This window comes from Globicephala melas, chromosome 7, assembly GCF_963455315.2.
Source record: "Globicephala melas chromosome 7, mGloMel1.2, whole genome shotgun sequence".
Lineage (NCBI taxonomy): Eukaryota > Metazoa > Chordata > Mammalia > Artiodactyla > Delphinidae > Globicephala > Globicephala melas.
In genome coordinates, this window is record NC_083320.1 from 27,700,540 (window position 1) to 27,822,435 (window position 121,896).

A 121,896-nucleotide genomic window follows, 5' to 3' on the forward strand; every position below is an offset into this window, starting at 1 on the left:
TGTCCGCTCACCCGCCGGGACGGGCGGGGCTGGGAGCTGAGGCTTGGGCTTCGGTCAGAGCGCAGAGAGAGGACTGGCGGCGTGAATACAGCCTGAAGGGGTTAGTGCGCCACGGCTTGCCGGGAGGGAGTCCCGGAAAAAGACTGGACCTGCCGAAGAGGCAAGAGACTTTTTCTTCCCTCTTTGTTTCCTGGTGCGTGAGGAGAGGGGATTAAGAGCGCTGCTTAAAGGAGCTCCAGAGACGGGCGCGAGCCGCGGCTATCAGCGCGGACCCCAGAGACGGGCATGAGGCTAAGGCTGCTGCTGCGCCATCAGAAAGCCTGTGTGCCAGCACAGGTCACTATCCACACCGCCCCTCCCGGGAGCCTGTGCAGCCCGCCACCGCCGGGGTCCCGTGATCCAAGGAAAACTTCCCCGGGAGAACGCACGGCGCGCCTCAGGATGGTGCAACGTCATGCCGGCGCAACGTCACGCCGGTGTCTGCCGCCGCAGGCTCCGCCCCGCATCCGTACCCATCCAACACCCCGGCCTGAGTGAACCAGAGTCCCCGAATCAGCGGCTCCTTTAACCCCGTCCTGTCTGAGCGAAGAACACACACCTTCAGGCGACCTATACGCAGAGGTGGATCAAAATCCAAATCTGAACCCCGGGAGCTGTGCGAACAAAGAAGAGAAAAGGAAATTTCTCCCAGCAGCCTCAGGAGCAGCGGATTAAACGTCCACAATCAACTTGATGTACCCTGCATCTGTGGAATACTTGAATAGACAGCGAATCATCCCAAATTGAGGAGGTGGACTTTGGGAGCAATGATATATATTCCCCCCCCCCATTCTCTTTTTCTGAGTGTATATGTGTATGCTTCTGTGTGAGATTTTGTCTGTATAGCTTTGCTTTTACCATTTCTCCTAGGGTTCTATCTGTCTGTCCGTTTTTTGTTTTCTTTTTTTTTACTTAAAAATATTTTTCTTAATAATTTTTTTTATTTTGATAACTTTATTTTATTTTACTTTAATTTATTTTATCTTCTTCTTTCATTCTTTTTTTTCTCCCTTTTATTCTTAGCCAAGTGGAGGACAGGCTCTTGGTGCTCTAGCCAGGCATCAGGGCTGTGCCTCTGAGGTAGGAGAGCCAAGTTTAGGACACTGGTCCACAAGAGACCTCCCAGCTCGACGTAATATCAAACGGTGAAAATCTCCCAGAGATCTCCATCTTAAAACCAAAACGCAGCTCCACTCAATGACCAGCAAGCTACAGTGCTAGACACCCTATGCCAAACAATTAGCAAGACAGGAACACAACCCCATACATTACCAGGGAGGCTGCCTAAAATCATAATAAGGCCACAGATACTCCAGAACATACCACCAGACGTGGACCTGCCCACCAGAAAGACAGGATCCAGCCTCATCCCCCAGAACACAGGCACTACTCCCCTCCACCAGGAGACCTACACAATCCACTGAACCAACCTTAACCACTGGGGACAGACACTAAAACAACGGGAGCTATGAGCGTGCACCCTGCGAAAAAGAGACCCCAAACACAATAAGTTAAGTAAAATGAGAAGACAGAGAAACACACAGTAGATGAAGGAGCAAGGCAAAACCCCACTAGACCTAACAAATGAAGAGGAAATAGGGAGTCTACCTGAAAGATTCAGAATAATGATAGTAAAGATGATCCAAAATCTTGGAAATAGAATGGAGAAAATACAAGAAACATTTAACAAGTACCTAGAGGAACTAAACAGCAAACAAACAGTGATGAACAACACAATAAATGAAATTAAAAATTCTCTAGAAGGGATCAATAGCAGAAAAATGGGGCAGAAGAACGGATAAGTGACCTGGAGGATAAAATAGTGGAAATAATTACTGCAGAGCAGAATAAAAAAAAAAGAATGAAAAGTATTGAGGACAGTCTCAGAGACCTCTGGAACAACATTAAACACAACAACATTCGAATTATAGGGGTCCCAGAAAAAAGAAGAGCAAAAGAAAGGGACGGTGAAAATATTTGAAGAGATTATAGTTGAAAACTTACCTAATTTGGGAACGGAAATAGTTAATCAAGTCGAGAAAGCACAGAGAGTCCCATACAGGATAAATGCAAGGAGAAACACACCAAGACACATGTTAATCAAACTATCAAAAATTAAATACAAAGAACAAATATTAAAAGCAGCAAGGGAAAAACAACAAGTAACACATAAGGGAATCCCCATAAGGTTAACAGCTGATATTTCAGCAGAAACTCTGCAAGCCAGAAGGGAGTGGCAGGACATATTTAAAGTGATGAAGGAGAAAAACCTACAACCAAGATGACTCTACCCAGAAAGGATCTCATTCAGATTTGACAGAGAAATTAAAACCTTTACAGACAAGCAAAGGCTAAGAGAATTCAGCACCACCAAACCAGCTTTACAACAAATGCTAAAGGAACTTCTCTAGGCGGGAAACACAACAGAAGGAAAAGACCTACAATAATAAACCCAAAACAATTAAGAAAATAGTAATAGGAACATACATATCAATAATTACCTTAAATGTAAATGGACTAAATGCTCCAACCAAAAGATACAGATTGGCTCAATGGATACAAACACAAGACCCGTATATATGCTGTCTACAGGACCCACTTCAGACCTAGGGACACATACAGACTGAAAGTGAGGGGATGGAAAAAGATATACCATGCAAGTGGAAGTCAAAAGAAAGCTGCAGTAGCAATTTTCATATCAGACAAAATAGACTGTAAAACAAAGACTATTAAAAGAGACAAGGACACTACATAATGATCAAGGGATCAATCCAAGAAGAAGATATAACAATTGTAAATATTTATGCACCCAACGTAGGAGCACCCCAATACATAAGGCAAATACAACCGAAAAAGGGGAAATCAACAGTAACACAATCATAGTAGGAGACTTGAACACCCCACCTTCACCAATGGACACATCATCCAAAATGGAAATAAATAAATAAACACAAGCTTTAAATGATACATTAAACAAGATGGACTTAATTGATATTTATAGGACATTCCATCCAAAAACAACAGAATACACATTCTTCTCAAGTGCTCATGGAACATTCTCCAGGATACATCATATCTTGGATGACAAATCAAGCCTTGGTAAATTTAAGAAAAGTGAAGTCATATCAAGTATCTTTTCTGACCACAACGCTATGAGACTAGATATCAACTACAGGAAAAAATCTGTAAGAAATACAAACACATGGAGGCTAAAAAACACACTACTTAATAACCAAGAGACCACTGAAGTAATCAAAGAAGGAATCAAAAAATCCCCAGAAACAAATGACAATGAAAACACGACGACCCAAAACCTATGGGATACAGCAAAAGCAGTTCTAAGAGGGAAGTTTATACCAATACAATCCTACCTTAAGAAACAAGAAACGTCTCAAATAAACAACCTAACGTTACACCTAAAGCAATTAGAGAAAGAAGAACAAAAAAACCCCAAAGTTAGCCAAGGAAAGAAATCATAAGGATCAGATCAGAAATAAATGAAAAAGAAATGAAGGAAATGATAGCAAAGATCAATAAAACTAAAAGCTGGTTCTTTGAGAAGATAAACAAAATTGATAAACCATTAGCCAGCCTTATCAAGAAAAAAAGGGAGAAGACTCAAATCAGTAGAATTAGAAATGAAACAGGAGATATAACAACTGACACTGCAGAAATACAAAGGATCATGAGAGAGTACTACAAGCAACTCTATGCCAATAAAATGGACTACCTGGAAGAAATGGACAAATTCTTTGAAATGCACAATGTTTTGAGACTGTACCAGGAAGAAATAGAAAATATGAACAGACCAATCACAAGCACTGAAATTGAAACTGTTATTAAAAATCTTCCAACAAGCAAAAGCCCAGGACCAGATGGATTCACAGGTGAATTCTATCAAACATTTAGAGAAGAGCTAGCACCTATCCTTCTCGAACTCTTCCAAAATATAGCAGAGGGAGGAACACTCCCAAACTCATTCTACGAGGCCACCATCATTCTGATACCAAAACAAGAAAAAGATGTCACGAAGAAAGAAAACTACACGCCACTATCACTGATGAACATAGATGTAAAAATCCTCAACAAAATACTAGCAAACAGAATCCAACAACACATTAAAAGGATCATACACCATGTTCAAGTGGGGTTTATCCCAGGAATGCAAGGATTCTTCAATATACACAAGTCAATCAACGTGATACACCATTTTAGCAAATTGAAGGAGAAAAACCATATGATCCTCTCAATAGAGTCAGAGAAAGCTTTTCACAAAATTCAACGCCCATTTAAGATAAAAACCCTCCAGAAAGTAGGCATAGAGGGAACTTTCTTCAACATAATAAAGGCCATATATGACAAACCCACAGCCAACATCGTCCTCAATGGTGAAAAACTGAAACCATTTCCACTAAGATCAGGAACAAGACAAGGTTGCTCACTCTCACCACTATTATTCAATATAATTTTGGAAGTTTTAGCCACAGCAATCAGAGAAGAAAATGAAATGAAAGGAATCCAAATTGGAAAAGAAGGAGTAAAGCTCTCACTGTTTGCAGATGACATAATACTATACATAGAGGATCCTAAAGATGCAACCAGAAAACTACTAGAGCTAATCAATGAATTTGGTAAAGTAGCAAGATATAAAATTAATGCACAGAAATCTCTTGCATTCCTATACACTAATGATGAAAAATCTGAGAGTGAAATTAAGAAAACATGCCCATTTACCATTGCAACAAAAAGAATAAAATATCTAGGAATAAACCTACCTAAGGAAACAAAAGACCTGTATGCAGAAAATTATAAGACACTGATGAAAGAAATTAAATTGATACAAATAGATGGAGACATATACCATGTTCTTGGATTGGAAGAATCAGCATTGTGAAAATGACTCTACTACCTTAAGCAATCTACAGACTCAATGCAATCCCTATCAAACTACCACTGGCATTTTTCACAGAACTAGACAAAAAATTCCACAATTTGTATTTAAACACAAAAGACCCTGAATGGCCAAAGCAATCTTGAGAAAGAAAAATGGAGCTGGAGGAATCAGGCTCCCTGACTTCAGACTATATTGCAAAGCCACAATAATCAAGACAGTATGGTACTGGCACAGAAACAGAAATATAGATCAATGGAACAGGATAGAAAGCCCAGAGATTAAACCCACGCACCTATGTCACCTTATCATTGATAAAGGAGGCAAGAATATACAGTGGAGAAAAGACAGTCTCTTCAATAAGTGGTGCTGGGAAAACTGGACAGCTACATGTAAAAGAATGAAACTAGAACACTCCCTAACACAATACACAAAAAATAAACTTAAAATTAATTAAAGACCTAAATGTAAAGCCAGACACCATCAAACTCTTAGAGGAAAACATAGACAGAATGCTCTATGACATAAATCACAGAAAGATCCTTTTTGACCCACCTCCTAGAGAAATGGAAAAATAAACAAATGGGACCTAATGAAACTTGAAAGCTTTTGCACAGCAAAGGAAACCATAAATAAGACGAAAAGACAACCCTCAGAATGGGAGGTAATATTTTCAAATGAAGCAACTGACAAAGGATTAATCTCCAAAAATTACAAGCAGCTCATGCAGCTCAATATCAAAACAACAAACAACCCAATCCAGAAATGGGCCAAAGACCTAAATAGACATTTCTCCAAAGAAGATACACAGATTGCCTAAAGACACCTGAAAGAATGCTCAACATCATTAATCATTAGAGCAATGCAAATCAAAACTACAATGAGATATCATCTCACACCAGTCCGAATGGCCATCATCACAAAATCTACAAACAATAAATGCTGGAGAGAGTGTGGAGAAAAGGGAACCCTCTTGCACTGTTGGTGGGGATGTAAATTGATACAGCCACTATGGAGAACAGTATGGAGGTTCCTTAAAAAACTAAAAATAGAACTACCGTATGACCCAGCAATCCCACTACTGGGCATGTACCCTGAGAAAGCCATAATTCAGAAAGAGTCATGTACCAAAATATTCATTGCAGCTCTATTTACAATCGCTAGGACATGGAAGCAACCTAAGTGTCCACCAACAGATGAATGAATAAAGAAGATGTGACACACATATACAATGGAATATTACTCAGCCATAAAAAGAAACGAAATGGAGTTATTTGTAGTGAGGTGGATGGACCTAGAGTCTGTCATACAGTGAAGTAAGTCAGAAAGAGAAAAGCAAATACCGTATGCTAACCCATATATATGGAATCTAAGAAGAAAGGAAAAAAGGTCATGAAGAACCTAGGGGCAAGACGGGAATAAAGACGCAGACCTACTCGAGAATGGTCTTCAGGATACGGGGAGGGGGAAGGGTAAGCTGGGACAGAGTGAGAGAGTGGCCTGGACATATATACACTACCAAACGTAAAATAGATAGCTAGTGGGAAGCAGCCGCACAGCACAGGGAGATCAGCTTGGTGCTTTGTGACCACCTAGAGGGGTGGGATAGGGAGTGTTGGAGGGAGGGAGATGCAAGAGGGAAGAGATATGGGGACATATGTATATGTATAACTGATTCACTTTGTTATAAAGCAGAAACTAACACACCATTGTAAAGCAATTATATTCCAATAACGATGTTCAAAAAAATTCAAGTGGAGTTAGACTATAGTACTTATCCTGATTTCCTAAATTTATTTCTAACTTGCTAAAATGAGATTTTTTTAAGACTTTTTATTTTGGAATAGTGTTGTATTACAGAAAAGTTGCAAAGATAATACAGAGAGTTCCAGTGCACCCCTCATCTCACTTTGGGTTTCCTCGTTTGTTAACATTTTATATTACCATTGTATACTTGTCAAACCTCAGAAACTAATATTGTCACATTTACTATTAACAAAATTTCAGACTTTATTTGGATTTGACCAGTTTTTGACCTTTGACTCTTCTTTCTGTTCCATGATCCCATTCAGGGTGATACATTGCATTTTTATTTTTTAAGTATCTTACTAGCTTTATTTAGATGTAGTTGACATATAACATTATATAAGTTTAAGGTGTACAATGTGTAGATTTAATACACTTCTACATTGCAAAATGATTACCACCATAGCATTAGCTAACATCTCATCATGTAATTATCATGCCTTTTTTGTGGTGAGAACATTTTTTTTATTCTTATTCAAATTATTTTCCCAATTAGATTGTTATAGAATATTGAGCAGAGTTCCCTGTGCTATACAGTAGGTCCTTGTTGGTTATCCATTTTAAATATAGCAGTGTATACTGAGTGAAGTGAGTCAGACAGAGAAAGAGAAATATTATATGATATTGCTTATATGCAGAATCTTAAAAAAAAATGATAGAAATGAACTTATTTACAAAACAGAATTCAGACTCACAGACTTAGAGAATGAACTTATGGTTACCAGGGGGGAAGGGTGGTGGCGAGGGATAGTTAGGGAGTTTGGGATTGACATGCACACATTGCATTGAGTTGTCCTGTCTCTCTGTCCCCTCTGATCATGACAGTTTCCTCAGTCTATTCTCTTTTCATGATTGACAGTCTTGAGAAATATTAGGCACGTACTCTGTAAAATGTTCCCCAATCTAGGTTCGTCTGTTTTCTAATGACTAAACTGAGACAAAATGAGATTTTTCAGGGAACTAGCACTTGCTTAAGTAGTCATTTTTAGAAGCCCTTTTCTTTGTGTGCCATAAAAGCCTGTGAAATCCTTCTTAGTTTATTCAGCCCCTAGTCAGACCCCAAAATAAGATCCAGCAAGATTAAATCACAATTGCCATTTTTTATTTTAAACAGTTGTTATGATTTATTCAGGCACTCTTTTCCAAGTTACAGTAGCTTTGAAAATGTTAGATGTTCTGGTTGTCAATTGGAATGGAATTGGGAGTGCTGCCAGCGCCCCTCAATTAAGCTGAATTGGGGGTGCCCGCCTTTTGCCAGCTCAGGTTGGCATTTTTCTGAGGCACTGAACCCTATTGCCATGCTCTGGGGGGGTCAAGATCAGACTCTGGAAATGTCTTTGGTCATCAAGAATCTGCTGTATGTGCTAGAGTTGCAGGAAAAATGTTATACAAATTCAGAGCTTCATCTACTAAATTTGTTTTCCTATTTAGCCATTTAAATCATTAATCAAATGAGCCACGTAAGCCACCCAAATGAATGTGGTTTTGAAAGAGATTAAGGATCTAAGTAGGGGCTGAATTTAAATGCTAACAGCATTAAATTAAGAGTCGGTGAGAGATAAGGACATTTACCATTTTGCCTGGCTCTACACCATTTACAGATACTTCCATTGCTGTGAGTGATTTTTATAATAGTGAATAAATAGAAGCCCTACATAAAAGTTCTCTTTAAATGCCAGAGAGATGAGTAATCTAAAGGTAAAGTTGTTTAAAGTCATTTTTGCAACAATACGGGGACAAATTTTCCATGGCCTCATTAGGCAGCTTAAGAATAGGACTTAGATATTATCAAGATTCTTTAGCTATATACACAGGACAGAAACACTTATTTAATGGCTTGGTAATCTATGTGTCAAATATGAAAGTAAAAAGAATGTTCCTTATGTTTAAAAATATATTGTATGTTCAGAAAAGAAATACATCATGGGAAGCAGATCCTCCTCTTTACATATTTACTGAAACTACATTTCCTTTAATAACGAGTCATTGATGTTGCACCTATTTTTTTATAATAATAATACTTTATTTTTACCAGGATTGAAGAATCCAAAACAAAACATGATTTGTGGCCTTTCTCTGGGTAGAAAACTGGGATTTCATTTGTAAAATAAGTAACTAAGAACAGATCATGTGCAAAGATTGGAGTATTGCATGTTAACTGGTGAAGAATAACTGAATTCCTTAGGAGTCAGAGCTTTTAGAGACGCTCTTCTGCATTCTGTGCCTTTAATTATATGACCTTCTCTTTTTTTTTTTATCCCTCCTTACTGTTTATAATGTAAATATTAGCTCCTACATTAAGGTCAGTAAGTTTTTAGAAGGGACCAAAGAGAAAAAATTTTATACTTACACAATGTTGAATTTATCATTTAATAATTTGACTTTATTGTAATATTTATTACTACCTTCCCTAACAATATAGGTTAACAATATAAAATTGTCATTATTGTGAATCAAAGTGATTGAATATATTAATAACTTTTAACTATTAATTCCAAAGGAAGACTTTAGGAAAACAGGGATCAGCTATTTGGTTAGTAAATAAAATTGTCACTTTGAAATCCACTTTACTTTAAAATATATGCTGATACTTGTTATACAAATTGTTTCTGAAAAAGACCTTAATAAAATTCAGTTCTTATGTTTTCTTCTGTGGGGCATTAAGGGAAACTTACCTTGTTTACTGTACATCAAATTTAAAAGTTAACAAAATACTACTTTACATACCGACTGTCAATAAACACAGTATGCATATGTTCTTAAAAAATAGGATTTAGACCTTTATAAACTTAAGTTAGATATTTTGGGTGAAATTTTAAAAAGAGCTTAGAGTCAAAAGTTTTTTTTCTATTTTGATAGTCATGAAATACTGGGAGATAAAAATGCTTTTATTAAAAACCATAATCATGTTATTATTTCTTTTTTACATTCTTGTAACTATTGCTAATTCTACCATCAAAATAGTTGAAACTAAATCTTTTTTATTTCCTCATTGACTTGCCATACTATTAAGCTCTCGATAAAGAAAGTAAAAAAGGGCCACATGGGTGAGAGAACAATCAGGGGCCTTGGAGTCAAACTGAACTGGGTTCAAATCCTAACTCAGCTACTTTGATCTGGAGCAAATCATTTAACTTCTGATTATCATGACATTTTTGAAATGGTGGTAACTGCATCATAGTGTGTGACGAAGATTATATGATAAAATATACTGAAAATACTGAGCTCAGTTCTTAAAACAACGCCAATGTATATTGATTGTTTATCTATGCGATTTCTAAACTGCCCATCTGTTCAGCATAGAACTTCTGGGAAGAGCAGGTTAGAGATTTACTGAGCAATTGCTTCCCTGTGTGTCTTAGGGAGAGGGTCCAAGAGTGGAGGACATAGGCAGAACAGGTCTAAAGAGAGAAAAAATGAACTAAAATATTTAATAACTCATTAGAAAAAATGAGACTGTCCTCCACAGATTTTTGAATAAACTCAACCATATAAATATTTACTTTTCTAAAATGAAATAATCGCTGGTAAGAAAGTGAGTTCTAATGTCCATACTACCCAAGACAATCTATGGATTCAATGCAATCCCTATCAAACTACCAATGGCATTTTTCACAGAACTAGAACAAAATAATTTAAAATTTATATGGAAACACAAAAGACCCCGAATAGCCAAAACAATCTTAAAATTAAGAAGAACAGAGCTGGAGGAATCACGGTCCCTGACTTCAGACTATACTACAAAGCTACAGTAATCAAAATAGTATGGTACTGGCACAAAAACAGACACAGAGATCAATGGAACAGGATAGAAAACCCAGAAATAAACCCACACACCTATGGTCACTTATGACAAACAAGGCAAGAATATACAATGGAGAAAAGACAGAATCTTCAATAAGTCGTGCTGGGAAAACTGGACAGCTACATGTAAAAGAATGAAATCAGAACATTCTCTAACACCATACACAAAACTAAACTCAAAATGGATTAAAGACCTAAATGTAAGACTGAATACTATAAAACTCCTAGAGGAAAACATAGGCAGGACACTCTTTGACATAAATCATAGCAATATATTTTGGATGTCTCCTAGAGTAATGAAAACAAAAATAAACAAATGGGACCTAATTAAACTTAAAAGCTTTTGCACAGCAAAGGACACTATAAAAAAAATTAAAAGACAACCTGTGGAATGGAAGAAAATATTTGCAAGTGATACAACCAACAAGGGACTAATTTCCAAAACATACAAACAGCTCATACAGCTCAATATCAAAAAGAAAAAAAAAAACAATCAAAAAATGGGCAGAAGACCTAAATAGACAGTTCTCCAAAGAAGACATACAGGTGGCCAAAAGGCACAGGAAAAGATGCTCAGTGTCACTAATTATTACAGAAATGCAATCAAACTGCAATGCAGCATCACGTCACACCAGTCAGAATGGCCAACATTAAAAAGTCTACAAATAATAAATGCTGGAGAGGGTGTGGAGAAAAGGGAACCCTGCTACACTATTGGTGGGAATGTAAATTGGTGCAGCCACTATGGAAAACAGTATGGAGTTTCCTTAAAAAACTAAAAATAGAGTTACCATATGATCCAGCAATCCCACTCCTGGACATATATCTGGAGAAAACTCTTAACTCGAAAAGATACATGCACCCCAACGTTCATTGCAGCACTATTTACAATAGCAAAGACATGGAAGCAACTTAAATGTCCATCAACAGATGAATGGATAAAGAAAATGTCATATATATATATGTGTGTGTGTGTGTACACACACACACACACACACATACACACACAATGGAACATTACTCAGCCATAAAAAATGAATGAAATAATGCCATTTGCAGCAACATAGATGGTCCTAGAGATTATCATATTAAGTGAAGTAAAAGTCAGAGAAAGACAAATATCTTATGGTATTGCTTATATGTGGAATCTAAAAAAAAATGAGACAAATGAACTTATTTACAAAACAGAAATAGACTCACAGACATAGAAAGCAAACTTATGGTTACCAAAGGGGAAAGTGGTGGAGGGATAAATTAGGAATTTGGGATTAACAGATACAGGCTACTACATATAAAATAGATAAACAACAAGGACCTACTGTATAACACAGGGAGCTATATTCAATATCTTGCAATGACCTATAATGGAAAAGAATCTGAAAATATATATACACATATATATGTATATGTATAACTGAATCACTTTGCTGCACACCTGAAACATTGTAAATCAACCACACTTTAATAAAAGAATAAAAATTACAAAAAAAGAGTACTAGTTTAATGGCAATCCTTGATAAGTGCTCAATATTTTACTTGATAAAATCAATGCACAGGTATAACTTACAGTCCTAGCTGTCTAATTGGATGCAAACATTATCAAAACCTAGAAGAAAAAATGTGTGTACACAGTTGAGATAAAGACTCCTAGCAACTGAGGGGTTGTTTGTTCCTTGAAGGAGTAGATTACGCCTTACTTTTTGTTATGTCCCTAGCACATAGCATAGTATCTGTCACATAATAGGCTCTAAGTAAATGTTCACTCAATTTGTGAATGACTAAACTTTGAGTCACTTGGTGACTCACTTAAACTTTGGTGAGTCTGAGGGCTTTATTCTTACTTGTTATTGTAAAGAAATAGTGGTCTAGCCTTGGAATTTGGGGGTGGCTTAGAATGTTCTCCATATTATCAAAATATATATATTCTTATAATTATTATGTTGCAATGACCAATGAGTCCTTTTATAATACAATGGGGCAAAATGAAATTTAAACAGTAAACAACCTAAACCAAGTATCAATATTTGTATGGAATTTTTATTTTACAAAGTGCTTTCAATATGTGATTTCTCTTATCACCTGAACATTTCTCTAAGGTAGTCAGATATCTTCATTTTAAAGATAGAGAACTTGAACTACAAAGAAAAGTAAGTGATTTATAAAGCCTTGCACAAAAGTAGCAATGGAACTGAACTTAATCTCTGGCTCAGCCCATGATGGTTCTCCTAACAGGGAGGTAGCATTAATATGTGACAATATACTAATGATCTATAATGGGAAAGAATCTGAAAATATATATACACATATATATGTATATGTATAACTGAATCACTTTGCTGCACACCTGAAACATTGTAAATCAACCACACTTTAATAAAAGAATAAAAATTACAAAAAAAAGAGTACTAGTTCAATGACAATCCTTGGTAAGTACTCGATATTTTACTTGATAAAATCAATGCACAGGTATAACTTACAGTCCTAGCTGTCTAATTGGATGCAAACATTATCAAAACCTGTGCATTCAATATAGCATTGAATCAAATGAATTAAGTATGCACCATGGCACCTTCGTAAACAGGATGGGAAGGAAATGACCTCTGTCTGTCACAGGGGAGGAAGGAAAGAATGAACATGGGAGAAAAGTGCAATAGTTTTCAAGAGGGCATGTAGACATCAGAGTACCTTTTTCATCATAACACTATTTGTATATTTAAACCATTCAGCAAAGTAAGATGGACCAGCTTGACCTGTGTCATTTCACCTAAAAACACATTACTCTGTGATGTTTTCATTTCCTATGTGTATTTGGCTCTCCCATTAGAGTGGACACTTCATGAGGGTCAGAGGCTAGACCATACCACAATAAGAGTTCCTAAAGCATTCTCTACCCAGAAGGAATTCATTTATTTTTTTGTGAATGGGCAATATATACATTGGCAACAGTATGCATATGGCTAAGAACATGGGACTTAAAGTCAGATCTGTGTCTGAAACCGTGTTCTCTCAATCACTAGCTGTGTGACTTTGGGCAAGTCATTCCACCTCTGTGAGTCACGCTGTTATCTGTAAAAAGGGGGACAGTGATAAGACTTACTCCATAACTTTGTGGTGAGGATTAAATAACTTAATGCTTGTAAAAACCTAGCAGGATGCTGGGTACCTAACATGCACTCAGTAAATGTTTCAGTACTGCAATACACTGAAATTTCAAGCTCAGTGAAGTTCTGGGGCTACATGCTGATCTCTGTAGATGTGGAGAAGAGACATTTGGTTGATTCCCAAAAACAAAGGTAGGTGCTAAGAGAACATTTAAAAAAGTGACCCAAAATATATTTTTAAAACAAACTTTTAATTTATCCCACATGCCATCTGGAATAGAGTAACAGAACAAAGAAAAAAAACATAGAAGCAGTGTGACTATCACTATAAATGATTATAAACAAAATCAGCTTGCAGACACAAGCTCACTGACTAAGAAAACCTTGTGACATGTCAAGGTTTACAAAAGAGTGAAGACTTGAGATTTGGCTGGTCACAGAGGGGACATTCAAAAAGAGGAATATGTGCAGTATTCTTTTTTGAGTAATTTTCCTTATTCCCAGAAACAAGTTTCTCACACAGTTATTATTTTAACAAAGTCCAGCGAGCTTATTTTCCAGTGTGTACTTGTTCCGAGATCTTTAATCTTTCAACGTATTTTCAGATCCTAATTGCTCCAATGAACAGGCTAAATGAATGCAATGATAGAGGTCCCTTAAAGTGAGAAAGAGAATACTAATTTGTTAAAAAGAAAATGACACATACTAAGTGATCTCTATCATATTTCGAGTGATATTTATGAGAGAAAACTAGAGTCGAGCAACTGAAACGTTTGTTCTACCCAAAAGTAGCAGAAAAATGAACAATCACAGAGCAAGTACTACAGGTACTACACATCAATTCAGAAGAGAATGTGATGCCAAAATAAGGTAATTATTCCACTGACACTTCTCCTTTTGTGGCTTTAGTATTTACAGGAACCAATTCATAGAGCCTAAAAAGGCTATGAACACTTGAATCCTGACTGTTCAGCTCTGGGGCTCAAGCAGAGGGACGCTAGCCAAGCTCCTCTGCCACAGCCAGATGGATCAGCTCCTTCAAGACACAAATGTTTATTCACAGCGCATCCTCGGTTTCTCCTTTGCTTCCTTCAAGGTCTGGGTTAAATTCTAATGGCGTGGATGACTCCTCCATTGGAATCGCATCTCCCTGCCTCCTGTCACTTTCCTTGGTCTCTGCATGGATCAAGTGTGGCAAGCAGTCCTGCTCCGAGTTACTCCAGACGTAGCCGGGTAAAGTCACGTGGTTGTCGGGCTGCCGGCTGGCCGTCTCGGCCGCCTTGCGGGAGATGAGCACCATGCGTGTGCTGGCCGCCATCTGCGACTGGCTGCTGGTGCTGGGCGTCACGGTAGTGAGCACGGAGCCGTATCTGTGGCCGCCGCATGGGGGCGTCCTTTTCCAGTCCACAGAGAGATTCCACCGACTCCACATCTTCTTCACCTCAGACTGAACCTAAACCGCAAGGACCATATTGTGCATCAGAAACCATCAGAGATCCTGGAACCTTGTTAGATGGATGTCTGCCTGATTTCAATGATAGTAATAATCACTAAGGTTCCACTGTGTGCCAGGGACTTTATATATACAGTTGACCCTTGAAGAACACAGGGCTGAAATCCCCTATGACTTCACAATTGGCCTTCTATATCTGGGGTTCTGCATTGGTGGATTCAACCAACTCCAGATGGTGCAGTACTGTAGTACATATTGAAATGCAGCCAATACATATATCGGACTCATGGGAGAGGAAAAGAGGACACGGGGTTGGAGGAGAAAATGGGATAAATAGTGCCAGCTCAGGCTGTGGAAGGGCATGGAAGGTACTCAGCTGGAAATGTAACTGTAACACCATCGCTTCTGCATGGGCATACTGAAGGAGGGAAATTGAGAAAAGGATTGGATGGTGAAAAGTGGGTGCTGCAAGGGCATTCGTTGTAGGGTGGGGCTCTTGTTTCCATTCTTGCTGCTGAAGATTCAATTTTGCTATTGCAACTTTCCAGAAGGGAGCTTTTTGAAAGTTCCATTGGAAGCAGTGGAAACCTGGTAAGCTGATGTCATCTAAAAGATCGGTACCATTCTTTCTCTCCAGCCAACTCCTAAATGAACTGAAATTGTCCCATCACCATCTTGTAGTTTAAAAAATGTCAAAATGTTCTAATGGATTATTCCCAGGGAAAGTTATATTTGAGTTTCTTATAGAACTTGAAATAAAATATAAGTTGAAGCATCGACTGGAATATGAAGTTCACGGTCCTTCCAAGTATCAATCTGCATTCCAGTTAAGTTGGGTTTTTGATATCAAGGGTTGCAACTGAATTGACATTGAAAAGTGCTGGAAGAGGAAGACCTTGGCTTATTTACATGAATTCTTCCTTTCTCAAAATAATTTATGATTAAAATATCTCCCTTCTCTGTGTCCACTTTGTCCTGTAACCCCTGAGGATTCTAAAGAGATTCCGGTCACATTGCGATGGCCATTTACGAGCTTACTCGGAGCTAGACCTGCAGGAGGTATGGGGTTCCTTCAAACTTACCTCTCCATTGCAGTAGCAGTAGATGATAGACACAAAGAAACCCTGGAGGAGAAAATAGAATGTTTTAATTAATTAATTTTAATTATAAAGATCACAGCACTAAAGTATCTTGTGCCACAATGCGTAAGTTGAAAAACTGGGTTCTTTTTTAATGATTCCTCCAGAAAATTATGCAAATTATCTCTCCTAATATTTCAAAATCCTTAAATATACATGAAATTTGTCTGAGATCTTTCCTTGGTATGAACTGAACCAAATAACTAAATAAAACACGAACTGGTTTTTGTTACATTCGTTTCATGTGTTGCCACGCCAGGGCCACAGAACATCCCCCAGTCAGTAAGTGAAATTTTTACACTGTGAATGCTGGAAACTACAGACATAGGGTCTTATCAAGTAAAAACACACAGAAACTTTTTTTTCACTCGTTCAAAAATATTTATTGAGTTTATACAGTGTGAAATGCTCAGCATGACAGGGATAAACAACTTAATCAAGACAGACAAAGTCCCTGTTCTCTTAGGGCTTACATCCTAGTAGGAAATACAGATGGATAAAATATAAACAAATAGGGGCTTCCCTGGTGGAGCAGTGGTTGGGAGTCTGCCTGCTAATGCAGGGGACACGGGTTCGAGCCCTGGTCTGGGAGGATCTCACATGCCGCGGAGCAACTAGGCCTGTGGGCCACAACTACTGAGCCTGCGCGTCTGGAGCCTGTGCTCGGCAACAAGAGAGGCCGTGATAGTGAGAGGCCCATGCACCGCGATGAAGAGTGGCCCCTGCTTGCCACAACTAGAGAAAGCCCTCGCACAGAAACGAAGACCCAACACAGTAAAAATAAATGAATTAATTAAAATATAAACAAAAAGCCACAGGAGAAAAATGTATGATGATAAGATAAAGGCCATGCAGGCAAAACGAGTGGTACTGAAAAAGAAGATGGAGAAGATCTATCAAAGGGGGAACTCAATGAAGACCTCCCTGAGGGGGAGACATTTAAGCTGGTTTGAGTGAGAAGAAGAAGCCAGGCCATGTGAATATTAGAGGGAAGGGCACTCCAGGCAAAGGAAACAGCAAGTACAAACCCCTGAGGCAGAAATGAACTTGAGGTACAGAAATTGTGGAAGAGCTAGTGTGGCTCAAACTTAGTGGGCATCAGGGAGCATGGTGTGAGGTGAGGTCACAGCTGGACAGGCTCCCTGCCAGGGAGGGCTGTGCACACCAGGAAACTGCGTTTGGATTTTATTCTGACTGCAATGAGAAGCCTCTGGATATGTTCAGCAGTTCAGTGACATTATCAGATTTATTTGTTTATTTTTATTTTATTTTTTATTTTTTTGCGGTACGCGGGCCTCTCACTATTGTGGCCTCTCCTGTTGCGGAGCATAGGCTCCGGACGCGCAGGCTCAGCGGCCATGGCTCACGGGCCTAGCCGCTCCGCGGCATGTGGGATCTTCCCGGACCGGGGCATGAACCCGTGTCCCCTGCATCGGCAGGCGGACTCTCAACCACTGCGCCACCAGGGAAGCCCTATCAGATTTATTTTTAAGATTCTTCAGACTATTGTATGGAGACTAGATTGAAGGCAGGAGGTGGCAGCAAAGGAGTAGCAGGAGGAAGAGTTAGGAGGCGCCTGTAGCCTCCACGTGAGGGAAATGGTATCATGCTTTCAAATGAGATCAAATATAAGGAAGCAACCTCTTCCTCTTACTTGTCTCCCTTTCTCTTTTTTCGTCTCCCCTGCCTATCCCTTCTTTTGCTTTCATTGACTTTCCATACACACACACACACACACACACACACACACACACACAGATTCCTGCTCTGTAGGTGTCACATATTTTACAACAATGTGCTTTCTTGTCTCATAGCCCAAGCTTGTCTGTGAGAAACAGCTCCTGCTGTGGTTGGAGGTTAACCTGACTGACCACTGCAGGACAGAAATGCACAGGTGCCAGAAAATAGCCCCTTTCCTGGCCCTTGGGAGACAGGTGTGTGAAAGCCAGAGGGAGGGGCAGAGGAAGGAAAAAAGCAAAATACAGGAATCAAATTACTAGTAGCACTCTCTACCTGAAAGGAGTTGAAAAAGAGCTCACAGTGCATCCGGATCTCCCACCCAAGCCCAGCAAAGGAGTGGGGCAGGCACACGAACACGATGTAATGCACTCCAAAGACCAGCACCAGCACCAGCGTTGATTTGGCGAGTTTCCTGGAAGAGAATGGCAAGCCTTTTAATTAGTCAATGTAGAGTGCCTTTCCATAGAGACAGCTTGCTGGAAAACATAAAGCTTATTTAGCAGAGCTACCAGGGGCTGACGTTCCCCCATCTCTTTGGATCCACGGCTTCTGCTAGTTTTTTTCCCTCTCCCTCTTCTTCCTGTCACTTCTATACTAAATCAGGTAGTTTATTCTCACTTCCCATGATTACTATCCCCTAAGTCTCTTTAATCTCATTTCCACTCTTCTTGCTTAAAGGATACTATTTTCATAAAATTGTAAAATGCCTTTTTTTTTTCTCTGTCCTAAGTCGTCTTTAACTTCTATGTTTGAGACTTAAAGAGGTACCACCTCCATCCTCAATAACTGTCTTTACTTTCACAGGCAGCATTTTGGCTTGTTCTGTTCATTTTAGAACCAACTACTCCCTGGTCTCTTCTTACACTTGGATCTTCATTTATCATTTCATATTTTCTTATGAGCTACATGTGGTCAATGCCTCTTGCCTTCCCTAAATATTCTCTGTCAAATATTCTGTCTCAAATTATCTATAGTTGTAGGTTTGTTTGTTTGTTTGTTTACAAACTAAGCAATGTGACCTTTATTTCCTTTAACTGCTTCTTCATACACATTTTCTTGTGTATTTAGAGGAATCCCAGTTTCCAATATAATGGATTGACTTTAACATGGCCCCTAATGATTCCCAACCTTCTGGTATTTACATCCTTGTTAATCCTCTCTGCTTGAGTGTGGGCAGGACTTGGGACTTACTTCTAACCAATCAGTTATGGCCAAGATGGTGGGATGCCGCTTCTGTGACTATGTTGTCCGAGAGTGTAACATACATTTTAGTAGCAGACTCTCTCCCTTGTTTGATTCAGTGAAGCAAGTTGTGAGCTGCTCTACTGAGAGGCCCATGTGGCAAGGAGAGGTGGCATCTGACCAACCCAGCAAGAACATAAATCCTGTCAACAATCACCTGAGCTTAAGAGTGGATTTTTCCCCAGTCCAACCAACTGACATCCCAATTATATCCTTGTAAAGAGACCCAGAAGCTGAGGACCCAGCTAAGCCACGCCCAGATTTCTGACAAACAAACCATGAAATAGCCAGTGTGTTGTTTTAAAGCCACTAAGTTTGTGGTAATTCATTTTGCAGCAATAAAGAGCTAGTCTATGACGCAAGCACATCATTTTCTAGTTAGGTTTTGTTTTTTTTGCATTTTTTATCCAAGAAACAGCCAAATCAGGCTTCTTCTTTATTTCTCAAATATCCCTCTTTTTCTAAGAATCATTAATGCCCCAGTAATCTCAAATGATTATAATCTTCTTCCTTTCCTCACTAGTCTTTCTTTCAGTTTCTTTCTTCCTTTCCCCCTCCCTCCCTCTCTCCCTCTCTTTCCCTTTTTCTTTCTTTCTTTCTTTCTTTCTTTCTTTCTTTTCTTTTTCTTTCTTTCTTTCTTTCTTTTTCTTTCCTTCTCTCTCTCTCTCTCTCTCTTTCTTTCTTTCTTTCTTTCCCTACTTACTTATTATTTTTTTTTTTGCAAATAAGCTGTCTATTCTGTCTTGGTTTAAAGATAATCCACTCTGTTCTCTCCAGAGTTTCTCAAATCTCTTGAGCAACTTTCTACTGAAAGTATAATTTCACATCATTCGGATATTCTAGAAATTAGTAGCTTTTATTCAGAACTATAGAAATAAGTAGCTTTTATTCAGAATAAGAGAAATAAGTAGCCTTGATTCAGAACTAGAGAAATAATTAGCTTTCAAACACCACTGCACTTTTTCATTTTATGAAGAATGAAAGGCTACTTACATTTTCCATTTTTTATCATCCTTTGACCTTTGTCTTCACCAATGGAATGTGACATGAGACAAGCTATTCTAGTATAGCACAGACCCTTCACTGTAAACACAGGCATGATTTTAATACTACCACTTGCAGCATATTGAAAATGACTGGAGCTAGCAGCTGATGGTTTGTTCATACTGTGCATCCTATTCTAGACTTCAGTCCATCTGTATCTGTACTCTTTTCTCCCTGACAGTAAACGCTGCCTACACGGTGCACGGGAATGATTCCACAAAGGACTTAGAGAACGTTTGTGAGAGAAGATCGAAATGTTGACTATGATTTCTTCCTTTCTGTGTCTGTGATAGCATTTCATGACAATGTGAGGCAGAAAGAAATAGATTCTTGTTTGGGGATTACAAAAACTAATCCACATGCACCTGACTAGTGGTGCATATGTTCAGGTGGATAGAAGCCACTTCCAAAACGATTCAGAACTTCCAAAATGATCATTGGGAGAAATGGACACATTCTTAAGACAGTTTGATAATGATTATAAATACTTAATTTGTCCTTTTCTTCAGCAAAGACTGAATAACAGACCTCCTTCAATCAGTACATTTGAAAGTTCTTAAAAATCAATATTTGGGAGGTACCAATTTGATGGGAAGATTGGAAACAATATAGCAAATACACTTTCTTGATTTTTTTCAGTTATGACATTATTTTAAGAAGGCAAGTGAAATTGTCAGCCAAGATCATCAACAAGAGATTACATAGTTACATAGGTTACATAGTTAATGGTAAAATCCCCGCTGCTAAGAACAGATTTTTAAAAATATACTTAGAATTTAAGCATATTGGGAAGGTTTGTTGTTATTTATATTTTCCTAAAATATATATACTTTTCTGATAAATAGCACAAGCACAGTTAAACCAAACGAAAATACACGTTCACAATTTAGTCTCTTAGAAACATTTCAGATCAACTGATATCTGTCCTTTACTCTAAATAGTAACCAAAATATTTCCTCTGATGGATGTATGTCCTGGAATTACCTGTATTGTTTTCTTGTGTCATGCCCAACCGCATTCGTCTCCCAAATTTTGGTAGCCAGAACTCTAACGGTATTCAGAAACAGAATAAAATTCAGCTGAAAGAGAAGATAATATTACAAAGAATTATTAAGTTAGTCTTCAAGTTGTTTGTAAAAATTTACATAAATTGCACCTCTTTGTATTCAAAGACTGAACATTACCCATTCTGTAAATGTGAATGAGGAAATCTGAGGTAAGATATTGGAAAGATAGGGATTCTGGATTTGCCCTCATGAAAACACAGAGATAAAAGTTCAACAGCACTAGAAACTAGAAATACCAGAGGATAATCTGCCAGAATCCATGGGGAATTTCCAAACCAAAGTTTAGATGAACTTCTGTGGCAGACTTGCTGGATAAAGGATAATAGTTATTATACAAATGTAATTGACAGCCCTTTTTGAAATGAATTCCCAGCTTCTGTATCTATTTTAGGGAGAAGAATAATAGGGTTGCTTTGGGGATGATGTCTCTATTATGATGTATGAAAAGCACTGGGTGAAGTATACAAGGTTAAAAAAAAAAGCCAGGTAAGATGCTGTATAAGAAATAGTCTCAGTGTAGGCAATTAAATTGAGGTGTGGGAACCACCAGACAATCACATTCTGGCTTTAAAAAGGGGGAGGGAGGGCTTCCCTGGTGGCGCAGTGGTTGAGAGTCCGCCTGCCGATGCAGGGGACACAGGTTTGTGCCCCGGTCCGGGAGGATCCCACATGCTGTGGAGCAGCTAGGCCCGTGAGCCATGGCCGCTGAGCCTGCGCATCCGGAGCCTGTGCTCCGCAACGGGAGAGGCCACAACAGTGAGAGGCCCGCGTACCACAAACAAAAAAAAAAAAACAAAAAAAAAGGTGGAGGGAGGGAAGGGAAAGTATTGGTGGGATAAGACATTTTATGTCCAAGGGCCTCAAGGATCAGTGAAGAGGTCCAAAATGAAGAGGAAGAAAAGATCTCCAGGTCAGGGGTCATAAGGAGGTAGAAGCCCGAACCCCTTGGGTCCCTTAATTCAGGGAGATGTCTACAGTCCAGGAAGCGCTAGTACTTAGGAATAATGGAATTGTGGATTGCCAAGAGTGGCTTTCTGTTAATGCCAGAGCAACAGCTAGAAGAGAGGACCCATCAACTCTGCATTCCTGGGGATAAATTATCCTGCAGAGTCTCCAATCATTTCTGGAATTTGGAGAATTTTGGTATTGGGTGATTCATGTGCCCCACTGCCCAAACTAGTTGATTATCTGCATCAGCCCTTAATTCCAACCACCTTCTTGGCCATCCTACCACTGACTACCCCATAGGCAACTCTCACCAATTTCACAGCCTCCTACAAGAACTGGGGGCTGGCTTTTCAATAAGTGGTGCTGGGAAAACTAGACAGCTACATGTAAAAGAATGAAATTAGAACACTCCCTAACACCATACACAAAAATAAACCCAAAATGGATTAAAGACCTAAATGCAATGCCAGACACTAAAAAACTCTTAGAGGAAAACATAGGCAGAACACTCTATGACATAAATCACAGCAAGATCCTTTTTGACCCACCTCCTAGAGAAATGGAAATAAAAACCAAAATAAACAAATGAGACCTAATGAAACATAAAAGCTTTTGCACAGCAAAGGAAACCATAAACAAGATGAAAAGACTACCCTCAGAATCAGAAAAAATATTTGCAAACAAAGCAACTGACAAAGGATTAACCTCCAAAATATACAAGTAGCTCATGCAGCTCAATATCAGAAAAACAAACAACCCAATCCAAAAATGGGCAGAAGACCTAAATAGACATTTCTCCAAAGAAGATATACAGATTGCCAACAAACACATGAAAGGATGCTCAACATCATTAATCATTAGAGAAATGCAAATCAAAACTACAATGAGATATCATCTCACACCAGTCGGAATGGCCATCATCACAAAATCTACAAACAATAAATGCTGGAGAGGGTGTGGAGAAAAGGGAACTCTCTTGCACTGTTGGTAGGAATGTAAATTGATACAGCCACTATGGAGAACAGTATGGAGGTTACTTAAAAAACTAAAAATAGAACTACCATATGACCCAGCAATCCCACTATTGGGCATATACCCTGAGAAAACCATAATTCAAAAAGAGTCATGTACCACAATGTTCATTGCAGCACTATTTACAATAGCCAGCACATGGAAGCAACCTAAGTGTCCATCAACAGATGAATGGATAAAGAAGATGTGGCACATATATATAATGGAATATAACTCAGCCATAAAAAGAAATGAAATTGAGTTGTTTGTAGCGAGGTGGATGGACCTAGAGACTGTCATACAGAGTGAAGTAAGTCAGAAAGGGAAACACAAATACCGTATGCTAATACATATATGTGGAATCTAAAAAGAAAAAAAGAAAATGGTTCTGACGAACATAGAGGCAGGACAGGAATAAAGATGCAGACATAGAGAATGGACTTGAGGACACGGGGAGGGGGAAGGGGAAGCTGGGACGAAGTGAGAGAGTGGCACTGACATATATACACTACCAGATGTAAAACAGATAGCTAGTGGGAAGCAGCCGCATAGCACAGGGAGATCAGCTCGGTGCTTTGTAACCACCTAGAGGGGTAGATAGGGAGGGTGGGAAGGAGACGCAAGAGAGAGGGGATATGGGGATATATGTATATATATATATAGCTGATTCAGTTTATTAAACAGCAGAAACTAACACAAAAATATAAAGCAATTATACTCCAATAAAGACTAAAAAAAAAAAAAGAACTGGGGGCTGGGTCTTGAGCCCCATACCCTAGGGGAAGGACAGAGCTGTGCTGTGAAATTGTGGAAGAAGGATGTTTTCAGGTTAATAAGAGCTACTAGTTATTGAACACTGCCTAGTGTAAATGCTCACATAAATATGATACAGGAATTTTTATTATGCCTATTCATTATGAATGAAGAAACTCTAGCTCAAAGAGATTAATTGATTTGACCTAGACTACCCAGCTATCAGCTGGAATTTGAACCAGGCCTATGTGAGTCTGTATTGTGAATTCTTAACCACTACCTTTATTTTTTAATTAAATTTAACTTTTTATTTATTGAGGTAACATTAGTTTATAACATTGTATGTTTCATGTGTACAACATTTAGACTTCTGTATATACTACAGCGTGCTCACTACCAAAAGGTAGTTTCTATCCATCCCCTTTACCCATTTCGTCCTCCCCACACCTTTCCCTTCTGGTAAACACTACTGTGTTCTCTATATCTAGGTGTTTGTTTTTATTTGGTTTGTTCATTTATTTTGTTTTGGGGAGATATTGTTTTTGTTTTTATATTCCACATGTAAGTGAAATCATACAATATTTGTCTTTCTGATTTATTTCAGTTAGCATAATACCCTCAAGGTCCATCAGTGTTGTCACAAATGGCAAGATTTCTTCTTTTTATGGCTGAGTAGTATTTCATTGTGTCTGAATAGATAGATAGATGATAGATAGATAGATAGATAGATAGATAGATACAGATATAGATATATAGATACAGATATAGATATGGATATCATATCTTCTATACCCATTCAATGGGCACTTAGGTTATCTCCATATCTTGGCTATTGCAAAAAGTGCTGTGATGAGGCACTTAGGTTATCTCCATATCTTGGCTATTGTAAAAAGTGCTGTGATGAATATAGGGGTGCATATACTTCGAATTAGTGTCTTTGTATTCTTCATATAAATACCTAGAAGTGGAATAGCTAGGTCATATGGTAGTTCTGTTCTTAATTTTCTGAGGAATCTCTATATTGTTTTCCATAATAGCTACACCAATTCACATTCCCACCAACAATATGTAGAGTTCTCTTTTCTCCACATCCTCTCCAACACCCGTTATTTCTCATTTTTCTTGATAATAGCCATTCCAATGGGCATGGAATGATATCTCATTGTGATTTTTTTTTTTTTTTTTTTTTTGCTGTACGCGGGCCTCTCATTGTTGTGGCCTCCCCCGTTGTGGAGCACAGGCTCCGGACGCGCAGGCTCAGTGGCCATGGCTCACGGGCCCAGCCGCTCCGCGGCATGTGGGATCTTCCCGGACCGGGGCACGAACCCGTGTCCCCTGCATCGGCAGGCAGACTCTCAACCACTGCGCCACCAGGGAAGCCCTCTCATCATGGTTTTAATTTGCATTTACCAAATAATTAGTGATATTCAACATCTTTTTGTGTGCTCGTTTGCCATCTGTATGTCTATTCAGCTCCTCTACCCAACTTTTGTTGTTGAGTTGTGCAAGTTCTTTATATATTGTGGATATTAATCCCATTATTGGGTACAAGATTTGCAAATATCTTCTCCCATTTGGTAGGTTGTCTTTTTTATTGTTGATAGTTTCCTTTGCTATACAGAAGCTTTTTAGTTTGCTGTAGTCCCATTTGTTTATTTTTGCTTTTGTTTCCCTTGCCTGAGGACACATATTCAGAAAGATATTACTAAGACCAATGCCAAAGAGTATGTTGCATATGTTTTCTTCTAGGAGTTTGTGGTTTCAGGTCTTACATTTAAGTCTAATCCATTTCGAGTTGATTTTTGTGTGTTGTGTGAGATAGTGGTCCACTTTCATTCTTTGGCATGTGGCTGTTCAGTTTGCCCAACACCATTTATTGAAGGGACCATCCTTTCTCCATTGTATATTCTTTGCCCCTTTGTTTTAAATTAATTGTCCATATATGTGTGGTTTTATTTCTGGTCTCTCAATTCTGTTCCATTTATCTGTGTGACTCTTTTTCTGCCAATACCATGCTGTTTTGATTACTATAGCTTTGTAATACAGTTTGAAATCAGGGAGTATGACATCACCAGCTTTGTTCTTTTCTCTTGGGATTTCTTTGGCTATTCAGGGGTCTTTTGTTGCTCTATACAAATATTTGGATTTTTATATTCTAGTTCTTTGAACAATGTCCTTGGGATTTTGATGGGTATTGCACTGAATATGTATATTGCTTTAGGTAATGTAGACATTTTAACAATGTTACTTCTTCCAATCCATGAGCATAGAACATCTTTCCATTTCTTTGCATAGCCTTCAGTTTCTTTCAGGCTGTCTTATAGTTTTCACTGTACATGTTTTTCACCTCCTTGGTTAAATTTATTCCTAGGTATTTTATTCTTTTTGTTGCAATTGTAAATGGGATTGTTTTCTTAATTTCTCTTTCTGCTAGTCCATTGTTAGTGTATAGAAATGCAACAGATTTTTGTATGTTGATTTGTATCCTGCAACTGTACTGAATTTGTTTATTAGTTCTAACAGGGTTTTTTGTGGAGTCTTCATGAGTTTTTATATATAAAATCATGTCCTCTGCAAGTAGCATCAGTTTGACTTCTTCCTTTTTAATTTGGATGCCTTTTATTTCTTTTTCTTGCCTAATTCCTCTGACTAGGACTTCCAATACTATGTTGAATAAAAGTGGTAAGAGTGAGCATCCTTGTCTTGTTCCTGATCTTAGATAGCTTCCAGTTCTTCCCTGTTGAATGTGTTAGCTGGGATTATGATATTGTCATATATGGTCTTTATTATGTTGAGGTATGTTCCTTTTATACTTATTTTATTGAGAATTTTTATCATAAATGGGTGTTGAATCTTATCAGTTGCTTTTTCTGCATCTACTGAGATGATCATATGATTTTTATCTTTTATTTTGTTAATGTGGTGTATCATGACTGATTTGCAGCCATCGAATCATCCTTGAATCCCTGGAATAAATCTCGCTTGATTATAAGATATGATAATCTTAATGTACTATTGCATTCAGCTTGCTAATACTTTGTTGAGGATTTTTGCATCTAGGTTCATCAAAGATATTGGCGTATAAGTTTTGTTTTTGTGTGTTGTCCTTGGTGTCAGGGTAATGTTGTCCTCATAAAATGAGTTAGAAAGCATTCTCTCCTCTTCAATATTTTGGAAGAGCTTGAGAAGGATAGGTAATAAATCTTCTGAGTGTTCGCTAGATTTCACCTGTGAAACCGTCTGGTTCTGGACTTTTGATTTTGGGGAGGTTTTGATTACTGTTCCAATATCCTTAATAGTGATCAGTCTATTACAATTTTTCTATTTATTCATGATTCAGCCTTGGAAGGTTGTATAATTCTAAAAATTTGTCCATTTATTCTATATTGTCCAATTTGTTGGCATATACCTGTTCATAATATTCTATTTTAATCCTTTGCATTTCTGTGATATCCATTATTATTTCTTCTCTTTCATTTGTGATTTTATTTATCAGAGCCTTCTCTCTTTTTCTAAGTGAATCTAGCTAAAGATTTGTTAATTTTTTTAAACATTTTCAAAGAAACAGCTCTTAGGTTCATTAATCTCTTCTGTTACCTTTTTAGTTTCTATTCATTTCTTTCCACTCTAATGTTTAGTATCTCCTTCCTTCAGCTGAATTTGGGCTTCATTTGTTTTTCTTTTCTAGTTCTTTTAGGTGTAAAGTTAGATTGTTTATATGAGATTTTTCTTCTTTCTTGAGGTAGGCCTGTATTGCTATAAACGTCCCTCTTTGTACCTCTTTTGCTGCATCTCATGGATTTTGGCATGTTGTATTTTCACTTTCATTTGTCTTAAGGTATTTTTAAATTTCTTCTTTGATTTCTTCTTTGACTCAATATTTGTTCAGTTGCATGCTGTTTAGTCTCCACATATTTAAGATTTTTCCAGCTTTCTTCTTGTAGTTGATTTCTAGTTTCATCAGAAAAGATGCTGTTATTTTTTTCAATCTTCTTAAATTTATTGAGACTGGTTTGGGTCCCAACTTTTGGTCTGTCCTTGAAAGTGTTCCATGTGCACTTGAGAAGAATGTGTATTCTGCTACATTTGGGTGGAATGTTCTGTATAAATCTACTAAGTCTACCTGGTATAATGTTTTACAGCTGCTGTTTGCTTGTTAAGTTTCTGTCTGGATGATCTATCCATTGATGTAAGTGGGGTGTTAAAGTCCCCAACTATCACTGTGTTGCTGTCACTTTTTTCCTTTTGGTCTGTTAATTTCTTTATATATTTTGGTGATCATATGTTAGGTGCATGTTGGTGTTGTCCCCTTTATCATTATATAATGTCCATCTTTGTCTTTTGTTACCTCTTTTGGCTGGAAATCTATTTTGTCTGTTATGAGTATGGCTACATCCACTTTCGCTTGGCTGCCATTTACTTGGAGTATCATCTTCCATCCCTTCACTAGAGTTTATGTTTGTCTTTAAAGCTGACATAAGTCTCCTGGAGACAGCATTTCATTGGGTCATGTTTTTTTAATCCATCCGGCCACTTTGTGTCTTTTGATTGGTGAACTGAATCCATTTTCATTTTGAGTGATTATTGATAAATGAGGACTTAGCACTGCCATTTTATCTTTTATTTTCAAGTTGCTCTGTATCTCCATTATTTCTTTTTCCTTGTGTTTCTGACTGCCATTTTAGTTTGATGGTTTTCTATGATATTTTCTCAGTTTCCTGTTTTTTATGTTTCATGTCTCTGCTCTAGATTTATGCTTTCTGGTTACCATAATGTTTGTTTAAAATTCTCATAGATAAAATTGTTCTTTTTCTGCCGATAGCATCTTATCGTCATTTGACTACATGACTTCTGTACTTTCCTCTTCCATTTTTATGTTTCTGTCATCTCAAATTATCCCTTTATATGTTGTGAGTTTGTGACCAACTTGCAATAGCTATAGTTGTTTTTACTGCTTTTTTCCCCTTTAACCTCTGCGTTATTCTGACATAGAGTTGCAATTTTCTGATTCTACTGATCACCTTACTCAAAGTTTTGCACACTTTTACCTTTTCGTTTAGGAAGAACAGCTCCTTTCAACATTTCTTATGAGGCAAATCTGATATAAATGCACTCCCTCAGCTTTTGTTTGTCTGAGAAATTTTATTTCTCCTTCATATCTAAATGATAACTTTGCCAGAAAGAGTATTTCTGGCTGATAGTTTTTATCTTTCAATATTTTGAGTACATCATTCCACTCTCTCTTGGCTTGTAGAGTTTCTGCTGAGAAATCTGCTGATAGCCTAACTGGGGTTCCTTTGTAGGTTGCCAGTCTTTTCCTCTGGCTGCCTTTAAAATTCTTTGTCATTTATTTTGACAGCTTTAATATAATGTGTTGTGGAGGAGGCTTTTTCACATTGAAGTAATTAGTTGTTCTCCCAGCTTCATGGACTTCTATATCCAGTTCCTTCCTCAGGTTTGGAAAATTCTCTGCTCTTATTTCTTTAAATAAACGTTCTCCTCCCTTCTTCCACTCTTCTCCTTCTGGGATACCCATTAACATAATGCTGCTCTTCCTAATAGAGTCAAATAGTTCTCAAAGAATGTCTTCTTTTTTTAAGATTTTAATTCTCTCTTCCTTCTGTCCGTATCATTTCTAGATTCCTATCTTCAAGCTCACTAGTCTCTCTTCCATATCATCTGCTCTATTTCCAGTGCTTTCTTCATCTCATTTATCAAGTCCTTCAGGTCCAGAGTTTCTCTTTGGTTCTTTCTTAGAGTTTCAGTCTCTTTGGAAAAATATTCCTTCTGTTCATCAATTTTATTCCTGAGCTTATTGAACTGCCTTCCTGTATTTTCCTTTAGTTCACTGAGTTTCTTTATGACAGCTACTTTGAATTCTCTATCAGTAAGATTGCAATATTCTGTGGCTCTAAGTTTGGTTTTTGGAGAACTGTCACTTTCTTTTTGTGATACAGTGTTACCATGGTTCTTCATTGAGCTTGATGAGTTGTTCTTCTACCAGCATATTTGAAGTAGAGGACACCTTTCTTCTTTAGGTAAAGCTTTTTTAAAAAAAAAACTTGATTCAAAAGATTCAACAGATTAGTAACTAGAGGCCTCTCTTGTTTTCCAGTAGGGGTGATATAGCACAAATTTTTGGTCACTTATCTGAGCTGCTTCTGGTTATATTTGAGCATCAGCATTTTCCACTCTCCACCACCTCTGTCAGAGGTGTCATCCATTGCCCTGGTTGTCGCTGCTTGTGCCTCTGGGGTCATTAATGCATTGCTGCTACTGGCATCACTACCTGGGACATTGGGTTGGTGGGTACTTCTGCTATGTCCATGGGCTCATGCTCCACTACCCCCGGCAGGGTGGGGAGGGTAGGTAGCCAGGGTCCCAGGTGTCCTTACCATGTCCAGGGTTGTCAGGCTCATAGGCACTGCCACTGTGGATAGGGGCAGGCAGGGGGAGCCAGAGTAATAGGCATCTCCATAACTGGAAGGACAGGGTCATAGGCCCACTGTCACTGTTGCCTGGATCTCTTTGGCCAGGGGCACCACTTTGGCTGGAGGGCTGGAGTCATATGTTCTGCTTCCCCTGATATTACCAGGTTCTCTGGGGCTGCAGGCTCAGTTACCATGGCCGAGGGTCCAGGATCATAGGCACCACCTCTGCTGTTCTGCCCGGTTCTGCCTCTTCCATGTGTTTCAGCCCACCCACCTTTAGATGTGTGGGATTCTCTGATGTCCTGCTGTGTTGAGCAAAGGCACCTTTGTTGAGTTATGGATGTTTTTACTGGTTGTAGATTGAAGGGGAAAGGCAAAGAGAGTGCCACACACTGCCATGATGCTGATGTCACTCTTAACCACTATCTTATACTTTCGTTTCAGGAGGATAAAAACATGAGAGTTGAGGATTTTCATTCATCCTCACCCACTACAACACCTGATTGATGTCCACATAATCTTTTTCAATAAGAAGGTGAGAAACTACTACTTGTCTATCACATGAGTGCTACTTTCTATATGGCCAAACTTATTTCATGCTTCATTAATTCCTCTCTCCCTAAGACTATACTCCCTGGCAATACAAATGCAGCTGGGAGTGAAAATAGTGGGGAGTGATGCTGTGTAACTACTGTGTGAAGGACCAAGTGCTAGGAGCTGAAGCTGGCAGCGCTGTGGAAGCAATGTTAGCTGGGTATTGTCATTTGCCATTCCTTATTCCTGGAAAAAATAAAGAATTACAAATGGCTTCAGATGGGCCAACCTTAAACTCCGTCCATATTAAAATGCCCATGACCAGGGACTCTGTACTCAAGTCAGTAGACCATACTAAGTAAATACTGCAAACTCCCAGAAACTTATTAAAGAAGACACAAACCAATTAGTCCATAGGTTTTGTAACTCAAAGGACAGCAAAGTGGATTATGGAAAGAATTAAGAATTAAGAAAAATAGAACTTGCTGCCTTAAAAGATAGGTAAACAAAATACACACATACACACACACACATGCACACACACATATTGATACACGCAGTAACAGTTGAATGAATTTCCAAAAAATTATTATAAATAATTTAGGAAAGTATAGAATATAGGTTAACTAGAAACTAAGCTATTTACTACTTACTTACTATTCTAAGTGTTTTAGGTGAATTGACTTAGTCTTCACAGCAGCTCTATGAGATAGGCGTATTGCCCCCATTATACAAATGAGGAATCTGAGTCACAGCTTACACAAATTATGCATGATCACACTGCCAGCAAGCGGCAGAGCCCTAATTAGTCCCATGCAGCCTGGATGCATAGCATGGACTCTTAACCACTGCACCAAACTGCCCATAAAATAGAGTTAATAGCAGATTGAGATGGAGACAGAAAGTTTTTAAAGAGCAGGATGGGTTAAGAAAAGATTGTAAAGAATCTAACTTATAACCCAGTTTTAAAGTCAGTATTAGAAACCTAAACATTAGGTCTAACAGAGTAGGAAAGTGGATTTAGCAATTTAGAAGACACTCGAAGAATCTTCCCAAATGAAGGGATGAAGAACAAAGACCTCTGTGATGAGGGATAGATGCTTACATGGAGAGCATGGAATTCAGAGTCATTATGAAGATTATTTCTCTTTCTGAAGGAAGTGATAAATAGAACAAATCAATGAAGACATAAAAGAAAAAATCCTGCTCTAAAGAAAGATCCAAGTCTGCAGGAGGAAAAATGACTCTATATATGGGTAAATGGAATGAAAAAGAACAACACATTCTCATGAGATTTTTTTAAAAATTTTAAGTGAAATATCATTCAAAGAGAAAAAAATCATTTAGAGAGTCCTTGCATATCTCAAGTAATCTTCTTGGAGGAAAAATTTTGCTTAAAGCTGTTAATAAGCCAGTAGCACATAGAATAAATTTTATGCAAGGGTGGTTTTAATAAGCCAGTAGTGCATAGAATAAATTTTATGCAAGTGTGGTTTTAAAATAATGCAAATATAAACATTAGAGTCTCTGTCAATTAAATTTTTAAAGATTTATTCAAAGTGAACCACAGATGAATTTCAAAGTCAAAATTTCAGCCATGAAACCTCTGGCTCCTCAGGCCATCTCAGAGACTGCTCCTAGAATCAGCTTTGGCTGGATCATTCGCCCTACTCCCTCCACTCTCTCACCCTTACTAGGACAGCTCATTCTCAGGATTTAAGCTGAATGTCACTTCTCAAAAGCTATTCCCCACACCCAAGCCCCACCACAGCACTCGTCACATTTCAATGTCTGTCTCACCCACTATGCTTAAGTTTAAGGAGAAATTGATGCCTGTTTCCCCCATCTCATCCCCACTGCCTCACACAGCACCTGCCATGTTCTTGGTGTTTAATCAAGATTTGTTAAATGAGTGAATGAATAAATGAGTGAATGAAACGTGCACTCTCTAAACCCTACTTATATTGAGGTAAATCAGCATATCCCCCTTCAAGGTAGAATTTTCACTTCTAGGTGTTTATCACAAAAGACATAAGTAGAGAAAGAAGTCAAAATTTATGTACAAGGAATTCCACTGTTATAAAATATATTTAAAACTATCTATTTACACTTAAAAATTTCATCAATGCCTTTGGATACACGATGGGGAAGATTTGCTATCTCCCCTTTCCTGATGTTTCCTCCCAGGGAAGGTAGGTCAACTGATGTGCACTTCTGTTCTCCCTACTCCCTCTTACTGTCTCCAACCCTGGAGAAGATGGATTGAAGTATTTGATGAGTGAAAATGGGACAAATACTGAGTTTGCTTAACTCAGCCCATCCTTCTTTTCTTTGGGAGCTTGCAGTGAGCAGACTTTCTCTGCAGCATCTCCAGGCTTAGGAGCCTGCCCCTCAGCAATATGTGCCTGGGTGGGCAGATCCTGCCTAATTATGGGGTTCTTCAACTGGCCCACTTGGCTAACAGACCGAAGATCACAACTTCCAACCCAGACTCTAACAGCTATAAGGGTTTTACTTTGTTTCTCTCTCTCCTCCTTTGTTTTATATCTCGACTTATTGAGAATCTGAGCAGCAAAGAGGGATGCTATGTATTAGCTGCCCTCAGAGATTCTCTGAATACATCACATCTCACCCCATATATTGGTTTCTTTTTCAATATCATGAACATGAGAAACATTTTTGCTTTGTTTATATGTGTATCAATTCTAAATGTTGAACATTTAAGTGATAGATAATAAACTCCTTAATCTATATCAGCTACTATAATTTGATTATCTGTATAATAGATATGAAGACAAAATATGTAGTTCACTTCTTATCCGTTGGAATTCAATTTATAACTTAGGGGTAAATGCTAGAGCTTTCATTTCACTCAAGGTTCTATAGTTGAGTGATTTAGAAGGGGAAAGAGATTATGGAGCAGAGATTTTCCTCTGGGTAAAAAAAAAAAAAAAATTGTATTTGTAATTCCATCAAAGATCAGAGATTAAATTTTATCCATTTTACTTAAAACTTCTCCCTTACCAGTCATCCCTCTCATGCTCCCTTCTTGTGCTTCATGATCGAGCCTCCTGTAATAACAACTGGGTGGAAATGAATCACTGACTCAACAGCAGCTGAGAAGCTTATGTTCTGTTTGTCCCCTTCTTTTCATATTTTATAAAATGCACTGGATATGATTTTTTAAACATATCACTTTAGAATTCTTCTTAAAGGAATTTATTAGAAGTACCATCTTATTCCATCTGCCAGAATTCCCTGAGATATCCTTTGACAGGTACATGGAACAAAACATATATAAGAAAAAAATTGAAAGTCTGGAGCTCTCCATTTAATGCACTCTGAGTAGCATGCAGTCTCCTCAGGGGCCACTACTTAGTTAGTCATTCAAATTAGATCATTATTCATAGAATGAGCAAGCCCATGACAAACACCACAAACTACTTGTTGACCACAGACATTAGTCCTTAGCTTGGGTACACAGTGGTGCTGTAAGCCATGGTAGACATCTAAAAACAAGCAAATATACCAATAACAAGGAAGGAAGGAAGGAAGGAAGGAAGGAAGGAAGAAAGAAAGAAAGAAAGAAAGAAAGAAAGAGAGAAAGAGAGAGAGAGAGAAAGAAAGAACGAAAGGGAAGAAGGAAGGAAGGAAGGGAAAGAAAAAGGGAAGGGGTAGGGAGGGAGGGAAAGAAGGAAAAGAAAGAGAAAGGTAGGGAGGAAGGGAGGGAGGAAAGGAGGGGAGGGGAGAGGGAAGGAGGGACAGACTATTGCCCTGTATTTTCCTAAAATCCATCAACATATATAAAGCAAACTATAAACTCTCACAGTTATAAGTTCTCTGTAGGGTTATTTAAAGCTCAAAAATTTCTGCAATAGTGTTGCCAGATCAACATCAGGCAAGAGCCCCCCCAGAATGCTTGCCAACATGGACATTTTTTGATTCTATGGCTTACTTTTGAGGAGTTACCAGAAAATGAACTACTGCCTATAGAAAAACAAGTACATAAATTCTAACGTCTCCATGAGTGACTGGCCCTGATTTCCAATTTCAGTGTCTTTAATAAATGAAAGCTTTGGGTTGATTTAAGACTGAATCTTGGATTTTCTATTTTACCACTCCCACGGTATAAACATTGCTTAGATGTATGTACCGTAAGAAAAGTAACTGGAAGAAATTTCGACCCTCCAAGTATAAAAGATATATTATTAAATAGTAATACTTTAAAATTAGTAATTAAATTAGTAATACATTTACATTTTTATTGATGATATTTACCTTTTCTTGGCACCTTTAAAAAATAGTTCTTACTGCACATTTGCATTTTAGTTCAGCTAAGATGAAGCAACACATTGTATAGAGAAATATTTTGGGAGTTTGTGGTCTCTCCAAAGGAATGGATTTATATGAATTGAAGATATGGGCTTGACTCCTATCAAAAGAAGAAAAAAACATGGATTGCTGTCACCCTGCTCATGGTCACCAACTGCTGAAGCACTGATGTCCCTTTGTTGCTCACCTTAGTTTAACACTGTTTATGGTTGTTCCAAATTTAAATATTTATTTATTTGGCTGTGCTGGGTCTTAGTTGTGGCACGTGGGATCTTTGTTGTGGCGTGCGGGGTCTTTAGCTGCAGCATGCGGGATCTTTCAGGTGTGGCATACGGGATCTACTGCCCTCATCAGGGATCGAACCTGGGCCCTCTGCACTGGGAGAGCAAAGTCTTAACCACTGGACCACAGGGAAGTCCTGGTTGTTCCAATTTTAATGCAACTCTTTAATTCCTGTATCTTTCTTTGGAAGCCTGCATCAAGAAAATGACCTCTCATATAGAAATCTGAGGACCTTTAAAATATCATAATTGATGTCAGAGTCAGTCAGATAGAATTACGTACTTAAAAGTGAATAGCCAGGACTTCCCTGGTGGTGCAGTGGTTAAGAATCCGCCTGCCAATGCAGGGGACATGGGTTCGAGCCCTGGTCTGGGAAGATCCCACGTGTCGTGGAGCAACTAAGCCCGTGCGCCACAACTACTGAACCTGCGCTCTACAGCCTGCGAGCCACAACTACTGAGCCCACGTGTCACAACCACTGAAGCCTGCGCGCTATAGCCTGTGCTCCACAACGAGAAGCCACCGCAATGAGAAGCCTGCACACCGCAACAAAGAGCAGCCCCTGCTCACTGCAACTAGAGAAAGCCCGTGTGCAGCAATGAAGACCCAATGCAGCCAAAAATAAATAAATTTTTTTAAAAAAGTGAATAGCCAATAGCTCTCTTAGATAGATTGCCATACCTCCAGACTAGTTCATTTAATCCCCGTTCCTGATTTTTCCTTCCAGGGAAGGCAGCTCAACTGATGTGCATGTCTGTGCTCCTCAGTCCCCCATACTGTCTCCATCCCTGGAGAGGATGGGTTGACGTATTTGATGAGTGAATGTGGGAAGAATACCGAGTTTGCTTGACTCAGCCTATCCTTCTTCATCTTGGGAGCTTGCGGTGAACAGATTTTCTCTGCAGCATCTCCAGGGTTAGGAGCATCTTGTGCCTGGGGCACCATCCCCATAAGGCCAAAACCCAAATCTAATCAGATCACTATCCTGCTTAAAATCTTTCAACGTCTTATAATTTTAAGGAAAATTCCAATGTCCTTATAGCACAGAATACGAGTCCAATCATGATTCAACCCCCATCCACTTCCAGTCTGATCTCTTGCATTTTCCACAGATGCACCCATCCTTCCAGCCACAGAAAACATGACCTGTCCATTTACACCCTTAACGTTCCTGAACACATGACACATGTCTGTCCTCCCACAACCATGTGGACACTCACTGGTTACACTGGTCAGGCCTTTTTCAGTAACTCCAAATTTCATTGTCAAAGGAACTGATCTAGTTCAGCGTTTTCCAAGTGGCTTAGGGTGTCACCACCATGATTTTGGCCATATCAATATTATTCATCTACTATTATTTACTTAATACCCTTCTTCAAGCAATCCATTTTATTAAATTATTAAAATTTAAATTTCATATCATTACCATCAGTGGAAAACCAATAGAAGCTGCTACAAGCAAGAGGCAACTGTAAAAATACAATGGAAACAAGTCATATGAAATTTTACCTAGACTGGGTTGCCTGTCCCCCACCTCCATCCCCCAAAGGAAGACACCACACACATTAGAAAAGTGTTAAAGACCAGTATCAAAATGAGACCTCCAAGATGTGTTCAGAAGGGTTGGAGAGGGACCAATATTCTCAATGTTAATTGATTTTACTTAATAACCTTGCACGTATGCACCAGGGTATGTGCTCTCACCCTGACAAACACTGGCAGAGCTTAAATTCAATTACCACAAACAGGGAAAACTGTGGGCTCTGGAACTACGCTGCCTGAACCTGACTCCGACTACAGCACTTTCTAAATGTATATACCTAAGCTAGTTGCATAACTGCTCTTGGACTCAAACAAAGAATAATGAAAATACCAATCTCAAAGTTGTTTGAGGGTTAATGAAGAAAATGTTTTGAGATAAAACATGAAGCAAAAAATGCACTCCAAAATATTTATTCATCAAATGATAAATAGAAAGAGATTTAACTCTGTCAAGGGACAAAAGAAAAGACACTTTGGTAAAAATGAAATTGAGCAGGGACTAGAAAGACCATTTGATCCCACATCAGAGGATGATAAATGAAAGGATGGAGGGATGAAGGCGACTAATACAGGATGAAGGAAACAAGTAAAGACAAATACCACAGAGTTTCTGTTTTTCTTTTCCCTAACCTGTAATTCCAAGATCTCAGATTTCTACTAAGACCAAAGCTCTCTCCACCCCGTATTACTGGCCTCTTCAAAGACCATCTTGTAAATGCTCAGGAGCAAATCTGCTCAATTTTACAATCTGTATTTTTATGTCTGTGGTTTTATTTCTCTTCAGCTATTATAGTCTCTTCTGGTTGACACCAGTGAAAACGTAGGTTCTCGGGTGTCAGGGGGCAGTGTCCCGCTTGGTCAGGATTTATCACCTCTGCCAACTTCACCTTCACCACTTCTAATCCATTCTGCCCTGCCTGTGGCTTCTCCTGCTCTGTGGGCCAAGCACACTGTTCCTCCTAATGCTGCTCTGGGAGGCCCAGGACCAAAACAATGCTTCATGTCCCGTTGTCAATTAGGAAATATTCCTTTCATATTTTTTTAATAAATTTATTTATTTTTGGATACGTTGGGTCTTCATTGCTGCCACAGGCTTTCTCTAGTTGCGGTGAGCAGGGGCTACTCTTCCGCTGTGGTGTGCAGGCTTCTCATTGTGGTGGATTCTCTTGTTGCAGAGCACGGGCTCTAGGCATGCGGGCTTCAGTAGTTGTGGCACGCGGGCTCAGTAGTTGTGGTGCACGGGCTTAGTTGCTCCACGGCATCTGTGATCTTCACGGACCAGGGATCAAACCCGTGTCCCCTAGGCAGGCAGATTCTTAACCGCTGTACCACGAGGGAAGCCCATTCCTTTCATATTTTAATGCTATATAGAACTTAAAATCATCTTCAAATCAACAGCAAGATGTTGAGGGTGAATAATTAATTATATTTAGAGACATTTATTTTCAGAACAAAAATTAATGTTTCAAATTACCCTAATTCTCTTAAACATAATTTTACCACATATGAACAAAACACAGAAAACCATCGTGCTACAATTTTAGATTCTATGATTCCAAAATCAAGTTGTTCCTTCCAAATTTGTACTAAAGTCTGTGATTATCTCTGAAATTCAATTCTCTTGATATGATTTCTTCAAGTTAGAACCTATGAACGCTCATCCATACTACGAAATGCAAGACTAAAAAACAAACAAACCTTTTATTCTAAAGTTAACATATAAAAAATTATCAATGTAGCCATAAAATTGAAAAGATTATTTTCCCATAACTTCAAGAAAAAATTTTGACATGCTTTGGAATGTTAAGTGAAAAGAACATGGTCCAAAAATGCAGGTTATAGTCTTTGTTTTGTTACACTGGCTGTGTGACCTTTATCTGTGTGGGCTTTAGTTTTCTTCTCTAGAAAATAAAAAGGTTGGTAAAATGGACTCAAAAGTTCTGTAATTATACTGGCTTTCTGCTCTTAGTTCACTTCTTCCCTCTTACCGTGTCCCAGAATATTTACTTTGTATGCATGTTTTATTTTTTCAGCAAGTGTTTATTGAGTGTCCACTCTGTGCCAGGAAAATTACAAGGCATTAGAATATAGAAGTTGAGAAAAATATGGTTCTTGTTCACAAAAGCCTTTCAGTTTAGTGGGCAAGATGGACATTCAACAAACAATCAGAAGCATTATACTTGATGATGATCTTGAGAAATAAAAACCTCACCGTGCTCTGCAGATTATAATAGGTGACCTAATTTTGATTGGGGGCAACAAGGAAGCCACAATGAAGAAGTGACATTTAAAGTGAGGAGTAGAAGGAAGCATATCCCAGCCTTCCAGGGGTACAGGGCAAAATGAAGAATAGTCTTGAGAGGGGCAGACATGGACAAGTTCAAGGAACCGAAAGGGAAACAACGAGGCTAAGGCAGAGAGCATAAAGGGGTGCAGGCATGAGTGACAGGGTCTCCTCTGGACTATCAGGGATGTTGGCTTTTATTATAAGTGCGGGATGTAAGCTTTTTATTATAAGAGCTCACATTATTTACTGTGAGCTCACTAGGTAGGGACATTGACCCTGAAATTAGAATCTGAGCTCCACCACTTACTAGCTGAGTGACCTTGGGCAGTTTCCTCATTTAGAGTTATTGGGAGGATTAGATCAATCAATGTAAATGAAGTGTTTAAAACAGTGCCCAATGGTGGTAAGCACTTTGCTGTGTATGTTGTTATTATTAGCATCATTCTTCCTGGCTTCAGGACACAGAAGAGCTCAGAGGAAGGAGTACTACACTCCAGGTGCTGAGACCAGGGCTCCAGGTGCATCTCTTCCCATACAGGCTGTTTCCACAGTAAAGTGAGGAAACCTTAAAAGGAACTGAGATAACCCTGAATTGTAATAAAGAAACAAAAAGGTAACTTTAAGTGAACAGAAAGGTGCTCTTGAATCTCTTCTCTGATTTTTGAGATTAAATGGATGTTATGATATTGGGAAAATATTTAAGAATTCTTGCTTTGCATTGCTCATAATATTAGTCCTAGAAGACGAAAATGGCATCCCACCTAAGTTTCCTTCAAAATGTATTGAGTGTACCATCATTTCTGGTTCTCTTTCATAAATGGTGAATCTTTCAGAACCTCTATAATCACCTAACTGTACTGTTTCACATTGCAATTTAGAAACCTCAGCAAATAAACTTCTCATCCACACTGCTGATGTGAGTAACTAAGATCTGTAAATAAACAACAAAGCTTTGGATAAAATTCAACTATTTCAGTGGAAAATGTCCTATGATTTACTTTTTTCTCCACTGTTCTTTGCTTCAATTCCTAATAATTTTACAAAGATCCCTTAGATTTTAATAAGCCCTTCCTTTTCATCAAAAGAAAACACAAACTTAATGTTCTTAAATTTGCCTCATTTTTATAATATTTAATTATCTCTTATTTATCAATTCAAGTACAAGGTACTGAAGACACAAAAAGTATTAAGACATGGGTTATCCCTTTAAAAAGATGGTAGTAAGAGATGGAGGAGCAAACAAAATAAAGGAGGAAGAGAGAGAAAGGAAAGTTAAAGGCCTGGAAATGCAGATAAGGTTAGCATATCAGGGCATAAAAGGGAAATCAGAGTAGTAAACCCCAGTTAATTTATAAAGTTAATTATCTTCTTTAAGTTTATTGATAATCTCTCAGGGATCTAGTTTATCACTAGGTTTGATGGGATGGTTTATCACTACATTAATACAGCAGCACTTCATTAAAATTAATATGAGTTTCTAAACTGAAGTCATTCATTCATTCATTTATCCACAATCCATTTTTTTAAATTTTATTGAAGTATAGTTGATTTACAACGTTGTGTTAATTTCTGCTGTATAGCAACGTGACTCAGTTATACATATATCTTCTTTTTCATATTCTTATCCATTATGGTTTATCATAAGATGTTGAATATAGTTCCCTGGGCTATACAGTAGGCACCTTGTTGTTTATCCATCCTATATACAATAGTTTGCATCTGTTAATCCCAAACTCCCAATCCTTCCCTCCCCCACACCCTCCCCCTTGGCAACCACAAGTCTGTTCTGTATATTTGTGAGTCTGTTTTTGTTTTGTAGATATGTTCATTTCCACAATCCATTTTTGAGCTTCCCCTAAGACTTAGAATTGGGTCTAATTTGATAACAGGCTGCTGTAGCAAGGGTACAAACTGGCTTCTCTAAAACTTCTATACTTTATTTTCCCCTCTAAATATTTACATCAATGAGCTTCTGAAGTGAAGATTCCTCTTCAATCTCTTCTACCTTGCTATCTGCATTTTTCCTATGAGATAAATAAGCTTTTACCTGACTATCTGGATAGATCTTACAAAACCTCAACCACATTAATGGCTGTCCTTCTGGATCCATCATGCCAACATGCTGACACACCTTGTCCAAAAGAAAACAAAATGAGAAAAGTAGGAAACTGGAGAACAAAGAAAGACTGAAAAAATTGGTTAAAAATCAGGCTGCTACTATTTACAACAGCCAAGACATGGAAGCAACCTAAATGTCCATCAATAGATGAATAGATAAAGAAGATGTGGTGTGTGTGTATATATATATATATATATATATATATATATATACACATATATATATATGTGTGTGTGTATACATATGTGTATATATATGTATACACACACACACAATGGAATACTATCCAGCCATAAAAAAGAATGAAATAATGCCATTTGCAGCAATATGGATGGACCTAGAGATTGTCATACTAAGTGAAGTAAGTCAGACAGAGAAAGACAAGTATCATAGGATATCACTTATACGTGGAATCTAAAAAAATGATACAAATGAAAATATTTACAAAACTGAAATAGACTCACAGGCATAGAAACAAACTTATGGTTACCAAAAGGGAAAGGTTGGGGGGGCATAAATTAGGAGTTTGGGATTAACATATACACACTACTATATATATAATGGATAAACAACAAGGACCTACTGTATAGCACAGGGGACTATATTCAATATCTTGTAATAAACTATAATGGAAAGAATCTGAAAAAGGATAGCTAGATAGATAGATATAAATAGATATGTATTACTGAATCACTTTGCTGTACACCTGAAACTAACATAACATTGTAAATCAACTATATTTCAATTAAAAAATAGAAAAAATCAGGCTGCTATATTACTTTCAAATTATTTAACATTTAATATTGGGACATCAGTCCTTTTTTAAAGATGTATATAATCTTGGATTAATACAAGAAAACCAGGAAAACACAAGGTGGTATAATTTCTTCATCAAACCACAGAGAAGCTAATACCATAAACTCTTCAGGAAAGGTCAAGAGTAAACATTTCTTTTTTTTTTTAATTTTTATTTTAAATTGGAGCATAGTTGATTAACAATGTTGTTAGTTTCAGGTGCAGAGGAAAGTGATTCAGTTATACATATACACGTATCTGTTCTTTTTCAAATTCTTTTCCCATTTAGGTTATTACAGAATATTGAGCATTTTGGTGAGTTTTGTTAGACACAAAGTGTGTGATTTTGTTTTCTTTTGTAACACAGACATAATATACAGGCAGATAAGTCCCATGCAATACGACTGCCAACTCTAGTCTTTTTTGGACTAGACAGTCCAAAAGAGTATGGAATCCTCTTAACTCCTTGGGGAAAGTATGTGAAATAAAAGCTTTAGGCAATGTTTTATAATAAATCACACTATCATTTTTCTCTCTCGATAATTCCTCTCTTCTCTTGCTATTACATCTTTGCCCTCTCCTCCTACCTATTACCAGGTGATCAGGTGGTCAGAACTTTATAAAATAATGGCTGAAAAGGGGGAAGAGTTTAAGGACCGCCCCAACTGCTTGAACCTATAAATGCTCATAGATATTTTGAAGTCCCGGAATTTTCCCTACATGTTGGCAGATTAAAGGGAGGGTATGCGCTTTCTTCATGGATTGCAGTGTCAGCCATGAATAAGGGTCTGATCCCCAATCCAGACTTTCCCAACAGCTATTGCTGTAATGTGAGGTTTAGGAAACAAAGTGACAGACAAACTTTCTCTGGGTTTTAGCAGTAGTTTAATTATGCATCTTTTTCTTCTTTATTTAAACTATACAGGTTTTTAAACTTACCCCGATAGCTGCTAAGATTGGGGCTTGATAAATCCACTTGATGTCTCCAGCACTAAGTTCCCAGCATCTGAGACATGAAAAAGAACTTCCATTAAAGAATCAGCAAAGCAAATAAGCAGTGAGAGGTAACATTTTGTTTTACCAAAAATTCCAGACCCAGGTTTTTGATTAAGAAACAAGTAGACAGGGAAAAAAAAAAATCTCCTAAAACACCCAAAACAGTAAAAAAAAAAAAAAAAGTATAACAGTCCTGGTTTCCATACTATTAGCTACTCCTTGGGGATAAGTAAAGTATTATAAATAGTGGTTTATTATTTTTATGAAAGAGTCAAAACTATGTTTCTAGAGCCACAAAAAAATTAGTCTTCTAAATGTGGTACCACTGATTCTTTATTTTTGTTATCACTGGAAAGATCCATAACAATTAAACCTTGTTGATAGAGAAAGTCCTCTCACTTTCAGAATTTACCCCCTTGGTTGTAGAACATTGACATTAGTACATTCTTATCCACAGAAATGCAACAGAAAACTGACAATCATGCAAATGATTCTTGTTGATAGGAATGTAGAAGAAAACTGAATGCAAATGATTTTTGTCCATAGAAAGGAAAATTAGCTGTGTTTGGTGGAATGTAATTGCTCAGTGATCTGTGAATATTGACCAGTTTTTACATTTATTTGTAAAATTATTTCAGTGTACATATTACTAGATATAAACATGTAATTCTTTTATTTCTCCTTTGAACAAGTTACAACATCTTACTGGTTTCCTCATTAATTAGTGAGTTAAAAAATCTTGATAGGTGCTCATTTTATATTTGCATTAGATCATGATTTTATCTTCTATTTTAAAAAGTTAGTTTTTAACAGTACTTAATAAAAACACTATTTGATTTACTTATTTGTTATATTTATTTTCTGCTTCCTGCTCACTCCAACTAGAATTTAAGTTTACATAGGCAGGGATCATTGTTGGTTTTGTTTTCTGTTACAAGTGCCTAGAACGGTACATAGCATGTAGGAGGTCAATAAACATTTGTTGAATCGAATTGAATTCAAAGTAAGTTAGACCCAACCTCACCCAATCTGGTTTGTGGTAAAGGTCTTACACTAGAATAAATGGAACAGAGTTGAGAAAAACTAGTTCCACTTGAAACTTTAATGTAGCACTTTAAATGGTTTTTTTAAATTAAAGATACATAAATAAAAGCCTTCAGTTTCTTTCTCCTTAGACAAAACCTAGCATTGATTGTGGCAACAGTAAATGAAATTTTATAAAGAAATTTTAATGATATAATGATAATTTTTAAATTCTGGATAATAAACATTAAGAAAGTTACTTTTAAATTAATGAACAAATTATGGATAATAAAAAGCTATTTCAACTATTCCTTGAAGGTAAAACATTTTCAGTACACATGTAATAACAACATATTTTTTAAATATAATTTTGTACATAGGCAATACATTCTCATTTCAAAAAACAAACTATATAAAAAGATAGACATTGAGACATCTCAGTCCTCCCCATGTTCCTGTATACCTCTGACCTCACCTTTCTCCGTACAGATAACATCTTTTATTACTTTATTGTATATGCTTTCAGTATTTCTTTATGCATATACAAACACATACAAATATTATAATCTTATTTTCCCCATCTTACAAAAATGCAATGTACACTCTTTTCTGTAATTTGCCCTTTCCTTTTAATAGTATATTTTTAATTTCTTTCCATATCAGTACCAAGAAGAGCTTAGTAGCCCAGCATTCCATTGGAAAGAGGTACCACAGTTAAATCAAACAGACCCCTAGACCAAAGTGTAATTCTGGTCCAGCCACACTGAAATCTGCAAAGTCAATGGGCTTGAAGACTGAATAAGAATGGAAATCAAACACAGGGACATTTCATACTTGCATACACCTTACTTGTTTACACATTATTGAACATTGCCCATATTATTTGTATGCATCTATTTTCCACATTGTTCAGCCAGACAAGAAAGATAAAAGTGTTAGAGTCATGCAAAACATCTATCACACTACGCTAAAAAGGCTTCCCACTGTTAGGAAAGTGGTACATATTGTGAGAATATAAATTGAACATTGATTCACTAAATTCTGGATTTCATAAATTTGGATTTCATAAATTTTCTTTTCAGCTTTGACATCTGGTAATATCTTCATAATCTTCCCTCTTTGCTTCAATGACATTTCATCGTGGTGTCTCCTAACACACTGGAATTCAATTACACAATTTCAGCTCTACAAAATACTTTTATCTGGAAGAAGGTCAAACCAGCTACTTCTAAATACAGGAAAAACTTGACTCTGATCATTTTCAGTGTCAAAGTTTCAAATTTGCCCTTTGATAAGAGGCAACTGAGGTTTCAGATATTTTAAAGAAAATGCTATTAATCCTTATTTTTCATTAATTGTTCAATGTCCCAGCTCACACCGTGTTTGTTAACATGGCTGAGAAACTACCCTCTGTCCAGATTTTTTTAAAATAAATTTTAACACTCTAGGAAATGCAGGACTAAATGTCGGTAAAAACGTAGTTCTGAATGGTAGAGCATGAAACACAGTAGTCTGTATGCTGAATGGTATGCTGACAGACTAGAAAGTAGGATTTCCTGCAGCCAGGACTGGAAACAGGAAATGCATTGTTCCACCAGAGGGATCCAGGGAATTATATTGATTGAATACTGCATTGTCTCCACAACTCACACTCTGATAAGAGTAGAGGAAGTGAAGTTCCCTGAGAGCCATGCAGATTTCCTAGGAATGATGGAGTGTATCTTTTCTTGGTCCTTTCAACTGCAAGCCCTAAGGTTCCTGCTGGCATCTCTTATCTCCTTTGAATGAGCAGGGAAAAGGTAATAAGGTATCTTGTAAGGTGCTTTTGCTTTTGTAAGTCAAAAGAAAAACAAAATTATTCACTTTTTAAATCATTTGTCCCATCTAAACTACCCAACTATCTTACCCTACCTTAGTCAAATAACACTTTGATAGAATTTTAGAACTGGAAGAGACTTCTTTTGTATATTCTATAGAGTTTAGAGTACCTTCTAAAACTGGGTCTTATCTGTTTATCTCTAAATGTCCAAGATACAGAGAAAATCAGAGTTCTAGCTTTGAAAGGCCAGATCAGAAAAAGATAAATCACAACTATAAGAGACATGAGCAGGGGCCCCATCTGTCCTTTGGAGATGCTCCAAGTCTGCTCTCTCCACTTGAACTTTGTGACATGGCACTATACATAGGTCAGATGACGACACTCAAGAAAACCCACAAAAACTTTTTAACTTAGACAAGCTGAATTTCATGAAAAATCAAATCTGGCAATTATAAAATCATGCCATGAATGTGGTAATACAGTTTTATTTTCTATGCAAAATAAATATAAAATGACCCCTTAACCCAATTATCGCACTCAGATCAGGGCACTATAGAATTCAAGATTTTATTCTAAGTAAGGTAGGAATAAATATTTTATGCAAAAGAGTCACATGATCTAACTTATATTTAATATTTTTACATTAATACATCTGGTTTAGAGCAATATTTAGTATCAGCTGTATTTTTCAAAGTATTACGTACCTAATGGATTTTTCCTCAAAAATGATAAACATGTATTTCTTATTTTTTCAGCAAAAAGACTTATGATTATTAATGACTTAATATCTAGTTTATGATTTTTTTAAAAATGCAAGATAACTAAGAAAACTAATTAATTCAATATAAAATGTACTATGAATATATTTGCTTTCTTTCCTTGCTCAAGGCCTAGAATAGCTGTTGAATGGATGAATGTGTCAAAATTGCTCCAGGCTAGCTGTAGGCTTTGGAGATGTAACCTGATATCTCTGGGTCTCATTCTATGCATCTCTCAAATGTGGGGATTGGACCAAACAATGCCTTCCGTTCTACCTTCTCTAAAATTCCAAATCTAAGTGATATGGTTACACATCTCAGGGTAAAATTATTTAGCATTATTTAGCACCTCTTTACTGACTCAACCTCCCTCCCTCCTCTAAGAAATCAAACAGCAATGCTGCAAGTTTTCTTTGAGATTTCCAATATCGCTGTGTAAATGTAACAATAATGATAACAATGTAGATAACGTTAACCCCCAATTGTCAACAAATCCAAATGGCATAAAGAGATAAAGTAAGTAAAAATAAAACCCTGCGGGACCCTACTGGGTACAAGCCCCTCTGTGTCCCCACTTCTTGTTTGTAGAAAAAAGCTCTAGTCTCCAAGGGTTTCCCCAAGTTCCAAAGAGCAGACTCAAACAGTTACTAATTAGTGAAGTGAGAAAATGCAGAAACAAAGGAAAAGCAGTCAAGCAAGAAAAGTAATAATAGCTTGAAGAGCAGAGTCACAGGACTCCTAGTTCCTCCTGAAGGGATACAGGTAACAATCTGATGCATATCTTGCATTGTTCTGCAGAAACTAAGACCCCTACCCTGTGGAGGATGTTGACTACATGCTGACCACAAGCATGTAGACCCTGGACTGGTTGGAACCAGAAAACTGATGATTAAGATTCCTAAAACATCACCTGGTTACTTCACCACCAACCAGTCAGAAGAATGTCCATGAGCTAACCATGCACCTATGACTCTCACTCCTAATGTTGCCTTTAAAAACCCTTGCTCCAAAGCAACAGGGAGTTAAGGTCTTTTGAGCATTAGTTGCCCATTCTCCTTGCTTTGCGTCCTGCAAATAAAAGCTGTACTTTTCCTCACTACAATCCAGTGTCAGTAGATTCGCTTTGCTGCTCATCGGGTGAGTGAACCCAAAGTTCAGCTCAGTAAAAATAATGCAAAGCTGCAACCTAAGTGTCCATCGACAGATGAATGGATAAAGGAGATGTGGCACATATATACAATGGAATATTACTCAGCCATAAAAAGAAACGAAATTGAGTTATTTGTAGTGAGGTGGATGGACCTAGAGACTATCATACAGAGTGAAGTAAGTCAGAAAGAGAAAAACAAATACCATATGCTAACACATATATATGGAATCTTAAAAAAAAATGGTTATGAAGAACCTAGAGGCAGGACAGGAATAAAGACTCAGACATAGTGAATGAACTTGAGGACACGGGGAGGGGGAAGGGTAAGCTGGGATGAAGTGAGAGAGTGGCATGGACTTATATATACTACCAAATGTAAAATAGCTAGCTAGTGCGAAGCAGCCACATAGCACAGGGAGATCAGCTTGGTGCTTTGTGACCACCTAGAGGGGTAAGATAGGGATGGTGGGAGGGAGGGAGACGCAAGAGGGAAGAGATATGGGGATATATGCATATGTACAGCTGATTCACTTTGTTATAAAGCAGAAACTAACACACCATTGTAAAGCAATTATACTCCAATAAAGATGTTAAAAAAAAAGAGCAAAGCCAGTTAAGTTCTAGAACTGAGGGAAAGCTGATGAATGGGGAGTTCTGGAGCAAGGCTGCACCTAAAGATAATGATCTGTAGACTTCAGATTTGTGGAACAGTGGTAGTTCTTTGTAGAATTCAGGTGCTCACATAATGTGGCATTTTTTTCACTGCACAACTGACAAAATGCTTCTGAAGGAAATACTCAGTGACTCAAAACAAAGGTATGGGCTCAATGAAAGAAAGAAGCAAACAAAAAGGAGTTGCTGTCAGGAAATGTACACGATCTGTGGATATTAAACTGTATTCTGTTAACAGGGAAGAATGCTCAGCATTACTACATCTATAAGTTAAAAGTGTCTCTCTTAAATCGCCTTTTCATGTATCATAAGTGTATTAGTCTGCTCGGGCTGCCATAACGATGTAGTATAGACTGAGGGCTTAAACAGCAGACATTTATTTTCTCACAGTTGGAGGCTAAAGTCTGAGGTCAAAATGCAAGGCACTGTCATCTTGCTGTGTACTCATAAAACCTTTACTTCATGTGCAGACACAGAGAGAAGGAGCTCCCTCGCGTCTCTTCTCATGAAGACACTAATCCTATCATATCAGGGCCATACCCTTAGGATTTCATTTAACCTTAATTACCTCCTTAAGGGCCGTATCTCCAAATACACTCACACTGGGGATTAGGGCTTCCCACATATGAATTTTGGGGAGACACAATTCATTCCAAGCAATAAGTTTGACCATGAAAGCAAAGAGCAGGCACTGAATGCTTCTCCATGTTCTCCTTTTCTTTCTTTGACTCACCATTACTAAAAACAGAAATAATATGAAAAAATGAATGTTTCAGTCTCCATTCATCATGTATCATCCGAAGAGAAACAGACAACTGGGGGGCTAGTGATTCCCTAGGATGGATTCCACTTCTAATGTGCATTTGTTTTATCATTTAAGAATATTTAATTATGCTATAGAAGACAAGAGAACAAATGGGGTGGATTAAACCTACAGTTTGCATTAAATGTAGAGCACATGCATGTTAAGCACAGGTACTAAATATCTGGGGCAACTGAGCACTAAATATTCACGATGCACTAAATATATAAGAGGCACAAAGTATCCCCAAATATGCAGGAAGTACTTGATAGTCTTGATGTCTTAATTCAGCCACTGATTGGTGGAACCCATGGCCACATATCCTTTGCCCAAAGAACGCAAAAAAAACCCAGAGCTGCTCAGCAGGCTAAGTGGCAAGCTAGAGCCATGGCCAGGTGAACTCGCCCTTATATCTCTCTGAGACAGCAAGTGTGTGTCTCCGGCCCAAGGCACCTTCTGTCTGTGGGTCCCCTTGTTGCAACCACATTTCTGGTCCTCATAACCACACCATCAGTGGGGAAGGCTGATGTGGCAGAGAGAGTGAGAGAGAGACCGAGAGGAGATGTGAGCACTGCCTATCCCAGGACTCAGGTAGTGCAGTCCTTTCTGTGTGCATGGTATCCTAAGTGTGTTAACTTACCCATCTCTTTCCCTTTGCTTCTCACTGTATGTTTCAAATTGATTTCATAAACCATGGAGTTTATGACCATCCTAATCGGGTCTGTGAGTCTTTCTGTCCCATGACTCTGGGATGGATAGCTTGCTGGTAATGTATCAGAGGCTACAAGGTAATTTCCCACATAACGTCCCTAAAGGGCAATGTCATCAAGAACAGCAGCAAGTCTTGAGAAAATCCCAGGCTCTTGCTTTACCTCTTCTTGTTTCCACTCACCTTGCATCAGCCAGAGTTGCTCGTGCCACAGCCCAGGCTGTAATAAATGCCGCTGGGAACCCTGCAATCAGAAAAGGATTCAGACAATCAGAAAAGTATTCAGAGACCATATTTCTTTTGAGATTAAGGGATTTTTTCTTATATTCATCACATAAAAATATACTATTAAAAGGTGAGAGAGAAACACAGGCATGAAAAATGTTGCTATGTGAATATGAAAAGTCCACTTAATTTTCATCTTGTCCGTTTGAGAAGGTAGTGGTACACTGATGTTATTCGTTCTCAAAAGTCTGAAGATGAAGACTGGCTCTATTTTCCTTTGAAGGGTGTAAGGTTAAGCCATGTATGGAGGGGACTGAAGTTCCCGGGGTCAAAGGCAGGCGGTGGTCGGTGCATCCAACTTTGCCTCTTGAAATGCCGAAAGCCACATGCTTTCCAAGAGGAGTGAAGCAACAAGAGGGACTCATGAGAAGTGGCAGGAAGGCTGTTGTTCTAAAATACTCAAATTTTCTCATTCTAAAAGTTGAAGGCATAGAGAGGCTATACTGCAAGTTACAAAATTAGGAAGTTTTGATCAGTTTAGCCCTTCTTTTTTTGTTCGTATCGGCTCCAGACAGAAGCATTTGCAGGCACTGAAAGCTTAGCAAAGGGTGGTGCTATATTAGTTTGATGATTTGAGCATGACATATTTGTCCTTCATAAACAATAAACACCTATGAGCTTGCAACATCAACTCTATTATACTGACTTTCCATGAGTCCTTTGCCCCCAGTAAAGGTTGACTGCTCAGTTCACGCTATACCTGGACTCTGACATCACAAAAAATCACAAACCATAACTTTTATGCAGCACTGCAATAGAAGATCAAAGGATTTAATGGATAACTCTTCATTATGTGGCCTTTTAGAAAGAAGTTTTAAAAAAAGGAAGAGAAACCATAGCAAGCACTTTACAAAGAGAGAAAAAAAATTGAACTCAGAACATTTTTTTAACACAATATTCTTTACCTTTTAAAAAACACATTTTTAAATTTTCAGATATATTTTCTAAGCAAAAATGTAAACATAAAAATAGATTCAGATGAAAAAAAATTAAAATAAGGTGATATCCCACAAAAGGGAATTTCTTTGTTCTCCTTAGTGATCTAATTGAATTTAACCTCAGCCTGCCTGTGTGGCTATTTAATTTTATGACTCTATATTCCAATTTTATTTATTGTTTTTATATAACTCCTTTTTTAAAAATTCTGCTCGAATTCTATGTTCTAGGAAATTTTTGTCAAAAGAGATCTACCCAATTCTGTTTAATTCTTAGGTTCAGCTTGCTATTCTATCTATCTATCTAGTCCACCTATCCATCCATCTGTATAAACATATATCCACTAAGCACTTATTAAATGCCTTTTCATTTGTTAAGGACTGTTATAGTCTCAGAAGATTAAAAAAAAGAACAGAATAAACAATATCTCCATTTTCCTGAAACTTATATCCTGGTATGGGAGGCAAAATTAATAACACAACTTCAGTTATCAATTAGCGCTATGAAGAAAAAACAAGAATGATAACTATGTAATGGAGAGAGCATGGCTCCTTCTGACAGAATGGTTCAAAAAGGTCTGACATGGATCCCTTTGCTGTTCTACTGCCTTGGTTATCTTTAAAAAATGTCTGCCTTTGATCAAAATGTTCACATTTTCTCATTTGCAGGTCTTCATCTTCTGCTTCCTTTACAATCTCCTGATCAGGCAATTTCCTGAATGATGTTCTATATATAGAACATTGATTAATGGTGCTGGATTTGGAATTGTGTCTTAAATGATAATTATAGCAAATACTTTATATCAGACACCATGTCTTAATGAAATTGCTTTTCTCATCCTCTTGGAAGACCCTCATTCACAAGATGAGCACAGAGACAACCATAGAGGAATAAAGAATAGAAACCACCTTGAGGCTTTCTAAGAATTTTTGGTCACCAATCTTAGTATCACATTATTATGTAATTAAGAACATATAAACAAAGGGAAAAATCTTTGAAATCTAGACGTTATTTTCAATTTAAGTGTTACTTTAAGTAAATTTAATGTAAATTGGAATGTTATTCTATATTTGCATTTATCTTAAGAGCGGAGTTATTTTCATAAAATACATCAGTATAAATAAGTGATTCTGAGAGGGAGGCAATCTCTGGTCTCAGAATAAGTAGACTCGAGTGTGGCTTCATTACTATTCTCCCTTAAAATGAAGGTTTGGACTAATAGTAGTCAAAAAAACTTTAGCAATTAAACACTTTCTTCAAATCAAAACTTATTCTGCAGCCCACTGCATAAGCCAGAGATGCCTTGAAGCCAAAGTGGGGTAAAAGGGTCTTGCCATATTGGCCCATGTAATTTTATCTTGTTTTGGACACTTCAGAGTCTTCACAGAACCCAACCTCAGCCTTACCATCCTCCTGAAATGCTACTGTGGCATTGCAAAGTCATAGCTTGATCATAAAGTGTAGAGTTAACCCTAAAAATTAGAAACCCATCATGACATGGGGATTCCCAGATTTGCTACAGACATACAATGTCTTACCAGAAACCTTGATTCCCCTGGGAATCCAGTCTATGTTGACTGGTCAGACATGAAGCTCCAAGCTATGTATTCAGTTCCCTCTCTACTCACTGCAGGATGCTAGAATTTAGTATCTATCACTTGCTGATTCATTCTTTGAGGAACCTAGAAATTCGTCTATATAATTTTGATAGAATTGTTCTCAAGTCTCATAGGACTCTAAGGCCAATACTGAATGAGTCTTTCCTCTCTGTAAGGAAAACTGCAGAGCCTTTAAAGTTTTCCATTGTTACAAAGGTGAGTGTCTATTTATGAAACTTCAGAAGAGTTACCCTCCCCTGAGATGGAATTACTACAGTAAACAAAAGAAATCTTTAAAAAATATATCTAATTCATAGTCTAAAATCTGCTCTAGAAGAAGAGTAAGGCATTATGAAAAAGGACCAATCTAAAACAGAAGAGCTACAATAGAAAAGAAAATGTTTACTGAATTAAATATTGCCAGTGGGCAGAAACTGTAGAAGATCAATTGGTGGAGAGGAGGTGGAATCTTGAAACCGGGTGAACCCACAGAGATAAATCTACATAATGGTTACAAATATAAATTTGACTATAATTTATTTTCTTTTAAACAGATAATAACCTGTAGAATTTTTTAATGATAAGTAGTAAAACCCAAAATTACATCTTGAAGGTCTGGAAAAAGTAATAAGCAGGGAGAACCAAATTCCTTATCTTTCATAAAGTAGGGCCAAAATATAGATCTCTTATTGACTCTAATGGTTAAATATAATTTTAACTTTAAGATAACTTTAAGGTAGAATTAATAGTGGCATTAAAAATCATAGGGCAAGGGAGAAACAGTTTTTCTAGATTTTTAAATTCAGCTTAAAGCAAACAACAAAGATTTTTAATTGTATAAAGGTGTCATATTGACTATCATAAATAATTTTATGAAGAACAGATTTTATAAATTAAATATTTTGAATATAATACATATGATGAGAATAGGCCTACAAAAAATAAAATAACCTAAAGGGTCAGACTCCATGCTTCTTGTGTGCTGGGACTTTAACATATACCTTGTATTTCAATTATATATGCTGCCAAATGGATGATCAAAAAACGTTTGCTGGATTGAAATAATTTTATACAGAGATAATAAAACCGGAAGTGTTTTCTGATTATTTTTCTCCTGATTATTTTAAGATAATACAAAATATGAAAATATTCTACAAGAAAGCTTGGCAACAGGGACGTGACTACGTGGTATAACCAGGATAGGTGTTTTTATATGATAATACATACATTCTGGCATCTCATCTGACAGGTGAAAATTAAGAATGGCTGCTAATACAGAGGTAAATTACCACATTCAATAAGGATAAAGAAGCAAGAATGACACTTTTTTTCCTATTATGTTGTATATTATATCCCCAGTACTTATTTACCTTATAACTGGAAGTTTGTTACCTTTTGACTGACCTTTTAAATATAGAATTAAATATATTTTTTAAATATGTAGTTGGAACCGAGAATAAAGTGTCTTATTCATGAGAAAATTGAGCAGGGATAGGAAAAATTAAGAAAATGGTTAGTTGAAAGAAAAGAAGCATAGTCATCATTAGAATTTGCCTTTACTCCTCTATACATCTTGTTTTGTGATAAAGATATACAAAAAGGTCATTTTAAATATCTGCCTTCAATTTACTAAGGCAGACATGGCATATGTTCCTCTTTAGATGGTAATTTCCTTCCCTGCCAACTTATTATTAAGAACCAGCAAAATCAATGTAAATAATGCAACTCCACATATCATTACAAAGTGAGTAATAAAGTGCTGAGTATTTACCTAGCTGAAGAGAGCTTTAAGTTATAATAATTGGGTCCAAATGAACAACAAAGGAATCCAAGCAAATTCACTTCTCTAGTGAAGCCAATAAATCACTGGAATAAAGTCTGAAACTGGGTTCACTATGGATTAGTCTAGCAAAGGATCCTGCAAAGCAGCTATAATGTTTTGATATTTATTTTTCTTATAGAAAGTTGGAAAAATGAGTCTGAAATAAAAATGATATTCTAAAATCATACTCTCAGTGTTGAGATAAGAGAAAACAGTCTATTAATCAAATAGACTTGGATATTTACTTCAGTAGCAGAGAGAAATTCTTAAAAGAATATTACTATTTTGGGGGGCTGCCCTGGTGTCCGCCTGCCGATGCGGGGGATGCGGGTTCGTGCCCCGGTCCGGGAGGATCCCACATGCCGCGGAGTGGCTGGGCCCATGAGCCATGGCCGCTGAGCCTGCGCGTCCGAAGCCTGTGCTCCGCAACGGGAGAGGCCACAGCAGCGAGAGGCCCGCGTACGGCAAAAAAAAAAAAAAAGAAAAAAAAAAAGAATATTACTATTTTTTAATTATATATGCCCTAGCCTAGAGCATTTATTTTTTTGGAGTTGCAAAGAGAGAAGCCAGAAGACAGACCAACTATAGCACCATAACTCTGTAAATATTACTTGTTACTGTTTTAATTGTGGTTAATTACATAATATTGCATGTAAGATGCTTTTTGTAACGTGATCTTCCATGTAGATACTACTTGCTTTCATGCATATTCTTAAACCATTTGGTGAAATGAAGATTTCAAGTTGTGATGCTTCTCTACTGTAATTGTCACTCTTATGACAAAATTTTGTGGACAAATAATTAAAGTTGTAAAGGAAGGTGAGAACCTCATACTTGCATAGAAGCTCACTGGAACCCTCACTGTTTTTTTAATTCTCATTTTCAAAGACAGATTTGAAAACTAGTTTCCTGGGTTTCAGTGAGGCAAACTCCTGATTTTACAGAGCGACAGACTGAGTGATACAGCCCAAATAAGAGCTGACAGGGGAATTTGCTATCAAATCAATATGTAAATAAAGAAAAACAAGTTTATTACCAGTGTGACCAATGTCATAGAAAACCAAAAAATAAAATGGAACTCAGACAAATTCATTGTTGAATTTTCTATCAACATCTTTACTAACTTCTAGTAATTATGTGGGTATACAGATATAATTTTGCCTTGAAGGCAAACTACCAAAAACTGTTGAGAAAATTTCCAAAGTACCCTAAACAAATAAAGTGTATCTTTTTTTATTTTAGTAACTGTTAGTCAAAGATAAGGGAGAGCCTAAAAACAAACCACTTTCATAAATTTTTATTCACAACAATTATTATTTCATAATAAATAACGCTTGACAGTAAATTGACCCTTTGTCTTCTTAAAGGTTATTAACTAACAGGAAATTCAATATCCTTTACTTCATGTTTTCAAATGTTAAGACAATATTAAGACAAAACAGGCCAAAAAATTCTTATTTTGATGGGGAAAAAACCTTCAAATTTAATCTTGAGCCACTTAGTTGATTTTTTTCCCTGTGCTGAGCACGTCATAATTTGGATATTAAAATAGCAATTGTTAATATTGAGACTTCTTAATTTTAACCACGTATGAGTTTTAATTTTTCTTAAATTATAACAAACAAACAACATCCTTTCTCCACATCACATTAAGTTAGTGCCTAATTCAGTAATCCCTCTAGTACTGACAAGGCATTTTTGGAATGTGAGCTGAATATCCTTTTTTTTAAATTATTTATGCCGCAAGTAATTTGAATTATTTCCTTCCAAAAGACATCCACGTAATTAGTTTGTAATTTGCATTGTTAAATGCAGTCAAGATGGTCCTATAAATTCCTTTCTGGCATTCTCATCATATGACCTAGAATTACAAATCAAAGGTGCATCATTATAGCTTAGAAATTCAAAAATCAAAATTTTTAGGATGAAATTATTGTTAAATCAAGATATTGACATAAGATACGATGAGCACAGCAGTTCTAAATGTGCATGGCTAACAAGGTATTTCCCCCAAAGAATCCTCTCAAGAATCTGGCCTAAGAACACTAACCCTAAATTAAAAGTGAAAAGTTTGTTACCACTAGGAGGATTATAAACTTGATCTTAATACATTTCCTGAATAATTAAAGAGAAAGAAAGGATAAAGATAGAATAGGGAGGGATTATTTCGGGAAAATGACAGAAAGAATGCTAATGACAGGCAAGACAGAAAGCCCTACAACCCATAATCCAGTTGAAAAGGAAAGGAGACAGAAATGCCTTACCCCAGCCTATCAAGGTGAAGCCCCACAGGTACTTGGTGTCCGAAAAGAACGCCACAAAGATTAAACTATGCAGATAGAGGCCTTCCACCAAGATCCAATAGTAGTTTGTAGCCAAGAAGTAAATAAACATCACAACAGCAATCTTGCACCCAATCTGTTACAAATAAACCAACATTGCACCATATTAGAATTCCTAATCGTACCGGTTCCAACATTAGACCATTAAAAAGCAGTTCCTCCATTTATTTTTTTATAATCTAATATCTCTTATACCTGGGAAGGCCAAGACTTTTGAAAGAGACCAGAACAAAGTTATTTTAACATAGCATTTCTAAGACTGCTGGCTTGATTCTATTTTTAAAATAAGATTTTTATTCCTTTAGGGGTTACAAGAAATCACTTTTCCTTAAGTTTTCTTGTTTATAAAAATACCTGATCATCAGAGAAAATTAGGAAAGTAAAGAAAAGCATAAAGAGGAAAACTTAACCATCATTCTACCATGAATTTATTTTATTCTGGTCTTTTTTATGCCCCAAAAGTTAATGGCTTAAAATGATAAACATTTAATATGTCTTATGAATCGATTGATTGGCTAGATGATTCTGCTGATTTGGGCAAAGCTCAGCTAATCTTGGCTAGGCTCACTCATAGAGGTCTACCCTCAACTGACACACCATCACACCTACTTCATTCTAGTTCATTTAAAAAGTCACAAAGCCAAACCAGAATTAGAATCAGCAGAGACAACAACGATCTACAGGGCAAAGGGCAAAGATACCAACAGCATTAATTCACACCATCAATACAATCAATCTATTCTACCTAATTTCCAGATATATTGCTTCAATGGTGATAATGCTTCTCATTAACTGAATTATTGGGTGATTCTACTTACTAAATAACAACAGGACGTTTAAGAGCAGAATCAAGTACCATGGACTCTTATTTGGGAACAAGTCTTTGAGGCTACAATAAAGGAACTAAATGCCCTGGGTTTTTAAATCCCAAGCTCCTGGTCTTGCAGGTGGGCTTTTTACTTTTGAAAGTGGTGAGCCATGCAAGGGCTCATGGTGAAAACACTTACATATTGTGGTTTGTCCACAGGAGGCACTTCTACGGAACTCTGTAGGTCATCTTGCATTATCAGGGACTGCAGCTCCTTTACTCCTATGTGAGCATGGACCACTCTGTCCTTGACAAAGATGCTCGCAGCTCTCAGCATGAAAGACACAAATAAATGCATGTGGATATAGTTCCTAGTACAGTGCAATCGTCTATGGAGAGAAAATATTCAGTATTTAGATTTGAATAAAATTAGAAATGGAGAAAGAAAATACATAAATGAGCTCAAACTCCTCCCAAAAAAGAAGAACTAAACCTGAACAAAGACAGAAACAATTGGGGTCAAAAACTAAAATGTAGCTTTTTGAGAATTAATTACAAATTTATCCTGATCAGCTACCATGGTTATCCAGATTATGCAGTGTTAAATATTATGCTACATTATACTATAGCATTACATTATACTATATATTAAGGTAATAAATAATCGATGGAGAACCACCTTGAACAGGGATAAGCCTTATTAAAACTGGAATGTTCACATTTTCAATATATTCTCTATATGAAAAAGTAAGATATTTTGATAGAATTACACAGTTTTATTTCCTAGGAATGTTAGAGAGAAAACAAGCTTCCTTTAATATACAAAGCTTTGGAATTATAAAAGGATCTTAGACACAAGTTAAGTCAGTAACATACTCAGGAGTAGATATAGCAGCATCAACTAGTACAGAAAGGTAACTCCAAAAAAAAAAAGATTTCTTTTAAGTTTGATTAAAACAAAATCAAAAACACCAGGAAAAGGGATGTATAATCTGGTCAAAAGGCCCAGCTCTACCATTGCTTGACTATGAAAAAAGCTGAGCTTCCGTGTACAATGAACACACTGATACTACGTCTCTTCCTGAAAAGACAAAGTACTCAGGTATAAGGAAGTAAGAAATGTTTTAATCCAGAAGAAAAAGAAGAAATGTTTTAATCCAGTAATATATTTTTATATTTCATAATATAGAAAGAATCTACTGTTAAATACTCTGATAAACTATTATGTAAACTGAGGAATTATTACTTAGTCATTTGTATCCTCCTGAAATTTCATGTAACTCTTATTCTCATAAATATCTATCTATTATTTTGAACAACCACAGCTAACTTTGATGTAATGGAATGAACTCTGGATCCGAGTCAGAAGATGAAGGTTCTGTTTCCAGCTGGACCACCTATGACCTTGTGACTTTGAACACTGAGCTTCAGTTTCTTGTCTCTCAAATGAGATCATCCCTGCCAAGCCAACTTCACGAGGTTATTTTGAGGAACCCCTCTACAACCCCACAAATGTGATCGTGTTACCCTTCTAGTTAAAAACTTCATTGGCTCCCTGTACACTACCTTATAAGACAAAATTCAAAGCCCTTGACAAAAGCCTGTAAAACCTAATGCTACAAAATCTAGTTTCTCCCTGGCCATTCCCATATGGCCACTCCTCCCTAGGCATCAAATGCTGCATTCATATGGGACCCTTCTATATTCCCTGTGTATACTCTGCTCCTTTGTGCCTCTGACCTTTGTACATTCTGTTCCCATCATTTGGAATGTGCCAAATTCCTTCTCATCATTCAGTATCAGCTCACACACCAGTTGTTCTGGGAAATCTCTCTCCCTTATCTTGTTAGTTTTAGACTAGTTCCTTAGTATTCCCAAAGCCCTTTGTGAAACCTGCATTACAGTACTAATAATATTTTAATTGATAATCATCTAATGTGTCAGTTTCTCTCAATGGTGTATATACTACTTTTCTGGTCTTCAACATATCTTAACTTGGCCTCCATCAATACCAAAAAGGGACTATCACATGATAGAGAAAAACGCTTGTTGAACCAATGGACTAGTAAATCAATAAAGCAAATGCTTTGGATATATAAACTACACCACTATACCACTACTATATGAGAAACTGTTGGAAGTGGTTGGAATATTACAACTAGTCATTATTTATTAATTCAACAAACATTTACTGAGCACCAGGACATATCAAGTACTACTGAGAGTGCAGCAATGAGCAAACAGAGAAAAATAAATGCCTACTCTTGTGTGGCTTTACATTCTAGAGGGAGAGACAAAAAATAAAAAGATAAATAAGTAAAACATCAGATAATACATTAGACAGCTATAAATCAGAGGAGAAAAGTAAACTAGGAAATAGGTATGAGAAGTTTCAAGGAAGAGAGGATTGTAAGATAATAGGAAACAAAATATAAAATTTTTCTTTTAGTTATAGTTTCTGTTAATTTCTAAATCCTCTATTTCCATTTTCTAATGTATCATCTAACCTCACTCCTTCTTTTCCTGCATATAATTTAGCACTAAATTTTTTCAGTTGTACAATCTTAATTTAATATGTCTCAGAACTGTCCATTTCTATCCAATCCCCAAGGCCACTGCCCTAGGCCAGGCAACAGTCTTCTTGTCCTGATGACTCTACTAGCATCTTCCAAATGGGCTTCCTACCACCAGTTCACACTCCACCTTACAATGCACGTTCCATGTCACTCCTCTGCTTAAAATCCTTCATGGCTCCTCTCTGGCTCTTAGGGTGAAGTTCAGATTCCATATACAGGTCTCAATACCTTCCCAGGCTGCTTACCTCTCTAGCCTCAGTGTCCATCACCTGCCTACAGCAAAATTCTCAATTCTCAGAAATTCCATGTTTTTTCTTGATCTAAACTTAGGTTTGGAACTCTCTCCTCAGTTTCCTCTTTTGGTTAAATTTTTTGTATACTCATGTGTCATTTGGGAAGTCTTCTCTCTTGTCCCTCCTCTGTCCTCCCAAATCACTATAAGCCACCTGAATCACAGCACTTCTCAAACTGTAAACTCATTGTTTTCTCAGCTATTTGTGTCATAAATCAGCTGCAAGCATCAGCCTATACACGTAGTTCACTGTTTTATCACCATATTGGCTTTCAAAATTCTGTGTTGACTTAGATTAAGTTGAATTGAATTAGACAAAAGTTTAAGTGGATAAAAATTAAACCACAGCAAAAGCAATAAATACTATTTCTTTATATATGATATCAAATCAATTAGAGATTATTTAAAATGAATTTCTGCCCTATGGCACCAAAATCACTTGGGAAAAGTGAAATAAGTCTTTACATCATGAGTGAAAATTTTTGTAACTCACTTGACAATAGTCTACGTCACTTTGCAAAACTATACTACAATGCAGATCTATTGGCTTAATGGTTTCATACTGCTTTGATGCTTTAAGTTTCTAAACAAACAAACAACAAAGAAGAACCCTGAATTTTTCATCAAAAATAAATTGTCAAAGTCAAATAATTTTACACTACAAAGTCAAATAATTTTACACTAGGCTGAATTCAGAAACTTGTGTTTGGGAAAAGTATTTGGAGGTACAGATTATGAGAGGTCTGTGTCTTTGATGAATAAGAAACAGAACTACCCTTTCATGGAGAAAGTGACTGGGAATCACTCACCTGAAGTAACCAATGATGAGAATAGCCACAGCCAGAGATCCAAAGGAGACAGAGTAACCAATAGTGTACATGACATAGAGGCGTTCAAAGAATTCTTGCTGGAGGGCAACAGATTTAATCAGAAAAGCAGGTTTGAACAAATAATTTGATGTAGATAAACTTAAAAATCATGCTTTTAACCTCTTTAAAGATAGGCAACGTGTGACCACATTCGTATAATATACAGGTTATTTTTCTGGCCTTCCTTTTACTCCCTAAATTCAAGTCAGGGTTAAAGATATAATTAAAATATTTGGCATTTCTTCTTGCTTAAGTGAGGCCAAATTCAATGTTACAAAATTTACTTCATGTATTTTTACAGTGTTCATTTTAACTAATTGGAACTGTATATCTAACATGTGATATTTGGAGTAAATAAAACACATATTACAGACTATTTTAAAACTGGTAAGAAAATATGTCACTTTTGGAATATTACTTCTAGTTTTCTTTAGCTTTTTTATTGGGCTGTAGTTTACATGAAACAAAATGTGCAGATTTAAAATGAGCAGTTTGATGGGTTTTGACAAACCAGGTTCGTTGTGCCACTTGCTAGTCAAAAATCCACCCACCATCCACCCCCAGGTAAATACTGTTCCAATTTCTGTCACCACAAATTGGCTTTATCTGTTCATGTACTTCATATATTTCTCAACTGTTCTTATATTTCTTGGAATTATATAGTATATACTCTTTTTGTCAATATACTGTTTTGATATTCACTGATATTGTTGCATTAATCAATGGTGCATTCCTTTTTTTTGTTTTTTTGTATTTTAAAATAACTCTAGATTCAAAAGAAGTGGAAAAGATAGTAAAAAGGGTCCTATGTACCCTTCACGCAGTATCCTCCAATGCTTACATCTTACATAAGTTCACTAAAATATCAAACCAGGAATTTGGCATTGGTGCAGTTCATGTGTTTACAGTTTTGTGTCATTTTATTACATATGAAAATTTTTGTAACCTTCTCTGCAATCAAGATACAGAACTATTCCATCACCACAAAGATGTTCCTTGTGCTGTTTCCTTTACAGTCATACCTACCCTGTTCCTCTCCACCATCCTTATCACCTGCCAAACATTAATCTGTTTTCTATCTCGATAATTTTGTCATTTCATAAATGTTATAGAAATGAAATCATACAGAACATGATCTTTGAGATTGGTTTTTTTCACTCAGAGTAATAACCTCAAGATGCATTCAAGTTGTTACACATACCAAGTTTGTTCTTTTCTATTGCTGCATAGTACTGCATGGTATGCATGTGACCTACATATACCATATTTGAAAAGAGTTTCAAACTTTGTAGATAACATACAAAGTTGGGTCATGTTTTTTATAGACTCTTTCAATCTCTGTTAATTGGTATATTAAGACCATTTGCTTTTAACATAATATTGATATGTTAAGGCTAAGTCCATCGTTTTATATTTTTATTTTCTGTTATGTTTTTCATTTCTGTGTTTTGCTTTTCCTGCCATCCCTGGTTACTTGAACATTTTGTAGAATTCCATTTTGATTTATATTTTTGTATAGTGCTTTCGGTGGTGGCTCTCGGTATTACATTATGTAGCTTAATGTGGAAGATTTGATCATTGAATTTTCACCTTTCTTCTATTCTAATTAAACATTGAAAAGTATAAATCTTTCTCTACACTCTGCTTTTGCTGTTTCCCACAATTTTTTATATATATTGAGCTTTCATATTTATTCAGTTCAAACTTTTGCCATTGGTCACATAATTTCCAACTATTTATGAATTGTATACATATTTTAATTTATTTTCAATTAATTCTTTTGTGGTCAGAGAACATACTCCATAAGATTTTAATCTTGAGATTTACTGAAACTTGTTTTATAGCCCAGCATAATATGTTCTGTCTTGATAAAACTTTGGTGAGTACTTTAAAAGAATGTAAATTTTGCAGTTATTGTGAATACTAATCTATAAATGTCAATTTATTCAAATTGTTTGAAATATATTCTATAGAAGGTTTTGTCCAATTGTTCTATCAATTACTAAGAAAATGGCATTCTTTAAAATGTCAACATGCTGTAATTTGGTTATTTCTCCCTTTAGCTCTGACAAATTTTGCTTCATGTAATCTGAAGCTCCTAAATGCATGTATATTTAGGATTATTTCCTCTTGGTAAATTGATTCTTTATAATTTGAAATGTCCCTCCGTCTTGGTAATTACATTTATCTGTATCTTTATAGTTAGAGTACATTTCTCAAAGACAGCAAACTACTGATTCATACTTTTATTATCCATTCTGACAACCTCTGCCTTTTAAGCGAAATGTTCAGTTCACTTACCTTGAATACAATCATTCCTATGGCTGGGTTTAAATCTAACATACAGGTATTTGCATTCTAAATGTCCTATCTCTTCTTTGTTCCTCTGTACCTACTTCCTTACCTTTTATTGGGGGGTAGGGGATGGGGAAATCAATCAAGTATTTCTTAGTATTTCACATGTGGGTTTGTCTTGTTTTGTTTTGGGGTGGGGGGCAGCTTAAGGGATCTTAGTTCCCTGACCAGGGGTTGAACCCTGGCCCTTGGCAGTGAAAGCTTGGAATCCTAACCACTGGAATGCCGGGGAATTCCAAAACTTGTGTTATTTTTTAGCAGTTACTATAGAGACTTGGTTATGCATCTGAACTTATTAGAGCTTACATTTAAGTAATATTGAACTATTTCACCATATAAATAGAACTTTACAATCATGTACTCAATTTTGCTCCCCTAGCCTTTGTCCCTTTTAGATTTTGTTCTGCATAATTTATAAACCCCAATAAGAGGCTATTATGTTTGCTTTAAGCAGTCAACAAATTTTAAATGAATTAAATTATAGATATAACGATAGATATAAACATAGCAATAAATAAGGATAGGTATATAGTTTTGTTTATTATTTTAGTCTGCTATTTTTATCCACATATACACCTGTTCTGGTACTCCTCATGCCTTTCTGACAATCTATGCTTCCATCTGGTATATTTCTCTCCTGCCTAGAGAATTTTTTTGAGCATTTCTTATACTGAAAGGCTGATGAAGATAACCTGTCTCGGATATTTTCTGTCTGAAAAATATCATTATTTTGCCTCTGTCTTAATGAATATTTTCACTTTAAAGATATCATTCCATTGTATTCTGGCCTCCACTGTTTATTACTAAAACACAGCATCTTTTTAGTTGTTGCTCCCCTGAATATAATGTGCCCTTTTTCTCTCACTGCTTTTAAGATTTTCTTTTTACTTTGATTCACAGCAGTTTAACTATGATGTGTTTAAGTATGGTTTTCTTTTTATTTACCCTGCATAGGGTTTGCTGAATCTCTGGAACCTGTGGATTGATTTATTTCATCCACTTTAGAAAATTATGGGCTATTGCCTTCTCAGATATTTATTTTGTCCTATTCTTTTCCTCTCTCTTTACCTCTAATTTCACATATGTTAAGACAATTACATATTATCTCACAGTCTCAGATGGTTCTGTTTTTTTAATTTATTTTTTCTCCTAATGCTTCAGTTGGATAATTTTTACTGACCTCTCTTTAGGTTCACTGATCTTTATCATGCTGTGTCCAGTTTGCTGTTGAGCATATCAAATAACTTCTTCATTTTTTAATTGAATATTTCAATTCTACAATTTCCTTTTTCTTTAAGTTTTCATTTCTCTGCTGATTTTCCCACCTGTTTTATGCACCTTTTTCACTAAATCATCTAACATAGTTATAATAATTATCAAGTCCTCATCTGCAAATTACAACATCTGGATCATCTGTTTCTTCCTGCTTTTGTTTTTACTCTAGATTTTGGGTCCTTACCTTGTAATTTTTTATTACACTACAGGCATTGTAGGTAAAAGAAGAGTAAGGACTGGAGTATGTAATATTAACAGCCTGAAAAGGGCAGTCCTCTTCCTCTACCAGGCTTCTTGGGTTGGGAGGATGGATTACTTTGTTTTTAAACTGGGATTGGGTTTGCTGTAGTGCTTTGGTTTTTTTGTTTTTATGATTCCCTTTATCCTGATTTTAGGTTTTGAGAGCAGATTCGAGACTTTTCCTTCAGCAGATTGTGGGATCTGAGCACCAGCAGCCTCTAGTGGCCAGTATATGGGTTTTAGTCCATCTGACAGTTTTCCAAGCCACAGAAGGACTCTTTCTGCTTTTTGAACCATCCATCAGCTTTGGAGCTGCTGGAAATTTCACTTTGCTCTCCAGCTCTGCCCTGGGCTTTCTGCATCTCAGAAGATGTCACTCCATTATGCTGCTCTGCTCCAGTTCTCAGCTAGCCACTGCCTTGCTTTGGATGACGACATCATGTGCCTAGGAAAGATCTTTCTCAGCTCTATTTTGTCAGGCTGCTGTCTTTCACTTAGTGAGATTTGTCATCTTGGGGGTCTGTCTCAGCATTCCTGCCCTCCCCCCGGTCTATGAGCTGCAGCAGTCATGCACTTAAAGAGAGCCACAGATACCCCAAGAGATGTCTCTTAGCTCCTCTGTTCCATGCCATGCCTTCAGCTTACAACTCATTTTTATTGGAGTATAGTTGCTTTACAAGGTGTTAGTTTCTACTGTACAGCAAAGTGAATCAACTATACATGTACATATATCCCCTCTTATTTGGATTTCCTTCCCATTTAGGTCACCACAGAGCATTGAGTAGAGTTCCCTGAGCTATACAGTAGGTTCTCATTCATTATCTATTTTAGGACCTGAAACATTTTGATATTTTCTTTAGGTTAGAGTGACCTGGCTGAGATATATGCATATATACTTATAAATATGTGTCTGTTATATTATGTTTACATTACACTATATGATGCTACATTATTTATGTATAAAAATTCAAATTGGTAGTCAGTAACGTGATGCATGATTTTTTTCTTGGTTACCTATGAATGGCTACATCTCATCTCACTCTCATTCTGTGAGGGTCCTACGCACATCTTGGGAAATTTCTCTTGGCCCACCTGCTACACTCCAGCCTTTGGCACACTGGCTCTAGACACTCAGTGAAGGCTTATGGGAAAGAATTGGATGATGGGTAATAGCTCACTGTGACTGGGGTTCATTCCTTGGAATTCTAAGCCCTTATTCCAGTCCTTGTCTGATAAAAGTTGTTTTAAAAGTCTGGTTCTTTTCTTTTTACCCCCTTCCATAGCCTGGTTGCTCCTATTCTGGCGCAGAGCCAGGGATAAATGCAGCCATAGGTCTTTTCTCTCATAAGAAGGGCTTTCCCACTTCTGCAATTAGGTTCATTTAGATTTCTTGGCATCCTCAGCTTACTGATAGGTTTTTACAGATTATTAATTTTGTATCTTACTCAACTTATTCTTATTGTTGCAACTTCCCACATCCTGACTTTGTCTCTTGTTTCTTTTTTAAAACATTTATTACATATTATTTTCTCTTAATAAAATGTTAAACTTTTTATAGAACATATCTGGAAAATGTGTAAAATACAAAAAAGAGAAGGAAAAAAATTCCCTAATTCCCACCAAGCAAAAAGAAACACTGTATTTCATGTATTTCTTTTCACTCTATTTCTATGTATCATTTCCTACTGTTTTGAATATTTGCATTCCCAATTTATATACAAATTTATTATCTGATTTTTTTTTCCAGGTAACTGTATAACAAAGGAATTTCCCAAGACCACAAACTCTTTATACAAAATATATATTTGAGCTTATTTAACCATTTCTTCATTGGAAATTTAAATTCTTCAGAATATTCACTATAATAATTAATGGTTCAATGAACATTATTCCATTCAGTTCCCCCCACTTCAAATCTTTATGCTTGAATCTTAGAAGTATAATTTTAAGATCAAAGGATATGACCCCCTTGAAATTTCTTAATATATCTTGTTAAATTACTGTCCAAAAGTCCATATAACCTTTAGACATGAGATATATGGTAATTTCTACAGTATGCTACTATTTAAAATATCATACTCTAAAGAATTGAACAACCTCAGGGCCCAGCATAAGAATTTTCTTGCTTTTTTTATTGAAAGTAATTAGCTCATTTTGTCAAGTCAATGATATGGAAATTATTTAAAGAACAAAACAATAGATGTTTTAAAACTCTTTACCTTATGTCCCCTATAAAGATGTGGCATTTATTCTAAATGCACTTTTTCATTTTTACCTTTTTTTATGCAAAAACTCTGATTATAACCATTAATAATTAATATCTCATAAGTAATATCATTTTGCCCTACACTATATCAAAACTTTAGAAGGTATCCAGTTTTCTTATTAAAAGATATTTACATTCTTAAGTTTTCTCAAGTTATTGCTTAAGGGTTGTAAACAATAGAAAACACTCTTTATATTTTTGATTAAGGAGATAAATTACTTACACTAACAAAATCAAATTTTTCAGTTAACTTTTAAATCATGTTTATATAAAATAGTATATATTTTGGGTATTTCACACCATCCTTAGCTATTTTGATTCTTGGAATACATAGTAATTAAAAAGAATGGTTGTAATATTCTGAATAGAGTTAAGTGTAAATAAAATCATGATATAATTTAATGGCCATTTAAAAGCTGTGAAGACTTGCCCTTATCATTTAATGCACAAATTCATAGCTGAGTATACTAACTATTGTGAATGTTTATTTATATCAATGAAATTGAAATTATTTTGAAGTAGTTTATATTAACTCATTGTTGGCTTTGGTTCCATTGTAGAGTACATAATTGTCTCCTCACATTGACTAATTTTATCTAAGAAGCATGTCAACAATGAAATATAAAACTGAGGTCTTTTGGCAATTTACTAAAGAGTCATTAAGGTGGTAGTGATTTGTGCTAGAAAAAAAGTTAAGAAAAGAAGTTCTGACTATTAATGCAAAATCAAACAGGGACTTTCCTGGCAGTCCATTGGGTAAGACTCTGCACTTCCAATGCAGGGGGCGTGGGTCTGATCCCTGGTCAGAAAATTAAGATCCGACATGCCGCTCAGCACGGCCAAAAATAAATGAATCAAACGAAGAAAACTCCAACTTACCACTTCTGCCACTGCTCTCCTTCCCTCCCCACCAAAAAATAAATGTCATCAAGCATAAAGAAAAATGTCTAATGTTAGGAGAGTTATGTATTATGACTGTTCTTACGATCCTCATAAAATCATTTATACATCAACTTACCATGTTCATTCCTAGCATCATATGCTTATAGCATCATGCATTTTACTGACGAGGTCTGCGTGATAGGAATTTAGGCATAACTTTTAATCCACCACATATAACCTAAAAGTAACTATCTAGAAGTTTTTGAAATTTACATATGATTACCATACCGGAAACAGCACTGACCCTGCCATGATCCAGCTCTGTCACTTTGACCAACACTTAACTTTTGGTTCTGAATTGCCTCACACGTGTAAAATTAAGGTATTGTGTGAGAAGACCTATAAGACACCCCTTGCTCCTCTTTAATTCTGAAACTCTAATCGTTCATATACTAATGAAATCACCTGCTGGCAAATCTTATGATATGGAAAATACAGATCAAAAATACAAAGCTCCTCCAGGAACAGAGTGAGATGAGATGTAGCCATTCATAGGTAACCAAGAAAAAAAATCATGCATCATGTTGCTGACTACCAATTTGAATTTTTATACATAAATAATGTAGCATCATATAGTGTAATGTAAACATAATATAATACAACAGACACATATTTATAAGTATATATGCATATATCTCAGCCAGGTCACTCTAACCTAAAGAAAATATCAAAATGTTTCAGGTCCTAAAATAGATAATGAATGAGAACCTACTGTATAGCTCAGGGAACTCTACTCAATGCTCTGTGGTGACCTAAATGGGAAGGAAATCCAAATAAGAGGGGATATATGTACATGTATAGCTGATTCACTTTGCTGTACAGTAGAAACTAACACCTTGTAAAGCAACTATACTCCAATAAAAATTAACTTTTAAAAAATAAAATAAAATACTAACTTCTTAAAACAGGAAAAAAAAATGTTTCAGATCCTAGACCTTTCCTTAACTAGGTATCTGAAAAGATTCCAAACTTGCTTTTATCTTTTTTGATCTTTGTGTCATATAATATAAGGATTTTTATAATAGTGGTTGACGATCAAGAATTGTATAAAGACTTTTGCTTTCCCTTAGGGGTTCACAAATACAAAGATACCATTACCTTTCCTATGCTGATATCTGGCTGCAGAAAGCGAAGGCAGTCTGAATAATTAGCCCATGTTTTATTTAAACTGTGCATAAAATCCCATGTTCCATTGGGGTTACAGTGTCGGAAAGCAACTCCTGTGAAGACATGAAGAAAAACACTGAGACTGCTCAGTTCTTGTTGAGTCCATTATAAAAAAAAATATATTTCTATTCCAAATTAATCATTTCAGAAAAATTCAATACCTTTATGATTGAAGTCATAAATATAAGGAGGGCATGGGACAGCCAACATTTTCCCCACTGTTCCTCTAGGCCAACAGATGAGTCCATCCCATTCTGGGAAACAATTTCCCTCTGATAAGGAAAAAAATTAAAAAGCAAATAAACAAAGATGCAGTTAGAAGCAGAGAATGAATGCATTCAAAATACAAAATTTCAGGTCACTGCCTATGTAAAACACAGGCACTGTAAAACAAATCGGTAGTTTTGGAAACTAGAATGGGGTAGATTTGATGCAAATACCCCAAAACTCATCCACCTAGCCTCATCAAAGGCCCATTGATAGGAACATTTGATTTGCATAAATTAAACATATTTTAGTGACTCCAATATATATGAGTTATAGCAATTAATATATAAGAAAGACACAGACCTACTAGAGAATGGACTTGAGGATATGGGGAGGGGGAAGGGTAAGCTGTGACAAAGTGAGAGAGTGGCATGGACATATATACACTACCAAATGTAAAATAGATAGCTAGTGGGAAGCAGCCGCATAGCACAGGGAGATCAGCTCGGTGGTTTGTGACCACCTAGAGGGGTGGGATAGGGAGGGTGGGAGGGAGATGCAAGAGGGAAGAGATATGGGAACATATGTATATGTATAACTGATTCACTTTGTTATAAAGCAGAAACTAACACACCATTGTAAAGCAATTATACTGCAATAAAGATGTTTAAAAAAAGAAACATCAGAATTCATTGAGAACAATTTCTTTTTTATTAATTTTTATTGGCGTATAGTTGCTTACAATGGTGTGTTAGTTTCTGCTGTACAGCAAAGTGAATCAGCTACACCTATATGTATATTCCCTTTTTTTAGACTTCCTTCCCATTTAGGTCACCACAGAGCACTGAGTAGAGTTCCCTGTGCTGTACAGTAGGTTCTCATTAGTTATCTATCGGATAATATCGCTTATATGTGGAATCTAGAAAAAGGGTACAAATGAACTTATTTGCAAAGCAGAAATAGAGACACAGATGTAGAGAACAAACGTATGGATACTAAGGGGGAAGGGGGCGGGGTGGGATGATTCGGGAGATAAGAACAATTTCTGTTAGTAAAAGTCTATCATAGTTGTAACTACATTTTTTACCCTAGATTTTTAAAAAATTTACTGTTAAAACATATGACACATGAAATAGATTGAGCTTCACAGGTAAGCTCCAAGATTTGGGTTTGCCCTTTTACCAATTATTAGTAATTTCTTTGAGTCTAACACTCATCTTACACAAAATTCTCAGAAACTCTACTCTCCTCGAGATGAATCCAGAACCTTATTACTTCTCACAATGTCCACTGTCAAACCCCTGGTCCAAGCCACCATATCTCCAGACTGAATTACTGCAATGGCCCCCAATGGGTCTTCTTGATTGCATTCTTGCTCTCCTCTCATTTATTCTTCATGCAATAGCCCCAAATCCTCCAAAGGCTTCCCATCTCACTCTGAGCAGAAGCCCAGTCTTTTCAAGGCCTAATGGCCCCTCAGGATCTTCTCTCTCCCCTGGCTTATTCCCCACTCACCCACCCCAACCCATACTCCTTATCCCCTTTCCTACTATAGTTTTCACCTGAGCTCTCATCACCTTCCACTATTAAGTGTTATTTTATTATCATTTTCTTAAAACATAGGATTTAAGGAGCTTGAGGGTGAGGAATTTTGTCTGTTTTTTTAAATTAATTTTTATTGGAATATAGCTGCTTTACAATGCTGTGACAGCTTCTACTGTACAGCAAAGTGAATCAGCTATACATATACATATATCCCCTCTTGTTTGGATTTCATTCCCATTTAGGTCACCACAGAGCACTGAGTAGAGTTCCCTGTGCTATATTGTAGGTTCTTATTAGTTACCTATTTTATACATAGTATCAATAGTGTATATATGTCAATCCCAATCTCCCAATTCATCCCAGCCCCGCTTCCCCCTTGGTATCCATATGTTTGTTCTCTACGTCTGTGTCTCCATTTCTGCTTTGCAAATAAGATCATCTACATCATTTTTCTAGGTGCCACATATATGCATTAATATATGATATTTTTTTTCTCTTGCTGGCTTACTTCACTCTGTATGACAGTCTCTAGGTCCATCCACATCTCTACAAATGGCCCAGTTTCATTCCTTTTTATGGCTGAGTAATATCCCTTGTATATAATGTACCACATCTTCTCTATCCATTCCTTTGTTGATGGACATTTAGGTTGCTTCCTTGTCCTGGCTACTGTAAACAGTGCTGCAATGAACACTGTGGTACATGATTCTTTTTCAATTATGGTTTTCTCTCAGTATATGCCCAGGAGGAGGATTGCTGGGTCATATGGTAATTCTATTTTCAGTTTTTTAAGGAACCTCCATACTGTTCTCCATAGTGGCTGCACCAATTTACATTCCCACCAACAGTGCAAGAGGGTTCCCTTTTCTCCACACCCTCTCCAGCATTTGTTGTTTGTAGATTTTCTGATGATGCCCATTCTAACTGGTGTGAGGTGATACCTCATTGTAGTTTTGATTTGCATTTCTCTAATGATTAGTGATGTTGAGCATCTTTTCATGTGCCTCTTGGCCATCTGTATGTCTTCTTTGGAGAAATGTCTATTTAGGTCTTCCACCCATTTTTTGATTGGGTTGTTTGTTTTTTTGGTATTGAGCTACATGAACTATTTGTATATTTTGGAGATTAATCCTTTGTCAGTTGGTTCCTTTGCAAATATTTTCTCCTGCCTTGTTTCATGCGTTTGCCACTCTGTGTTTTTCAGGACTCGCTTCCATTAGTTGTGTATGAAACTTTCAAGAAGAGAGCCTATCAGCCATGTCATATTCCAACTTACCCAAAAGAGACTATTTTTCATGAGTGCTGTATTCATTTTCCATTGCTTCCATAACAAATTAGCACAAACTTAGCAGCTTCAAATACCCCAAATTTATTATCTCACTCTTTCTGTAGGTCAGAAGTCCGGTGAGCTCAGCCAGACCTCTGCTTATAGATTCACAAGGCTGAATCAACGGCTGGGCAGCACTGTGATGCTTTCTGAGGCTCTGGGGGAAAATCCATTTCCTTACTCATTCCAGTTGTTGGTAGAATTTACTTCCTTGTAGTGATAAGACTGAGGTTCCCATCTCCTTCCTGGCTGTCAGCTGAGGGCTATTCCCAACTTCTGAAAGCCACTTGCATTCCGTGGCTCATGGCCCCCTTCCTCCATCTTCAAAGTCAGCAAGGGAGATCAAGTCCTTCTCACATTTCAAGTCTCTCTTCCATTCTTTTTTTCCATTACTGACTATTCCGCCTTCCTCTTTCACTTTTAAGAACCCATGTGATTACATTAGTCCCATCCAAATAATCCAGAATAATCTTCCTATTTTAAGGTCCACAACCTTAATTCCATCTGCAATGCCCTTTTGCCCTGTAATATAACATACACAGGCAGAACACCAGATATTAGGGTTTGGACATCTTTGAGGGGACATTATTCTGCTACCACAAGTACCATTACAGCTCTCTCAATTTTTTAGTTACCAATTACACTAACTGTAGCTGAGCATTTTTGTTATAGCTAACATTCGTTATGTCGAGTTGTTCAGTTTTGAATAGTCAGCATGATAGAACCTCATGCAAACACCGATTTCTACAGAAAAGAATTCAGCATAAACCTGAAATTAACTTGCTAGTGTCCACCATATCACATGGAAACAAGTACTTGATTTGCTTTGTGAATTGCTGAAGCAATAAGAAAAAGAAAATATCTTCCCTCACCACATTGTTCTCATAGAAGAGAATGTTTCTTGGAAACAGCCTCACTTTGCTCTCATAATAAAAGCCTGGGCTTTACATATTGCAAGTAATCCGGGAACTCATTACGCTGGCTCCTGTTTCTGGTATATGGCTTCACCTACTTCTTTCCACCATGACCTGCTTTGTGTGTGTTTATCTTCCTTCTTGTTTAAACAGAGTATAATGAATCAATCTCTTCCATAAACTTTGCACTAGATACTCTTCTACGTCTTGATAGCATTCCATATGGCTTCCCATCCATTCACTTTAACTTTAATAAGTCATGCATCCTTATTTATCTGGATCCAATCCTTTACCAGATACAGTATCTATGGTGCAATCTACATAAAATGGACCCAGACACATATTCCTGTGTTCTTGTAACTAGTTGTCCCTCTAAAATGTATGCTGCAATGTCGTGTGAGATTTTCTGACAAGAGTTGATCATGTGATGGACTAAGGTCTTCACAGAAGTCTAAAAGCCAATGATCAGTTTATTCTATAATTATGTAGTTTTTAAACTGCAATAAAGAACACTGCTGATATTTTCCTTATGCTTTAAAAGGAATCGTTTTTTTGTTCCCTAAAAGATACCAGTCCAAATATACATACAGTTAAATATCTAAAAAAAAACCCAATCAAAAATTGGGCATAAGACTTAGATAGACATTTCTCCAAAGAAGATATACAGATGGGCAACAGGCACAGGAAAAGATGCTCAATATCACTAATTATTGGAGAAATGCAAATCAAAACCACAATTAGGTATCACCTTACACCTATCAGAATGGCTATCAAAAAGTCTACAAATAATAAATGCTGGAGACGGTGTGGAGAAAAGGGAACGTCCTACACTGTTGGTGGGAATGTAAATTGGTTCAGCCACTATGGAGAACAGTATGGAGGTTCCTTAAAAAACTAAAAATAGAACTACCATATGACCCAGCAATCCCACTCCTGGATGCACGCACCCCAATGTTCACTGCAGCACTGTTTACAATAGCCAAGACATGGAAGCAACCTAAATGTCCATCGACAGAGGAATGGATAAAGAAGATGTGGTATATATATATAAAATGTAATATTACTCAGCCATAAAAAAGAATAAAATAATGCCATTTGCAGCAACATGGATGGACCTAGAGATTATCATACTAAGTGAAGTAAGTCTGACAGAGAAAGACAAGTATCATATGATATCCCTTATATGTGGAATCTAAAAAGATGATACAAATGAACTTATTTACAAAACAGAAATAGACCCACAGACATAGAAAACAAGCTTATTGGTTACCAAAGGGGCTTATTGGTTACCAAGGGGGATAGTGAGGTGGGGGTGGGAGATAAATTAGGAGTTTAGGATTAACATATACACACTACTATATATAAAATAGGTAAACAACAAGGACCTACTGTAGAGCACAGGAAACTATACTCAATATCTTGTAATAACCTATAATGGAAACAACATATATAACATAGATATATATATAAAACTGAATCACTTTGCTGTATACTTGAAACGAACACAACATTGTAAGTTAACTATACTTCAATTTTAAGAAATTTTAAAAAGTAAAATAGAATAGCATGTCCTTTAAAAAAAAAAAGATACCATCCCACACACAGACATATTTCAAAATTCAGAAAACCAACACTCCCCCAGAATAATGTTTCTGTAGATTGTAATCATCTCTCTGGTGGCTCTTTGACAAAGAGAATAATCAATATTCACAAAAGGTTGAAAAGATTGTGAAAGCCATGCCCTCATACAGCTAATACAGAGATCTTAAATAACATCTCTTTGATCATCATTTCACATTCTATGCGAGTAAATACTTTCATCATTTAGCAAGAAACTAATTAATTGCCTAATGAGTCACCAAACTCCCTTTATAAATTAACACCATTAATTACACTCCCTGTAATCTTTTGTGTGTGCCAGGACAAACTGACCATTAGTGAAACTTGTCAAACCATGAAATTTACACAGAGCAAACTAAAATTTGGAGAATATAACTTTGACTCTTTTCAGTTCTACAGTTACCCAAAACATAATACAACCATACAATTGTGAAATAAAACTGGGATCATTAATATTTTGGGTTTTGTTCTTAAATACATAAATAGTTGTATAACGAGGTATTTGCATTTACGTTTTCTTTTCTTTCTTTCATAGATAAGAAGAAAAATTATATTTTATTTTTATTATAAAATTTTTTCAGAAATAAAACAGAGGATATTATATACCCACAATCTAGAATTTACAGTTGGTAATATTTTACCATATTTATTTCATCTAAATGAATGCTATGGTATTTTAAAGTAAGTTGCAGGCAGCATAACAGCTCACTCCTAAATATTCTGATATGCATCTCTCAATTTTAGAAGAATTTTAAAATGAAAACTTCTTAAATTAACTAGTGAATTCAAAATGTCATTTATCTTTTCACACTTGTAAAGTGAAGAAATGCTAAGTCATTTTACATATATAGACATTTTTCATTGAAAGGGAGACCAAAGTTCGTCCAGATTTAATTCTATCCTATTGTATGGAGAAAGATCTCAAAGAAAGTGCCTTTTCTCTTTTAATATTTATTCATCTACACATTTCACATGAGTTGCACCATCACAAATTTTAGATGTTACATAAGTTTACATCCAGATCTTTTACTCTTTTTAACTCTTGTGGTGTGTGACTGATTCCCAGTTGCTTGTCTTTGCCGACCCTCTGCCAGGAATGTCTTTTTACTTCCTCCTGTACACATCTAAATCCTACTCCTTTAATTTCAAGATTGCTCCTCCAGAAAGCTTTCTCTGATTCCTCCCTGATGAATTAAGATGCTTTTTCAGTGGTTCCATAGTTGTGATACCTCTGTTGTTACACTTACACACCATCTGAAAGGTGTCTACTCCCCTTATTAGATCATCATTTCCATGGGGTAAGGACAGACTTTGATTCATTTTTTCCAGTGCTTACTACAGAAGCACCACACTGTAGGCACATAATGTCTTTGTTGAACTGTTAAAGGGACAATAAAGATGACAATGTTGGACTAGATAGTCTCTAAGATGTCTTCCAGCTCAAAATTTCATGAGACTTCATAGAAAATAGTTCATTTAGCCCTCCTAGATAACAATCTTTATAAATTCCTTCATGACAGTGTTGCTCTTTGTTAGTAGACCTACATGTTTGAGATATCAGGGTCAGTGTTCTTTAAAGGTAATGTAAGTGATTCCCTTTCCTGACATTATTAGTCTAGCCATTCAGAGAACTCTTTCCTAGTATAAGACACCTACAAAGGCTGAATTAATATAAAAACCTTCTTTGTTAAAACATGGCTTAGCTGGCTACAAATTATAGGAATAAATCTGAGACCAGAAATTATTCCGTAGGATCAGTAGGCACTGCATTTGGGGCTTACATTAGAGGCCTCTACTGACTTATTGGCTAAGAGCCTGGATTTTGATTGTATTCTGGTAACAAAAGATGAGTCTGAGACCTGATGAAGTGGGAAACTGGACTGGAAACTCCTGTATAACTCCAGGATCCCCAAAATATGAACGCCTTAGTGAGTGAACAAGAAACAAAAGTATCTTTCAGAAAGAGATTGGCTTGTTTCACTCCTGGCTGCATTTAGAGTTGGACTAGGAAACAATGGAGAAAACGATTCTTCTCTGTCAATTTCTAACCACAAGCTCACATTAATGTGTGGTCTAATCTGTGGTCTTAGTTTAAACTGGAAATAGATCAACAGTTCCACTAGGCACCTTGCAGAAAACAGAAATTTTGGAAGAGTACCTCATTACATGAGTACCTTATAAGTTCTTTATCATAAGTCATTAGACACACAAGGAAATAAGCCCCGATGTGTGGTAGTCAGTATTGACAAGCAATAGCAAATTGCTTTGCTATTGTGGTTCTCTTAATAGCAAATGCAGAATATAAAATGTGTCTAACCTCCTAGAGAACGGACTTGAGGTTATGGGGAGGGGGAAGGGTGAGCTGTGACAGGGCGAGAGAGAGTCATGGGCATATACACACTAACAAACGCAGTAAGGTAGATAGCTAGTGGGAAGCAGCCGCATGGCACAGGGATATTGGCTCGGTGCTTTGTGACAGCCTGGAGGGGTGGGATAGGGAGGGTGAGAGGGAGGGAGACGCAACAGGGAAGACATAGGGGAACATATGTTTATGTATGACTGATTCACTTTGTTATAAAGCAGAAACTAATACACCATTGTAAAGCAATTATACCCCAATAAAGATGTTAAAAAAATAAATAAAATAAATAAATAAATAAAATGTGTCTAAGAAGGAAAAAGAAAAAAGATTAAAATGATATTTAAGATAAGGAAACTATCAAAATTAAATAGGAAGATCCCAAAAAACTGAAAAATAGAATAATCAAAATTAGCTTAATGGATGGATTAAAGAGCCATTAGACAAAGCTGAACAAAGAGTTGGTGAACTGGAAAATATATTTGCAGAAATTAACAAAACAGCAGTAGAAAAACAAAGAAAAGGAAATCATATAAGACATAAAGATACAAAGGGTAATGTGAGAAGTTCCCATACTTGTCTACTTAAAGTTCCAGAAACAGAGAATAGGAGAATAGGGGAGGGCAAATTTTCAAAGACAAAATAGCAAAACATTCCCACCACTGAAAAAAGACACAGAACCTTAGACTCCAGAAATCAAATGAACTCATACCTAGATACAGCATGAAACTGCAGAACATCAAAGTCAAAGAGAAACTCTTAAAACGAGCCAATGAGAAAAACAAATCACCAACAAAGACTGAGAACTGATTTGTCAACAACAACCATGGAAGCCAGGGTGGAAAAGTAAAACAATATCCTTAGGAGATAAAAGTAAACAATTCTCATCCAAGGATCATAAATCCAGAAAAAGTATCTCTGAAGATTGAGACCGAAATAAATACCTTTTCAGACAAACAAAAACTGAGAGAATTCACTATAAGTAGATTCCAATGTAAAGAAATCCTTTAAAAAGATGTATTTCGGGAACGGCTTCAAGATGGCAGAAGAGTGAGACGCAGAGATCACCTTCCTCCACACAAATACATCAGAAATACATCTACATGTGGAACAACCACTACAGAACACCAACTGAACACTGGCAGAAGACCTCAGACCTCCCAAAAGGCAAGAAACTCCCCACGTACCTGGGTAGGGCAAAAGAAAAAAGAAAACACAGAGACAAAAGAAGAGGGACGAGACCTGCACCAGTGTGAGGTCTGCACCAGTGTGAAGGAGGAAAGGTTTCCGCACACTAGGGAAGCCCCTTCGCGGGTGGAGACGGTGGGTGGCAGAGAGGGGAAGCTTCAGAGCCACGGAGGAGAGCACAGCAACAGGGGTGTGGAGGGCAAAGCAGAGAGATTCCCGCACAGAGGATTGGTGCCCGGAACTCACCAGCCCGAGAGGCTCGTCTGCTCAGCTGCCGGGAAGGGTGGGGGCTGGGAGCTGAGGCTCGGGCTTCGGAGGTCGGATTCCAGGGAGAGGACAGGGGTTGGCTGCGTGAACACAGCCTGAAGGGGGCTAGTGCGCCACAGCTAACCGGGAGGGAGTCTGGGAAAAAGTCTGGCGCTGCCTAAGAGACAAGAGACTTTTTCTTGCCTCTTTGTTTCCTGGTGCGTGAGGAGAGGGGATTAAGAGCGCCGCTTAAAGGAGCTCCAGAGACAAGCGCGAGTCGCAGCTATCAGCATGGACCCCAGAGACGGGCATGAGACGCTAAGGCTGCTGCTGAAGCCACCAAGAAGCCTGTGTGCGAGCACAGGTCACTCTCCACACCGCCCCTCCCGGGAGCCTGTGCAGCCCGCCACTGCCAGGGTCCTGTGATCCAGGGACAACTTCTGCGGGAGAACGTATGGCATGCCTAAGGCTGGTGCAACATCACGCTGGCGTCTGCCACTGCAGGCTCACCCCACAGCCATACCCCTTCCTCCCCCCGGCCTGAGTGAGTCAGAGCCCCCGAATCAGTGGCTCCTTTAACCCCGTCCTCTCTGAGCGAAGAACAGACGCCCTCAGAAGACCTACATGCAGAGGTGGATCCAAATCCAAATCTGAACCCTGGGAGCTGTGCGAACAAAGAAGAGAAAGGGAAGTCTCTCCCAGCAGTCTAAAGAGCAATGGATTAAATGTCCACAGTCAACTTGATATACCCTGCATCTGTGGAATACCTGAATAGACAACGAATCATCCCAAATTGAGGAGGTGGAATTTGGGAGCAACGATATATATTTTTTTCCCCTTTTTCTCTTTTTGTGAGTGTGTATGTGTATGCTACTGTGTGTGATTTTGCCTGCATAGCTTTGCTTTTACCATCTGTCCTAGGATTCTGTCTGTCCGTTTTTCTTTTTCTTTTTTATTCACTTAAAAAAATTTTTTTCTTAATAATTATTGTTTATTTTTATTTTAATAAGATTATTTTATTTTACTTTATTTTATCTTCCTCTTTCGTTTTTTCTTTTTTTTTTCCTCCCTTTTATTCTGAGCCGTGTGGAGGACAGGCTCTTGGTGCTCGAGCCAGGCATCAGGGCTGTGCCACTGAGATGGGAGAGCCAAGTTTAGGACAATGGTCCACAAGAGGCCTCCCAGCTCCACGTAATATCAAATGGCGAAAATGTCCTGGAGATCTCCATCTTAACGCCAAGACCCAGCTCCACTCGACGACCAGCAAGCGACACTGCAGGATACCCTATGCCAAACAACTAGCAAGATAGGAACACAACTGCATCCATTAGCACAGTGGCTGCCTAAAATCATAATAAGGCAACAGACACCCCAAAACACACCACCAGACGTAGACCTGTCCACCAGAAAGACAAGATCCAGCCTCATCCACCAGAACACAGGCACTAGTCCCCTCCACCAGGAAGCCTACACAACCCACTAAAACAACCTTAGCCACTGGGGACAGACACCAAAAACAACGGAAACTACGAACCTGCAGCCTGCAAAAAGGAGACCCCAAACACAGAAAGTTAAGAAAAATGAGAACACAGAGAACACACAGCAGATGAAGGAGCAAGGCAAAAACCCACCAGACCTAACAAATGAAGAGCAAATATGCAGTTTTCCAAAAAAAGAATTCAGAATAATGAGAGTAAAGATGATCTAAAATCTTGGAAATAGAAGGGAGAAAATACAAGAAACGTTTAACAAGGACCTAGAAGAACTAAAGAGCAAGCAAAGAGTGATGAACAACACAATAAATGAAATTAAAAATTCTCTAGAAGGGATCAATAGCAGAATAACTGAGGCAGAAGAACGGATAAGTGACCTGGAAGATAAAATAGTGGAAATAACTACTGCAGAGCAGAATAAAGAAAAGAGAATGAAAAGAATAGAGGACAGTCTCAGAGACCTCTGGGACAACATTAAATGCACCAACATTCAAATTATAGGGGTCCAAAAGAAGAAGAGAAAAAGAAAGGGACTGAGAAAATATTTGAAGAGATTATAGTTGAAAATTTCCCTAATATGGGAATGGAAATAGTTAATCAAGTCCAGGAAGCACAGAGAGTCCAATACAGGATAAATCCAAGGAGAAACATGCCAAGACACATATTAATCAAACTATCAAAAATTAAATACAAAGAACAAATATTAAAAGCAGCAAGGGAAAAACAACAAATAACGCATAAGGGAATCCCCATAAGGATAACAGCTGATCTTTCAGCAGAAATTCTGCAAGCCAGAAGGGAGTGGCAGGAAAGATTTACAGTGATGAAGGAGAAAAACCTACAACCAAGATTACTCTACCCAGCAAGGATCTCATTCAGATTTGATGGAGAAATTAAAAGCTTTACAGACAAGCAAAAGCTAACAGAATTCACCACCACCAAACTAGCTTTACAACAAATGCTAAAGGAACTTCTCTACGCAGGAAACAAGAGAAGGAAAAGACCTACAATAATAAACCCAAAACAATTAAGAAAATGGTAATAGGAACATACATATCGATAATTACCTTAAGCGTAAATGGATTAAATGCTCTGACCAAATGACATAGACTGGCTGAACAGATACAAAAACAAGACCTGTATATATGCTGTCTATGAGAGACCACTTCAGACCTAGGGACACATACAGACTGAAAGTGAGGTGATGGAAAAAGATATTCCATACAAATGGAAATCAAAAGAAAGCTGGAGTAGCAATTCTCATATCAGACAAAATAGACTTTAAAACAAAAACTATTACAAAAGACAAGGACACTACATAATGATCAAGGGATCGATCAAAGAAGAAGATATAATAATTGTAAATATTTATGCACCCAACATAGGAGCACCTCAATATATAGGCAAATACTACCAGCCATAAAAGGGGAAATCGACAGTAACACAATCATAGTAGGGGACCTGAACACGCCACTTTCACCAATGGACACCTCATCCAAAATTACAATAAATAAGGAAACACAAGCTTTAAATGATACATTAAACAACATGGACTTAATTGATATTTATAGGACATTCCATCCAAAAACAACAGAATACACATTCTTCTCAAGTGCTCATGGAACATTCTCCAGGATAGATCATATCTTGAGTGACAAATCAAGCCTTGGTAAATTTAAGAAAATTGAAATTGTATCAAGTATCTTTTCCAAACACAAAGCTATGAGACTAGATAGCAATTACAGGAAAAAATCTGTAAGAAATACAAACACATGGAGGCTAAACAATACACTACTTAATAACGAAGTGATCACTGAAGAAATCAAACAGGAAATCAAAAAATACCTAGAAACAAATGACAATGAAAACACAATGACCCAAAACCTATGGGATGCAGCAAAAGCAGTTCTAAGAGGGAAGTTTATAGCTATACAAGCCTACCTTAAGAAATAGGACACATCTCAAATAAACAACCTAAACTTACACCTAAAGCAATTAGAGAAAGAAGAACAAAAAAAAAATCCCAAAGGTAGCAGAAGGAAAGAAATCATAAAGATCAGATAAGAAATAAATGAAAAAGAAATGAAGGAAACGATAGCAAAGATCAATAAAACTAAAAGCTGGTTTTTTGAGAAGTTAAACAAAATTGAAAACGCATTAGCCAGACTTATAAAGAAAACAAGGGAGAAGACTCAAATCAATAGAATTAGAAATGAAAAAGGAGAAGTAACAACTGGCACTGCAGAAATACAAAGGATCATGAAAGATTACTACAAGCAACTACATGCCAATAAAATGGACAACCTAGAAGAAATGGACAAATTCTTAGAAATGCACAACCTTCTGAGACTGAACCAGGAAGAAATAGAAAATATGAACAGACCAATCACAAGCACTGAAATTGAAACTGTGATTAAAAACCTTCCAACAAACAAAAGCCCAGGACCAGATGGCTTCACAGGAGAATTCTATCAAGCATTTAGAGAAGAGCTAACACCTATCCTTCTCAAACTCTTCCAAAATATAGCAGAGGGAGGAACACTCCAAAACTCATTCTACGAGGCCACCATCACTCTGATACAAAAATCAGACAAAGATGTGACAAAGAAAGAACACTACAGGCCAATATCACTGATGAACATAGATGCAAAAATCCTCAACAAAATACTAGCAAACAGATTCCAACAGCACATTAAAAGGATCATACACCATGATCAAGTGGGGTTTATCCCAGGAATGCAAGGATTCTTCAATATATGCAACGTGATACACCATGTTAACTAATTGAAGGAAAAAACCATATGATCACCTCAATAGATGCAGAGGAAGCTTTGGACAAAATTCAACACCCATTTATGATAAAAACCCTCCAGAAGCTAGGCATAGAGGGAACTTTCCTCAACATAATAAAGGCCATATATGACAAACCCACAGCCAAAATCATCCTCAACGATGAAAATCTGAAACCATTTCCACTATGATCAGGAACAAGACAAGGTTGCCCACTCTCACCATTATTATTCAACATAGTTTTGGAAGTTTTAGTCACAGCAATCCGAGAAGAAAATGAAATAAAAGGAATCCAAATTGGAAAAGGAGTAAAGCTCTCACTGTTTGGAGATGACATGATACTATACATAGAGAATGCTAAAGATGCTATGAGAAAACTACTAGAGCTAATCAATGAATTGGGTAAAGTAGCAGGATACAAAATTAATGCACAGAAATCTCTTGCATTACTATACACTAATGATGAAAAATCTGAAAGTGAAATCAAGAAAACACTCCCATTTACCACTGCAACAAAACGAATAAAATATCTAGGAATAAACCTACCTAAGGAGACAAAAGACCTGTATGCAGAAAATTATAAGACACTGATGAAAGAAATTAAATTGATACAAATAGATGGAGACATATACCATGTTCTTGGATTGGAAGAATCAACATTGTAAAAATGACTATACTACCCAAAGCAATCTACAGATTCAATGCAATCCCTACCAACTACCACTGGCGTTTTTCACAGAACTAAAACAAAAAAAATTCACAATTTGTTTAGAAACACAAAAGACACCGAATATCCAAAGCAATCTTGAGAAAGAAAAACGGAGCTGGAGGAATCAGGCTCCCTGATTTCAGACTATACTACAAAGCTACAGTAATCAAGACAGTATGGCACTGGCACAGAAACAGAAATATAGATCAACGGAACAGGACAGATAGCCCAGAAAGAAACACACAAACATATGGTCACCTTACCTTTAATAAAGGAGAATATACAGTGGAGAAAAGACAGCCTCTTCAATAAGTGGTGCTGGGAAAACTGGACAGCTACATGTAAAAGAATGAAACTAGAACACTCCCTAACACCATACACAAAGATAAACTCAAAATGGATTAAAGACCTAAATGTAAGGCCAGGCACCATCAAACTCTTAGAGGAAATCACAGGCAGAATGCTCTATGACATAAATCACAGCAAGATCCTTTTTGACGCACCTCCTAGAGAAATGGGAATAAAAACAAAAATAAACAAATGGGACCTAATGAAACTTCAAAGCTTTTGCACAGCAAAGGAAACCATAAACAAGACCAAAAGACAACCCTCAGAATGGGAGAAAATATTTGCAAATGAAGCAACTGACAAAGGATTAATCTCAAAAACATACAAGCAACTCATGCTGCTCAATATCAAAAAAACAAACAATGCAATCCAAAAATGGGCTGAAGACCTAAACAGACATTTCTCCAAAGAAGGTATACAGATTGCCAACAAACACATGAAAGAATGTTCAACATCATTAATCATTAGAGAAATGCAAATCAAAACTACAATGAGATATCATCTCACACTGGTCAGAATGGCCATCATCAGAAAATCTACCAACAATAAATGCTGGAGCAGGTGTGAGAAAAGGGAACCCTCTTGTACTGTTGGTGGGAATGTAAATTGATACAGCCACTATGAAGAACAGTATGGAGGTTCCTTAAAAAACTAAAAATAGAACTACCATACGACCCAGCAATCCCACTACTGGGCATATACCCTGAGAAAACCATAATTCAAAAAGAGTCATGTACCAAAATGTTCATTGCAGCTCTATTTACAATAGCCTGGACATGGAAGCAACCTAAGTGTCCATTGACAGATGAATGGATAAAGAAGTAGTGGTACATATATACAATGGAATATTACTCAGCTATAACAAGGAATGAAACTGAGTTATTTGTAGTGAGGTGGATGGACCTAGAGACTGTCATACAGAGTGAAGTAAGTCAGAAAGAGAAAAACAAATACCGTATGTTAACACATATATATGGAATCTAAAAACAGAAAAAAAAAATGGTCAGAAGAACCCAGGGGCAAGACGGTAATAAAGATGCAGATCTACTAGAGAATGGACTTGAGGGTACGGTTGGGGGGGAAGGGTATGCTGGGACAAAGTGAGAGAGTGGCATGGACATACATACACTACACTACCAAACATAAAATAGATAGCTAGTGGGAAGCAGCCGCATAGCACACAGAGATCAGCTCGGTGTTTTGTGACCACCTAGAGGGGTGGGATAGTGAGAGTGGGAGGGAGGGAGATGCAAGAGGGAAGAGATATGGAGACATATGTATATGTATAACTGATTCACTTTGTTATAAAGCAGAAGCTAACACACCATTGTAAAGCAATTGTACTCTAATAAAGATGTTAAAAAAATAAATTAATTTAAATAAAATACTATTAAAAAAAGATGGATTTCAGGAAGAAGAAAAATTATAAAAACATACAATTAAGATAAAACTATATGATAATAGCATATAATTTGGAAGCAAAGTATTTCAAAATGCTTTCATTATTTGAGAGAGGGAAGTTATTGATAACATTAAACTTTCTTAAATATACATGAAAAAATTCTAGGTTAATCACTAAAGAATTAAATATAACATATATCTTCCAAACTAGTAGGGGGAGGGAGGATAAAATAAGGAAAGAAGTTTCAATCAATTCAAAAGAAGACAACAGAAGGTGGAAGCGGGGAGTAGAAGGGACACACAGGAAGACCTGGTGAAATTAAAAGCCCAAATAAGATGGTAAAATTAAATTCAAATACTGTATATTCATTATCATAATTAATGTAACTAGCTAAACTCTTCAGTTAATAGACAAAGCCTAACAGAATAACAAGAAGTCCACCTGTGTCTCCTTTATAAAAGATACTCCCCAAACATAAGTAAACAGAAAAGTTTAACAGAAGAATGGGAAAAGATAAGGAATTGCTGTTTAATGGATTTAGAGTGTCAATTTTGCAAAATGAAAATTTTCTGGCGATTGGTTTGCACAACAATGTGAATACACTTAACACTACTGAACTGTACATCTAAAAACATTTAGTATGATTAATTTAATATTATGTGTATTGTATAATAATTAAAGGTTTCTTAAGGATGGGAAAAGATGTGCAAGGCAAATACCAAAGAAGAAAGAACTAATGTTGTTTATTAAATATTATTATTTTAATATAATAATTTTATATTATATATTAGTTAATATTTTTAACAGCTTTATTAGAGTATAATTGCTTTACAATTGTGTGTTAGTTTCTGCTTTATAAGAAATTGAATCAACAATGACTAATGAAATAATGATCACTTTTGTCCATTATATGTAGAGTGAGACTAATTCCTGCCCAAATGGTCTCAATACACTGTATGTGTTTACATAAAAAAATAAGAAATTGAATCAGCTATACATATACATATATCCCCATATCCCCTCCCCCTTGCGTCTCCCTCCCACCCTCCCTATCTCACCCCTCTAGGTGGACACAAAGCACCAAGCTGATCTCCCTGTGCTATGCAGCTGCTTCCCACTAGCTATCTATTTTACATTTGGTAGTATATATAAGTCCATGCCACTCTCTCACTTTCTCCCAGCTTACCTTTCCCCCTCCCGTGTCCTCAAGTCCATTCTCAACGTCTGCATCTTTATTCCTGTCCTGCCACTAGGTTCTTCATAACCCTTTTTTTTTTTTTTAGATTCCATATATATGTGTTAGCATACGGTATTTGTTTTTCTCTTTCTGACTTACTTCACTCTGTATGACAGGCTCTAGGTCCATCCACCTCACTACAAACAACTCAATTTCATTTCTTTTTATGGCTGAGTAATATTCCATTGTACATATGTGCCATATCTTCTTTATCCATTCATCTGTCAATGGACACTTAGGTTGCTTCCATGCCTTGGCTATTGTAAATAGAGCTTCAATGAACATTGTGGTACATGACTCTTTCTGAATTATGGTTTTCTCAGGGTATATGCCCCGTAGTGGGATTGCTGAGTTGTATGGTAGTTCTATTTTTAGTTTTTTAAGGAACCTCCATACTGTTCTCCATAGTGGCTGTATCAATTTACATTCCCATCAACAGTACAAGAGAGTTCCCTTTTCTCCACACCCTCTCCAGCATTTATTGTTTGTAGATTTTTTGATGGCCATTCTGACTGGTGTGAGGTGATACCTCATTGTAGTTTTGATTTGCATTTCTCTAATGATTAGTGATGTTGAGCATTCTTTCATGTGTTTGTTGGCAATCTGTATATCTTCTTTGGAGAAATGTCTATTCAGGTCTTCTGCCCATTTCTGGATTGGGATGTTTATTAGTTAATAATTAAAACAAAAGTAAACTAGAAATAAAGAAGGCTGCTTCATATCAATGGAATGTTTGATTTACTAGGAAGTATAACATTTATAAACTTGTATATACTCAATAACATATTTTCAAAATATATGAAGCAAGAAAATTCATCCTCGGAGTGGGATATTTTAAGATATATATATATATATATATATCAGGAAAGAATAGGTCAAATAGATGAAAAATCATAGACACAGAATACATGAACCACACATCCAATAAGCTTAACCTAGTGGACACTATAAAACACTGTACTCAGAAACTGGACAGTACACATTCTCTTGAAGACCATATAGGATGTTTATCAAAACTGACCCCAATATAAGTCATTAAGTCTCAACATACTTTTAAAAATTAGTATCATGCAGACCACATTCTCTGATCATAACCAACTGAGAAATCAATCACAAATTTTTTTTAAAGCATAGCTTTAAGGACATTATCTACTTCATTCAGATTGTTGGGAATTTAAAGAGTTCAGTAAGTAGCACCTCCCTCTTTTTAAAAAATGTCTTTGAATTATATTCAACTATCAAGGCATTTCACTATATAAAACATTATAATCTTCCCACTACTCCAATTCAATAAATGACTTTACTCAGTGGCCCCATTTAGGACTGTGAGTGACCATCAGACCCCAAGGAACACAAGCCACAGGTCCCTGTGCAGCTGCAACGGTAGAGGCGCACAAGAGCACCAACACTACCACAAGCTCATCTGCAGCTTTGTAGTTTTGTTTTTGTAGTTTCCCACTTGAACTTGGAACTAACTGAGAAATTACATAAGGAGTCAAGCAGATGAAGATAAAATAATCATTTTATTAAGCAGAGAGTTTTTTGGAGAACATGGTCTATGTATGTATCAATGGGCTTGCTTATTGGCTCCTTTGAATTTTACATACTACCTAAAACTGCAGGTGATACCCACAAGTACAGAGCCTGCTCCTCCAAGCTTACTGCACAGTCAAGGGCAAAACAATATGCATGCTCTCTGCAGACAGACAGATCCCAAAGACAGGTCTGAGGGAGACGCTGATGTGCACGTGCCTGGTCATTCTCAAACTCACAAACCAGGCAAGTCACTCATCCACAGGGAGCGAAGAGCTGGTAGGTTAAAGAGATGAAAAGAGCGTTATTCTGCTACACAGCTCTCCACATGGAAACATGGAATGATTGATGAGGAACTCCCTAATACTCACTAAGGAGGAAATTTGCATTTTTTGTGAAGACCAGTGTGCTCAGCATCTTTACCTCCTTCCTGGAGCTGGGCTGTGATGTTGAGTTCACACTGCACTTTAGCTTTCAGCACAAGGACAATCTGCTCTTCTATAGTAACGGTGCCATCAGAATCCAGCTGTAGACATGAACAAAATACAAGCAGAGAAAAACATGCCTGTTACTTTTGTTTAAAGCCACGATACAATCTTTCATTATTTCACCTTCTAATTAATTAAAAATTAGTTTTGATGTGAAGCTATCTGAAATAGTTCTTTATCTGAATCAAAATTCAAAAATCCATCAACGTATAAGATTTTAGAATAATCATACTTTTACCCTGATTAGCCTAAAGGAAAAAAATCCCCTTTGTTAAAAGTTAAAAAACTCCAGAAATTTTTAATTTAATTAGGTAAGTCTAATAGACATAGTATAATCAGAAAAAATAATAAACATATTGAAAATTTCCTGAAATGTTACAAAGACCAATATTTATTAATCCTCTTACAATATGTCAGTTATGGCACATAGAAAGGAGAAATGGACTAGAAGACTATGCTTAGCTCTACTGAAAATTTACCAGTGAAACAAATCATTCCATGTTTTGGGGCTTTGGTTTACTCATCTATGAAATAAGAGGGTTACACCAAATGGTCTCTAGTTAACTTTTTGCTATTGAGATATTATTGACAGATAACATAAGTGAGTTTAAGGTGTACTATGTAATGACCTGATACATTTATATATTGTGAAATGACTACCACAATAAAGTTAGTTAACACCTCCTTCCCCACATAATTACCTTTTGTGTGTGTGTGTGTGATGATAATATTTTAGATCTACTCTCTTAACTTTCAAGTATATAATAAAGTACTGTTAATTATAGTTACCATGTTATACACTAAATTATAGTGTATAGTGTATAGTTACCATGTTATACACTAAATCCCCAGAACTTAGGTAGGTAGGTATTCATGGCTCTCTTGTGAAAGATTAGTTCATGTATGCGTGAGTTTATTTCTGGGCTCCTGATTCTTTTCCATTGGTCTATGTCTGTTTTTATGCCAGAACTGTGCAGTTTTGATTACTATAGTTTTGTAATAAAGTTTGAAATCAGGAATTGTGATGCTTCTAGCTTTGCTCTTCTTTCTCCGGATTGCTTTGGCTCTTCAGAGACTTTTGTGATTTCACATGAATTTTAAGATTATTTGTTCTATTTCTGTAAAAAAATGCCATTGTAATTTTTATAAGGATTTCACTGAATCTCTAGATGGCGTTTGGTAGTATGGACATTTTAACTATATTAATTTTTCTGATCCATGGACATGGGATATCTTCCCCTTAATTTCTGTTTTCTTCAGTTTATTTCATCAATGTCTTGGAATTTTCAGTGTACAGATATTTACCCATTTTGGTTAAATTTATTCATTATCTTTTATTCTACTGTAAGTGGAACTGTTTTCCTTATTTCTTTTTCAGAAATTTGCTGTTAGTGTATACAAACACAACTGATTTTTGTATGTTGATTTTGTATTCTGAAACTTTACTGAACTCATTTATTAGTTTTGATAGCATCTTTAGGGTTCTCTAAATACATGATCATAGCATGTTCCATTAGAGACAATTTTACTTCTTCCTTTCTGAGTTAGATGCCTTTTATTTCTTTTTCTTGACTAATTGCTCTGGCTAGGACCTCCAGTACTATGTTGAATAGGAATGGTAAGAGTGGGCACTTTTGTCTTGTTCCTGGTCTTAGAGGGAAAACTTTCAACACTTCATCATTGCATATGATGTTAGCTATGGTTTGTCCTTTTTGCATTAATACTGTGACTCTATAATGGTAAAATGCATCAACATATCCATTATCCATTTAATCAATATTTGTTAAATACTTTTTAATGTGAAAAATAATATGCTTAATATTTTATAGTAAAGATTTTCATTTTCAATTATTTTTATGTAGTACATTTTCTTCAAATAAAACACCTCATGAGAAAACCTCGTGTGTGTGTGTGTGTGTGTGTGTGTGTGTGTGTGTGTGTGTGTGTAAAATAACAGAACTTCCCTGGCTGAAACCTAGGAAGAGGCAACTGCAGAATCACATTGTCTCACTAATCTGTACCTTCCTTTATACCTGAACTTGCTCTGAAAAACCACAGGGCTTTTTAAAGCATTGTCAGAAAAAATCACTATCAATAGGAATAGAAAGATGTATAACAACATTTTATAGGACTCCAACACAATGCTTCTTTCTACTGGGTATCTTTCACTAGATACCGTCATACATTTTCCCACCCTGGAGCATGTTTCTAACATATAACACATGAATAATAAATGTTTGTTGGATGAATTCACCTAGATTTGGTTTTAACACTACTAGCATTAAAAAGAAATTCTATTATTGGAAAACTTCCATTTCAAAGAAATATCTTTTAAATATGATAAAACATTCATAAGCATGTGTTCAAAGTATGGTGCTTGGACCACCTGAATCTGATGCCTATGTAAAATGTAGATTCTTAGGCTGCACACCCACCCAGTGAATCAGAATTTTTTTCTGGAGGTAGAGACTGGTAATTTTCATGTTTCACAGGAACCCCTGATTCTTATACTTACTTTAATGGGTTTGAGAACAAACATATTTGAAGGTACAAGTTGATGATGAAGATCACGCTATTAGTCAAGGTTCATTCAGAGGAGCAGAACTATTAAGAGATTGAAATAGATTATAGATAAAAAGGTAGAGGTAGAAATAGAAATAAGGCTAGAAATAGAATAAAGTATGTGTTACAGAGATTTGACCTATACAGTTGTGGGAGCTGGTTTAACAGTCTCCAGAAGGCTAATATTTTTGTCTGATGCTGAAGCTAGAAATCTGTAGGTCAGGAGTCAAAAAGAGAAGATGAGTGTAAAGAGAAGGAGAGTGAAAACAAGCTGGAACCATCAGCATGAGCTAGAAACCATGAGGACACACTGGAATCCATGTGAATTCTTGGTGCCTCCAACCTTCATGATGGGGGTGCCCAGCAGAAGAAGCCAGCACTCTCATCATGGACCTAAATATATACTTTGCCAAGGAATCAGGTAAGTTAAAGGAGGACCCAGGGAAAGATGACATAGTTGCAGGCCTGGCTGCTATCCCTCTCCCATGAGATCAGCCAGCAGACAAGCAACAATGTCCATGAGATACAGAAGTGCCTGCTTTGACTATCTGAGTGTAAAAAACAAAATAGCTGCTGTTCACCTTTGCCCTCAAACACTCATGAAAAAATGTCTCTTGTGGCTCATCTTAGCCAAAAATATGAAGGGAAGGGAATTCTGGGTAATACAGTTTAACATAGCCAAGTTGACATTACAAACCCACCGAAATCCACATCTGTCAACTTGGCACCCATATACAGCTCTTTAAACCACACAATTTCCAGAAAACTCAATAACAAAGTCATGCTTCCATCTAACATGATACAATTCATTTGGTACCAAGAGTGATTCCAGAGGGACAGAATTTTAAGGAGGGAAAAATCTGTATTTGTCATCTATAGCTGTGTAACAAATTAACCCAAAACTGTGTGGCATAAAACACCAAACACTGTTTATCTCACAGTTTAGGAGAGGATTAGCTGGGTGCTTCTAGCTTAGAGTCTCTTATGAGGTTTCAGTCAAGAATTTACCCATAGATGCTGTTAACTAAAGACTTGACTAGGACTGAAGGATCCACTTCCAAGATGGCACACTCACATGGCTATTGTCAGGGGGCCTCAGTTCCTCAGTAGCTGATGCTTCTCTCCATTTGAGTGCTTGAGTGTCTACAACATGACAACTGGCTTCCTACAGAGTAAGTGATTCTGGAGAGAAAAAAGGAGAAAGCTTCGATGCCTTTTATGATCCAGTCTCAGATATCACTTACAGTCAGTCCCATCAGATTCTACTGGTTAAAAGCAAGTCACCAACTTTCATTCCAGGGGAGAGGAATTAATCTCTACCTCTTAAAGAAAGGTATCAAAATATCTATAAATATATTTTTTCTTTCTTTAAAAAAAATTTTTATTGAGGTAATATAAAAATTTTTATTGAGATAATATTGGTTTATAACATTATATGTTTCATGTGTACAACATTATATTTCTAATTCTGTATATCCTACAATGTGTTCACCACCAAAAATTTACTTTTCATCTGTCACCATACAGTTGATCCCTTTTTTTTTTTGGCTGCATTGGGTCTTCGTTGCTGCACATGGGCTTTCTCTCTGGTTGTGGTGAGTGAGGGCTACTCGTTGTTGTGGTGCACGGGCTTCTCATTGTGGTGCCTTCTCTTGTTGCAGAGCATGGGCTCTAGGCGTGTTGGCTTCAGTAGTTGCGGCACATGGGCTCAGTAGTTGTGGCACGCAGGTGCTGAGGTGCGTGGGCTTCAGTAGTTGCGGCATGCGGGCTCAGTAGTTGTGGTGCACGGGCTCTGGGGTGTGCAGGCTTCAGTAGTTGTGCATGCATGGGCTCAGTAGTTGTGGCTCACAGGCTCTAGAGCACAGGCTCAGTAGTTGTGGTTCATGGGCTTAGTTGCTCCGCGGCATGTGGGATCTTCCTGGACCAGGGATTGAACACGTGTTCCCTGCATTGGCAGGCAGATTCTTGACCACTGCACCACCAGGGAAGTCTCCAGTTGATCCCCTTTATCCATTTTGCCCTCTCCCTGCCACTTCCCCTTGATAACCACTACTCTGTTCTTTGTAGCCATGTATTTGTTTTTGTTTGGTTTGATTTATTCTTTTTTTCTTTTTATTTTCCACATATGAGCAAAATCAAAAGGTATTTATCTTTCTCTGTCTGACTTATTTCATTTAGCATAATACCCTCAAGGTCTGTGATGTCACAAATGGCAAGATATTTTTAAACAATCACAATTTTCTGCAGGTGGTCATCTGTTTTCTAGAAAGAGAATACTGAAAATTATGTTTTCTGTGGATTTGTTAACAATAATAGGGTCCAGAGCTTTGAATTTCTGTTTTCTGTTAGGGACTTAGAGATTCTTTAATCAAATATGATAATAAAACCTATCAATTTATCTAAATTGATAACCTCTCAATGATACAATCCTTTGCCATCCCCAAATCTTTAATATCAGGCTGCAAATAAAATTATCCTCTAGAATTGTTCTTTAAGGAAAGTGGGAAAACAAATCTTTTAATGTTGTGCAATAAGACATTATGGACTGAACATCAGAAATAGAAAGATGTTTACACTACTAGCTATAGGAAGTACACTTAGAGATTATTGATCATTATGATTTTACATGACATAAAATTATAGACTGGCAGGTTAAACTGAAATGAAGGATACAGAAAGAATATCTATCATAAGAACTAGTTTTGGCATCAAAAAATTGCCTTATTCCTGAAAATTATGAATTTATTATTTTCTAATGTATTTGTAATACAAAGAGTAGATCAGTAAAAAGGTATGTAGTTTAAAGATTTCTGGATAGTAGTCATAGTTCAATGCCCATATTTATTTTAATGTGAAAGGAGAAAATAAAACTAATTTTGGGGATTGGAACACACACCATAATTTAGGTATCAGGCTAACACAATGCAGATTCTGAGTTAAAAGCAGCTACATTAAAAGTGAGCCATAAAAATCTCACTTATCAAAAAGGGAGAACAAAATGGAAAGAGACAAGCCAAGTGAATGGGCCAGGAGGAAAAACTGACTTCTTCCCATCTATTATCTAGAAACACTCGGGCACCATTCAAATTGGTTGGCTTTATTTTTATTTTATTTTAATTTTTTCTGGCTGTTTTTTCAGTTCAATAGTTACTTTCTTTTACTTCAATCCCAGAAAACACTGGGTAATCTGTGACCAAGTTTCAGAACTATAAATTTGATTCAGAGAAATCTGACCTCAAATATTAAACATGAACATTTCAAATCACCCCTTGTACCATTTTTACCTGAACAAATTCATTTTTGTTTCCTTTTGTGCAGATGTAGCCTTTTTACTGGGATAACCTTTTCAGGCACATAATCATCAAATAAACTACAGCTTCTAAAGATAATTTTGTTCTAAAAAATGTGGCCAGTTTAACCAGGAGCAAGTTTGATTAGCGTGTGCTAATTGATGACCTGTTAAATTGATTTTTAGTCATTTCAAATGAGAGTAAGAAAATGTTTCCTTTATATTGTTTTCTCTTCTGCCTTTGTTACAGAAACAAGTGTTCTTTACCATAGAGGGACATTAAAATCACAGTGTACTTAAAAGAGAAGAACAGTCTTCATATTCAATGTCTATTATTCCAAAAGCAAAATTGCATCCAAAACAAAGTGGTACATTTAGAAAAACAGATGTTAGCAATTTTTCCTGGGCAAGTGATCATTTACAATTTGAAAGTAAATGTTAAATTTCAATCTGTCACATATCTGATGGCTAAAAGAAGCTGTAATTTGATCATGTATATTTTATTAAAAGTACGTAGTTATCTTTATATATATTAATTGTTACTGCCAGTACATGTGAATCTTCATAATTACAATATTCACATATGTTCCATTTTCAAACAACCATGAATCCATAAATTAGATGTAGTATACAAAAAGAAGCATTCTGGAATTTCTACTTCTGGCATTGATGGAGTATATGCATTTCCTTCTATTCCTCCCAATGAGTACAACTAAAAACTCTGGACATTATATATAAAATGAACATAAGATGAATCTGAAAAGTGGAGAGCAAAATATAGACCAGCTAAAGACCTCAGATCCTGAAGAACAATACTGTGGTAAATTCTCTGGGTTTTCTTTTTAATCTCATATATTCCCAACTTGGAGTTGGAGAAAGTGGGCAACTCTGAAATATCAACAAGTGCTGGCCAAAAAAAAAAAAACAGGCCTCAAGAAAACCCTGCTCTCTATAGCAAAGAAAGGAAAGGGGCAGCCTGACAAGACAGAAAACTTTTAGACAATAACAGCTTAATCCAAGCCAAACACCACAGAAAAACTGCAGTCCTACCCCAACCCATACCTACCAAGGCCAAGTGGAGAGCCTAGACTTCCATCCTTGCCAGGCTGTAAGGAGGGGTCCCTACACCCTCCCCAGAGTGGTTTCAGAGCAAAGTAGAGGGTCGGTACTCCTACCCACAGTGGTCTGTAACAAGGCCCTTCACATCCCTGGTATCAGTGGAGATTACATGGGGAGCCTAGACTTTCGCCCCGAGCTGGCAGTAACGAGATGCCCCTACATCCCCTGCACTGGGGTGGTGTCAGAGAAGACCTAGTGGAGAGTCAGTCTAGTAACAATGAGGCTACCCCACTGTGGTGTTGGTGAAGACCACATGGGGAGCAGAATTCACACCCCCACCCAGCAGTAACAAGGAACTCTCCAACTTGAGTGCAACAGATGCTGGCTGGGGAACCTCAACTTCTACCTCCACTGAGCGGTAACAAAGAGATGCCCCCATTTCCTCAGTTATATTAATACCAGATAGTTGACTTCTGAGCAAACTACCAGAGAACAAGAGGGACATTATATAATAATAAAAGGGTCATTCCCCCAAGACATAGCTATCCTAAATGCATATACATCAAAAAAGAGAAAAACATGTGAAGCAAAAACTGATAGAAGTGACAGAAGTAACAGACAATTCCACAATTATAGTTGGAAACTTCAATACTCCTCTCTCAACTGATAGAACTAGACAGAAGATCAACAAAGATACAACTCAACCCAGAGGATCTAATAAACGTTTATAGAACACTTCACTCGACAATGCAGAATACATATTCTTTCCAAGTGCTCACAGAATAGATACCAAAGCAGACCATATCCTGGGCCATAAAACAGATCTCAACAAGTTTAGAACTGAAATCATACAGAATATGATCTCAGCCCACAGTGGAATCAAACTAGAAATCAATAAGAGAAAAATACCAGGAAAATCTCCAAACATTGGAAACTAAACACACTTTTAAATAATCCTTGGGTCAAAAAGAAAGGCTTAAGGGAAATTTTTTTTAATGCATTGAACTGAATGGAAATGAAAATACAACATATCAAAATGTACAGGACACAGATAAAGCAATGCTGAGAGAAATTTATAGCACTAAATACCTATATTACAAAAGAAGAAAAGTCATACATCAACAACATAATCTCCCACCTCAAGAATAAAATAAAACCAAAGAAAATAAAAGGAAGGACACAATAAAGATAAAAGCAGAAATCAGTGAAATTGAAACAGCAAAACAATATAGATTATCAATGAAACAAAGAGCTGGTTCTTTGAGAAGGCAATAAAGTTGATAAACTTCTAGCAAGCAGACAAAGAAAAAAAAGAGCAGACATATTAAATTATAGAAATGGAGAACAGATTAGCGGTTGCCAGGGGTTGAGGAGGAGTGAGGAGTGGAAAGGAGGTGGGTGTGGCTATAAAAGGGCAACAGGAAGGATCCTTGTTGGGATGGAAATGTTCTGTATGTTGACTGTATCAATGTTAATGTGCTGGCTGTGTATTGTGCTATAGCTTTATAAGATGTTACCCCGGGGGAACCTGGGTAAAGGATACACAGTTCTCTTTGCATTTTTTGTTTACAACTGCATGTGAATCTACAATTATCTCAAAAGTTAATTTTTCAAAAAAGAATTATGTTGTCCTCATTTTAAAAAACACAATATGTAAAAACATTACCTCATTCTAGTAAATGAAGATTTGCCACAAGGTGGTTGTAAAAAACAAAGGTAAGTGAGAATTGTTCAAATATGATTATTTTATAATTTTGCAAAAACATTTCTCATAAAGTGAAGTTTCTTTAATGTTTAAAAGTCCTCTTAGAAAGTTACTATAACATTCATATATCAAATTAGACTATAATTTGGAAAGGATTAAAAGAATATGTTTATTGAATTCTGCTGAGGAATGGGATCTGGACAGCTGCTGACCCTCAGAGCAAGGCTGATCATCAGCTCATAGGACATACATTTTAAAAAAGAATACGTTTAAAGAGAATGAATTCCCTTGGAGGCGACATTCTATTTTCCATAGTCCATGAGAAGGATGAGCTGGCCTAATATAAAGTATTTTGCTTGTAATTTAGGGTTTCTCGTATACTCTAGAATTGATTGCCAAATAATAAATCCATTTTATTAACTCTCTAATCCATGTTTTCACACAGGCCTCAAAAGAGTTCATATATACCTATTAATGTTTTATTTTACATTCTTAAATGCTGCTGTCACTCTCAAGAGTATGATTCCCTTGAGAGTGGCCAAAGTTTTCATATTGTAAAGGGAGTTTGAAAATGAAACATGTTTTTAATTATTTAGAATGTATTGTCTGTAATATTCAGTTAGAATAGAGACAGGAATCTGCCATAATAAACTGATAGTTTGGGGGAAAATATTATTGAACCACCCACCTTTAATTCAATCACCAGCTATGGAAGTGTTCCCCCAATTTGTCCTTTTTTTAATTCAAAGAAAAACAAGCAATATGTATAAAATACAAGCATAAATACCATAAAAACCACAAAAGTGTCCATACTTCTCAAGTTTTATAATCCTTTCACAAACTGACCTCTAACCCAGAACTAAATCTGAAGACCAGGCCATTTTGCACATTTGGCTGTATAAAATTCCCCATGACCCTGTTCATATGAGAAGCAAATTAAAAGCAGTTTAAGAATAAAATGTATCTAAATGAATTTTTTTATAAAACAGAAACAGACTCACAGACATAGAAAACAAACTTATCGTTACCAAAGGGGAAAGTGGTGGGGAGGGATAAATTAGGAGGTTGGGATTAACATATACACACTATTATATATAAAATAATCAACAAGGACCTACTGTATAGAACAGGGAACTCTACTCAATATTCAGTATTAACCTATATGGGAAATGAATCTGCTGTACACCTGAAACTAACACAACATTGTAAATCAACTACAATACAAAATTTTTTTTAAAATTTTAATAAAAAAGAATTTCTTTAAAGAATAAAATGTGTCTATCTACACCATGGCTCAGTAACAGTTAAGATGACAGCATTCGGAATGCGATCACATAGAGCTGTCATCCTGCACACCTATTATTCATTCTTTCTCTTTCATTTCAACCACATGAATTTATTGTAGGTATTTATAGACCTCCAATTAATAATTAGAATCAAAGCACAGTTAATTCTTTTAAGAGTCATATAATGATTATAGAAATGGAGAACAGATTAGTGGTTGCCAGTTATTGGGGGAGCATGGGAGGCAAGAGAGGAGAGGGAAGTGGTTGTGGCCATAAAAGGGTAGCAGGAGGGATTCCTGTACTGAAACTGTTCTATATCTTAGCTGTGGTGGTGGTCACGTGCATCAACATGTAATAAAACTGCATAAAACAAAATACACAAATAAATGAGTATATGTAAACCCAGTGAGATCTGCATAAAGTAGGTGGATTATATCAATGTCAATTTCCTGCTTGGGATATTGCACTGCAGTTATGACAGACGTTACCAACGGGAGAAAATGTGTGAAAGGTATACAATATCTCTGTATTACTTCTTTTCTTTCGTTTTTTTTTTTTTTTGCAGTATGCAGGCCTCTCACGGCTGTGGCCTCTCCCGTTGCAGAGCACCGGCTCTGGACACACAGGCCCAGTGGCCATGGCTCGTAGACCCAGCTGCTCTGTGGCACGTGGGATCCTCCTGGACCGGGACACAAACCTGCATCCCCTGCATCGGCAAGCAGACTCTCAACCACTGAGCCACCAGGGAAGCCCTCTTTTTTTTTTTAATTTTTGAATTTTATTTTATTTACTTTTTTATACAGCAGGTTCTTATTAGCTATCCATTTTATACATATTAGTGTATATATGTCAATCCCAATCTCCCAGTTCATCACACCACCACCCCAACCCCTGCCACTTTCCCCCCTTGATGTCCACACGTTTGTTCTCTACATCTGTGTCTCAGTTTCTGCCCTGCAAACTGGTTCATCTGCACCATTTTTCTAGGTTCCACATATATGCATTAATATACAATATTTGTTTTTCTCTTTCTGACATACTTCACTCTGTATGACAGTCTCTTATCCATCCATGTCTCTACAAATGACCCAATTTTGTTCCTTTTTATGGCTGAGTAATATTCCTTTGTATATATGTACCATATCTTCTTTATCCATTCATCTGTCAAGGGGCATTTAGGTTGCCTCCATGAGCTGGCTATTGTAAATAATGCTGCAATGAACATTGGGGTGCATGTGTCTTTTTGAATTATGGTGTTCTCAGGGTATATGCCCAGTAGTGGTATAGCTGGGTCATATGGTAGTTCTATTTTTAGTTTTTAAGGAACCTCCATACTGTTCTCCATAGCGGCTGTATCAATTTACATTCCCACCAACAGTGCAAGAGGGTTCCCTTTTCTCCACACCCTCATCACCATTTGTTGTTTGTATATTTTCTGATGATGCCCATTCTAACTGGTGTGAGGTGATACCTCACTGTAGTTTTGATTTGCATTTCTCTAATAATTTGTGATATGTTGAGCAGCTTTTCATGTGCTTCTTGGCCATCTGTATGTCTTCTTTAGAGAAATGTCTATTTAGATCTTCTGCCCATTTTTGGATTGGGTTGTTTGTTTTTTTTAATATTGAGCTGCATTAAGCTGTTTATATATTTTGGAGACTAATCCTTTGTCCATTGATTCGTTTGCAAATATTTTCTCCCATTCTGAGGGTGGTCTTTTCGTCTTGTTTGTAGTTTCCTTTGCTTTGCAAAAGCTTTTAAGTTTCATTAGGTCCCATTTGTTTATTTTTGTTTTTATTTCCATTACTCTAGGAGATGGATCAAAAAAGATCTTGCTGTGATTTATGTCAAAGGGTGTTCTTCCTATGTTTTCCTCTAAGAGTTTTATAGTGTCCAGTCTTACATTTAGGTCTCTAATCCATTTTGAGTTTATTTTTGTGTATGGTGTTAGGGAGTGTTCTAATTTCATTCTTTTACATGTAGCTGTCCAGTTTTCCCAGCACCACTTATTGAAGAGACTGTCTTTTCTCCATTGTATATCCTTGCCTCCTTTGTTATAGATTAGTTGACCAGAGGTGCATGGGTTTATCTCTGGGCTTTCTATACTGTTCCATTGATCTATATTTCTGTATTTGTGCCAGTACCATATTGTCTTGATTACTGTAGCTTTGTAGTATAGTCTGAAGTCAGGGAGCCTGATTCCTCCAGCTCCGTTTTTTTCCCTCAACACTGCTTTGGCTATTCGGGGTCTTTTGTGTCTCCATACAAATTTTAAGAGTTTTTTTCTAGTTTTGTAAAAAATGCCATTGGTAATTTGATAGGGATTGCATTGAATCTGTAGATTGCTTTGGGTAGTAGTATTTTAATTGGATTTGTCCTTTACTTGTCTTTAAATATTAGTACTGTTATTAGTCATATACAATTGTATATCAGTTGTGTATTTATTGTAAATTATACCTTCCTCTTTGGTATTTTTTTAATCTTGGATTTACCACTATACAATTCTAACATTTAACTTTCTTCCTGATTAAGTTTCCAGGGTAAATGTTTAGTTAGCCCTTTGACCTTAACCTTTCTGGAAAATGAGGAAACTGGTACACTTTTACTCTCTCTCAAGTTTTATCTACACCCAAGTATTTATTTCTGCCATACGTAAGTTTTAACAGCTAGTTGAGCAAAAGTCCCTTATTTATGCAATTTTTCCATATTGATTACTAAAGATTAAATTTTAGTCCAATTAGGAAAAAGAAATCTGTTGGCTTTGATTGAAACTACACTTAAATGATGAACAGTTATATGCCAACAAATTAAACAGCCTAGAAGAAATGAATAAGTTCCTAGAAACATACAACTGACCACTACTGGATTAGGAAGAAATAGAAAATCTGAAATGACCAATTTTAGTAAGGAGATTGAATCAGTAATTAAAAACCTCCCAACAAACAATAGTCCAGGACTCGGTGGCTTCTACCAAGCATTAAAGAAAAATTAATACCAATCCTTCTCAAACTCTTTCAAAAAACAGAAGATGAAGAAATACTTCCAAACTCATTTTACGAGACCAGCATTACCCTTATATCAAAACTAGATAAGAACACTACAAGAAAAGAAAATTACAGGCCAACATCCTTGATGAACATATATGTAAATATCCTCAACAAAATATTAGCAAACTGAATTAAACAATATATTAAAAGGGTCATACATCATGATCAAAGGATTTATTCCAAGGATACAAGGATGGTTCAGTATCTGCAAATCAATCAATGAGATACATCACACTAACAAAATGAAGGACAAAAGTCATATGTGATCATCTCAATAGATTCAGAAAAAGCATTTGACAAAATTCAACATCCATTCATGATAAAAACTCTAAACAAAATGGGTACAGAGAGAACGTACCTCAACATAATAAAGACCATATATGACAAGCCCACAGCTAACATTATACCCAAAGGTGGAAAACTGGTATATTTAAAATAGATAACCAATAAGAACCTACTGTATAACACAGGGAACACTGCACAGGGAACCTAAATGGGAAAAGAATTTGAAAAAGAACAGATACATGTTTATGTATAACTGAATCACTTTGTTGTACACCTGAAACTAACACAACATTTTTAATCAACTATGCTCCAATATAAAATAAAAAATTTAAAAAATAAAGTCAATAGAAACCTGAAAAAAATAAACCTAATTACTTGCTAAAAACAAAACAAAGGTGAAAAGCTGAAAGCTCTTCCTCTAAGGTCAAGAATGGCCACTCTTGCCACTTATATTCAACATACTACTGGAATTCCTAGCCAGAGCAATTAGGAAAGAAAAGAAAGGAAAGGCATACAAATCAGAAAGGAAGAAGTAAAACTGTCTCTATTTTCAAATGACATATTATATATAGCAAACCCTAATGACTCCACCAAAAAAACTGTTAGAATTAATAAACAAATTCAATAAAGTTGTAGGATACAAAATTAATACACAAAAATCTGTTGCATTTCTATACACTAATAATGGATTATCAGAAAGAAAAATATTTTTTAATCTCATTTACAATTGCATCAAAAATAATAAAATACTTAGAAATAAATTTAACAAAGGATATGAAAAACCTCTACACTGAAAACTATAAGACATTAACGAAAGACATTGAAGAAAACACATATAAATGGAAAGATATTTCATGCTGATGGATCAGAAGAATTAATATTGTTAAAATGTCCATACTACCCAAATAATCTACAGATTCAACGCAATCCCTATCAAAATTTCAATGGCATTTTTCATAGAAATAGAAAAAATTTTTCTAAAATTTGTATGGAATCACAAAAGACCCTACATAGCTAAACCAGTCTCAAGAAAGAAGTAAAAAGTTGGAGACATCACACTTCCTGATCTAAAACTATATTACAAAGTTATAGTAATCAAAAAAGTATGGTACTGGAAGAAAAACAGATACAAGATCAATGGAACAGAACAGAGCCCAGAAATAAACCCACATATATATGGTCAACTAATTTTCAAGGATAGTGTCCTCAATAAATGGTGTTGGGAAAACTGGACATGCAAAAGAATGAAAATGGACCACTATCTTACACCATATACAAAAATAAACTCAAAATGGATTAAGGTCTTGAAGGCAAGACCTGAAACCATAAAATTCCTAGAAGAAAATATACAAAGTCAGCTTCTTTACATCAGTCTTGGCAGGTGTTTTTGTTTTGTTTTGTTTTGTTAATTTGACACCAAAAACAAAGACAACAAAAGCAAAAATAAACAAGTAGGACTACATCAAACTAAAAAGCTTCTGTACAGCAAAGGAAACCATCAACAAAATGCTATTTCACCCCTACATGTATGTTTATATTTTACACAATCAAATGAGTTATGGAGAAAAAGGTGGAAGGACACATATTACCTGAGTGGGATGGGGATGGTGGAATGGTGGTGAGAGGAAAGAAGGAGGAAAAGTGTGTGTCAAACAGAAAAAAAAGTCATTTTTTGGAAAAATATGTACTGTATGTCAAATGAAAAAGTAACATATAAAGTTTCATTTATAACATAACTGAAAGTATGTATTCATTGGATATGTGCATAGCCAAAGACTAAATGAGAATGTAGGCAGATTTTGTCTTGGATTCCTATTATGTTTACATACTAATTTCAATAAAGTTCTTTCTAAAAGTTAAAACTATATTGATAATTTGAAGAAGTCTGAATCCCTAATATATTAAAGATCAAAATCTTCTACTCTTTACAAATAAAAAATGAAACCCAGAGTTTAGCCACTTATCTATGGTCACCCAGCTCAGTTATAGTAAAATGTGCACTAACAGCCAAGTTTCCTGTCTCCCAAGGAAATGTTCTCACACAGGACTGATTCTATCATTCAAGCCTGTTCAATAATGTGCTGTACTATGACAGAGTCCATCTCATGTGGAAAGGAAAGCAGACAATAATTAGCACTATCAAAACTGTGTTGACAGAAAGACAAATAGTATATGATCTCACTTATATGTGGAACCTAAAAAGTCAAACTCATGGAACCAGAGACTAGAATGGTGGTTACCAGGGGCTGTGGGGTGGGGAAAATGTGGAGCTGCCGGTCAAAGGGTACAAATTTCCAGTTATAGGATGAATAAGCTCTGGGGAGCTAACCTAGAGCATGGTGACTAGAGTTAACAATACTGTATGTATACTTGAATTTTGCTAAGAGAGTAGTTTTTGTTTGTTTGTTTTTGCCATACTGCACAGCTTGTGGATCTTAGTTCCCTGACCAGGGATTGAACCCAGAAGTCCTAACCACTGGACCGCCAGGGAATTCCCACTAAGAGTAGATCTTAAGTGGTCTCATCACACACACACACACACACACACACACACACACACACACAAAAGATAACTATGTGAGGTGACGAATGGGTTACTTGACAGTGGTAATCATTTCACGATATATAGAGATATTAAATCACCAAGTTGTACACCTTTTTGCAAATCACATTATATAATATAAAAAAGAATAAAATAATAAATAAATTAGCCACTCCTCACACACACACAGTGTTGACCTTTGTGGGGACATAACAAATCAAGAAGATCATTTCCTTCAGGCAGTAGGCAACCAGAATTTGAGTTACAGAAAAATCACACTACAGGCCAAACTGCAGTGTCCAATATTCCATTTATAATTGGTGTTACCACCCCAGGCAACACATCTGTCATGTGGCACAGTTGTAGGATCCTGGGAAAGAGTAGTGGCTTGGAAAATTAACATGGTTGGTATTATATCATCAGCAGTGAAGAGAATAATTTTGAGCAAAAGCAATGAAGTAAAATCACCATTAATAGGTCAACAAACTATAAGGTAAAGTTTCACATAGTAGAAACACTGTGCACTCATTAGCTATAAAAATTGTGCATGTTTATTAAGCGAATAAAGAAAAATTACAATGAGAACTTGTAAATTAAACAATGTTCTAAGGCCTCTCAAAAAAGGTGTGAATAAAACTTTGGTTTCCCTAATTTCTGATATAATGATATCAGAAACAGCTAGTTTTCCATCAGACAACAGCTAGTTTTATGAACGAAAAAGAGGAGGCCAAGATGTAACAGTTCTTAGATAGCTGAGTGAATAATAGGAGAAAAAAGGAGGAAAAGGTAGGCTGTATTGAGCAGTTTAGTTAATAGATTGGGAATGATAAAGGGGTTCTGAACAAGTAAGAAGTGAAAGTCTATGGTCTTACTGTAGGTAAAGTAAAACTGCTGGGGGAGGTCATCGAGAGGACATGACCACAGGTAGAGCCGAGGGCTGGACCCAGGCAATCAGAGGCTCCTCACCCCCTCCCCTGCCCTTGGAATGCACACTCTGTCCACTGTTCCCACAGTGAGAGCTGTTTTCATGGACGCAGCCTGGAGAGAACATGTTGTTGAGACCATCTGGATGGTACACGTGACTGAACCTGGGTAAGGCCTCTATATCAACTTATAAGAGGTGGCAGGTGAGTGTGGAGATCTCCTCATCTTGCTGCTGCCCAAGACAAGCTTCATATTAAGTTCCCTTGCTTATTAAACCTGCCACCTACCAATGTGGAGTGATCTGCCTCTTTCTTCCATCTCTCCTTGCCCTCTGTGTACAGGAGCCAGTTTCACATTTTACTGGGGGAGCTCCTGAGGTTTTGAACCAACAAAACTTAACCCACTAAGGGCAAAAAGGGGGGTACTATATTTGATAACATTGTGAGAGATCAGGGTAACTTGGGACACAAACCTTGGAGAGACTAGGGGGAGAGACACAAGAGGCTACAATTCAACAATAAGATGTTTTGTCAAGTTGATTTCCTCTCCCAAAGGAACCATCATCACTCAAAGGCTGGTTTAAACATTAACTCAAATTTAGAAACATTTACAAAAATGCTGAACGTGCTCTGCTTGTAAACGTGAGCATGTATTTCACTATATTTATATTTCCAGTGACTATCACATTGTCTGGTGCATGAGAGACCATCAAAGTATCAATACTTGCCGATTGGAACTGTCATGAATAAAACGTTATGGGGTTTTTTGTTTCGGTTTTTGTTTTTTTTAATTAGATAGGATACTTTTTTTTTTTTTTTTTTGCGGTACGCGGGCCTCTTACTGCCGTGGCCTCTCCCGTCGCAGAGCACAGGCTCCGGAAGCGCAGGCTCAGCGGCCATGGCTCACGGGCCCAGCCACCCCGCGGCATGTGGGATCCTCCCGGACCGGGGCACGAACCCGTGTCCCCTGCACCGGCAGGCAGACTCTCAACCACTGCGCCACCGGGGAAGCCCTAGGATACCCTTTTTTTAGACAGCTTTTTTGAGGATAATTGATATACAAAGAGCTGCACATATTTAATGGTGCAATTTGATGAGTCTGGACATGTGCAAATACTCATAGCACCATCACCATGATCAAAATAAAAGATGTAGCCAACATCTCCCAAAGTGTACTTCTGACCCTTTTGTTAGTTTTCGGTTTTTTTGTAGTAAGAACAGTTAACATGAGATCTACCCTCTAAACAAACTTTAAGTGCACTAAGTGTCAAGAAAAAAAAAACTAAGAAAGCTAAGGGGGGAAAAGAAAGTGCACCATATTGCTAACCATGGGCCTTGTGTTGAATAGCCAATCTCTAGAACTTAGTCATCTAGCATGGCTGAAATTTTAATGAGAAGACGTTAATAGGTAAGTTATTCTTTGTTTTCCCATATCTACAGAATTAAAGCACAGATCTTATGTAATTTCAGCATAAGACTGTGCCAACAATATGCTTAACTAGATAACGTAAGGAAATTTCTTGGTGCACATATCTGACTCCATAGGTAGAGCAGGCTTCAGGAGAATGGGAGAATGTAAAATTCATGAGGGCAGGGATTTTCAGTTTTGCATTTTTTTTTTCACTTACTCTACCACTTGTCCTTGTTTGCCACAAAATTGGTAAGAAATGGAGTGGATTTTGGAGAGGCAATAAAAATGCTCACTACCTTCCTCATAAGATTGTTGTGAGGATTAAAGAAAATAATGCATAGAGATGCCTAATTAATGCCTTTATATAGTGAACACTGTAAAAATGTTAACCATTACTACTGCTATTATCACCAAGCCTATACTTTTATTACATTCTAAATATATTTGACCAAAATAAACTTAGTGAAGGAAAAAGAAAAAGAAAAAAAAAAAAGGTTGAACATAAGAAACCTTTGGCAGAGGTTTTCCCAGCTCTAGTTGAGTACCATTCACACTGCAAAAATGTGGAAGTCAAAGACAGACAAGATATATTAGAAAGAAGGAAAAGGAACAGATCCTGCAGGGAGGGGAGACAGAAGTCATGAGCAGAGGCCAAGAGCTCCTTTTTGCAGTAGTGGCAATCTTGTCTCCTCCCATAGAGTGAAAGCTCCTTGGAGAACAGAGCCATCTCTTAACCACTTTCAGAACCTGCACAATGAACATAATACTTAGTAATGCAGTGCAATTTTATTGAATTAAAAATGAGAAGTCTGGGGCTTCCCTGGTGGCGCAGTGGTTGAGGGTCCACCTGCCGATGCAGGGGACAAGGGTTCGTGCCCCAGTCCGGGAAAATCCCACATGCCGCGGAGCAGCTGGGCCCATGAGCAATGGCCGCTGAGCCTGCGCGTCCGGAGCCTGTGCTCCGCAACGGGAGAGGCCTGCGTACCGCAAAAAAAAAAAGTCCTGGGGAAAACGAATTTTCACTGGGGGCAACTCCTCAAGTTCACAGAAATGCCTTCGGCCAGTCATCTATCATTCTACACTGATTGTTCTGGTTTAGCACTGAGGACTGTTGAGAGTATTTATTTCAACAGTATTCGTTGAATCCTCCCAAGGGCAAAGATACTGTGGTTAAAGGTAGACGTAAAAGAAATTCAAGCCATGGATCTTGCCTGGGGGTAGGTCATGGGGTACAATGTGGCTCTCAGACTACACTATAACCATGAGTGGTAAGAAATGCAATAAACTCACAAACAAAATGTTATAACTAAATATTACCAATCTGATGGGAAACAGAAGTATGCTGTGTCTTTGGAATGATTTTAAAAGGCATTCTTGAGGATGCAGGAAAGCCCCACGTATCTACTCACGATTTCTTCCAGTTTTTATCTCTAAGCTCAATTAATCAACATGAAATTGTGCTTAAGTTTTGTTTAGATAACTACCAAAAGCTTCTGAATATTGTGTCTTACAGACTTTATTCATCTAAGAAATGAGATGCCAGAATATATGTTGAGAGGAGAAGTCCTGCCTTGGTACTCATTACATGCATGAGTGGCTTGCTAAAGGCAGATTCTATTACAGTGTAAACAGAAGAATATTCAAGCTTAGGCATATCTCATGGCCACAAAATTGCATTGTTAAATACAGTCTCTGCTGTCAAAAAAAAAAATGTATTTTAAAAAATAACTGAGAAACTTTTTTTTTTTTTTCTTCACTACGCGGGCCTCTCACTGTTGTGGCCTCTCCCGTTGCGGAGCACAGGCTCCGGACGTGCAGGCTCAGCGGCCATGGCTCACGGGCCCAGCCGCTCCGCGGCATGTGGGATCCTCCCGGACCGGGGCACAAACCCGCGTCCCCTGCATCGGCAGGTGGACTCTCAACCACTGCGCCACCAGGGAAGCCCACTGAGAAACTTTTTATCATGGGAAACAGAACTAACCTGATTATAAAAGTAAGGAAGGTGACAAGCAGTATAAACTATTCTCATCTAGGAAACTTCAGCCAGTTTGCAATTTGATGTAAATGGTTTCATAAAAGAGAGGCAGTTTTACCTTAATTATACATATAAGTTTCTTCCAATCTTCTCATATAAATATTTGGCCAAATAGTATTTTTTAATTTAAAATCAGAACACAATTTTTAATGTGTAATTAATGCCATTTCAATCAACCAAAATATTCATAATCTCTGCAGGACCAAGAAAACTTGGGAACTACATTTTATTACAGAGAAATGTTTATTTTACTTGACTAAATGTTCATTTATTCAAGTGGTGTTTATGGTTCCTTGCTCTGTGCTGGCCATTTGGGATACAAAAAGGAGCAAAAACAAGTACAGCCTTTGCCTTCATGAAAAGTGCAGTCTAGAAAAGGAGAAAGAGTAATTACACCATGATCACAGAAAATGTTAAGTTACAACTCTCTGAAAAATGCTACAAGAGAAAGTAAGATATACAGGGTTCTGAGAGCTTATTGTAAGGACATTTTTGCCTTACTGGGTAAGCCAGGCTTTCCTGAATAAGGTACACATGAGCTGATATCTAGAAGACAAACTGGAAATTAACTTGGTGATGCACACAGGGGAAAGAATCCAGGGAAATTCTTGAGAGAGGGCAGACAAGGGACTGAAAAGTTGGCCAAATAACAACATTTTTGTTTGTTTGCTAGACATTTGAATTTGTTATCCTGTATCTCATAATAACAAAAGTATTTGACTTAGTTGCTAATTTAAGAAGCAATATATAATAATCCTTCTACCTATGATTATGAAAACACCTACCAATATTTAATGAGCATCTACTGGTACCATTCACTCTAGAAAAATGATTAAGAATCAGTTCCTGCCCTCAAGTAGTCCAATACCTGTGACAGGAGCTCAATACAACAAATATGACAGTTTTTAAAGAAATAACGTATCATTTGTGACTTAAAAATTATACATGTTGTCATTCAAAAGTTCTATACTAGCCTTACATTTAACAACTTAACAAAATTAGCAATGATGTTACTTCTATTAAAAACCTAGAGCAACTATCATACTTAATGATAAATCTTTAGAAGCATCCCACTGAAGTAATAAGCAAGGTAAGATGCCCACAATAATTACTGTTATCGTTCAACTTTATATGGAATTTCTAGCTAATGTAATGTAAGAAAAAAGATAAAAAGAAATAACAGATAAAGGCTACAAATAAACTTATCTACAAAATAGAAACAGAGTTACAGATGTAGAAAATAAACTTACGGTTACCAAGGGGTAAAGGGGGGGCGGGATAAATTGGAAGATTGGGATTGACACATACACACTATTATATATAAAATAGGTAACTAATAAGGACCTACTGTATAGCACAGGGAACTCTACTCAATACTCTGTAATGGCCTATATGGGAAAAGAATCTAAAAAAGAGTGGATATATGTATATGTATAACAGACTCATTTTTCTGTACACCTGAAACTAAGACAACATTGTAAATCAACTATACCCCAATAAAAATTACAAAAAAATAAAATAAATAAAGTATTCAAAACAAAAAAGATGTACCTTCTAGAAATTCATGAAATACTAGTTCTCATAGTCCTGATCTATACAAAGTGAACAAAATAAAATCTACACTATTGGGCTATAATCTGAGATAAATAATATGACGGTAAAACACAGTCACAGATGAAGTGCTCAGTAACTGTTTGTTATTAATGTTATTATTGTAAATAGAAGTTATCTCTAAAAAAAAGAAAGAAAGAACAGATACAGATATTGGAGAAAATTGTTACTGTTCAGGAATAAACTTCATAGGTATGAATCAATAAATAAAAATAATAGAGATTCTCTATACCAACAATAACTAATTTAAAATGTGATAGAAATTATGGTAATGATGATGATGACGACAACACTGATGGCTGACACGTACAGTGAGCAAACTCTGTTACAGGCACTACATTAAATGTTTCTCCTGAGGTTTTCATGTAATACACATGTCAAAAAAAAATAACTTGCATTAGGTCATCCCATTTTTTTCCTATTTTTCACCCCATTTTTTGGGAAGAAGAAACTGAGTTTTTGAGATAAGTAATAGCATGAGAATAGGAAACACAGATTCCAAATTCAGTTCCAATTAGAAGGTCCATAATCCTGACCGTTTTGTGTAGTTCCCTCTTCCTCCAGAAAGCCATGATTTACTTTCTTTGAGAGTCTATAAAATTCTATCATCCAGTGGACTAACTGGCAAGCTCAACATTTAGCCTGCTAGTTTGTCAGTTATTAAGACAAGAGATCTCTGGAAACACCCAACTCCCTCAGGGTTGCTTTACCAGCAGCTCTCTTTCCTCCATCTTTGTGACCAGATATAGGTTGCACTGCATCATTGGTACCCAGGGCAGTCATCTCTGATCCTTAGAATAGAATGACATTTTTTCAATTAAAATTGGAGTAGGGCTTCCCTGGTGGCACAGTGGTTGAGAATCCGCCTGCCGATGCAGGGGACACGGGTTCGTGCCCCGGTCCGGGAAGATCCCACATGCCGCGGAGCGGCTGGGCCCGTGAGCCATGGCCGCTGAGCCTGCGCGTCTGGAGCCTGTGCTCCGCAACGGGAGAGGCCACAACAGTGAGAGGCCCGCGTACCGCAAAAAAAAAACAAAAAAAACTGGAGTAAATGATCAGAGACTTGAGTACCAAGTGGGATCAAAGAAGATGAATAAAAGAAATACAAATTACCTTAATCAAACATTTATGGAGAACTACCACTCAAAGGCACCATGCTAATTGTCACAGAGGGTTCCAAATTGCTTATTAGCCCCTTTTCCCCTGTGAATTTACAATTCAGGGGTAATCTTATAGAAAACCAATCTGCATGTCTTTTTTCAAACTAGTTAGCCAACCCTTTTAATTCCACGATACTCTCACTGAGAATATCATTCTTTCATGTGGTTTCAAGTACTCCCTATTTAAAAAGGGATGATGCTAAATCCAGAGCTTCTCTTAAACTCCATAATCCAATATCCAACCATCTCCTAAATATCTCACAGGCTCCACCAACTCAGCTTATCTAAAAATCTAACTCATCGATGATACCTGCCCCAACCCACTCTTCCTTCAGTTGAATGTACCTTCTACCTCTCGAATCCATCTGCCTCCCTGCATCTCCACTTCTACAAGGACACACCAGTGATTATAAGACTGCTGCAACTGCCTTATGATTAGCTGTACTGTCTTCAGAACGACTTCTTCAAAGGAGGAGATAGATGTTAATCAAGGACTCATTAATAAATGGCAAACTATAAAATCTATCAGCATTATGAATAAAATGTCCTATTGCTATCTGAAGGAGTTGGGTTCTGAAAAAGAAAGCATAAGGAATAGACGGAAGAGTGTTGCAGGCAGAGGGAATAGCCTTGCAAAATTCACATACACACACACACACACACACACACACACACACCCCTTTGAAAAGCCTTCACTTACCCCCAATCTTGTTTAGAAACTATCTCAATCTAATAATCATTCCATTAAAAAGCTCTTTACTAATTGGCTGATAGAAGGAAAGAGCTGACATTTTCATTATCAGACACCTTAAGGCTTTTGTTGTTTATATGTTTCTAATTTTAATACTCTCACATTCTATGAGATAAATGTCATTATTGCCCCCATTTTATTTATTTATTTATTTGTTTATTTATTTTTGGCAGAGTTGGGTCTGTGTTGCTGTGCATGGGCTTTCTGTAGTTGTGGCGAGCGAGGCCTACTCTTTGTTGCGGTGCACGGGCTTCTCGTTGCAGTGGCTTCCCTTGTTGCGGAGCAGTGGCTTCCCTTGTTAGGGAGCACCAGCTTTACGTGTAAGGGCTTCAGTAGTTGTGGCACGTGGGCTCAGTAGTTGTGGCTCGTGGGCACTAGAGCACAGGCTCAGTAGTTGTGGCGCACGGGCTTAGCTGCTCCGTGGCATGTGGGATCTTCCCAGCCCAGGGCTCGAACCCGTGTCCCCTGCATTGGCAGGCGGATTCTTAACCACTGCACCACCAGGGAAGCCCTATGTCTTCATTGTTAAGTCTACCAATAATGGCTTGTTGGTAATTCCATTTATTATCACCACAATTTCCAATACAGCATGTTGGTTTATTTGATTGATTGATTATCTATCCCCTTGTATCTCTATACCCCACTCCGCCTTCTCTACCTTCCCATACACAACCATTTACGTGAAATATATATACAAAATATTAACTAAATATGTTGCTACAATATGTATTGCTGTTTTATGTGCATGTATTTGAATGTACGTAAATGGTGATATACATGTCATTGTTTCTGTGCTGTATCTCAGCCTATTTTAAGGATCTCATTCATGCTGCTTTGTGTACATTGAATCCATTGCTTTTTATTGCTGCCTGTTACCCCACTGAACACCCAGATTGTTCCCAGCTCTCTAACACCACAGAATTACTGCAATAACCATTATGGACTTGTGTGAGAAATTCTCGGGGAAATAGACCCAGGGTGGATATTGCTGAGAAAGAGCATGTGTGTACACATAATCCAGCTAGTCAGTGCCCAGCTGATCTCCACGATGAGGGCATCAGTCTGCGGGGTGGGTTCAGGAGCAGAAGGCCCCGTGTGACTCATGGCTACTCTACTTGTTAGTAACCCCGTGTGACTCATGGCTACTCTACTTGTTAGCTGTGTGACCCAAGAATGCTACCTAACATCTCTTAGCCCCATTTTCTCATTTATAAAGCGTGAACAATTTACAGTGCCTAGCTCATAAAGTTACTGTGAGAATTAAAGGAAATAATGATAAAGTGCCTACCACAGTATGTGGTATGTGGTCATCATTTTCTTCCCACCCAGTAAGAGATTTCTGACTTTCCAGGAGACCCTGAATTGCCACACTGGAAGGTCAGTAAAGCCCATCCTCCTAACTGCACAGAGGAAGAATGGAGAGATCAAGTTTCATGCCTGAGGAGGCTGTATGTTATCAGAGGAGGGATCTGAATGCAGCTTTCCGGGCCCCCAGGCCAGTGTTCCTTCCCCTGTACCAGAATGTCCACGGTGGCGCTGGGATTCCACTCAGGCAAAAATGAGTAATAACTAGAAAACGAAACCTGCCCTGCGTTGGCATCTGCTCACACCTGGTACTCTATGGAACTGAGGTACTTCCACTCAGTATGTCACGAGCTCCTGGGAACTTGTTCTAGTTGTGGTGGTGGATTTGTACTCACTTCCTCTCACACACTGTCTGACAGCCACACTGATCTGCAGCCCTGGAGCCTGGAGAAGGTGCCTGCATCGCGTGGCGTCAGCCCATTCTCAAACCCAGCAAAACCAGTGCTGTTCCTGGATAACTTTGTAAGGGAGGGAACAGCCATGGAGGTACACCCCTGAGACAGTCCTTCTAGAAGGAACCAGCTACCTGTCTGGAAGGAGTGCAGTTGGCTGACAGCCTCCAGCTGCAGTGCTTTCAAGCATCTGTCTCAGCTCTGGATCTCAGTCAACAGTCATACAAAAAACCCTAGCCGATGACTGAGCACAGTGGAAGAACCAGGACGTGGCCATTTCTTCACCATGTGGGATGCCTATGATGGGCAACCTTTGCCCCCGAGCTCTCCATGGGGCTGGCCAAGACTTTGTCAGGTTTGCAGCCCAGTCTGAGGCTCTCTTTGTCCAATCCTGCTTCCTCACCCTGTTACCTTTCTCAGGTTTTACCCTCCAATAAAGAAAATACTACACATATTCACACAGTTGTCCTCACTCTGACTCTAGGAACTGCATTGCTGGGCTCTTCAATGATGCCTGACGCATGAATTCATGGCTTTTGAACTGTGCACTGAGGCAAAGGCAGCATCTTCACCAACCAAAAACCACAGGGATATTTAAAACAATTCCAAGTACCAGCCTATGTTGCCTATTGTGTAATGTAATCCAACGTTTGCCAGATAGTAAACATTTATTCTACACAAGCTCATTCTGCTTGGACGAGTTTCCTTTGTTGTTCTATCAATATATTACATTTTTTAATATGTGTCTTTGCTGGGAATGAAGAAACTGAAGATCAAAGAAGGTGTCAGCGTGTCAACGTAAATGACTTCAATGTAACCTTCAGATTTTGTTTAGAGTGCCAGAAATGTAACGTATTATCACAAACTCATTTCACATAATTCTTAATCTATAAATATAAATGGAAATGGGTTTTAAGCAATGGGCCTTAACCAGAGGCGATTTTGCCTCCCAAGGGACGTTTGGCAATAGCTGGAGACGTTTTTGGTTACCACAAGGCAGGGGTTGGGAGCTGCTGCTGGTTTCTAGTGGAGAGGACAGGACTGCTGCTAAATATCCTGCAATGTACAAGTCAGCACCCATAACAAAGAATTATATGGCCCACAATGTTGAGAAACCTTGGTTTAAAATCATAGAAAAAGCGTTCAATGTCCTGATGGTTTTTTTGAAAGCTAAATATTCTTCCCATAATCGCACAGTGATTTTCTTCTCCGTTGTACTAAACAATGTCTCTCTATTTCCTTAGAAAAAGTAATCTGGAACGCTGAATAAAATAAATGGCTAGAGGTCACTTGTCCCTTATACAAGGAAGTGGAGTTTTCAAGCATATTATCCAAATATGTTATGAGAGAGAAATGCAGGAAATATATTAGAGATCACCCGAGCTCTATAACTGTCACCAAATTCTTAAGAGTTTTTCCATTCATTCATAATTCCTTCTGTTACCCTGGTGAAATTTTTCAGGTTAGAGCATACTCTACTTTTGAGCATTCACTGACCATCTTATTAGTCAATGTATAACACACATCGTTTGATTGTTTTAACATATTAAGTTCACTTGAAATATCCTGGTCATATTACGTAAAGCCCAGTATTTAGGAGAACACCTATTTCTATTAACGTATGTAGCCATGTGGTTAAAAAAACAAAACAAAAAAACCTGCACGTTTAGAATAACAAATTTAAACTGGCCATTTGAAAGCCAAGAACATAGTATTAAGTTTAGACAGTACCAGTACATAAATTAATGCCTTAATTTTCTCATGGGGAAAGAATTTAAAAAACCTAATTTGGGGCTTTATTTGACGGTCAAAGTGCGCCCCCTCCCGAACAGAAAAGAGAAATAACGTTGATTTCCATTTAAAGTTACAGGGCTCTTAAACTGCATTACACTACAAGCAACTCTTTCTAGCTCATCTAAAAAGCTGAGTGTAAATCCTACATTTTATTTGACTCAAAAAAATGTGAGGATGAATTGCGCATTAGAAAGGGTCCATTGTGAAAGATCACCCAGAAAATCTCTAAACGATATTATCAGTACGAAAATGACAACTACCATTTAGTCTAAACATAACTCAGCTTTAACAAGTTATATGTATTTTTCTATCTAGTCTCCTCGCTTTAATGATACGTGATTCTGTAACAGGAAGAGTCAATTATCCTTTCAGACAGTGGTCACAAACAATCCTAGAAATTTAAGTTCTCAAAAGTGACGGTAGGGCTTCCCTGGTGGCGCAGTGGTTGAGAGTCCGCCTGCCGATACAGGAGACACGGGTTCGTGCCCCGGTACGGGAAGATTCCCACAAGCAGCGGAGCGGCTGGGCTCGTGAGCCATGGCCGCTGAGCCTGCGCGTCCGGAGCCTGTGCTCCGCAACGGGAGAGGCCACAACAGTGAGAGGCCCGCGTACCGCAAAAAAAAAAGGGGGGGGGGGACGGTAAATTGCCAGCAGACAAAAAATAATTTGAATTAATTAAACGGGGATCAAGGAGACTAAGAGTAAGAAAAGTTCTTCACCTCTCAACCCTCCTGACCCAGAACCCCGTTGTTCATAAATATCCTAGCTCCACTAAATGCCTGTCAAACCTTGCCGGGTGTACTTGTGTGTGTGTCTGTCTCTCTCTGAGTGTGTTAGTGCGTGAATGTGTAAGCGTCAGCGCCCGCGCGCGCCTTGGTCTCGGCCGCCCTAACGTTGAACACCGGCCGGAGGCTCCGGGAAGCAGGTGCCGTGGAACAGGGGCTCTTACCTGGGCTCTGGCGAGGAGGCAGCCGCCGAGCAGCAGCCACCCCCAGAGGTGGGGTCCGGCCATACCCGAGCCAGCCCGAGCGAGGAACAGGGACACTCTTCCCGAAGCCCGAAGAAAGATTCACACTCGCAACTTGGCCGGCGCGAGGCAAACTTGTGGCCGGGAGCGCGGCGCAGCTGGGGTGTCGGGCTCGAGGCTACTAGTCGGGGATGCCCGGGGCCAGGCTGTCCGAGCCCCGTGCCTTTCGGTCTCCGTTCTGCCGCGCGGAGGCTCGCGCCTTGGTTGCTACTTCCGGGGAGAGCTGCTCGAGTCCCGGCCTTGACTCGCGGCTCCAGCGCCCAGTGGATCCGTGCGCGCCCGGAGTGGCTGCAGGGGCGGCGGGGAGGCGCTCGCGCTCCTCTTCCGAGTCTCTCTGTCCCGCAGCCCGGGGTATCCGAGGGCGACAGATCCAGAGCGCTGCTGCCGTCACCGCCGACTCACACTGTCTCTTCCTCCCTCCACTCTGTCCCAGGTTCCAACGCCCTGTCTCTAGGGAAGCACTGGGTCGTCGGGGAGAGCCGAAAGTTCCCTCCTGTCCAGACGCGCGCTGACCACTAGCCACCGCGACCTGGACAGTGTGGTTAAAGGTTTCCGAGGCCAGGCGCATTCTCCATCCAGGGCTCTGGGCTCAGCAGTCTCTACAGCGCTAAAGTTCTCTGATTGCCGTTCTCTTAACCACTGTAATAATACTGTGCGTGCGTGCGTGCGTCTGTGTGTGAATGAAGGAGAGAGAGAGAGAAAAAGATTTTGCTCCAGCAGAAATCTCTGGGTCGAAACATTTGGGGATCATTTTATATTTTGGATCCATGCATTTAAAAAAAAGACAACTATTTAATATTCTTTAACAGTTTTTTGTGTGTGAACGCCTTCGTTTGACACAAAGTCTTTTTCTTTATTTTTCTTACAGGCATAATCATCAAGGTGCCAGAGACCTTGCTTCACAGACATTGAGTTGAAGAATATACAGTCTCCGAGGATCTGATACAGTTGGGAAGGAATGAGTCCCATAGATGAAACACAAAAATTCCCTCACCTCCTCGGATTTGACATTTGTCACCATTGGTTTTCATTTGAGTGCCAAAGTGAAAACTGGGTTTGTTTTTAAAACAGATAACTAATGACTGGCCAGGTCTAAAACAGTAGAAATAAATGACTTTTATTTCTAATTCTATGTCTGAAAAAGTTCACTCCTATCTCTATTTTTATTGTTTATAGTACAGATATTTATTATAAACAATTTCATGTGCTTTTTGAAAGTAGCAAGATCTAAATAAGGGGTGCTCAACCCCCGGGGCTGCGGACCGATAGCGGTCAGCGGCCTGTTAGGAACCTGGAGGCACAGCAGGAGGTGAGCGGCTGGTGAGTGATGGAAGCTTCATCTGCTGCTCCCCATCGCTCGCATTATATGCATTTCCTTTCATTTCAATAGTGATTTAAACAGGAAGTACAAATAAATGTATCTTCTCTGTTCACTTTTTTTGGAAACTCAAGGGAAAGATATATTTAAAAATTCTTAGTCACATTTTTTATTATAATACATATTCGAAGAGAAAATTTTGCAAATGCATGAAGTCACACAGAGGAAAATAAAATCCAAACAAATTTCTCTACCTAATCTTTTGTCTACTCATAATTATTTTGAATTAAGATTGGCCTTGTACTGTACATACCATTTTTTTTAATAGATCTTTACTGGAGTATAATTGCTTCACAATACTGTGTTAGTTTCTGTTGCACAACAAAGCAAATCAGCCATATGCATACACATGTCCCCATATCTCCTCCCTCTTGCGTCTCCCTCCCACCCGCCCTATCCCACCCCTCTAGGTGGTCACAAAGCATGGAGCTGATCTCCCCGTGCTATGGGGCTGCTTCCCACTAGCTATCTGTTTTACCTCTTGTAGTGTATATGTGTCAATGCCACTCTCTCACTTTGTCCCAGTTTACCCTTCCCCCTCCCCGTGTCCTCAAATCCATTCTCTACGTCTGCATTCCTGTCCTGCCTCTAGGTTCTTCAGAACATTTTTTTTTTTTTAGATTCCATATATTTGTGTTAGCATACGATATTTGTTTTTCTCTTTCTGATTTACTTCACTCTGTATGACAGAGTCTAGGTCCATCCACCTCACTACAAATAACTCAATTTCGTTTCTTTTTATGGCTGAGTAATATTCCATTGTATATATGTGCCACATCTTCTTTATCCATTCATCTGTGGATGGACATTTAGGTTGGTTCCATGTTCTGGCTATTGTAAACAGTGCTGCAGTGAATACTGTGGTACATGACTCTTTCTGAATTACAGGTTTCTCAGGGTATATGCCCAGTAGTGGGATTGCTGGGTCATATGGTAGTTCTATTTTTATTTTTTTAAGGAACCTCCATACTGTCCTCCATAGTCGCTGTGTCAATTTACATTCCCACCAACAGTGCAAGAGGGTTCCCTTTTCTCCACACCCTCTCCAGCATTTATGCGTGGGTTTATCTCTGGGCTTTCTATCCTGTTCCATTGATCTATATTTCTGTTTTTGTGCCAGTACCAAACTGTCTTGATTACTGTACCTCGGTGGTATAGTTTGAAGTCAGGGAGCCTGATTCGTCCAACTCTGTTTTTCGTTCTCAAGATTGCTTTGGCTATTTGGGGTTTTTTGTGTTTCCATAAGAATTATAAAATTTTTTGTTCTAATTCTATGAAGAATGCCATTGGTAGCTTGATAGGGATTGCATTGAATCTGTAGATTGCTTTGTGTAGTATAGTCATTTTCACAATATCGATTCTTCCAATCCAGGAACATGGTATATTTCTCCATCTGTTTATGTCATCTTTGATTTCTTTCATCAGTGTTTTATAGTTTTCTGACTACAAGTCTTTTGCCTCCTTAAGCAAGTTTATTCCTAGGTAATGTATTCTTTTTGTTGCAGTGGTAAATGGGAGTGTTTTCTTAATTTCTCTTTCTGATTTTTCATTGTTGATGTATAGGAATGTCAGAGATTTCTGTGCATTAATTTTGTATCCTGCAACCTTACCAAATTCATTGATTAGTTCTAGTAGTTTTCTGGTGGCATCTTTAGGATTCTCTATGTATAGTATCATGTCATCAGCAGTGACAGTTTTACTTCTTATTTTCCAATTTGTATTCCTTTTATTTCTTTTTCTTCTCTGATTGCTGTGGCTAGGGCTTCCAAAACTATGTTGAATAAGAGTGGATAGAGTGGACATCCTTGTCTTGTTCCTGATCTCAGTGGAAATGCTTTAAGTTTTTCACCATTGAGTATGATGCTTGCTGTGGGTTTGTCATATATGACCTTTATTGTGTTGAGGTAAGTTCCCTCTATGCCCATTTTCTGGAGAGTTTTTATCATAAATGGGTGTTGCATTTTGGTAAAAGCTTTTCTGCATCTATTGAGATGATCATATGGTTTTTATTCCTTAATTTGTTAATGTGCTGTATCACATTGATTGATTTGTGTATATTGAAGAATCTTTGCATCCCTGAGATAAATCCTGCTTGATCATGGTGTATGATCCTTTTAATGTGTTGTTGGATTCTGTTTGCTAGTATTTTGTTCAGGATTTTTGCATCTATGTTCATCAGTGATATTGGTCTATATTTTCTTTTTCTGTGATATCTTTTTCTGGTTTTGGCATCAGGGTGATGGTGGCTTCATAGAATGAATTTGAGAGTGTTTCTCCCTCTGCAATTTTTTAGAAGAGTTTGAGAAGTATGGGTGTTAACTCTTCTCTAAATGTTTGATAGAATTCACCTGTGAAGCATCTGGTCCTGCACTTTTGTTTGTTGGAAGATTTTAAATTATAGTTTCAATTTCATTACTTGTGATAGGTCTGTTTATATTTTCTAATTCTTCCTGGTTCAGGAAGAATTGTACCTTTCCAAGAAAATTGTACCTTTCCAAGAATTTCTCCATTTCTTCGTGGTTGTCCATTTTATTGGTATATAGTTGTTTGTAGTAGTCTCTTATAATCCTTAGTATTTCTGCAGTGTCAGTTGTGATTTCTCCTTTTCCATTTCTAATTTTATTGATTTGAGTCCTCTCCCTTTTTTTCTTGATGAGTCTGGCTAAGGGTTTATGAATTGGGTTTACCTTCTGAAAGAAAACAACTTTTAATTTTGTTGATCTCTGCTATTGTTTTCTTCATTTCTATTTCATTTATTTCTGCTCTGATCTTTATGATTTCTGCTCTGATCTTTATGAACTTTATG

At 37.3% G+C, this 121,896-nt stretch overlaps 1 protein-coding gene across 1 annotated transcript; it reads right to left on the reverse strand.

Annotated features, from left to right (window-relative positions):
* Positions 1-13,972: 13,972 nt before the first annotated feature.
* Positions 13,973-117,845, reverse strand: PTH2R (parathyroid hormone 2 receptor). Its single transcript, XM_030853312.2, has 13 exons — positions 117,635-117,845; positions 89,404-89,506; positions 70,224-70,334; positions 69,994-70,115; positions 61,758-61,855; positions 58,280-58,469; positions 57,195-57,348; positions 50,473-50,533; positions 43,300-43,366; positions 21,244-21,338; positions 18,247-18,385; positions 16,177-16,218; positions 13,973-15,094 (listed from the first exon to the last, which is right to left on the reverse strand). The coding sequence occupies exons 1-13, from the start codon at positions 117,695-117,697 to the stop codon at positions 14,699-14,701; spliced, it is 1,641 nt and encodes a 546-aa protein (XP_030709172.2). The 5' UTR covers positions 117,698-117,845; the 3' UTR covers positions 13,973-14,698.
* Positions 117,846-121,896: the final 4,051 nt, after the last annotated feature.

Bases quoted from the DNA above. Each gene is read 5' to 3' on its own strand.
- PTH2R (XM_030853312.2), bottom strand. From the start codon at position 117,697: ATGGCCGGACCCCACCTCTGGGGGTGGCTGCTGCTCGGCGGCTGCCTC. The intron at 18,386-21,243 runs GTAATTCCAGGA...ATTCTCTTCCAG, and splicing joins GACACAAGAAAACAATACAG to GAAACTCGCCAAATCAACGC. The intron at 16,219-18,246 runs GTAGAGAGTGCT...TTTCTCCTCCAG, and splicing joins TCTTTTTCAACTCCTTTCAG to GGTTTCTTTGTGTCTATCAT.